Source organism: Muscardinus avellanarius (assembly GCF_963383645.1).
Source record: "Muscardinus avellanarius genome assembly, chromosome: 18".
In the NCBI taxonomy this organism is placed as follows: domain Eukaryota; kingdom Metazoa; phylum Chordata; class Mammalia; order Rodentia; family Gliridae; genus Muscardinus; species Muscardinus avellanarius.
This window is the reverse complement of record NC_137804.1, coordinates 27,417,874-27,562,052: the sequence shown is the minus strand read 5'-3', so window position 1 is coordinate 27,562,052 and position 144,179 is coordinate 27,417,874.

Sequence of the window (144,179 nt, the reverse complement as noted above, 5' to 3'; positions counted from 1 at the left end):
AAACAAGAGAAGACAGTATTGTGGTTTGAGGAGGTTGTGAGATCAGGCACTTAGTAGCACTGTGACCCAGGCCCGGTTTCCCCAGGGGTCCAGCGTGCCCCTCATGATTCCGCCTGTGGCCCAGAGTCCTGCGACCTGGGACCTGGCTCTTCCAGGAGTCCTGCATGTCCCACTTGACCCCTGCCCAGGTCCCAGGGCCTTGCGACCAGGCCCCAGTTTCTCCAGGGGTCTGGCATGCTCCGCGTGATCCCGCCCAGGGCCCAGGGTCCTGCTACCCGGCCCCGGTTTCTCAGGAGGTCCAGCGTGCCCTGCCTGACCCCCATCTGGGACCCAGGGTCTTATGACCTGGCCCCGGTTTCTCCAGGGATCTGGCGTGCTCTGCGTGGTCTGGCCTGGGGCCCAGAGTCCTGCGACCTGGGCCCCGACTCTTCCTGTGTGCCCCTCCTGACCTCTGCCCGGGACCCAGGGTCTTATGACTGGGCCCCTGTTTCTCCAGGGTTCTGGCGTGCTCTACACGGTCTGGCCCGAGGCCCAGAGTCCTGCGACCTGGGTCCCGGCTCTTCCAGGGTCCTGCATGCCCTCCTTGATATGTTTGTTTAAATACATCATGTGATTTAAAGAGTTTTCCTAGCCGGGCGTGGTGGTGCAAGCTTTTAATCCCTACGCTTGGGAAGCAGAGACAGGAGGATCGCACAGGTTCAAAGCCAGAGACGCTGGCTTAAGAGACCTTGTTTCCAAAAAAATTTTTAAAAAGTATAAAATAGGTCTGGGAGTGTAGCCCGGAGGTAGAAGGGCTTCCAGGAACCCCAGTACTACCAAAAAAAAAAAAAAAAAAACCGAGTTTCCCTCTTCCCCCTCCCGTCCCCTGAGTCAGGTTGCCTTTTTTGCTCATCTATAGAATCTCCTTCTTCATCTAGAGTTCCTCCTGTTACCCATTTCTCCCTGTTATTTCTTAACCATTTGCCCAACAGCATCTATTAGTGTACCCACGATGGGAGCCAGATATATTTCCAAACATAAGAGGTAGTTTGAGTCATTTAAGGTAAAGAGAGATAATCAAACAGTATAATATCCTGATAACTATGAGTAAAAAATGGAGTAGAGTGAGTGGAATAGGGAGTGTTGGGGAGTAGGCATGTGGAGACATCACCAAGGTGGTCTGGCCTAACCTCATTAGACTGACAGCAGCATGAGCAAGATGAGCAGATGACTTAACCAGGCAGCATCAGCTAATGCACAGTGCAGACAGAGGGACGTGTGAGAGTGAAGACCTGACATTGGAAAGCTGCCTGGCCAGTTCATAGGGAGCAAAGACAATGTGGCACTCATCAAGGAAGCAACCAAGGAATCGTAAGATATGAGTTCAGAGAAAAAAATCAATCCCAAATCATGTCAGTCATTGGGACAACTCTGGTTTTTCCCATTAAAGCTAGAAATAACGGGAAGAATCCAAATCTGAACTTAAAGTATTTTTGGTTTTTTTCTTAAGACCAGGTCATAGGACAAAGGAGTAGAAACCCAGAGCTATATCAGGAGGGTATGGCTCTAATCTAGGAAGAGGTGATCATGGCTTGGGCCAGAATGGAAGCAAGTGACATGGGGATCTATCGTTAAGAGAGAGGCAGTAGAATTTCCTGTGGATTGGATGCTAGATGTGCGAGCAGAAGAATTTAGAAGATTCCAAGATTTTGGACTCAGCCATTGAAATCACCTTTCAAGACAGATCAGGGGTGAGTTTCAGACAGGTTGAATCTGTAATGTCTAATCCAAGTGGAGGCCAGGGATATGAGTTGGTGTTTCGAAGAAAAGTCTGGTCTGATGAAATTCCAAGTTGGTGGCATATAGCTAATGTGTGAGATGACCAAGAGGAACATAGATGGGGAAGAGATGAAGACCAAGGGACAAGCCCAGGACACTCTGTTGTGAAGAGCCAAAGGAGGTAGCACGATGCAGAGCATATTTTGTATGTGTGACTCAAAATAAGCATTTCATGACCATTACCTAGGAAACCTATAATTATTATAGGTATTATATTCATATTAACCTGCTTTTTGCATTAATCTAATTTAAGAAAAAATGACCTAAAAGGTATTCTTTTCTGGCCCATCAAGAGTGATAATTCAGTTCCACAAAAGCCCTTGCCATGGGCTTTAAGATTACCTATAATGATCACTAACCATTTATTATACTTTTCAAGTACAGCAGGCTCTGAAGAAGAATACGAAGATGGGTACAATGACACAGTCTGTTCTCAAGGAGCATAAAATCTTACAGAGGAGATGCAGAATTATATATTAGGTGTGGTGGGAGAGACTCCAAAGTTCTTTCAGAAGTAAAGGTGTAAAAAGTTTAATTATGAGTTTAGGCCTTAAGATAAGATGGTAAGCAAGTGTGGTTGGACAGTGGGTACTCAACCATATTACAGATCAGTACATATGTATATCTGCTTGCTCTGGAATATGAAGCATCTGAGGGATTTGAGTACCAAATGGTAGAATCAATGGACAGTGGATTGGGGTTGTAGAGAAGAAGGTGGGAGCAATGGAGCAAGTTCAGTGATGTGTCAAACTGAAAAACGTTGGAAACAATGGGAAAGTGTTTTCAAGGAAAAACTCAGTTCCCACCCAACTGTCCTTTGATGTTCAGCCAGCTTTTTTAGAGTCCCACACTCATTTGCTTTGACCTGAACCTTTGCCTTTCAGCAATAAAAGGAAAATTCTTTGATCTGCTTAAAAATGAGGTCTTGGAAAGGTGATGGGGCTCTATGGTGATACTTAGCAGACAGTCTTTCAGGCACCTGGGAATCCTGTTGCTATTGGCTCCAGCAGCAGCATGCCAGTGAAGTCTGAAGAATCTGGTGCATTATTTTCAAATCCTGAACCAAAGGAAGGGCAGAAAGATGTGTTCCCATTGGAAACTCTGATGTCATAGGCAAACATGCTACTGTTCACCGTTGGGGGTCCCTATTTTACACCAAAGCTTGAAATAGAATCCTTTTTGAAATCAGTGGAAAAGAAACGTGTTGGGCTGGATTTCGGGAAATGCCCTGATGATGAAATACGGGAAATGGCAAGAACAAGGGAAACTGTGGCATCCCGGAGCTCGAGTCATTCAAAACCATGCTGAAGACACCACTGGAAAAAAGATGGGGGGCCAGACAGTCTGACTTAGTGGAAAGTCCATGGACCTCCTCTCCCAGTGCTACCGTGGCACATTTCTCAGGGCACGTGACAGAGAGAGCCTTCCAGCAATGCTTTTCTTAGCTTCACATCACGCACTGTCTACTTAGTGAGGCGCAGCACAAACTTTCCATGGTGCTCATGTCCCAGCCATCATCCTCTCTTCAAGCCATGGACACTTTCCAAACACAGCTTCAGAAACAAAACATGATAAATAGGAGCAATGAAAATAGCAGACTCTAGTTGATTGCAGATCAGTGTGGCAAAGCCAGACATGTGAAGCCCAGTCCATCCTCTGGGTAGACAGTCTCCTTTCCCAGGTCTGATCGCTGAGCTTTAACGAGGGGACCAGCCTGGATGGCTGACTTAGGATCTATTCTTGTGGTTATCCTGCTCTACTACTGCTCCAGCCTCTCAAGGGAATTAATAGTACAAAATTCTACTCTATGCTTTCTATAAACTTACAAGCATTTGATTAAACTTTAAACACATCTATAGTTTATTAGAAAATAAAGGTACACCAACGTGAATCTCATCAATTGCCCAAATCACTTTTTCTTTGGTATTTAAACAAAGTTTTTCTTCCTTGCTCTGGAATTTACTTCAGATGTGGTTCTTGTTTGCTCTGAAACTAACATCCCTCTGAGCCCATATTTCACACACTTCCCTGTTCTCTTTAGATCAACAACAACCTCCTTCCTCTTGTGCATCTTTAATTTTTCTCCAGTGAATGTTCCTCTACTCTACAAAATGTTCACATAGTTTCTCCCCTAACACATTCCTGCCTTGTGCCAGATTTGTTTCATCCTCCTTCACTCTCTTTGTCTCACATTCCTTTAAATTCTGAATTTCTTTACAAATGAGGCACACACCACGATCTCCCCAGATTAGTGCCTTACAAACTGCCTTCTTCCCTGTATTCTTCTGAGATGCTTGTGGAGAGCATCCTTGTGCTACAAACTCATTTCTTATCTGTTAAACTTGCCACAAAGGCCTGTTTGAAACCCCCAACACTTGTCTTTTATAAGACAGTAAACTACCTGGTTTCTCCATTTCTCTTATGTCATCCTCTCTTATAGACATTTTATAATAATCCATTCCCAGCGCTCACTCTTAAAGACCCCTTAGGGACCTTATCATTCAAAGGCTTGAATTTCAACTATATGTACATGATCCTCCAATCTAGGACTTTTATCCTGAAACTTTTACAGAAATTTGGAAACTTGAAATTTTTATGGAAAAGACTGATCAGAAGAATTTTTCAGTTACATTTGATTCAGTACACCCAAAACTGAGATGATTTTCTGTGACACCCCTCCATAATACATCTCAAACTCCCTGTCTCCTGAGCTCCAATTCTTAAACCATCTGAAAGGCATAGATACCCCTCCTTTGTGCTTTCTACTGTCACCATCCAGATGCTCGACTTTTTCCCTACACAACTGGCACAGCTTCTTGATACTGACATGATGACTACAGCCAGTTTTTAATGAATTTACGGTGCTGGGTATGGTGTTGAGCAGCCTGTGCACATCCTCAGCCTTTTGAGTTAGCCACTGCTGTGATCCCCAGAAGTATTTTTCTAAGGTCACACCATGTGCTCCAAATAGATCCTGGACTCCAGTTCTACTCAGGGTTGATACCTGAGCTGATATTTCCAAGGCATATTGCCTCCCAACATAAATAACATGATCCAAATCTTTCAGTTTGACTGTCAGAACTATAAAATATGGTCCTCTCCCATCTTCTTAACATTATTTTTCAGTTTACCCCTTCTTTCCCTTCTAGGCTGTTGCATTTGTAAAGAATGACCCCCTTATTGACCCTGCCCCTTCCTCTTCATGCCAACCTTCAAGGCCTATCTCAAAACGTACTCTTCTCCAGGATAAGTCCAAGATCTCCCCATTCAGAACCAGTCTCTTCCAATATAAAAGACAAGTGTTGGGGGTTTCAAACAGGCCTTACCTGTAATTTTTCTCAGCATTAAAGCAATGACTGATTTACCTTGTATGAATCGAAGGGGTCTGTATCTATCTTTCTTACTAGGGTCTTGAAGACAGAAGCTATGTCCTATTTCTGTCTGCTGTAATCTCCACTCTCTGCACAAATGCCTAGCATGGTGCCCATCATATGATCAGCCTTTGAAACATTTTAGTAGAAGTGAATAGCAGACTGGTGATTGGGTTTGGATTATCAATGATGATACCAGGTAGAAAGTGAGATGGCCACTCTGGTCAGCATACCTCTGAGATATGCACAGATCTCAAAGCGCCATTGGTCCTAAACATGCAAGTAACACAGCCTGTATTGACATGAAGACTTTCTTCCAACTTGCAAGTAAAGTCTAGCATTCATCTGCTATGGTGGTGGATCATCTCTACAATGGGTATAGTTTCTTCAGATATTTTCCTTCATGGTACATCTCTTAACAGCAACTAAACTTGATTATCAGTGGTCATGAAAATAGTAATGATAAAGTGATAAATCTAAAATTCACCCAACTTTACATTTTTAAGATGGGGCAGATACTACTATATTCCCTCTTTCTGGATGAGAATATTTAGGTTCAGAGTGGCTAAGTAATTTCCCAAGGTCACTCAGCTAGTTAGTGTCATCCAAATACAATCTGACACCTAAACTCTTAATGGAGCTACAGTGTCTTTCTAGCAGCCTCACTTTAATATATGTTAGTTTCCTTTTCTTCTTCCCACACACCAACAGAGTGAAGACTTGGCTTGAGCAGCTGGTAGTTACTGATCCCTGCTTTGTCCTTGCGTGCCTGTTCACAGCCAGTTTTATAGCCCAGCTGATCACGTGAAGACGTCCACTCACATCCTGGGCATCATTAATCCTCTCATTAAGCTCCTCAGAAGGAGGAAGTAGCAGCTCAGCACAGGTCAGGCTCCACAGCAGATGGGACGTGAAATCTTGGCACGCCATTGGCCGTGAGTCATTGGGAGCCAGAGCTGCGTACCAGAGAGGACAGCAGGAAACCACAGGTCCTGGTTTCACTCTTGCGGTGACAATCTTTTGGGAGGCTGGATGACTGTGTGGTTCAGCTGATCTCTGATGGCTGCTTCCCCATCAATGCTAGACTGTGTTTGTCTTGGCCAGCCAGGATGTGGAACCCTTCCTGGCTTCATCAGTGCTACTGGGGGAAACACATCCACTTCCTGAGTCTCCCTCTACTCTGGCTACCATGGTCATTTTGTACAGCTCTTTCCTATTGCTTGGAGACATGTATATGGGCAGTTGGGATATAGAGATTCTTCATTTTGGCAAAAGCTTTTCACCACACTAGCAAATGGATTTTGAAGTGGTCTTGGTTCCTGAAAGAACTGGACACCTTTCCACTAGCAACAAATACCCTTTGTCTGGCTTCCTGGGCCACGCCATCTTTGATATAAGATGGTGCTTTCAATCACAATCCTACCAGAGGTCTTCCACTTTTATGTTGACATTCTCTTCTCTTGATTTATTTCTGTTTTATTCAGTGTATAGATCATACCTTTAGAAAAACTCAGTCTCTGTCTTTTTCATTAAAAAGGAAAAAGTTTCATCAAACAATATAGCTATAAATATATTCATGGTTTAATGCATATAGAAGGTCAAATCCCAGCCATGGTCATAAAGAAACTAGGGGAAACTTGAATAAATGTGAAAAGTTGGGAAGTGCTGCATTATGGTAAGAGGGTTATGGAGCATAGTTTTGAAGCAAGTCTGAGTCAGTGTCTTGTCTGTGCTATTAAATTACTAGCTCTCTTTATTCCTATTCATATATCGGATGCATAAATATGTCTCTTTCAGTTTGATGATGAGTCTTAGATGAAGCAATGTCATATATGAGGCACTTGGCAGAATCTCTTGAATAATTAGCCTTTGAGCCAGGCGTGGTGGTGCACGCTTGTAATCCCCGCACTTTGGAGGCGGAGACAGGAGAATCGCACAGGTTCAAAATCAGCCTTGCTGGCTTAAAAGACCCTGTTTCCAAATAAAAATATAAAATAGGTCTAGGAGTGTAGCCTGGAGGTAGAAGGGTTCCATCCCCAGTACCACCAAAATAATAATAATAATAATAATAATAATAATAATAATAATTAGCCTTTGATAAATAGAAGCAATGATTATTTCTCATACTCATATGTAAAAGCACATACTAGCCTAACTTATAAAAGTCTCTTTTTTCAAAATGAAACTGTACAAAGTCAAGGTAGAAAACAATTTCAGCCATCCATCCAGAGAAAGGATATATGCTTAGAACTAAAGCAGAGACTTTGTTATCAATAGGATTTGCAACACATAGATTATGAGATTCTTTGTAAAACTTGGTCTTAACTTTTTGGGTTGAAGACAGATGGAAAAAACTACTGCTTAATCCATCTTCCAACCCTTCCAACTGCCTCCAATCAGCCAGTAATCAGCCTCTTCACACCAAGAGAACCCTGAGTCAGAGCTCTGACTGGCCCTCTGGTCACAGATTGACCAGAAATCACTTCACAGGTAGACGTGGCTTCCCCACTGAAGTTCCAGGCACAATGTTGCTTCAAAGTGTTTGGGCCCTGCAGAACATGAGATTATATTTGCACATGTCACTGGTGATTCTGACTTGTCCTGCATCCCTGTCTAGAAACTCAACCATTTTCCTTGCAGTTGAATCTTATACTTGGCCACCACCTTGGCTCTCGTGTTCTGTCAGGAGGCCCTTCTTCTGGCCCATCCATTTTGAACTCTGAAATAGGGGTACTTTTCAAGGCCTAGCCCATGGATCTGTTTTGTGCCTTAAATATTTATTTCTGAAGCTAAGATCTGTTCTCAGTTTTCTTTAGATTTCTTTAGCATTCTTAATAAGCAAGTTGTTGTAGAAAGCCAGTTGATGTAGTCTAAACATCTGAATTTGTGGCAGCTGAAAATTTATCTAATTGAAGTCTCTAGATGCAACTTCTTCCAGAAAGGATATATGAAAGAGAAGGTACTGGAGTCAAGAGAAGAAACATAAATGTGGCTTTCTGCTTATTTTATTTTGTTTTCAAGTAAAAATACTGACCTCAGAGAGTATAGTATCTTTATTCTTTAAGGTAATGACCACACCCAGATTTCTCTGCTCATCCATCCATCCATCCATCCATCCATCCATCCATCCATCCATCCCTATATATAAAATTTTTCCATTTAGTACATTTATTCACATTTGTGCTAATCAAGTATTGTAGGTGAAGCATTATGCTATTAGAGATGAAAAAGAGAAGTACACACAACTTGACTTTTAATCCAGGAGTGGTAGGAAAGTTGTAAGGTTAAACTGGGAAAATAATATAAGTAAAGCATCAACAAAGTTCCAGAGAGTCAGTATAGACCCTGGGAGAAGAACTTCCTTCTAGAGTCAGTTAGACCTAGCCATGAAGCTGGCTGTTCTACTAACTGCCACATGACCTTGGGCAAGTGACCTGGTGAGTCTTGGTTTTCTTGTCTTACAATAAGGATCATAATACTATCTACTGATTGGGGTTACAGTGAGGATTAAGTGAATAAAATGGGACCATTGTTAAGAGATTTCATCATGGCACTCTACTTTCCAATCATTAAGATCAGTGATAGTGTCCAGAAAAACCTCACAGGCCAGTTAACATTGGTCTTGATGATAGATAATAAATAGGGATTTGAAAAGGAGGAAGAAAATTACAAGTGCAGGGAAGAGCATGTCTAAACCTGGAGTCATGCATATGTGTAATGTTAAGTGGGAAACAATGGTCAGTGTGGTCAGAGAGTATAGTCATGTGTCATTTAACAATGGAAATATGTCCTGAGAGATGTAATGTTGGGCAAATTCATTGTTGCACAAACAGAGTAGTTTTTACTTACAGAAAAAAGATGGCTACTATGTGATTAGGCAATATCATCTTATGGGAACCATATGAAGAATGTAACTGAAGAATCATTATGTGACTGCATATCTGGGGTGAAAGTTGAGACTGGACATGCAGGGTAAGGTAGCTGGAAAAGAATCATGTATTCCATGAAAACTACAAGCTTCATTCAGTAGAATTTAGCATAGTGTACTCGCTATAGACATGAGAGCTTGAGTCCTGGAGGGAGAGGGATAAGAAGTTTCTTAGCTATTAATTGGCCTTCCAAAAGTTCAATTCTATTTGTCTAGCAACTCTCAATTATTTTCCAATTTATGCCAATGTGTTTGGTGAAAGATTCAACAGATACTCTGCCTTACTTCTCCCTGTGCCACTGTGGATACCCACATGTCCACTCTGGGGAAAATAGTTGAGAGCTGAGAACTGGAAATTTTGGGGGCTCCCTGTTGACTCATCATGGGTCAGCCAAATTCAATAATGGTTGAATAAGATCACTTTAAGGTTACCTCTAGTCTAAATAATGATTCCAATGTATAAAGACTAGCCAAATACATAAGTGAAATAATGGGCTATGTAGTTAGCTAAAAAGAAGGGCCAGTATTTCAATCACAGTTGTCTAGCTCTACACTCTGTGCTTTTAGGTTTTACTGTTTTTATGTTGTGCTTAACCCTTTTGCCCAGGATGGGGATAACATTCTCCTATTTGCTGTCATCTGTATTTTAAGAACTTCAGTGGTTCTCAAATTCAGTCTTAGAATTCAGCTTGGGAGCTAGTGGGTTTGTGGTCTGCTTAATTAAATTCTAGAACACAGAGTCCTTTGCAAAGGCCTTGCTCTGAAAGATATCCTGGGCGTTGAACCCCATTTAAAGCACGGGAGTGTTTACAGCAGTGTTTTCCCTGTTATGTAGGGTTGAAGGAACCCCCTCCCCACCCAGAAAGGAAATTCGTTGGCCTCATTTCTCCTCTTGCCACAATTTGGGTAGCCAGAACTCCATGATTTCACAGCATAGATGAGGATAAGGGTGCACATGCCTGTATGCATGCATGTGTGTGTGTGTGTTGTATTGTGTGTGTGTGTGTGTGTGTGTGTGTGTGTGTGTGTAGTGAAAGTTATTGTCTGCCTGTGATGAAGCTCAACTTCAAGCAAGTCTTCTTTTTCTCTTTATATGATCAAAATGTGGAGGTGACATATTCTGCTTTAAATTGTGGAGGGCATTTTCAAATGCTTTAAAACACTTCTTATAATCAGAGGGCAAAGGGATGCTGAAATAGCACCTTACTGGCTTGGAGGCACCTCACTCACTGGCTTTTCAAATGCTTCCCTAGGATGGAGTGAAAATGTTATTGGCTTTGAACTCATCCCCAAATTATACAAGGCTTTTGTCTCCCTCTTGACTGCCAAATGTTGCTGGGCCTCTTTTCAGCAGTGTCTTGCTGAGAGGCCACACTGCCAGAGACCATCAGGCTGCTGTAAAATCTGACAGTCTGAGTGAAGGAATCCAAATCTGTTTCTTATTGAGTAGCCAAGATGGCAGGGTAATTCCACAGCCAGCTGTACATCACTTTTATAGACGGCAAGGGACATGTCATGTCAGTAGCATCTGCACAAAGTATCTTCTTGGATGACTTCAGGCTGAGGAAGGTCCAGGTGTGGCTGTGCATTTTTGTCTACCCCACCTGCACATGTGAGCAACACCCACCACTTGAGACAGCCTGGACTTTTCTAGAATGTCTTGTACCATGCACTTGGTATCTCTTGATTTTTAAAATTCAAGAATCAACTGAACCGACAACTTTCTAGTACTAAGTAACGTCTCTCTCCTAATGCTGAATTTACTTCATTACCCAAGTCCTTTGGTCTCTGACTTACAGTAAATAATTGTCCACAGCTGTTGCCAGTTGGTTTATCCTCCAATAAAGGTCAGGATGGCTGACTAGACATCAGAGGAAAAACTTCTAAAATTTGGTGTTTAGACTAACTTACATCTATGTTTATCTCTTTTGTGTTTGTTGTAACTAAACCAGCAAGTGTGGGTTGTGGTTAAAACATGACCAGCCAACCTGGATGTCATGGTTTTCTTTCTGCGTCTTCAATTTGGATGCAGGCAGAATTCTCTTTGCTTTCTTATACCTCGATTTCCCCATTTGTCACACAAAATATCAGCATTCAATGGTTTCCCTCAGGGGATGTTAATATAGATCTGTGTGTCCATAATCCATGAAACCAAATACTGGAACCCAGTTGTCTTTACTAGACTGGGGGAAGGCCAATCCATCTTTCTTGCTTGACAGACTTCACCAAAAGCTGAAATAATGAAGATAAATCTCCTCCATAGGGAAGTTTACCTTCAACACCAGGAGGCCAAAAAAAACAACAAAAATAAGCCCTCACTTGCCCCAGCAGGAAGCAGGGCCCATTGGTGGGTTTCCATTTACCAAGGGAGCAGGGAGGAGAGGGAAGGCTTCTGCCACACACATTTCCAGATGGGACTGCTAGGCTTGGCTCATGGTGGGGCCCACACAAGCTCTCCAGCTGTGTCCTGGGACCTCAGGAGGGGAGGCCTAACAGCAGGATGAGGCGGGAGACATCCTCCCAGGGATAAAAAATTTATTAGGTTAAAATCTAATGCAAACACAATTTTCTCTAGAAACACCAACACAAGGAGCAAAAGGGTAAGCAAAGATGAGTCCAAAGAAAACGAAGGCAATTACGATTAATGGCGTGGGAGGAAAGAAGGGGGACAAAGAAACCAGAGGCCAGGAACAAAGAACGAGGAACATCTGAAGCCTGCTGCAAAGGAAGCTCCTCGCCCCCTAGAAGCCATGATCATTTCATGCCTAGAATACTACTAGGGCTGCCAAAGGAATGAGCCTCTGTGGCCTCAGTCTTTGCATTGCTGAATAATTCCCTCCCATCACCATGGTAACTGGAGTACTGACTGGAAGTATGGCATAAAACAGAACATTTTGTAGTCAGACTTGGAGCTTCAGGGTGTTATTTTACCTCATTGGCTCTCCCTTTCTTAATTATGGAATAGGGATAATAACAACAGCCACCTTTGAGTCTTCTTTTTTTATTTTTATTTTTTGTAAATTAAGACCTGGTTTCACTAAGTTGCCTAGGCTGGCTTTGAATTTGTAAACCTCCTGCCTCAGTCTCCTGAGTAGTTAGGATTATAGGTGTGCACCATTGCACCTTGATTCTCATAGACTTCTTAAGTGAGACTACACTTGTAGGGTCATTGGCAGACTCCTGGTGCATCAGAATCCCTAAAAAAAAAATGGTAATTATTACTTCTCCTAATACTATGCTTCTATCTCACCACTTCCTCTCTTAGAATACTTTCATGAAAACTCATGGTTCATGGCATAAAGTTTGAGCAACTTTTTACAAGCTGTGGCTCTAGCTTGCTAGACCAGAGTTGGTTAATAGAACTTTCTGTAGTAATTGCAATGGTCCCATCTCACTGTTCAATATGGTGGTCATTGACTACAGGGAGTGGGTTGAGCACTTGAAAAGTGGGTAAATGATCAAGAAACAGAATTCCTTATTTACCTTTCATCCACTTCTGTTTAAATATCTACACAAGGTTAAGCCTTTATGTTGGATAGTTAAAGTCTTGGACTTTTATATTTCCCTTCAAAGGTACTCACTCTAGCTGAATAGATTTTTTTCACATCTTACTATTTTGTACCTCTAAGCTTTCATGCCTGTAGGATGCTCTATCTAGAGGTGTTATTTGTGTTCTACAAAAGAGCCTATTTGAGAGTGAAAATTTTAACTAACATTGAGCTAGTTCTTCAACATTTGTGCCCTGGCACAGGTTGCATCTACAGAGGTTAAGGGTAAATTTTCTTTTTCTAATTCACCTACCAAGAAAGGGATCCTTGCTCAAAGATGCTTTTATGTTACCAGTGTCCCTGTGTACCTGCCCTCCTTCTTATTCCTTCAGACAGAGACATCTTATCTTTGGAAACTATTTGCTCACAAAGCTTCTCCATCTGCAAGATTTGGTCAGAAGGTAAGACTTGAGAATGTGAAGCCATGTGCCCAGCAAGAATTCTAGCTCCATCACTTATTTACCTGGCACGTGATCTTGTACATATTACTCTAGGCTTCAGCATACCCAACTACACAATGTGCCAACAACAAAAGCATGTCTCTTATGGAGAAGAACTAAAGAGCTCCAAGGTGTGGATGGAAGTGGGGTTAGATTCATGAGATGGTGCCTGGCTCAAAGTGAGTGTGGATTGCATGTTTATATTCTCATTCTTTTCCTGATAAATATTTATTGAACATTTACCATATGTTACACTTTGCCAAACTCTGCAAATGCAATGGTTATTAAACTCAGATATAATCCCTGCCCACCTCATCATGTGTGGGAGGATACAGGGTGGTTTCAAATGATGACCTAAACAACTGTAGAACCACAACTGGGAATAACCAACAAGAAAGATCTTTGGTGCTGTAAGCTCTGAGGCAGGTTTTAGTCTATTCAAGAAAGTCAGAAAAGGCTTTTCAGATGCTGGAGTAGAAATTGGAAGAAGGATGAACAGGTGCTGACTAATTGAAGGGGTGCTGAGTGGGAATGAGACTCTCCCAAAGAGAAAGAAACAAAAAGAATAAGATGCATCTTGCTGGCCCGAGAGAAAGAGCAGAAGAACGAAACAGTCAACTTTTGTTCTCCACAAAATGGCCTTGGCTCCAGTGTGGGGAACCAAAAGGACAGTAGGTGGGGTAGAAGCAGATATATCTGGAAGCCACAGCAGCCCTCCAGGCAAAAGAGGATAATGGCAGAAGAGACAAAAAATATTTGGATTCAAGAGTTATTATTATGTTTCTTTCATCTGAGAATTAATGACATGATACTTTTTGATGGTTAATGCAGTTTTGTATTTCTATTTATTTGAATCTCCTATCACTGCCTAAAGTGCTCCACCCTGTTATTCCAACAAGAGGATATGATCTTTGCAGGCGAGAGTTGTTTCATATCTCTCTGTATACCTTGGGTGGCACCCTGCTTATAATAACTGCAGAAGGAAAATTTGCTAAGATGTTTTCTACATAGTGTATACTAGTGAGAGTGACAGTATATGATTGGTGGCTGAAAATGGGAGACTAATGGAGAACAAGATCATTTTCTTTGTGTTTTTAGAGGAAATGTTTAGGTTGCTAGAGGAAATGTTGCAGAACCCTTTCCCTTATGAAAGAAAAATATTCACTTTCTAGTAGACAGGAGGAGGACTTTTCTGGATGGGCAAAGAGCTTACCTGAAGAGGTGAGTAAAACCAGCATAGAATTGCTTGCCTCCCAGGGTCTCAGGTACCTACAGTGTAAGACAGGGTCTATTATGATCTTCAGTATGCTCTACATGCAGAAGTGGCTGCTTCTCCTTACTGAAAGAACACGAAACAGCAATCTAACCTTCTTCCATATTCTCTTCCCTTTTCTCTTCTCAACTTCCAATTTTTTATTATTCTTTTATTTTTATGGAAAATCATTGGAAATCCCAACTCTAGATGACTTAAACCAGAAGGAAATTACCCTTTCAAAACAGAAATGTTCTCAGAAGAGACCAGGAGCAAAACCATATTATCAAGGATTCAATTCTTTCTTCCATACTGATTTACACAGCATCAGCCTCAAATAAAAGCTGGTACCCCTCAAAGTCGTACAGTCAGCAAGTAGAGCATCCAAGCAGGATCTTGTCAGCCTAGAAGGAAAAGCCCGAAAGCAGCAAATGGGATGACATGGGTCCTTGCCTGTCCCTATAGGAAAAAATAGGAAATGTCTCATCATGCTATAAACTTCAACTCAGCTCCTTTAATCTGATTGAGCCAAGAGAGATCACATGCCTCTTCCCAGACCAATTGTAATCTCCCAAAAAAATGTCATATTCTGATTGGCTTAGAGAAGTAAACTTTACCCGTGGGAGACTAAGTAAGCTTTATTCCTGGAACTAAGGATAAAGTGATTTCTTTAACAAAATTGGGCAGGCATTCAGAAGCAGAAAAGAGAGATGTATTAGAAAGACAAGAGTGCTCTTCAAGAAGTGAACTCCTTTCTAGAAAGACGAGATGACTTTATAACTCATCCAACTTCCACTTCATTCATCCATCCATTCACTCACTCACGCAATGAATATTTATTGGGTGCTTTCTTGGCTTCAAGATCTTATTGAGGCACCTCAAGAATTTTTCAAATACCTCTGCACATATTTTTCATTCATTTGCCACATATGGAGGAAAGTAGCCATATAAAGACACAGATGTATTCATGTGGCACATTTTAAAAACCCCATGTGCCTAGCACTCAGTTCTCACATTCAGATCTTCATAAATCTGGATTCCACAGGGACCAGGTCACTGTATCATATTGGGCCATTGTCAAGGAGGATTTACGATGGCTGTTTGCATGACCCAACCATATGCTCTAGCTGGGGAAATACTCTGGTTAGCCTGCTTTGACGTATGTATTGATGACAAAGAAAGTTACACCACACCACAGGGAAAAAACAACATGAAAACTTCCCCCAATTTGTCAGTGTAGAAATAATGTAGAAATGATGACACTGTTGGTACAATTAAGAAATGATTAAAAAGAATTAGTAGATACTTCTGGAAAAAAAAATGTAATGACCAGAGGATCTGGAAGCCAGCTGTCCTAACATTTTTGGAAAACAAGGTACATTTTATTGGCTCCGTGAAACACATGCTTTTAGCCCTACAGCAAAAGGCCAGGGAAGGCAGATGTGCCCCAGAGATAATGCCACTTTTCTGTTCTTCTATCCTTTCAGCACAAAGTACAAGTCTTGGGAAACAAGGTACAATCTTTCTGAGCTGACAAGGTCTCTTCCAGCACATGGCCTGACAAATCTTAGTCATACCTGGCTTTGAGAGAATGGGCCCTGGATTTCCAGAATGAATCCAGGAAAAGAATGAGGAAAGCCCTATTGATCTTTAGTTTCCTTCTGTGTAGACTGAACACTATATGTATCATATAGGTAGATATGGAAATTAAACAAAATACTTCATCTTTAAAAAACATGCGAGATCAGAGAGTAAGGGACTGAGACAAGACTATAAAAGTGCAACAGGAGGAAATTATTTTAAAAGGTAAAATTGCTCTGTGCCTTGGTAGAAGTGATTATATGACTACATGCATTGTCAAAAGTCACAGACTTTCATAGAAAAGAGTGAGTTTCAATTTATATTTTTAAATGTAAATAAAACATGCAGACCCCTAATTTTTTGATAAATAAGCACCTAAAATGCCAAACTAACTGTTCATAATAATAAAAAATTATAGTCCTCAGCATCAATGAGGTAATAGCTATAAAGTATGGACATGTGAACATTAGCTTTTTCACTATTTCCATGAAAGATCTCTTCACATACACTCCGTTCTCAGATTTTCAGGTTTTTCAGATTTGCCATGTCCCCTCTGCACATGCTAATCCCACATCCTGGCACAATCTCCTCTCCTAGCTTTTCACTTGATTAGTACCTAGTCACCTCTTGGATGGGAGGCATCTCATCCCTGAGCGTTTCTGGAGACCACTTTCTTCCTGGGAATGGTTACAGGTTCCTTTTCTGTGCTCCTTGGCACGTCTCCCCACCCCCACTGCCCTGCTTACATTGACTGGTACTCTTTCAGAACATTGGGTCTTCTTTGCTGTTCTATCCTAGAATCCAGAGAAGTACTGGGAGCATCACAGGGGTTATAGAACTCTGTGTGTGTGTGTGTGTGTGTGTGTGTGTGTGTGTGTGTGTGTACAGAAGTGTGGGCAGATGGATGACTGATGGAGAGATTATAAGTAAAGAACAAATAAGGTCAACTATGACACCTGAACTTCGCTGAGGTTCTTTACTTTGATAACTAACAGGAGCTGACTTGAGCAAGCTTAAACAAAACAGAGGATTTCCTGGTAGGATATGGGGGAGCTACAGAACTTGAAAATCATTGGTTTACATGAGAAACCAGGAGCAGCACCTAGATAGCTATCAGAAACCCAAGTGAGCTTATTTTTTCTCCATATCTCATCTCCATTGCCTTTCTGTAGCTCAAATTCATTCTTCTCTCTGATCCAACTTCATGTTCTCTGTCCCCTATGCACATATTGGAAAAAACTCACCCAACAACTACTGTTTTATCATCCTTGAAAGTAAATAGCTCACAATAACCGTCAATCTCAATGACAAAATCCTGGAAGTAATAATCGGATTGCTATACTCTGAGATGGGTCTCTATCTGCTCCTCAGTCAACTGTGGTCAGGGCACGGGATCCCACAGTGCACATGTGGCTGCCAGGGACAACTCCTTCTTTGAGGAAGAGTGTTTTTGGGGGTTGATCAAACACTTAAATTGGTGACCACACTTTGGTCGATGGACTTGGAAAGTGACCCAAATAATCCTTAGCTGCTGGTGTCCATGGCCTTGAATGTGAGCAGGACTTATGACTTGCTTTTATCCAACAAAACATAGGCAAGGAAACACAGTGAATATGATCATGTGTACACGATTATGTAACATAAGATTCAGCATCTGTCTTGCTAAAGTCACTCCCTCATTTGCTTTGAGATAGGTGGTTATATTGGGAGACTCTAAATGCCACAGTACTGAGGGCGGTCTCTGGTCAGCAGCAATCAAGAAACTCAGTCTTACAGCTGCAGGAGATTAAATCCTGTCAACAGTTCAAATAAGCTATACAATATTCTTTTCCCCCAGTCAACCCTCAAATGAGACCACAGCCCCAGGTAAAACATTGTATGTAGCCTTATGAGATTTCAGGCAGATAATTTAGTTAAGTCATATCTGGACTTAAGACCCACAGAAATTATAAGATAATAAATGTGTACTGTTTTGAACTGTGGAATTTGTGGCAATAACTTACCCATCATTGGAAAGTGGATAGAACCACACAATTATTTTCAACTAAAAACAATGTAAGAATATCCACAGGTTCTCAGCAAACATCTAGAAGATAATCTTTTAACCAAGATTATACCTTCTAGGTGGTCAAATAATGGCATAGTAGCCATACCTGACAGTGTGAAGGGATACCTGGAGTCCTAAGCATAGAACTCCCACTCGCATGGTTCCAGGGATGGATTTTGATATTCCAAGTGGAACCAGGATGCTGGTGTGTTCTGATGGAAAACTTGTGCCTCAGAAGATCCAGTGAGCTCACCTGGGTGCACTGAGAGATCAGATTTAAGTTTCCAAACCCAAGAGTTTAAAAGGGTATTGAGTCCATAGAAGCAGGCAGGTGGCTTAGAGAAGAAAACAAGGAAGGTGACAAAAACTGAGGCAGGCTGTCCAGAAGCTTCTGTCCTAGGGTCATGTCTCCAGCATCTCTTTGCTTTCCTGCATCAACGGTGGCCTCAAGGATGATTTCTAATATTGCTAATTTGTGTGTGGAAGGAGGATGTGTGCTTCATCCACTCAGGGAAGGAGCTTTCATCTCTCATCTTCAACTTTGGCTAATACAGATGCAGCAGTCATAAAAGGCATCTGACTTCTCCTACATGCAGTAGGGAGCTACCACAGTGCTGGAAACATCTACAGCACTATACAGACTGTATTGATAAAAGTTGCCTGCAACACTTATTAAAAAGCCAGATTTCCAGACCTCTCCCCTGAACACTCTGCTTCAGTAAGTCTAGGCTGGACCCAGGGATCACTGCTTTCACTGCCAGGAAGTTTGGGAAAGTGCTGTGTGTTAGTGTTTCTGGAGGTTGTCCCATGTGAAATCAGTACTTCTTAATGCATGTTGGAGAGGCCATTGTGATCCAATATCATAAAAGGAGGTGTATCTATGCACAACATTGAAAACACAGAGAATCCCTATGGAAAAGGACCCATTGATGTATAAACCACTTTGTGGCTAAGCCTACAAAGACTGGACCAAATTTGAAATCACATATGTTTGTAGTGACATGGCCAGATGGGTGCGCGTTGACAGTCCCTACTGAATGAATGGGACTAGTACAGTTCCTGGCAAATCATAGTTGCTCATATCCCATAAGAATAGATATATTTTTATATCCAGGGAATAGGCTTGCACAAACACATGAGTCAAAGCCATAAGAAAGGAATAGAGTTTCTTTTCTCTTGTATTTTGACAAGAAGATGTTAACCCTTACCATACTTTTATCAACCTTATTTCTTGTCTTAGACTCTCTCTACACCCTGCAGCTACCCTGGACCTCCCTCAGTCCCTAACACAAAAATGTACTCAAAGAACAGAAACATGCATGTATACACAACATGCACATACAACATAATGCTCCCTGCTACGGTCTAACTATGTCCTTTTCCCCCCTTCCCTTTTATCTGTTGCTCTATTATGGAACATACACAGCCTCTGTTTCTAAGTTTAAAAAATTCTGTTCTCCCTCAGATGATGCCTGAAGCATTCACCCACAGAATTCTCTCTCTTGGACTTGGGAAGGAGATGAGTATGTAAATGTTTTGCAATCCATTTACCCCTCATACAAACTATTGTTACAGGCAGAGGAGAAATCACGTCTAGTGGCACATTACTTACAGTGGAGATATAGTCTGAGAAATGCATCATTTGGACATTTTATCCTATTGGCAGGTGGTTGGGTCCAAAATATCATTATGTGGTGCACAGTGGTTTATTGAGCCACTTAAAGATAGAACGTTTTGTTCTCCTGGAGAAGAGGAAACCAAAATAGTTCCTCTTCCCTCTACTGGGGTGTAGACTACACGATAGGTCTCTCATGGACAGTGATCTGAATCTCCTTCACACCTAAATCATACCTCACACTTGACACACAGTCTTCTGGAAGAAATCGTTGATAGGTTAGTTGCTATGCACAGGTAGGCAATTTTATGTGTTAATTTTTACCCAATCCACATCATTGGAGAGTGTGAGTTCTAATAAAAAATACTAGCACACTTAAGTTTTCATTTAGCACTGTTATTACCAAGCACGGTTCTAAGTTTTTAACAAACAATGACTCATTTAATTTCACAGCAATGCCATGAGGTTGATCCTATTTTTATCCTCTGTTCATGCACAGAGAGGCTCCCTAGCTTGGCAAGGTTGCAGAGTTTGTAAGCAATGAAGTCTGATTGGGACCCAGTCTGGCTCTTGCCCCTGTCCTTTGTTAAAGCTTTCCCAACTCTCATGGTTTTATGATTCAGAGCACATTCACTGGGTTGGGACATTTTGATCTAAAGTTTGACTCTGCACTTTCTAGCTGTAGAGCTGGAGCCACTTAACTCATTCAAACCTAAGTTTCCTTAACTGGATAAAGAAGATAATAGCAACTTTCAGACAGACTAAAAAAAAAAAAAAAAGAAAGAAAGAAAAAAAAAGTGTTGTGGAGACTGAATTAACATATATCTTTCTAGAATATTGCCTGGTGTCTACTAAGCCTTTCATGAATAACTATTATTATCATCAGCCCCACTTTTGTAGTTGAGAAACCATAGAGTTTAGGACACTTACCCAAGGTCACATAGTTCATCAGTAGTAAATATAAGGGGAAAACCCACGTTGGTCTGTTTTTTTCTCCTGTGAATGAGAGGCAGTCTAGCAAGCTTTGTGAGTATATTTTCTTGAGCTCCAAAGTGTGAAAATACAGCAGATTGGATTCACAGCTCATTTATTCTAAGCAAGTACCAGTCCTGGTTAGAGCCAGCTCCCAATGGCACTGGACCCTTAGGAATTTAGGGAAGATTCCCTAAATCTGCGAATCATCAGAAATAAATATAAATGTCATATTACATCCTGTTTCATATTGGTCTTCCCCAAACACACATAAAACTAAAGTGTTTGTGCACTGCCTTGTCCTTTTCTAAAGCATTTTCCAGACTCCTTCCATCCTGCACAAGCCTGCTCCATCAATAGCAGCTTTGCTTGGGCTATAGTTCAGTTCATGTGTCTCTAGCTCACTGGGGCAGGAGAGGGTCCCTCTGTAACATATGAATGCCCAGAGAACTAAAACTTCTTTGGGAAGCCAAGGCTCTGAGGGTCTGTGCAGTTCATGAAGCAGAAGGCTGGTGTGAACACAAGTGTACCCAAACTCCAGATGACCCAACTAGGAACTAAAGGGGGGGGTAAGGCTTGGTGGTGAGTAGAGGAGGCAAGACCTGGCCCCAATTTTCCTGGTCATAAATCCTATACCTTGCCTTCTGGACTCTGAGCTTCCTGTGGCCTCCTCTTGTTACCACTCAGGATTATGCCTAGATGGAACCTCCTCCAGAACCATCCACCACCCAGCACCTCTGGTCCCTCTATGTATTTTCTTGCGCTGTCTCAAAGCACACACCCAGCTGGCTTCCAGCTGCAGCCTATCACCAGGCTCAGCACACAGGGATAGCAAATGCTCATCACAGGTTTGCTGGTGGTGATGATGACAATTTTATACATTTCATGTATCTTCAATTGATAATTATTTCTTATAAAGCCCATTTTTCTTATTCTTAAGAAATCTCCACCACAGCACTACTGATTCTCAACATGACCAGCTTGACAGCCACCAAGTGAGACAAGTATGGACTCTGATGAGCACTTCTATCTGCTCAAGACAATCTGTGGAAACCCTGGTTTTCCTTAAGATGAATCAGATACTGATTGAATTAAATTAAATTCCTTATTTCTATCTCTGGGGAAAGTCACTAAAACAGACCAAGAGTACATAACAGTAGATAAAACAACCACTATCTGAGCCATAAACCCCTCCCCATAATTGTAGTTGATTAAAAAAAATCTACTTAGCCGAGCGTGGTGGCGCACGATTATAATCCCCCCACTTGGGAGGCTGAGACAGGAGGATCACGCAGGTTCAAAGCCAGCCTCAACTACTTAGTGAGGCTCTCTCAGCAACTTAGTGAGACCCTGTTTCCAAATAAAATATAAAATGGGTCTGGGAGTATAGCCCGGAAGTAGAAAGCCTCTGGGTTCTACTCCCAGTACAAAAAAAAAAAAAAAAAAATCTACTTGCCAGGCGTGGTGGCACATGCCTGTAATCCCAGCATTCAGGAGGCTGAGACCGGAGGATCATGGTTCACAGACAGCCTCAGCTACTTAGTGAGGCCCTCTGCAACCCAGTGAGACCTGGTTTCAAAATAAAGAATAAAAAGATAGGGCAGAAGGTGTAGCTCGGAGGTAGAATGCCCCTGGATTCCATCCCCAGACCTGCAAAACAAAAAAAAATCTACTTAGTGAAGGAAAAAAAGAAATCAATCAATAGTTTCATAATATCTGAGTCTTATTGGGTGACAGAGTTTTCTTGTCATTTCTTTTTCTTTTCTTTTCTTTCTTTCTTTTTTTTTTTTTGGTGGTACTGGGGTTCTTGGAAACCCTTCTACCTCTGGGATACACTCCCAGACCTATTTCTTTTTTATATTTTTATTTGGAAACAGGGTCTCTTAAGCCAGCGAGGCTGGCTTAGAACCTGCATGATCCTCTTGTCTCCGCCTCCCAAGCGCGGGGATTACAAGCGTGCGCCGCCACGCCCGGCTTTTTGTCATTTCTTAACCACCTCTTTCTATGGGCGTGATAGAAAATATTGGGGTCAACCTTTGTAGTTTGTTTATTATTAATTACCTTTCCTGTCATTTGTAAGAATGAAATGAATAGGAAGGCCCCCTAGTGGCCAGTTCCAGTGCCTTCTTTCTTTGGTGGACACTTCAACAAGGGCAATAGAGGATGAAGTTGGTGAGAAGAAAGAGGAGGATTGAGGAAGAAAACAGTTCAAATGATGAAACACAGTTGCTATGTCCTAATAAAATGATTTTTAAAATACCAGTGCTAGTTGCATTTCTGTTTATGCATTATTAGTCAAAAGCACTTAAGAAATAAGTGTTTCTCACGAATGGCTAAAATTCTATATTCAAAATGTTTATTATCTTAATAATCTTTTTGCCTTTCTGTGTTCACAAACATGAGTAATTCCTATATAAAGCTAAAGGAGAACAAAACTGTATTTCTCTATCTTCTTGATTACTTGGTGTGTGTGTGTGTGTGTGTGTGTGTGTGTGTGTGTGTGTGTGTGTTTACTGGGTATGGTACCCAGAGCCAAGAAATACACCCCCAGCACTATTTCATTTTTTTATTTTGAAACAGAGTCTCACTAACTTGCAGAGGGCCGCCTTAAATTGCTGTAACTGGCTGTGAACTTTTCATCCTTCTGTCTTATTCTCCTAAGTACTGCATTAACCCCGGGCGTGGGGCGTGGTGGCACACGCTTGTAATCCCCGGACTTGGGAGGCGGAGACAGGAGGATCACAGAGGTTTGAAGCCAGCCGCGCTGGGTTAAGAGACCCTGTTTCCAAATAAAAATATAAAAATAGGTCTGGGAGTGTAGCCCGGAGGTAGAAGGGTTTCCAGGAACCCTTGTACCACCCAAAACAAAAACAAAAACAAACAAACAAAAAAAACTAAGTACTGCATTATAAGTGTGTGACACCATGCCTGGGTCCTACTTGGCCTTTTTTGGGGGGAGAAGAAATACGGGGAATGGAACCCGGGGTATTCGACCTCCAAACTACACCCTCAGCCCTATTATATTTTAATTTTGAAACAGGTCTTGCTAGGTTGATGAGCGTCTCTATACTTGCTGAGCTTGTCCTCCAACCAGTGATCCTCCCGTCTCAGCTAAAAAAGGCTTCTCTTTTTCCTAACCATTTTCCTCCAACAGCACTCACCTAAACAATCTGTCCTTAAAAATTATTGCACTTTTTAAAAATCAATTTTGCTAAACTTGATTTTCCCCACTGGAATGATATTATAGTTTTCAGACGATCTATTTAAAAATGATTTGTTCTAAACATAGGTTTATTGGCAAAAATGACTGACTTCATTTTAAAAGCTACTAAAAGATTATTTGAGTACTGTTGGGGTGAGGGTGATGTCATCTGAAACTATGAAACTGAAAGACGTTGTTTCTCAATTTTAAAAACAAAGCAGCAAGTAACTCGATTTATATTTTGGGGAATATAGGATGCTTTCATTCAGAAAAATGATGTCAAATTTTATAGACCTGAAATATATTTAATTACTATTTTTTCCCAAAATCTATCCTTTGAAAATTAAAATGGGGTATCTGAAGCCTTTTATATAATAATAGAATATGAAATCTTCTGCATTAATGGAAACATTTTAATGACCCTATTAAAGGAAGCGCTAAAACAGCACACACGGCCCTTGGTCAGCTCTACCTTTGTAAGTAACTCTCATTTTAAGGTTCACGTTTCATCCACAGACTCACACAGCTCCGTAGCATTTCAGTAAGTGTAAACGCCAATGGGAGACAGTGATGAAAAATGAGTGACGGCTGGATTTTACTTTGTGATTCTCATCCTCAGCCATCAGCTGACATCCTGCATCTTCACTCATCCTCATTTGCGTATTTCATTGTAATCCTTTCAGTAGATGAGCGACTTTAATCATTTTTTAAAAGAAAAACACACAAAAAAAGCCATATGTACTCTTGTTTTTCTGAATTTCCTTGCACAGAACTATAGGAAATAAAAGACAACACTCTTTCTCTTTCCAAAACACAGCTTGCATCTCATTGTAAAATATCTACACAGCATATCTTCTGGATGCTTCTTCTTACGCTCCCATGAGTGCCCGGACATGTAAGTTATTGTTAGAAAGATTATTCATGTACACAAGAAGTAGAATAAAAAACTTTCCAGTGAGGGATTTCAGTTATTTTCCAAGTTATGGTTGCTATTGCACACTTACAGTGAGGACAATGTAGAGATCATCTGTGGCCCAATTGAGACAAGAACCTAAAATACTTAAATGTTCCTTGAACTCAGTTGGTATCCCCCATGTTTCCCACCAACCCCAGTGCATTTGTAGGACATAGCATATTACTATAAATATTGCTTTATTTTGACAACTTATTTTGGGTTTTTATTTGTGGAGGACATGGAAATTTTTAAACATTTTGACAAAAAGGAATCAGACATCACCTCTCTGTGTCCTCTGTGTGGGATCAAAGCTCAGTTTTTACACACCCGGTCTCCTGCCATGTCCCCAGCCAGCCAGCAGTCACCAGACCATGCTGCATGTATAGGCAGCAGACTTTGACATCTTTCTGTTAAAATATATAATTATCCAGACTTTGAAATAAAATAGTAGCCTGTGATCATACACTCCTAAAAGACAATCTCAGTGTCAGAGTGGAGAGCCGAGCAAATACAGCAAGAATTTATTAAAAAGGTCTGTAGGGATATTGGCACCAGCAACAAATTGCTGGTCAACATTCTATCACCAAAATCCAGGAACTAGCACAAACATCAAACCGCTGTGTTCTTGGGGACAAGAATGAGAGCAGTTTTGTCATTGGCTGGCATGGCCACAAAAAACACATACTGGCATGTTTCAGGACATAAATGATAGATCTGCTGCTAGGAGTTTATAATTATTTAATCAAAACCACATTGCAAGACCTGGAGGGACATTGTGTGTCCTTCTCAAAGTAGGGAAGTGATATAGTGCAAACACTGACAAACTCTAGGGGGACCTCCAGGGCGAGAGCCAGTGGAGGTATGAGCTCTCCATGGCCAGCCAGGGCCACCCCAGGCGCTGTGGGGTTACCACCCAGGCCACATCGCACACCCCCAAGGAGCTGTAAGAAGTGAGTTACCAGCCACCCTCCTGCTGTGCTTATGGAAGTGGGATCAATTCTGTTTCCTTTCATGTAATGAAACTTATGTCCTGCTCTGACGCTTTAAGCGGGAAACCACTCACCTGGTCCAACTCTTTCCCATAAAACACACACACACACACACACACACACACACACACACACACACGCGCGCACACGAAAAGATGTGTGCTAACCTCTTGCTTCATATATACATAGTTTTAAGTCCTAGAAGAATAAAAACTTTATTCTGCTCAACCCCCGCATTCCACATTTGGAGAAGAGTACGGACGGACATGCTGTGATCATGAGACACTCAGGGCACCAGCTGTTCCGAGAACATCATCTGGGATGTGAACCAGACCTTGTTCTTCAAATCAACTTTTAACTCTTTCCAAAACAAAGCTAGGGGCAGGTGGGATTTAGGCTTTCATAAGCACAGAGTATGTATTTTGATGGAAAGAGAGCAAATTATTCAGTTAAATTAGCATTAGCCAGGCATAGTGGTAGACTCTTTTAATGCCTGTACTTGGGAACTTGAGACAGGAAGACTGCAGGTATGAAGCTAGCCTAAGCAAAAAAAAAAAAAAAGCCTCGTTCAAAATAAAAAAAAAAGTAAAAAAATAGCTGTAGGGTATAGCTCAGAGTTGGCATTACCCTGGGTTTAATCCCTAGTCCTGCAAAAGAAAAAAAATATTAGCTTTATATTTCATTCCTATCCTCTAAGAGATTTGGTGATCTAAATAGGTGTGGCCTTGAATTTACTTGTTATATGTAAACTTTAACTTTCTACTTTGAAGCCCCAAGAAACTATATGGGGACTGATTATATATATATATATATATATATATATATATATATATATATAAGAAAATGGGATCTTGATACAACCAAAGGTTAATTTCAAAAGCTTTTCCCAATAGAAACCTTCTATTCTGAATATCATATTCTTTATTTTGCCCCTTTCCCTTTATCTTTTTATTTGTTTTTGTACATAAATTCTTTAGAGAATAGATGTTACCAGCAAAACCTATAGTCATTCTTCCTTGTTCCTCCCTTTTAGAATCCTACATACAGCTTTCAAACTTGTGATACTTTAAAACTTTAAAAAATTATCTAAATAAATATTTTTTCTAAATAAAATTTTCTTCTCATTAAGCAAGTATAAAATTATACAGATGGCACATATTTATTGTAAATAAAATGGAGAAAAAATTAAAATGTGCCTCCCAATCCCAGCTGCACTCCAAGGTCCTGTACCCTAACCCCAGAGGGGTTAGTAATAGTTTGGGTATGGAAATTTCTCTCACCCATATGCTTGGCCTTTGCAAGGAACAAATTTCAGAAACAAAGCATGGAAAATATTTAACCTTCTGCCATGATTATTAGGTTTTGATGTTTAAGAGGGAAAAATGCCCAAACACATAAAAGCGGAAAATCCCCAAACAATTTGGTGAGATACACATTGTAGGTTTCTTCCATCTGAAAAGTCCTCCAAAAGTCTGATGGACATACTTTCAAACATATGTAAAGACATCTCTACTTTTAGAAAATAAACTAAAAGTGAGGTCAATTTTTAGAGTACAAAATTCTTTATCAGTTTCCAAAGGGGGAAAAAAGAATAAGAAGAAAAAATTAAGCCCTATTTCAACCATGAATGTGTACATTCAACTGGCTTTGTCTGTTCTTTCTGCAGCAGACTGGCATCATTCTGAATATGTTCTGTGAATTTGGGGGCTTAAACCTAGTCTCTTGATAGGATATAAATATGCACTTTGAAAGATTGTAGCTTGTTTTGAGTTGACCTTTAACAGAATATTTTTATTTCTTTTTTATATACCTTCAGTAATGCTAAAATAGTTTATATAGAATCTATAATTAAACAAAGATGCAGATTTATTTTACAGGTCACAGTCAGCTCTCCAAGTTTCTTTTATAAATGAATTACAAAGAATTCAAGCTAGCCGAAGAGATTGGGATGCTGGTGGTGAACAGCCTGCCCATGTATAAAATGATCAAGCAAAGATGGTAAGGAAATTATCCAGAGCATCCTGAGCCACCCCTTTCCAGCAGGAGACCCCTGGGGATTTCCATGATCCTTGATGCAAGCAGCTCCTCTGAATAACAACTGATTGTTTACAGTTGTAGCCTGGGTTGAATTTCTTTAAGGGCATTAATTATCAAGGATGCCCGTTTTCTATTACCTGCATGAGTAAGCTCAGAAACAGGACCAACACTTAAAGTACACCTTTAGGCTATACACCATCTTCACATGATGCTAAATCCAGAGAACAAAATCAAAATGAAGCTGAAAAAGCACCAGGGCATTTGCTTGGCACCACATAGTCAACCCAGCTGAGACCTTTATGCTGAGAGAGAGGAGGGAGGCTGAGGGCCCAGGTCTAGAACAAGGAGAGGTAATCACGATCATTCTATTGCCAAGGGGTTGTGGGTGAAATGAGACTCGCGGTCCCTGATGTTGAGCAACACATACCTGGTACAGAAGACTAGACAAATGGCATAAAATGAAAGAATAATTCTGGCCAAGGTGAGAGTCATGCAGTGAAGTTCCAAAGTAGCATGGTATAAAGCAGAATTGCTGTGTCTCTCTCCCTTTTCTGCACTATGCTTTTCCTCTTGCAGAGAAATTGTATTGTGATTATTTGATGACCTCTAGCTCAGTGTTTTGTTTTTGAAATAGGGTCTCCCCAGGTTGCTGAGAATCTTGCTAAGGTTGCCGAAGTTGGTCTGAACCTATGAGCCTCCTGTCTCGGTCTACCAATTACTGGGATTCCACGCATGCACCATCGTGCCTGCAGGGGCTCACTAAATTGTCGAGGCTGGCCTTGAACCTGCTATCCAAGTACTGGAATTGCAGGTGTTCACCACTAAACTTGAATAGTTTTTTTGTCTCTAAATAAGCTTTTCTCTATAGCTGAGCTTGGTGGTGCATGCTTGTAATCCCAGCATTTGGGAGGCTGAGACAGGAAAAGCCAGGTTCGCGGACAGCCTCAGCTACTCAGCGCAGCCCTTTGCAAGTCAGTGAGACCCTGTTTCAAAATGAAGAATAAAAAAATAGGGCTGGGGTGGAGCTCAGAGATAGAATGAATGCCCGTGGGTTGTATACCCAGTACTGCAAAAAAAAAAAAAAAAAAAAAGCAAAAACAACAAAAAAACATTCTGATCATTCAACCAGTAAGTATTTGTCAAGTGACTGCAATGTGCCTAGAGTATATGCATGATTGGGTTAACAACCATCTGCAGGACAGGTGCTGCTTAAGGAGAACATGGAATTACAGGGCAGTTTGGGTGGAAGGGAAGCATGGAGAGGGAGGGGCCTTACTCACTGGGTGAGGGGAGTTGGGGTGGCAGTAAAAGTGGCTAGCTCATGGTAGTAAGCACAGTATCACAAAGAGGTGAAGACCAGTCAACACGGGGAGGCAGGGAGGAGCCGAGCTGGGCATGTGTAGATGAAATCCAATATTCACATTGATGGACAACAGGATTACAGCAGTGTTATAGTTCATTAATTTTTATTGCATAAAACCCATCCTTCCTAGTCCTTTCCTGGAAATCCTGAATGTGAATGTTGCCTGCAGCATGCATTCACATGATAATTTCTCTGAGGACTGAGACTTCCCTGGGGTAAATAACCACATCTGGTTTGAGTGGGTGTCAGTAAATATGAATGTCCATAGCCTGCTATCAAAATGTAATTCCTGTTAGTTTGGCCTCACTGTTATAAAGTTTGCCAATTCTAGAATCTTCTATGTCCAGTACTATAATAAGTGATTAAAAACCCTTGTAAAGGGGGGTAACTCATTTTGGCATGAGATATTCATGTCGCAGGACTGGAAATTTTTAAACTTGGATTATGGAGACTTTCAAAGGCTACAGACCAGTGAGCATACCCAGCAAACTGGAGGCTGAACACACCTGTGGAGATATAACAACTGGATTCTTCATATTGCTAGGTTTTCCTAAACATGGAGTTGGAATTTTTGAAAAATATAAAAGATTTTGTAAAATTCTCTCAAATGTGGCTCCTTGTGATTAGCAAGCTGGTAGTTTCACATTAAAGATGAAAATGGTGAGAGGTAAGGATTTAGATCCATCTTTCTACAATGGATAGCCAGTTCTCCTAGCACCATTTATTGAAAAGGCTTTTTTTTCCTCCAGCATATGAGTTTGGCCCCTTTGTCAAAGATTAATTGACTATAGGTGTGTGGGTTTGTTTCTGTATCTTCTATTCTGTTCTACTGGTCAGTGTGCCGGTTGTTGGCCAATACCATGCTGTTTTTACTACTATTGCTCTCTAGTATAATTTGAATCAGGAATAAACTCGAGATGGATCAAAGACTTAGAAATTAGACCAGAGACTGTGAAGTTATTAGAGGAGGGCATACGATCAACACTCCAACATATAGGTACAGGCAGTAACTTTCTCAACAAGACCTCCAAAGGAAATTAAAGGAAGAATTAACAAGTGGGATGGCATCAAACTAAAGAGTTTCTTCTCATCAAAGGAAAACAACAAGAACCTAAAGAGGAAGCCTAGAGAATGGGAGAAGATCTTTACCAGCCACCACTCTGATAGAGGGCTAATATCCAGAATATAAAAAGAGCTCAAAAGACTACACTAGCAAAACTAATAACCCAATCAATAAAGGGGCAACTGAACTGAATAGACACTTCACAAAAGAAGAGATACAAACGGCCAATAGATACATGAAAAGATGTTCTACATCATTAGCCATCAAGGAGATACAAATCAAAACTAGGCTGAGGTTCCATCTAACCCCAATCAGTGGCAAGCAATAAAGAAATCAAATAACAATAAATGCTGGCGAGGATGTAGAGAAAGAGGAACTCTTTTTGCACTGTTGGTGGGAGTGCAAACTAGTTCAGCTGCTATGGAGATCAGTGTGGAGATTTCTTAGAAACTGGGAATAGATCCACCATATGATCCAGCTCTACCACTCCCGGGTATTTTCCCAAATGGGTTGAAATCAGAGAACTACAGTAACATATGCATACCTATTTTCATAGCAGCACAATTCATAATAGTCAAAATATGGAACCAATCTAGGTCTCCATCGACAGATGAATGAATTGCAAAATTATTGGAAATACACATAATGGAATTCTACTCAGCTATAAAGAAGAACAAAATCATGTCATTCACAAGAAGATGGAAAGACCTGGAGAACATTATGTTAAGTGAGATCAGCCAAGCACAGAAAGAGAAGGAAGATATGTTTTCTCTAATATGCCTAAACTAGGGAGCATTGGGGATACCAGAAAGACTCCAGAAAATGGAGAGTAAACTTCATCAAAGCTAGAAAGGAAGGGTAGGAAAGGAAGAAGGCTGAGATTGATTAGTGGAGGAGCTACATCTGAATAAGTATAAAAGTATGAATATAGCATGGTTAATCTGGACACTCATTGTTGGGAAGGGGAAAGGGGAACAAGAAGGGAGGGAGAGGGCACCAAGCTCAGTCTAAATGTGTACCATTTTCAATATGTTCCACTTAATAAAAGAAAAAGTAATAATAAAGAAGAAAATGTCCCTGTTGCCCATTCTTGGTGTCTCAAGAGTTAAAGAGGCACTTATGAGTTCTAGATCAACATCCTAAAGCTGAACATGACCGCTGACTATCTTCTAGCTACCACTAAAAGTTGAGCTTGACTTTGAGCTGAATTTTCTGAGAGTGAAAGGGAATGTAGCGAAATTGTCCCAGAAGAAGGATGTTTCCTCCCAGTAGAAGTATGTTCAAACTCTGGCCTACCTAGTTTCTGGAGACTACTAGAAGAACACAGAGCACCTCAACTTGTGTAATGTAGACCTCCCTCAAGGGCTTCACTGGAAGTTCTGTAAATACCAGCCATAAAACAGAGAGGGAAGAAAATTAGAAACCAGGCCTGAGGGGACAGCAAGTAGAAGTCAAATCTCAGTGGGTAGTGGCTGCCACTTGGATCACTGGGCTGGAGGGACTGGAAGGTGCATGTAAGGTCACTAGAAAGAGTGCCATGATGGATTGTCATTGTTTGTCTTTGACTATAGAGGGGGACATCGGCCCAGACCCAATTACTTACTCTTACCCATGTCTGCTATCTCAAACTTTCTGAGTGTTTGTAGGAAAATATAATTTGGAAACAATGTGTAACTTCTGAAATGCATAAAGATGTAAAAAACTATAGATAATTTATGGCCCAGAGAGGACCCTTTCCTTGGACTACAGCATCTACTAGGGAGGTCAGAAAGGCACATAACTCAACAGAAGAAACCCGTGTAAGTGCCCAAAGGAGACTAATTCCAAATGAGTGGCATGGGGGAATATGGTCTTAAAAGGAAGGAGTCTGAACTTGGTATCAAATCTTTGATACCAGGTTACACCAAAAGGTGTAAAGAACCTGCAGCGTGAGTTAAAGTAGGAAAAGGCTCAGAGATGGAGATGGTCATTGGTACATTTGATGATCTTTAGATTCTCAAGGAAAAGAAAAATGAACATGAATCTTGGAGGGATGGATGAGATTGAAGAGGGGGAAGTAAGCATAGCTGGGACTTTATGAACCACAAAGGTGCATAATTTGTTCTCTAGGCAATGGGGAGCCACAGAAAGCTTTGGAGCAGAGGAGTGCCTTATTAACAACTGTATTGTTAAATGATTATAATGGAGTAGGGTGGAAGTTAGTTTGGAAGAAGAAATAGTAGATTCAAAGAAGCCCAAATGGAAGGCTACTACAAGTTAAGAGGACTTGACCCAGGTCGGGGTCAGGGCCTTAGACGACCCCCAGGGAGGTGAAGCCAACAGAGGCAGGGACAGCAAGTTAGAGGCATGCAGGGCCTCTCTCTTTCTCATCTGTGACCAGTGTTTGGGTCGGGGCAGGAGGGCAGGGAGCCTCCCCCTGGGGTATTGGGTGAGAATGTTTCAGTTCTGGGAAAAGTGTGCTGGCTTGCAGCATTTTCCTAGGGTCTTGACACCAATGTGACCCTGACTGTCTTTTTCCTTCTCAGTCACGGTTGTTCTTTTCCACTTAAACAAGATACAAGCTCAGTTCTATGGGGATTCCTGGGAGCCCAGAAGGGTGAAGTCATATCCTCTCTTGGGATATGGCAGGCACATTATCGCTCTGTTTTCAATCCTAGAATCTGAAAGTTGGAAGAACCTTAAACATCCCATCTGACTCCCCTTGGGCAAGAAAGGAAGGTATGCAGAGACCAACGACCATACCAAGGGGCTTCTAGTGGCGAGACAGACACAGATGTTTGATTTTGGGGAAAAAGGCTTTGTCTGTACCATGGCTCCCCTTAAACCACAGGCAGAACAAAGACGCCCCTACCTATCTGGGAATATTTTGGGAGGAAAGCAAATTGATACTGCATGGTCTCAGACCAATACAATTCTAAACTGCTATACCTATTCATGAAAGATCCCCTGAGTTAATACGACCATATTAAATTAGGCTAATGCTATATTAGGCTAATGGGATACTGTGCTAATCTGGGGAGTAAATAAACTCAGATATGCATATTAGTGCCCTTTTGGATGAATATAACCCAGAGCCAAATGCTCTACAGCCATGAGCCCAATATTCAGTCATTTCCTCTTCTGATTTTTTCATTGTCACAGTCCCTCAGTGGCAAGTCTTCATGTAGTTTACTTAAACCTGGGATGTTTTACCTGTTTTTAGACTGAAAATTAGGCACATTTTGCAGTAAGCTCAGATTTCTCCAAGCCGGAGAAGGAAACATCTTTGTTGCCTGGCAACAGTTGGGGCAGACCACCAATCCATGTGGTCGACCCTTTTCCTACCCCCATCCAGATGTTCTGCCTTAAAGAATGCCCCTGTGTCTTCCGCTCACCAGACTGACTGGGGAGCTCAGTATGTGGAAGGAGTCAAAAGGGCTTCTTTTGCGGACTGACACCTCACTGCCCTTCCCAAGATCAGGCTGGGGACCATGATCTTCTCCCCTTCACATACACGGATCTATCCAGGCTTTTCTCTAAGTCCACCACAGTCCGTCCTGAGGAGGGGATGTTTGGCGTGCAAGGACATTATTCTGAAATCCGTCAGCCTTTCTGTTAAGTGGATCCTTGCATGTTCACACCTGTGCTTATTTTTAAGTTAATTTATATGTGGTCATAAGAGCATTCTGAGGCAGGGAGATTCTGTCAGGAGCTGTAGCTCTCACATGGGATTAATGGAAAGAGGAGAGTTTTTAGCTTGGCTATTTCTGGGATGAGGAGGTCCTTGGGGTGCTAGATAGCTGCCCAGGTAGACAAAGGGTCTGGAAGTGGTTAGAATGGTTTAGTCACTGTGGTGATACATGAGATTCACCTATAATAGCTCCACTCCAGATGAGGTCTTTGGGCTCCCAGCATTCACATCAGCTAGGACTGGATTAGAAATGCACTTTCTCTTGACACTGAACCAGTCTCCAGGTACTGGAGCCAGAAATTTGTGTTTTTACTTTCAGTCTAGGACACGGGGTGTGCACGCTTTCAAATTATAGTTACAATCAGTCTTGCCCATTCAGTTGGTATAGTAATGGTAACCTCTTGTATCCTAGAAACTTGGCCATAATGAAACCCAAGTTCACATCCTTTATCCACTCCTGATTTTCTTTCATAAGCTCCTGAGATATTTGGGAGATATTATTTTAAAATACAAGGCTAGAAATGTGATATGGAGTTAAAAAATAAATACAACTAATAACAGCTACAAATGATCTGAAGAAGACTAATATTTGACCAAGAGTCTTTTACATTCTGATAAGCTGTTTTAAATACTCTGACAGCTGTGATGCTGGTGGATGCCTGTAATCCCCGTACTTGGGAGACTGAGACAGAAAGGACTGCAGGTTTGAGGCCAACCATACCAAAATAATGAGAACTTATCAAAATAAAATAGGGCTAAGGTGTAGCTCAGAGGTAAAATGCTCTGGGTTTAATCTCCAGTGAAAAAATGATAAGTAAATAAATAAATGAATAATCTAAAACCTATTACTGGAAGCCACCTCATTTTCTTCTATTAAGTACTTGGTGAAGCAAAAAATAGAGCTAATACCCCCCCATATTAGATTCCTGACAGATAAGGAATCCAAAGCCAAGTAAACCTTGATCTGAGAATAACACCCTCAATGTGGAAGTCTATGTATGCTTTATCATGTTTCTAAACAGCTCTGCTGGCACACACTACAAGTTTTATAGGCAGGAGGAAGGTCTGCATGTTGAATCAGCCTGCTTTTTCCATTGGAGTTCAGTCTGTGAGAACATTCAACCCCACAGGAAGTTCAATTCCCACCCAGCAGCACAAGCAACACAAGGGGTACGTTCCTCATTTGCTGGAGTTCTACCAGGATGGGGCCATCAGTTATGGTAGATGACCCAACCCCCCCCCCCAGTAGAGTCCCAACATGTTTTAATTTTAATGACTCCTAAGCTGAAAATGTCCTACTTAACCGAGGCTGGGCAACCACTTAACAGTTGGATAATACTTAGACTATTTAGTCATTTGAGACAATGCAATTAAGGGTGAATCATACTTCAGTAACCTAAACAAAATCAAATTAATGAATGGTGGTACTTCCTTTGGTCTGGGAGGCTAATTTATAACCTCCCACCTAGAAGTTTCCTGAAGCTTCTTCATATGAGAAGCCCCCAGACTCTGAATTCCTTCCCATTCTAACACAGGTCCAGTAGTAAAGAGTCCATTCACGAGGAGCTGACCATTAAAATCACCAGGCACTTTGAAGGGGCTTGTCATGGACGATCTCCGGGGAGTGGATATGATTACAGACTTAGAATTAAAGACTATGCAGCCTGAGTCCCAGTTCCATTTCTTATTATCTAAGTGACTTTCAGAAATTTATTTATGTATTTATTTACTATCTAAGTGACTTTTATAAAGTTATTTATTTATTTATTTATTTATTTATTTATTTATTTATTTTGTGGGTCTGGGGATGGAACCCAGGGGCATTTGACCTCCGAGCTACACCCCCTGCCCTATTTTTTATTCTTTATTTTGAAACACGGTCTCACTAAGTTGCAGAGGGCCTTGCTAAGTAGCTGAGTCTGTCCACTAACTGTGATTCTCTGGTCTCAGACTCCCAAATGCTGGGATTACAAGTGTGCGCCACCACACCCAGCTTAGAAAGTTATTTAATCAGATTATTTATCTAAAATAAGGAATAAGAATAGTATCTTATGTGTGCATATATAAATACATGTATATATGCATAGTATGTACATGTACATGCATATATCTTTAGGTAAATATACATTTATATAGATCCTCCTCAATTTACAACTACATTAGATCTTAATGAGCCCTATTATTAGCTTAAAATATCTAAGTTGAAGATGTATTTAATAGACCTAATCTACTAAACATCAAGGTTTGGCCTAGTCTACCTTAAATGTACTAAAAACTTACATTAGTCTCAAGTTGAAAAAAATCATTTAGCACAAAGCCTATTTATTTTTTTAATAAGGTACTGAGTGTTTTATGTCATCGACTGAATACTATAATGAAAGCAAAACCCAAAATGATTGTGTGGGTACATTCTCACGCTTTTGTAAAGCCGATATATATGTATATATGCTGAGACATCCTACGTTGTGTTAACTTTGGCAGCACATATATTAAAATTGGAATAATATAGAGAAGATTAGCATGGCTCCTGAGCAAGAATGACAGGAAAACTCATGAACTGTTCCATGTAATTTTTAAAAAGTAATAAGTTGTAGACAATCTAGACGCGCACATGTATTTTATCTGGTAAAGATAACAATTTATTTAACTTTTGAGTCAATTATACAATATTACTAAAGTAGTATAACTCACAACCAGTTTTTCTATATTACATGCAAAATTCAAACTTTCCTCTTCACATAAACCTATGATGATTACTATCTTTAAAAGTTTTAAGATTTTAGCAAGATTATTGAATCCAGAGTTGTTTCTTAGAATTAGATCCATAGAAAATGGTGTTTTGCCCACGGTGTGCTATTTGAGACAAAGAGAAGAAATGGGGTATGTCCCCAAACAGTGGTCAAGTTCTTGCCAAAAGAGAAAGAAGCCTGATTTCCTCATCTGAAAAGTAAGATGTGTTCTCTACAATAGTACTCTTCAGTTGAAATAAACGTGAGTCACGCAATCAATTTTAAATCTACTAGTAGTCACTTTTATTGTGTGTGTGATACTGGGAATTGAACCCAGGGAATTTTTGCCTCTGAGCTACACCCCCAGCCCTATTTTATTTTTTATTTTCTGAAGCTAGACACAAACCTGTGATCCTTCTGTCTTATTAGCCTCCCAAGTACAGAGATTATAAGCATTCTCTAATGTGCCAGGCTCTCGTAGTCACATTTTTAAAAGTAAAAAGAACAATTGAAATTGATTTAAACAATATATTCCATTTAACCCAATATAGCCCAAATGTTTTTTCAACATAAAATCAATATAAAAATTCATGAGTAGCATATTTTACATTTTTGTACTATGTTTTCAAAATTCAGGGTGTATCCCAATCTTAAGGACATCCAGGTCATATGCTAAATTTTCATCAGACATATTTAATCTATATTTGGGTTTCACAAAATGAATAGACAATATAGGAATAGATTCTCATGCCTCAGTTATTCCAGGCAAAAAGTTTTCTAATATCTGAATTTAGCTTTTAATCTAAAATAAGTTTTAAATTAATATTATATTCAAAAATCAGTGCACTGACTGTGCTAGCACACAGCCAGGTTGGGCTCGATATTCACACCTGGCTAGTTGTCACTGTATTGGACTACATGGCTCCCTCCTAGCCTTAAAATTCTAAGTTTTGAGAGACATGGCTACTATCTCCTATGCAAAGATGAAATCAAGGCTGAGGAGGTAGGTAGGTGGCTTGCCTGGTAGCTGACAGATGCACAGTTAAGGGAACTGGGCTGGGTTCAAGCATTCTTGCTTGGGTGAACTTGGGCAATGATTTAACCTGCATGAACCATACTTTGCTCACATGTGAAGTGAGATTACAATATGTACTTCATAAGGTTAGCAGAATGGTACAACCAGATGACAAAAGTAAACTAGTAACTCCAGGGCAGGTATATTCAATGCAGAATAAAATGTAGTTCAAAAGGTTTTGAACAGGTAAACTCAAATTCCTGTGTGTCTCCGCTTGATAAAGGTAAATGTTCCACAAAGAGCTTGCGTTGATAGTGGAAACCCCGAAATCATGGAATAGTCTTCCAATAATGGCTGTGAGATCCTTGGGAAAATTCCAGGGATATTGCTAAATATCCCTAAATTTCAAGTGGAGCACTTGATACCAAGCTTTTGTATGCTATTCCCTTTTTCTGGAATCAGAAAATTCCCTCTTTGCCATTTTTCAGAACCTTGGGACTCCTTTGGATAAAATTACTCAAATCTTCCAACCATTCTCCATGGTTCTTATAAGAAAGTAATGGCAATTTAAGATGGGGTGGGTGCAGGAGGGTGGACTGCACTATCTTCTTGGGTAAGTTCACAATCAGCTATTTCAGAATTAAACTATTACTTCAATAAAAAAACCAACTAAACAAACAAAAATCACGCAGCTTTGGGAGGAAGGAGATAAGAATGAGAGCCATAGTAAATAATAATAATAATTTCTTTTCATGTCTGAATTTTGACATGGATTAGTTTAAACCTAAGAACCACCCTATGAGGGGCATTCTAAAACTGTCTGGCAATGAGGGCACCTAGCTGAGTCGGTCCAATTTCAGAGCCTTCTCTACTATCAAGCAACACAAACTTGCCATTTTGGAGAATGTTGGAAACATTGCTATTGGTCCCTTCAAATCTTCTCTTTTCTTCTCCTTACTAAAACAATTACAGATTTGTTTGACCTTTCAAACAAATATACTTCCTAGATTCTCTTACAGCTAAGGGAAGCCATGTAACCCTCTTTCAGCCAATTAAATGTCAGGGCAAAGTCCACTGTGTAAAGCTCCTTAGACAGACAGCTCTGGGGACTTTTCCTACATTTTTTTCTTTGTTCTAAAGTTTGCACTTTTGCATGAAGTCCCAGCAGCCATCATGTGACAATGAAGTCAAAAGCTGTGCTTTAAGGATCTCAAGACAGAAACCTGAGAGAAGCCAAGGTCTTTGAAACTTGACCAACTATAACTCCTTCTACGCTGCTGCATACAGACTGCTCATTAGGATGCCAATATTAAATTTCTATTTGATTCAGCTACTCTATTTAGATTTTGGCCACAAGCAACAGGATACAATCCTACTTAATAGAGAGAATTTGGAGTCAGCCAGAAACCCCAGCAAGCTATATTTGATTCCTTCCTCTGAATAAACGACTACTTTCTAGAACCTCGTCTTATGTAACATTTGCTACAGGATCTTATCTTCCTCATTTCAGCTGATGGGGACAAGTTTCCTGTTCTCTTTCCACAAACTGATTTTGTCATCATTGAGATGTTTTCTAAGAAGGTAGATTTTCCTGGCTTCTTGGATACCTGCAGAGATTCCCACAAATAGCCCAGAGATTCATGTAGCAAAACTAAAAATCAAATGGTCATAATGCCAAGGTCTCCTTTGGGCCCATAGTCAAGAAGCATGGAGGCCAGAAGCTCACAGTTTTCAAAGCAATAAAATGGTCACTTTCAAGTAAAGCTTTATACAGGAGTTAGCCAACCTCAACCTGAAGACCAAAGTCAGCCCATGATCCACTTTTGCAAATAAAGCTTTTTGAAACACAAATAACCTTTGATTACGGGTTATCTATAGATGTTTTTTGCACTAGAGCAACAGAGTTGAGTAGTTCCTGTGGGGATTCTATGGCCTGTAAAGTTTAAAACATTCTTGTCTGGATATTCATTGAAAAAGCTTGCTGACTATCTCCATTCCCAAGCAACTAACTGTGGAAGAAAAATATGACAGAGACTAAAAAATAAAGAGAAGAAACAATAACTCCAGCCTCCATGTCCTGGGCTAGCCAAGTCCCAAGAGCAGTGACAATCAGGTCCTCTCCACAATCTTGAAAGTTGTATTTGATGGGTCCATTTTGTGTCTGAGAATCCTAAGGTGCTGAAGGATAAGCAGTCTTTCTGAATGTTAGATGGAGTAACAGATGAAGCCAGAAACATAACCCAATTCTGTCCACATCTAAACATGATGGTTTTCATCACTCTATCAATCATTATACTATATTCCTCCTCATAAGCTTAATTCAACCTCTAGAGTAAACATTGAAGGTGAATTCAGAAGAAGATGTCTCAAAATGAGCAGAAGAAAATGAGATAAGGGACCCAAAATGGGTGGAATAAAAGTAGTAGTGAGACTGGAGGGACTTTAGTTCTCTACTCAAAGTCACTCAGTTTACACAGAGGCCTACCCAATTATCTTTCTTTTCCTCAGAGACACAGCACCTGAAATTCCACCATGAGCCATTCAACTGGAGGAGAATTTAAACAATGGTGCCAATCTAGTGGGAAGCCTTTGGACTCTGAGACATAAGACTTAGTCTCCCTTCTCACCCCAGCTTTGCAACTTATCAGTGACCCTGATATGGGTGAGAAATGACATCACTCTTTAAAAAAAAATTAGAGAAGTAGACAGCAGATGCTAAACCTGAGTATCTGTGCTGAGACATGGGGAGTTGCAGCATATATTTAGCTGGAACAAGTTATGCCATAGAGGAACATGTGTGGAAAAAGTTCCATGTGCTTTGAAAGCACAGCTATAGATAATTAATACATAAGTCCAAGATAGGGTCTAAGTTTCTTCCAAGTCCACCATCCAGTGCTCTCTGTTAGGCCTTACCTAAGGGGTTTCCTTTTTATAAGGCAGGTATTTCTGATGAATAAGGAGGTCCAATCATAATATATGTAGATATTTTGATCAGAGAGATGTGAACTTAAACCCTACTCTCGCACTCATTAACTGACAATCTTGAGTAATCTTTTAAAACCACTGTTAATCTGTTTCCTCATCTGAAAAATGAGGAAATGAAAAATGTTGGTGCCAACCACAAAAGATTTCAGGAAGGATTAAGTGAAATATAATCCATAAGTAAGTACTCAATAAATGGGAACATGTATTTTGCAAGGAACAGCCTTGGGGGTTACCATGAACCAATAAACCAGGCTAGAGGTCCTCAAACTTCAGTATGCATGGTCACCAGAATCATCTACCAGGCATGGCACAGAACAGGTTCCCTGGCTCTACCCAAGAGCCTCTGATTCAGTATTTCTGATCATTTGCACTTCTAACAAATTCCCAGATGATGCTGAGGCTGCTGGTCTGTTCCGGCTACCACACTTTGACAACCACTTAACTAAACTGGTGTTCAAGGTATCAACAAGCTTCTCTCTACTCTAGCTAACTTAATATGAAGGATCAGACTTAATTTGAAGGATGTTCTGGAGACAAACCCAGAATTACCTTATTCTCATGCAATTTCCTTCTTGGGCCCAAAGCTTGACTATGACAGAGAGCCCCTCCTCCATACTACACTTGCCTTAGTTGGGGGTAGGGGAGACACAGGAAGAAGGTGTATTCCAGGTGGGGAGATTACACCACTGCACATCTTGAGAGTCCTCTAGTACTGATGCTGCAGTTCAAAGACTATTTTCATTTATCCTCCAGGCCTGGCGTGTGTCCTGCAGAAGCAATTATATTTTGCTTCAAAATTGAGCCATTTTTACCCAGAGAAGAGTCTCTCTGGAGGATTCTTCTCTTCACTAAAGATCCTAAAATATTGAGTCCATTTTTTTTGGCTTTGGTTTTCTCCATTTTCTCAAGGGTCTATGCATTATTTTTAAAAAAAAACACATTTTATTCTTATATTCAAAGTGTTTTTGCAAGTTCTGACAACTTTTCTTGTACCATATTGAAGACATAGGCTGAGTACCAGATGAACTGGGGGGTACAGTATTTATGAACTATGATATTTTATAAACACCTGGCATTTGTATAAACAAGGAAACTGTGATTTTTAATAAGGTAACCTCTCCAAGTTTTGGCCTTCAAATAGAAAACATGCTTATTGTTTTCCTCTATGTAGGGAATCTCATTGAAAGTACCTGGCACCCAGACAGTATTTTCACAAACAGTGATTTTATTCTATGGTGAATTTTAAATTAGACACAACATATGTGATATTGTAATATTTAATAATTTCCTCATGTTTATTTTTGTTTAAGAAGTAGTATATAGGAATGTTGTGTTTATATGAAGTCACCCCAAAGGACTTTGCTGTGGCAGTTGTAGCAATAAGCCTGGAAGGGCAAGGGAGCCACTTAGGGCCCAGAGCCAGCTTTGAGGAGCAGTCTCCCCACTGTGGCATACACTTTGCCCATCTTCCTCCGCTGGTTTCTCTGTCACCCATGGCAGCCTCTGAGCTTCCAACAAAACATTAATATTTCTCCTTTTAAGTATGACATCAGTTTTCTGGGAGGACTAATATAAGTGGCTTCTGCTATTAAGTCTCCAAGTATAGGAGCTAGAAGAAGAATGTGTCTAAGACCAAAAGCATTGCCAAAAAGATCACATACCAATCATATGTACCTCACGCAAGTTATTTAGATTCCCCACCTTAGTTTTCTCATCTGTAAAATAGGTGGAAGTTGCAGTGGGGATGATTAGAGAGAATATCGTGAGAGGTATACTTGAATGCTCAGAGAGGTCTCTTGAGAGGGTGAGATGAGATGCCACTGGAGACATAGCCAAGACACAGGGAAGGCTCAGAGAACAGCCACTTCTTTCCTTGGCATTCCATCTGGTTCTCATTATTTCCTCACCATCTTCTCATGTACTCCTAAGTATTTGCTGGAGTTTTCATAAAAGTTTTGCCCCTGTTCTTTAGGAAACACTTCTATTCCAAGTTCTGAAGTTCCCAGGAGGCACACGATCCCATAGCCCAGCTCACTCACTAAGACTCATCCATGTGAGTCATGGATTTTCTCTCTATGACCCGTGCATGGTGAGTTCATTTCAACATCTTCCTAATCCCACATCACTAACAACAGTAGACTCAATGAAACCCACGTGTGATGGAAGGCCGCAAATCTATTTACCTGTTTGAATCAGGCAAGCACCTACCCTGTTGGCACTCTCATTAAACTTCTGGGAAAACACTTCCCACACCTGGAAATATGAACTGGAAATCTCATCATGAAAGATTTCCCCAACAAATCCCAGCCTTTGCTATACTACGATTCTCAGGGAACTTTAACTCAGCTTTGTTTCGGCCTGGATTAGAGTCAAAAGCATCCCTTAAATGAAAAAGCATTTTCAGAAGGACTAAAATTGTAGTGCAATTCATTTCAATTGCCACTGTATCTTTTTCATTCAGCTAGCCTCTTTATCCATAACATTTAAAAAAATAATCAATGTTTCGTTGACTTGAGGCCAAGATGGTTGACTAGGGGAAAAGAAAGTGTTGTGTAAAATAAGAAGTTATAGGCATCGAGAGCTTGAAAAGAGTGTAGGGGCTGAAAAATAAAAGATGCTTGAAATTATGTTCATTTATTTTTTTAAAGACAGGCTGGAATAAATTTTCCAGGCTCTTGAGTTTAATTAATGTCAAAGGAAGATCTTAAAGGCAAGAGAAAAAACAGCAGGTAAGACATGGGGATTGCTAAGATAAGAGACCGTGGAGAATGGTATGGAAAGGCAAATCCAAAACAAGGAAAAGAGGTAAAAAAGGAGAGGAGAAGAAGTGGGAAAGGGAAGGGGCAGAGGAGAGGAAAGGGTAGGGGATGAGGAGAAAGGGGAGAACAGTGGAAGGGAGAAAATATGATAGCTGAACTTATTTTCCAGGAAAAGCCACTGCTGTTCCTGAAGAGTCTGGTAGTCTTCTCAATTTCCAGATGGTCAGTGGACCTAGAGATGGTATCTGTCTCATTTAAGAACACTTACTGGCAAATGGCACAGCCAAGACCAGACCACATCAGCCATGTCTGATCCCAAAGTCCATCCTCTTTTTATAGGCTACTTCCACTGCCTTGGCTTACCATTTTTGGGTCACAACAGTTGGAGGTAGAAAGAAGAAGGAGTCAAAAATAGCTTGATTTCTGTGTTCCTATAAGGGCAAAGCATTTTTGCTGGAGAAAACTCAAATCATATTAAGAACAAAAGAGTCCACACAAGCTGTGCTCTTACTCTGAGCTAGGTCCTGGGCCACATACCTTCAGGTATTGTCTTATTTCATTTCTACAACTCCATGGAGTATGTACATTCTTTGACACCTCCATATACATGAGGACACTTAGAATTATGCAGGCCAAGTGACACACCCAAGGCTAGACCATTTGAGATGGTGGAGCTGGGCCAGGAAGCTCTTGGGGAATTTCCTGATTACTTCAATCACTGCCCAGTCTCAGGTGGTATTCCCTGAAAGCCATGAGAAAAATGCTTTGGGATTTCTGACAGCTATTTTATTAATGCATATTGGCTAGTTAATTATGAATTTTGTTAATCCACTTTTTGTTTTCTGTTTCTACTTTAATCCTGAACAATAATACCATGAAACTATTGTTTTAATGCACTGGCTTCATATTCTTTAAACAAAATTAAAGTAAATGCAAAGTGATAAAATAAAAATTTTAAATAGTCATCTGTGGACCACATAAAATCAACTCTCAGGCTCTACCAATAGTAAGAATACTCAACTCCATCACTACTCAGACACAGCCCCTGTTAAAGAGGCAAAAAAAGAAAAAAGATCCAATTTTATCTGGCCTTTCTGAATGGGGAAGAAAGAAGCAGACCTGGAAGCCAGAGATCAGCCTCCCATTCCAGACTTCTCTGCAACTACACCACCAGCCTCAATCTTATGTTTCCTGAAACTCCAGGGATGCTGAAGTAGAGGGGAAGTCAGAAAGCTTTGATATAGATCTGATTGTGTCTTTACTTAAAATGCTGAAATTATATTCATCTTGGATGCTTTTATTGGATTAATTATGATTCCTTAAAAATGGTGCAAAAACTGTTATTCATTTTGATTATTGAGTTGATTTAAATGTTTTTATATATAATGTCAATATATATGTCTTCATGAAGCAGTCATAAAATATACATTTTAATATTTTAATGGATAGCAGGGCCCATAAATGTTTTAATACTGCCCTTATTTAAGCCAATTATTTCCTACCTCAGTCCAGCCCACTCCATATTCTTCCTCAGGATCAGAAGGTCCCGTGAGAGACCAAAATTGGTACCATTGAGCCAGCCCTGCAGCAGTTCAGAGCACTTGGCCTTCTAACTGAAAACCTTGAATTCATTTTAAAAGCTTTACCTTGGTACACAATGTCTCTGAAAAAAATCCCATAATATACTTTTAAAAATCCCTTTACTTATAACCCCACTTGTAAAACTCAACTTCTCTTTCTGGGGCACATTAGACTCCAACCTTTTATCCCTGATCAATTAACCATTATAATCAAACTATCTTGCTTAAGCATTTTTGGTTGCTGCTTTATTTTTTAAAAGGGGAGGGGGACCAACCAACAAACCAGATGTGGCCGTCTCCAGTTTCAGTTCTTAATGTACAATGAGTTGCAGGTTTCTTACAGTTCCTCGGGGGTAAATCACAAACAAGAATTAGCACATCACCAGCCCAACTTCCTCTTCCCAGCATGTCTGTTTAAAGTTAAAGTGAATGTCAGACTCAAATATCAAAGGCATATTGCCCCTAAATGAGCCAATCAGCTCCAAATACAGCTGGAAACAAGAGCAGGGGATAATGTTTTTCAATCAGTGGACAACCCTTTGAAAGTTTAATTATAAATGGTAACCGTTTATTTCAAGCTAAATGAATTTTGCCACTTCTATGTAGGCAAAATACACTGCATGTCACCCAGCCTAATCTTTATCTCTTAAAGCTTGCAACAAGAACATAAGAATGATATAGATTCCATTGCTATATTTATTCTGTTATTTATTCTGTTATTGGGGAATTTTCCCAAAATTAAACAAAAATTAATTTATTCTGTTATTACTCATTTTTTTCTGTTATTTATTCTGTTGTTACTCATTTTTTAAAGGGAAAAGCGAGTTCCTGCTACATAATTGTTTAAGAAATCAATTTTGTGAGCAACTCTTTGGAAAGAAATTGGTCTCAGTTGAACTGACAAAACAAATTCGAATTGGTGTCCTTGGAACTGGCAATCTAGTTATTCATCAACCAGGAACTCTTTTCTAGGTCAGAGAAAGGAAAGAGGAGACAGTTTAAGATTGGTCTCAGGTGTCAGATCTGGGGAGAAACATCTTTGTTATCTATTCATGTCAAAGAGACAATGACCTGGAGCTCTTGGGTTCAGGTTCTGGAGATAATTGTAATGGATCATTGATGATGCAAAGCCCAGAAGCTTCTGCTTGGTTTGATGCAATCTTCCTCACTCATTTCCCAACTGACATGTCACTTTTCTTCTTCTAGAAAGATAAAGGGAACAGATATAGATTTTTCTACCCAGAGCATCACAGCCCTTGGGAGACTTCTCCCCTATCTTTCTCCTGACTCCTTGCAGTGTGCACAATGATGACTGGCACAGTCATTGTTAAGAGCATCCCTCAGAAGAACTTCTAAGTGGGATTTGAAGTGGGGAATGCCCACATGACTACAGGAATCCTTTCTTTTGTGAAATCATGCTGGGAACTATGGTATAGAATTAGCAGGAAATACAGCCTGGCCTTTGAGGACAGAGACATTTACCATATAACCAGTTGGTTGACCTTGTGCGAACGACTTAATCATTGTTAGCCTCTCTAATTCCATATCTGAAATAGAGGCAATATATGACTGAAAAAAAAAAAGATTGTAATGACTGTAGTTACTCCTTATAAAATTCTGGAAACATGCTGGGTATGGTGGCACACGCTTATAGTCCCCGCGCTTGGGAGGAGGAGACAGGAGGATCACACAGGTTTGAAGCCAGCCTTGCTGGCTTAAAAGGCCCTGTTTCTGAATAAAACATATTTTAAAAAGTGGGTCTGGGAGTGTAGCCCAGAGGTAGAAGGGTTCCATCCCCAGTACCACCACCACCAAAAAAAAAAAAAAAAAAAAATTCTGGAAACATTGTAGTTACTGAAAAAAAAAAAAAGTGTATGTAATGATATGCCAAATTAGCAAGGCTCATCAGCCAGGAATGATATAAATGGGGTAATATTTGTGTCTAACTCACAAATGACTATGATAGAAATTCCCAGTGGTCTGGCTTCTGGATGTCATTTCTACTCTTCACAATATCCCAAAGTTTTTTCTACTTATTTTTTATGCTTCATACCATGTGTTCACAAAATGTTCTGACTGAAGCCTTCTCTAGGTGGAGTCCTCATGAGGTTGTACCCTCAGTGTTTTTCTCTTTTTCCTGGTCATTGCCAGCTGTGTCCTTTCTTAGTAATCAGAGTGAAGGCCAGGTATACAGTTTCTGATGTTTTCTCTGGCTTCCTAGGGTGACCCATGGTGCTGGATTCTGAAGGCAATGAAAAGCTACTTGTACCTCTGATTTATTCCTTATTTCCTAAAACAACTTAGGAAACTTCAAAGAATCAACAAAAGTAATTCCACCTTAATTATTCTGTACTCTCCAGGAAAGATCATCTGCCCAATGTGAATGAGCATCACCAGCCCTAGGGACAGATGCTGTTGCAGTCAGCATTCCCACTGAGTGACTCAGAATATCTGACAACAACAACAATTTAAAAGAAGGAAAATTTATTTGATCACAGTTCTGCAGGTTTCAGAGGGTTCAGTCCATGTAAGACCAGGCTCTATCTGCAAAACTCAGGGCAGTGGGATGAGGAAAGAGAGAGAGAGAGAGAGAGAGAGAGAGAGAGAGAGAGAGAGAGAGAGAGAGAGAGAGAGAGAGAGAGAGAGAGAGAAAGAGAGAGAGAAGTTGGAAGCAGAGAGAAAGAACTAGTAAGAAGTGGGCCCATGGCTGAATAAAATTCCATTGTGTGTATTTCCCAAAGTTTTGCTATCCATTCATCTGTTGATGGAGATCTGGGTTGGTTCCATATTTTGAAAATTATATCATTTGCAAGAAGATGTTAAGTGAGATCAGCCAAGCACAGAAGGAGAAGGTACATATGTTTCCTCTAATATGCCCAAACTTGGAAACACAGAGGATACCAGCGGGACTCCAGATAATGGAGGGGAAATACCAGCAAAATTTGAATGGAAAGATAGGAGAGGAGGAAGGCTGATCTTGATTAATGAGGGTCTACATCTGAATATGTGTAAAATTATGAATATGACCTGGTTAACCTGGACAACCATTGGTGGGAGGGGGAAGGGAAAATGGGGGCGGGGGGTGAGGGCACGGAATATAGTTTAAATGTATACCATTTATGTTCAATAAAAATTTGTTTAAAATAAATAAATAAATAAATATGCTTAACCTGAATTAAAAAAAGAAATTGAATAAATTTATAAATTTCCCTTCTGGTACAGGAGTATAGTACTGAGCAGTCCACGGTATGCTGTAATGATCTTATTGTTCAAGCAGCAAGCACTTAGCTAAGGATCCAGTCAACTTGCCAAAAATCATCAAAGGGTCAATGGAATAAGAACTAGATAGATATTCAGATTTTTAAATCTGCTTAAAATCTCATTTTCACATCCCACAAAACTGTTAATTCATTTTTATGTTTCCTCCAAAACATGTAAAAAATTATCCTCTTGTTTATTGTGTCATTAAAAGATATTCGTAATATACATTATTGTGTATTTAAAATAAATAAATAAATAAATAAATAAATAAAAAGGTCAGTTCTAAGCTTTGATCCATTAAAAAAAAAAAAAGAAGTGGGCCCATGGATACATGCACAGTTCCCAAGGCCATGTCCTCAGTGATTCACCCCTCCAGTTACACTTGACCTGTCCAGGTTACCATCTAATGAACTCATTACAATGGATTCATCCACAGATGAGATCAGAACCTTCATGATTCAATTGAATCACCTCTGAACATAAGTACATGGACTCTTCAGGGGATCTTCTATGTCAAAACCATAACAAGCACCTTCTCTGATCTGATGACCACTCTTGCTCTACCTATCAATATATTCACCAACACTGGTTTCAGGGACCTGAGGCCTCAACCTCAGCCAGGTCACAGTGGGTACATGATCAAGCTCTTTATTGATTAAAAACAACTTTGTATAGACCTCACCCAAAACTAGTTATAACATGCTTGGAGAATGGGGAAAACAATAACATACAGAGTTGCAGAGGTCAAGGGGACTCCAAGAAAGAATGTGAATAAAATATATTGGACAGTATATGAACTCTTTAACTATCATCTATCTATCTATCTGTCTGTCTGTCTGTCTGTCTGTCTGTCTGTCTATCTATCTATCTATCATTTATCTATCATCTATATGTGTGTATGTGTGTATGTATGTGATGTGTAAATAGGTTTTCTTAAAAAACATAAACCACGATGATTACAAGGTCGAAGTGCAGCACCAGGTGTTGTGTACATATATGTGACTATCATTTTGAACTACATTATGATACAAGATATAACATACCAATAAAAGTATAAAAAATAAAAATATAAAATATATATACAAAAAAGAAAATGTAGATGTCAGGTTAATAAAATTATGCATCTGTTCAATCGTTATCAGTAGAGAGTACAGCAAACTATTTAAACAAGTATATAAAAATTCCTTTGTGCAATTAAATATTAAACTTCAGACAAATCTTAATCATTAGGCCTCTTTTGTGGAGTCAATAGATAAGTTCATTTGAGAACCTATTTGATTCTCATAAGCAAGATATTGGAGATAAATAGAAACATATTGAAACTCTTGTGGATTTATCTGCCTCCCAAGCACAGGGATTATAGCGTGCGCCACCACTCCCAGCTTATACCCCATAATTTTGAGCTATAACACTTTCTGTTTTGTAACTCTGCCCTTGATCTATTGCTTAGCCATGTGCCACCCTCAGAGAGCAACTGAAGACGACAGCAATCATAGGTACTCAAAATATGGTGCTGTTGTTGAGAAAATTCTCCTTATCAGATCTAACAGTCTATTATTACCATGCCACAGGGGCCATATGACCATGAAGGCAAAGACAGAACACAGTGAGGTGCAGATGACCTTTCATCCTGCTCAGTTGCTGAGGAGAAAGACTCCAATATAAAACCTGCATTGAATGAATCTCAGAGTAATAGTTTATTAAAATGGGGTTGAAGCAATCAAGAAGTTGTATGAGGACCTTGGTGCTACCCCAAAGCTCAGCACAGTCATTGGCTTTCGTAAGTTTTCATAAGTTTGTGTTCATTGAAGTGTTTCTCTCTTCAAGTCTTCCTCCCCCACACCTCAACTACCCTCCATCATTAAGTCCTCTCCTTCACTCCAGTAAGGTTTATCTTTTGTCTGGAGTCCCTCCTGTGTCCCACTTTCTTTCTAGCTTCCATATATGAGGAAGAACATCTGACCTTTTGCTTTTTATGATTGACTAATTACACTTAGCATAATATTCTCCAGTTCCATCTATTTCGTTGCAAATGACATGTTCTTCTTTATGGTTAAGTAGAATTCCATCATATATATCCCATAATATTTTTTGGTGGTGGTACTGGGGCTTCTGAAAACCTTTCTACCTCTGGGCTACACTCCCAGACACCTATTTTTTATATTTTTATTTGGAAACAGGGTCTCTTAAGCCAGCGAAGCTGGTTTCGAACCTGCATGATCCTCCATCTCTGCCTCCCAAGTACAGGGATTATAGCGTGTGCCACCACTCCCAGCTTTTATCCCATAATTTTGAGCTATAACACTTTGTTTTGTAACTCTGCCATTGATCTATTGCTTAGCCATGTGTCACCCTGAGAGAGCAACTGAAGACGACAGCAATCAAAATGACTTACAAAACTGGGTTTGATTGGGCCCAATGTTTCTGCCACTGTGGCGGTCAAGCAGAGGCTGGAGCTTGGGCCATCTTGAAAACGTTTCCATGGGCATGTTTGGCTGGGTCTGGGACAAAGACCGTAGCTGGGGCATCTTTCCCTCTTCAGGTGGTCTTCCCATGCAAGAGCATCAGGGATGCCAGGCTTCTTACTTGGTGCCACATTATGTGTCACCTCTACTCTTACACCTCAACAGCCAGGTCAGCTTTCTTGATTTTATTTGGAGTTGAATCTTAAAAGGACAATGAGAACACGGCATCATTCACTGGCATCTCATCAAAAACTCACTGTAAGTTGTTTTATGCTTCTTCTTTAGTAATGGGTGGGGAGATGACTAATCAAATAAGAAAGAAGATAAATCATGTTGTCACCATCTACACAGTCAGGCTCTGTAAACCCTACCCAGGCAAGCAGAAAGGAGGAAGAAGTGTCTTCCAAGGATCTATGTAACCAGCGCTGGACTTCTTTCATACTCTTAGCAATGCTCCCTCTCAAATTCTCCTCAAGGTCTCCAGATTTCCAATAACAACAACAATGATGTCTTATTTTTATGTATTTTTCAATTCTTTCCTTTTTTGTGGTACTGGGGATGGAACCCAGGGGCATTCTACTTCTGAGCTACACCCCCAGCCCTACTTTTTATTCCTTATTTGAAACAGAGTCTCAAAGTGAGTTGCAAGGGCCTCACTAAGTAGCTGAGGTTGACCGTGAACCGCAATCCTCCTGTCTCAGCCTCCCAAATGCTGGGATTACAAGCGTGCACCACCACACCCAGCTGAAATTCTTTTCAATACATTTGTTTGTTATTACAAAAACAAAACAAAACAAAAAAAAAACAGACCCCCACCTGAAAAGACTCATTTTGAGGAAGCAAGATATTTATAGTGAACTTGTATGATGGGGCAGTTGTTTCTTTTTAAAAAACAAACAAAAGAAAATTGTAAGTATGCTTTAGAGTTCTAATATAAACAAATGTAGGTATATTCTATATTAAACAAAACTTATACTCTTGAGTTTCATATGAGAAGGGCCAGGGACGTTTTGGTTGGACACGTTCCATCTCTGTTTAGTTAATGTGCACAGCCCTCCTCCTTCCTGGGGGTGCTGTAATGTGCTCAGCCCTCCTCCGTCCTGGGGGGTGCTGGGACCGGCTGTCTTGCTGTCACCCAGGGCTTCCATCTAGAACTTACAAACAAAATGCACATGGTACAATCCTGGAACTGTTTACTTCATTGTCCTAATTTTGGGCACCGACTGCTATTGGTTCTCATACACTTGGATGGTGTTTTGAAGAAATGTTACCCTTTGCCTAATTTTCCCCAGTGGCAACATCGTGCAAAACAGCAGTACAAGATCACAACCAGAATGCTGGCATGAACACAGTAAAGATATAGAATACTGATATCACTACCAGGGTCCTTCATGTTGTTATTTTCTAGACACATCTATTATTATTATTATTATTATTATTATTATTATTATTTATTTATTTATTTTGCTGCCTCCTACCCATCCATATCCTCTGACAAACTTTAATTTTTTCATATATATAATTTGTTACTCCAGGAATGTTATATAAGTAGGATCATAGCATATATAACCTTTGACTTTTTTTTCTACTCAGCACAATTCTCTGGAGATTCATCCAAATTGCTTATGTCAGTAATTCATCCCTTTGTATTACTGAGCAATATCCCATGGAATGGATGTGCCACAACTGGTTTAACCCACCAAAGGACAAATTTTGATATGCTAGGTTTTCATTGTCATCCAGTATTTCCATTTTAAATTTCCCCAAAGACTTTACTTTTGACATGTGGGCTATGTAGAACTATATTGGCTAGTTTTCAAGTATTTGGAGATTTTCCCATTATCTTTCTGTTTTTTATTATTAGTTTTATTCCATTGTGACCAGAGAGTAAACTATGCATGATTTTAATTTTAAAGTTGTTGAGGCTTGTATTTTGGTGCATATTCCATGGATAGTTGAGAAGCACGTACTCTGCAGAGTATTCCAAAAACGTTTATTAGATCTTATTAATTAGTGTTGCTGATGCTTCTCTAGCTTTGCTAATTTTTGGTCTACTATTCCATTAATTTTCTAAAGAGGGGATATTAAAGTATCCAACTAATATTGTTAATTTTTTCCACTTTTTCTTTTATGTTTTAAATATTTAAATGATCAAATGAAGTTGTATTTGATTCATTACCTGTTTTGGCTTAACAAACTCAATATGTTCTTAGAGGTAAGACAAATATTCTTAGAGGTAAAATATTCAAAACAACAAGATTTTTGACACCACTACCAAAAACAAAATTACAACATACACAAAGTATAAATAAGCTCAGATCAAAGAATAATTCATCACGATCTGTATTTGTCCTTCCTAATTTGGCCAAAAGGCAATTATGTACAGCAGTAAGGGAGAAATAATTGCTAGGAAATGTGGGAGTAATTTTTCTATTTCACTTATTTATTTTTATTAGTGCATTGTAGTCATACATCTTAATGGAGTACACGATGGTAGAGGCATACATGCACACACATTTAGCCCTTCCTAAATTCCCACCTTATTCCCTCCTCCCTCCCTCCTCATGTTTGGCTTAGTGATTGACTTTGATGTGTTTGTAAATGTATATCATGTACCTTAGGAGATTTCCCCCTTCAATACCCCTAAGTTAGGTCTCCTTATTTGCTCATCTATGGTTTGTCCTTTTTCATCGAGAGTTCTTCCTATGACCCATTTTTTCCCTAGATGCACATAATTAGGGAGAGCATCTGATTTCTTACTTTTTGTGACTAATCTCACTTATCATAATGTTCTCTATTTCTATCCATTTCTCCATAAATGACATAATTTTGTTCTTCTTTATGGCTGAGTAAAATTCCATTGTATACATCCCACAGTTTTGTAATCCATTCATCTGTTGATGGACATCTTGGCTGGTTCCATAGTTTGGCTATGGTGAATTGTGCAGCTATGAACATAGATACACATGCATTAGTTTGGTAGTTTGCTTTCCTTTCTTTTGGGTAGATTCCCAGAAGTGGTATTGCTGGATCATATGGTAGGTTCATTTCCATTCTTCTGAGAATCCTCCATACTGTTTTCCAAAGTGATTGCACTTTGTGTTAGAGTTCCCACTTCTCCACACATTCACCAGCATTTGTTGTTGTTTATGTTTTGAATGATTGCCATTCTAGTTGGAATTAGGTGAAATTTCAGGGAAGTTTTAATGTGCATCTTTCTGATTGCTAATGATATTGACATTTTTCATACATTTATTGGATTTGAATTTCTTCTTTTGTGAAGTGTCTATTTGGTTCACTTGTCCATTTTTTGATTGGGATATTTAGGGGTTTTTTATCAGAAAGTTTTTTGAGTTCTCGGTATATTCTAGATATTAGTCCTTTATGGGAGGAATAGTTGGCAGAAATTTTCTCCCATTCTGTCAGCTCTCTATTGAGGTCCTTGATATTTCCTTTGCTGTAGAGAAGCTCTTCAGTTTAATGCAATCTCATACATTGATCTGCCTTTTAGTTTTCTTGTGCCTTTGGGGTCTTGTTAAGAAAGTTTTTACCTGTGCCTATGTGTTGCAGTGTTGGACCTATGTTGTCTTCAAGGAGCTGCAAGATCTCTGGTCTGATTTCCAAGTTCACTCCATCTTGAATTGACTCTAATTTCCAAGTCTGACCCATCTTGAATTGACTCTTGTGCAGGGTGAGAAAGAGGAGTTTATTTCCGTTTTTCTGCATGTGGCTAATGATTTTTGCCACCATCATTTATTAAAGAGGCTATAATTCTTAACAGTTTGCGTTTTAAATTCTGTTTGAGGTAGTGTTTATTCTTTGCTAAGTTGTTTGATGAAAATAATTGTTTCTCTGGCTCTTGTGTTTATTACTTATTTCTTCTTTGCAGTTAATCACTGAGTATTTTCTTTAGTGCTGGTTTGTCATGGAAGATTTTAATTTCCCCATCAAAAATCAATTGGCTGTAAGTGTGTGGATTTGTTTCTGAGTCTTCTATTCTGCTTCACTGGTCTATGTGTCTGTTTTTGTGCCAACGCCATGCTGTTTATATTACTATGGCTTTGTACTTTAGTTTGAATTCAGGTACTGTGATGCTTCCAGCATGATTCTTGTTGCTGAGAACTACTTTGGCTATTCTGGGTTTTTTGTTGTTCCAAATAAATTTAAGGACTAATTTTTCTATGTCTGTGAGGAATGACCTTGGTAATTTAATGGATATTGACTCTGTAGATCACTTTTAAAAGAATGGCTCTTTTGATGAGATTTATTCTACCTATTCAAGAGCATGGAAGATCTTTTCATTGCCTAAGGGCATCTTCAATTTCTTTTTTTAATGTTTTATCATTTTCTTCATCAAGGTCTTTTTCCTCCTTGGTTAGGTTTACTCCTAAGTATTTTTTTTTGTGGGATGTCCTGAGTGAAAGTATTTTCTAGATTTATTTCAGTGAATTTATTGTTGGCATATAGAAAAGCTTCTGATTTTTTAAGATTTATTTTGCTGAATTTGTTGATCTGATCTATAAGCCTTTTGGTTGAAGGTTTTTTTTTTTTGTTTGTTTGTTTTTGTTTTTTTTTTAGTACTGGAGATATAACCCAGGGGCATTCTACCTCCAAGCTACACTCCCAGTTATATTTTTATTCTTCATATTTTTTGAAATAGAGTCTCACTGATTTGCAAAGGGTCTCACTAAGTAGCTGAGGCTGTCCATGAACCACAGTCCTCCTGTCTCTTCCTTCCCAAATGCTGGAATTACAAGCTTCAGCCACCATGACTGGCTTTGATTGAGTTTTGGGGTCTTCTAAGTCATTCACATCATCTAAAAATAGTATTAGTTTTAGTTCTTCTTTTCCTATTTGTACTCCTTTGATTTTCTTCTCTTGCCTTATTGTTCTGAATAAAGTCTCAAGTACTATATTGAAAAGAAGTGGTAATAATGGACATCCTTGACTTGTTTCTGATTTTATAAAAAATTCTGTTTTTTCCATTTAATATAATGTTGGCCATGGGCCTATTGTATATTGCCTTTATGATACTGAGGTCTATTCTTTTTTACTGTACTGGGGATGGAACCAGGGCATTCCAACTCCGAACTATATCCCCAGCCCTAATTTTTATTCTTTATTGTGAAACAGGGTCTCACTGAGTTGCAAAGGATCTAACTAAGTATCTGAGGCTATCCATGAACCACGGATCCTCCTGTCTCAGCCTCCCAAATGCTGTGGTTCCAAGCGTGCACTACCATGCCCGGCTGGTATATTACTTCTGTTACAATTTTCTGCAGAGCTTTAAACATAAATGGGTGTTGGGTTTTATCAAATGCTTTTTGGCATGTCTATTGAGATGATCATGTGATTTTTGTCTTTGGTTATGTTTATGTGATGAATTACATGGATTGATCTTCTTATGTTGAACAACGCTTGCATCTCTGGGATGAACCCTACTTGGTCATGGTGTATTATTTTCTTGATGTGGTTTTGAATGCATGTTGCTCTAGTATTTTGTTTAGCAGTTTTGTATCTAAGTTCATAATGATATAGGCCTATAGTTTTCTTTCTTGAATATTCTTTATTTGGTTTGGGTATTAATGTGACATTGGCTTCATAGAATGCATTTGGGAGAGTCTCCTTTCTTTCTTTTTTATGGAATAGATTGAGGAATATTGAGAGTAGCTTTTCTATAATGGTTTTATAAAATTCACTTGGGAACCATCTGGTCCTGGGCTTTTGTTTGATGATAGGCTCTTTTTTGCTGCTTTAATCTCTTTGATTGCTGTTGGTTGAAGTTTTCTATATCTTCTTCACTCAGTTTAGGAAGGTATTGTGTATCTAGAAATTTGTCAATTTCTTCTAAATTTTCCATTTTGTTAGAGTATAGTTTTTCAAAGTAGTTTCTGATAATCCTCTGGATTTCCCTGCTGTCAGTGAAATAGCTGTTTTCTATCTCTTACTTTAGTAATTTGATTTGATTTTCTCTTTCCTTTGGTTAGGTTGCCTTGTTATTTACCTATCTTGTGTGTGTGTGTGTGTGTGTGTGTGTGTGTTTGAGAAACCAGCTTTTGGTTTTGCAGACCTTCTATATTTTTTTATTTTCTACATCATTGATTTATGCTCTGATATTAGAAATTTATTGTCTTTTACTGGCTTTGGGGTTAGAGTGTTTCTAATTTGTCTGATATCATTGTTGCTATTCCTGCTTGTCATTTATTTATTTATTTATTTATTTATTTATTTATTTATTTTGGTGGTACTGGGGGTGGAACCCAGAGGCTTTCTACCTCCGGGCTATACTCCCAGGCCCATTTTATATTTTATTTGGAATCAGGGTCTCACTAAGTTGCTGAGAGCCTCACTAAGTAGCTGAGGCTGGCTTTGAACCTGCACGATCATCCTGTCTCAGCCTCCCAAGTGCTGGGATTACAAGCTTGCGCCACCATGCCCGGCTTTGTCTTTGATTTTAATTTGGCATGAATTATATTGCTCCAACCCTTCACTTTTAGTTTGTGAGATCTTTACTTGGAAAGTGTGTTTCTGCAGTCAACATATAGATGGACTCTGGGTTTTAACCCATTTTGCCACCTTATAACTTTTTATTGGGAAGTTGAGGCCATTTATATTCAGTGTGTTTATTGAGATATGATTTTTAATTCATAACATTTTGAGTTTTAACTTCTGTTAAGATAGTGTTCTTTTTTGTTTAGTTTTTTGTTTGACAAAAATTTTTGTTTCTCTGGTTCTGGAATTTATTACTTAGTTCTTCTTTGTAATTAATCTCTTTGAGTATTTTATCTAGTGCTGGTTTAGAAGACATAAATTCTTTCAGCTTCTGTTTATCATGGAAGATTTTTATTTTCCTGTTCAATTTGAAAGATATTTTTGCTGGTTGGGAAATATTTGGCTGCAAGTTTCTTTAAGAGTTTGAAATATGTTGCTCTAAGCCCTCCTGGTTTTCATGACTTGGTTTGGAAGGTCTGGAGTAATTTTAAGTGGTTTGCCCATGAATGACACTTGGTCTTTGGCTTTTGTCACCTTTAATATTCTTTCCATGGCCTCTATGTTACTCAGTTTGACGATTATGTGGCATGGTGAACCTTTAATCTGATCTTGCCTAAAGGGGGTTCTATATGTTTCCTGAATTTGTGTATAAATCTTCTTTTCTGTGTTTGGATAATGTTCTGATATTCTTTGAATAGATTGCTTTTTAAATTTTTTATAAATAAAATATTCTATTTGTGTCTATCAAATCCATTTGATTCACAGTGTCCTTTAGGTCTGAGCCATCTTTACTGACCTTTTGTCTACAAGATTGGTCTAATAGTGTGGGAGGGGTGTTGAAGTCTCCCAGTATTATTATATTGTGACTTCATGTCACCAAGAGTTGTTTTATAAAAGTAGCTGCACTTATGTTTGGGACATAAATGTTGATTATCATTATTTCCTCTTTCTGGATTATTCCTTTTACCAGTAAAAATTGACCTTCTTTGTCTATTCTATTAATCTTGAGCTTAAAATCTAACTTGTCTGATATTATACTTGCAACTCCTGCTTGTTTTCAAGTTCTGTTGAAATGGATTATCTTGCTCCAGCCCTTTACCTTAAGCTTGTTACTATCTTTATTTGTAAGGTGTGTTCTTGAAAGCAGCAGATAGATAGATTCTGTTTTTTTAATCCATTTTGCCACCTCTGTCTTTTTATTGGGGATTTGAGGCCATTTACATTCAGTGTGATTATTAAGAGATGGTTTTAATTCTTAACATGTTGAGATTTTACTTCTGTCTAGCAATTGTCAAGTGTTACTGGTACCTCTCCCACTGTAAGCCTTGGTCTCTGAGCTCTCCACAGGGCCTTTCCTTGAGTCTTTCTCTGTTTATACAGGCAGTCTGTATCACTGAGGCTGGATCTGCTATAAGCTTGGTATAAAGTGTGTGTATCTATATCTATATATAGATATATTACAATCTTTCCACAAATGCTGATATTATGTCTCTCCCTGACTACATAGGTGACAGGTGAAGTTGGGACTAAACTTAGTGTATATGGAGGAGTGCTCATTCTCCATAGATATAGCTGGATTGGTTCTCCCCAGTCACCAAAACTGGGTGGTCTGTGGGGATCTCTGGAAGCCCTATTAGGTTGCTATGCCCTGTAGATTGTAGGCCTCTTTGCTAGATTGGCCCTCAGGGTGTCTGCTGATCCTCTACTGTGTCCAACAGCAGACTTCATCCCCACTTTCACCAGGGTAAACTGCAAAGTCTCAAACCTTGTGAGTCTATTGCTTGCTGCACTATTGTCTGTGGTGCATTGAGTGGTCTCCTGAAGGGATGGCTATTTCACTTACAGTGTTGTTGAATACTGCTTTGGATCTCTGAAGGACATGTTGAGCTCAGCTGCCACTGCTGCAGGTTCTAGATTGGCGTCTCTTTAGTAGGATCTGTGGAGTAAGGTACTGACTGTTTACAATTCTGATGAACTATAGCTGCTTACTTCTCATCAAGTCATTGGCTTTTTGCTGGGGGTCTCTGAAAGCCACAGTTCCAGCAGTCCTGGTGTGGTTAGGCAAAATGGTACTGCCTTATGGCCACAGCCATAAAAGCAGACAGGGTACATTTTTGTCCTATGTTTTGTCTTATAGCTTTGTTTCTGTGGCCTTTCAATTTTTTATTGCTTTGTTCAATTTTTTGCTGTTTTTTTTTTCTCTTGTCAAGATGCTGTTTTCATGGCAGTAGAGATCAAATGTGAGCAGAACTGAGACAGACTGCTTCCCTCAGTCACCATCTTCCTGGAAGTCCCATTTTTCCTTTCAGTTCTATCAATTTTTGCTTACAGATTCCAGCTGCATTGTTTAGTATATGCACATTTAAAACTTCTATGCTTTCTGGATGGGTCAGTCTTTCATCATCATATAACATCTCTTTTTGTCTCTAGTAATTCTCTCTACTTTAACATGTACTTTACCTGATATTAATTTAGTTGCTCCTACTTGTTCTGATAAATACTTTCATAGTATACTTTTTTCATTTCTTTTATTTCAACTTAGCTATACTACTAATTTTGAAATAAGTTTTATGTAGAAATAATATTGTTGAGTCGTGACTTTTAACCCACTCTTCCAATTTCTGTCTTTTAATTGCTATTTTTAGGCTACTTACATTTGATGTAATTGTTGATACATCTGCTATATTAATTTTTGTTTTTTTCTGTTTCCTTTTTTACAAGGTATACCCCAGACCTATATTTTACTTTTTATTTTGAAACAGAGTATCACTGAGTTGCAAAGGGCCTCACTAAGTAGCTGAGGCTGTCCTGAGCTGTGTTCTTCCTGTCTCAGCCTCCCAAATGCTGGGATTACAAGCATGTGCCACCACACCTGACTATGCCTTTTTATAGATTACTTGAAATCAAGATTATATCTCAATTTACCTATAGTGTTTTAGTGCATCATGTGAATGTTTGTGAATTGGGAATTGAAGCCAGGGGCATTCTACCTCTAAGCTTCACCACCAGCAATTTTTTATTTTGCTTTTGAAACAGGGTGTCACTAGGTTGCTGAGAGTCTTGCTAATTGCTGAGGCTGATCTTGAACTTGTGATCCTCCTATCTCAGCCTCCCACATACTGGGATTACAGGCATGCACCACTATGCCTGGCTGGTGAATCTTTTTATATAGCGTTTTTAATAGTTTATTTAAGTTGTACATTATGTACTCATACTCAATCTTCTAGTATTAATATTTTATCAGTTGTAGTATATGCAATACAGAATCCCTCTACCCTTTATCTTCCTGTTTACAATGAAATTATAGTAATATGATTATTTTAAGCATTTCCTCACCCATATATTTAAAATCACATTTAAATCACATTTGGTAGTTTTAACATTTTTTTCTTTGTCAAACATAATTCATAAATTCTAGAGAATAATGAATATATATTTTGTTCACTCATATTTTTCATTTATGTTATTTTTTCTTTTTCTTACTGGTCTAAAATTCCTTTTTATTATTTTCTTTCTATTTGTGAACTTTCTTTAATATTATTACAGAGTAGGTCTTTTTATGTTTTGGAGACAAAATTCTCTTATTTTTTCATTCTATGAAAATTTTATAATTTTTCCCTTCATTCCTTGAAAAATAGTTTTGCTGAATACAAAATAGCAGGTTGACAATTCTTTTACGTGGAAGATGTACTACTCTCTTATGTTGTCATAATTTCTGGTGAGAAACTGATAGTCACGTGAACATTTCTTACTCTAATGGTAAGGGGCTATCTCTTTCTTGATGTTTTCTCAATGTTATCTTATTTTTCAGAACTTTAATGTGCCTTGATGTGGCTTTCGTAGTTTTTTTTTTTCTATTTGGGTTTCTGTTATTTACTTGAATCTGTAGGCATATGCTTTATACCCAATTTAGAAAGTTATCATTTGTTAGATGGGGGCAGTTTGGGGATTGAACCCAGGGGCATTCTACCTCCAAGCTATACTTTCAGCCCTTTTTTCATTTCTTATTTTGAAATGTCTAACTTGTTGAGGCTAAATTGCTTGGTCTGGCTTCAGACATGTGATCCTCCTCTCCTGTGTCAGATTCCCAAGTACTGGGATTACGACATAGGCCAGCACTGCCAGATTCATTAATTCTTTTGAGCACCTTTTCAGTCCTGTTCTATTCTTCTTTTCTTACTGTACTATGATAACACAAATACTGGATCTTTTGTAAAAGTCTTATAGATTCCTGACAGCCTAGACATTATTTTAGGCCTACTTTCTCTCTACTATCCAGAATAGGCAATTTCTATCGCTCCATTTTCAAGTTTATCTATTATTTTCTCTGTGTCCCATTTTTCTATTTAGCCCACCTATTAAGTTGCTGTTCTTTTTTTTTTGTGTGTGTGTGGTACTGGGGATGGAACCCAGGGGCCTCCTACCTCTGGGCTATACTCCCAGACCTATTTTATATTTTATTTGGAAACAGGGTTTTACTAAGTTGCTGAGAGCCTCACTAATTATCTGAGGCTAGCTTCGAACCTGTGTGATTCTCCTGTCTCAGCCTCCCAAGTACTGGAATTACAAGTGTGCATCACTATGCCTGGCTCAAGTTGCTGTTCTTTTAAAGTCTCAGTTATATTACTTTTCAGTTCCAAAATATTCTTTGGTTCTTCTCTATATTTTTTATTTCTTTGCTGAGACTTTATTCTTTGGTTCTTCTCTATATTTTTTATTTCTTTTCTGAGACTTTATTCTTTGGTTCTTCTCTATATTTTTTATTTCTTTGCTGAGACTTTGTTTCTTTGCTGAGATTTTTTTTTTATGGTACTGGGGTTCCTGGAAGCCTTTCTACCTTAGGGCTATACTCCCAGACCTGTTTTATATTTTTATTTGGAAACAGGGTCTCTTAAGCCAGCGCGGCTGGCTTTGAACCTGCGCAATCCTCCTGTCTCCAACTTCCAAGAGCAGGGATTACAAGCTTGAGCCACCATGCCCGGTGACTTTTTGTTATTTTTAAAAACTTGTTTCAAGAGTGTTTGTATCTGCTCTTTAAAACATTTTTATTATGACTTCTTTAAAAATCCTTGTCAGATAATTACACTGGGATTGATCAATTCTCTTCTCTCATTTCATTAGAGATGTTTTTGGTTCTTGGTATGATAAATAATTTTTATATTGAAAGTATATTATTTGGGGCATGACATTAATGTGATTCTAGGTCTTATTTTAGCCTTCCATTTCAGCTGGTGTTCTGTGACACCACTCCATTAGGGGAAGGGGAACTGAAGCACCTTGTTAGTGCCAAGTGAGAGCAGAAGTCCAGGATTCCTGCTTGTCCTCTGTTGAAAATTGAGGACGGGACATGATCCTCATTACTGCAAGGGGTGTGTGGGGTCTTGGCTGCCCATCAGATATCTGCTGATATTGTTCAATTGGAGGGGCAGGAGTACCTCACTGCTGCATCCCACACGACCTTTGCTGGCCTCAGATACCAGAGGCCTTGCCACTGCTGAGTGCTAGTGAATGCTCCTGGCTCTCTACTAGGCCTCTTCTGATACTCCTCTGATGGGGAGGGATAGTAGTGCCTCATGATATGGTTTCTTCTAACACCATGGCAAGGATGTAGTATAAGTTCTGGATTCTTACTCAGTCTTCTTTGACATCCCTCCAGCAGGGATGCTGAGGTGACTTGTAACATCCTGTTGAATACCTAGGGTCATCACTCAGTGAGTTTGTGTCCCTGTTATTTGTTTTGCTTTGTTTCTGTGTTGCTTGGCTGAAGTGAAACAATTATTATCTAAACATGCTCTGTCTTATGAGGCTGGCTGTTCATTTCAAGATATTTTAGTTTTAGAGAGCAGGTTTTTGTTCAGAACATCTTGGTTGTGTGCCCATTGATGTGTCCAGGATACTGGTTGTTTTAGCTTTAATGCTTCAGTATGTAAGGCAAAAAGAAAACCCAAGAAACACTATCATGTCATTTCTTGGCCTCTAAGGTTCCTAGCTGGGTTGTCTTCTTATTTTCACCTTACATTAATTCTTATACATAATATTTAAAGATTTACTTAATGAGAAAAATAATGAAAAGTATGTACTTTAGTCTCTTCCTGGAAATAGAAGCCTTGGTTTCATTTTAAGATAAATATTTGTTTTACCAAATGGATGAGTTGTTTCAATGGAAATTTTTAAATGAAGTTGGAGAAACAAGAAAAAAAAATTGAATAAAACCTTACCTGTAAGTAACTTTGGAAACTTAAATATCATTTTCTTATTTTTAATAGGCATGAAGAAAAGGGGTTATATGTAGAACTTTATTTTTTAGTTTTGATGACTAATTTTAAAAGTATAGTTATTAGTTCTAAGAGATAAATCACATCACAGTTTTTAAGTGGCTCAGTTACAGAGAAAAAACCTACCATATAATTCAGCAATGCCACTTCTGGATATCTACCTAAAAGAATGGAAACCAAACTATCAAACTAATGCATGTGTATCTATGTTCATAGATGCACAATTCACAATTTTCAAACTATGAAACCAGCCAAAATGTCCATCAATAGACGAATGGATTACAAAACTATGGGGTATATACAGAGTGGAATTTTACTGAGCCATAAAAAAGAACAAAATTATGTCATTTGCAGAGAAATGGATAGAACTGGAGAATATTATGCTAAGTGAGATTAGTCAGTTACAAAAAATAAGAAATTGAATGCTCTCCCTAATATGTGAAAGCTAGGGAGAAAAAGGGTCATAGGAGGAAGGAGAAACCATAGATGAGCAAATAAGGCGACCTAACTGGGGGTGATGGGAGGGGTAAGAGGGAACTTCCTAATGCACATGATGTTCATTCACAAACATATCAAAGTCAATCACTAAGCCAAACACGAGAAGAGGGAGAGGAGAGGGAGCGGCAAGGGAACTGGGGAAGGGCTTAATGAGTGATGCGTGCATGTATGCCTCTACCATCTTGTACTCCATTAAGATGTATGACTACAATGCACCAATAAAAAATTGAAAAGACCCTTTATTCTCCGTCTCTTCTCTATTTTATTGATTTATGCCTTAACTTTCATATTGCTATGTCTTATTTCTTTGGGTTTGCTCTGTTGTTCTTTTTCTACCCTCTACCTTATTTATTTTTCAATCTTCTTTGTTTTCAAATGTGTTCAAAACTGTATACTGTCCTTAAGAACTGGGTAATCTACATCATTAACCTGTAAATATTTAATTGATCTATAATTTCCTTTCTTCTTTTTCTTTATCTTTTACCCAAGTTCTAAGAGTAGATTTTGCTTTGTTTTATATTCTTAGATTGTAGATGTGTAATTTTTTCAACTAACTCAATTTTACCTATTTTGGAGTTTATTACACTGAAGTCAAGGAATAATATCTCATATTGAACTTTATAAATATATTAATATTTCTTTCTGTCTCCAATATTTGGTCAATTTTTGTGACTTATAAATGATTTACTAGGAAAACAAGTGTATATTCTATGCTTGCATGCAAAATTTTACAGAAATTTATAGGGTATAACCTATTAATTATTTTATTGCCATCTTCTGTATTCTAGCTTATCATATTGGATTTAAGATATCAGTTTTTGAGGGCAGTGTTTTAAAACACCCAAAAGGTCGGGCATGGTGACACATGACTCTAAGCAACTTACTTAGCCAGACCCCCCCCCCCTTTTTTGAGATACTGGGGATAGAACCCAGGGGCATTCTAACTCTGAGCTACATCCCCAGCCCTATTTTTATTCTTTATTTTGAAACAGGGTCTCACTGAGTTGCAAAGGGCCTCACTAAGTAGCTGAGGCCGGTCTACTAACCGCAATCCTCCAGTCTCAGACTCCCAAATGCTGGGATTACAAGCGTGTGCTACCACACCCGGCTTCAGACCCTGTTTTCAAATAAAAAATATTTGAAATATACAGGGAACTCAGTGCTAAGAAAACAAGTAACCCAATAAAAAATGGGCAGGTGAATTAAATATACACTTCATGAAAGAAGAAATTCCAATGGCCAATAAATGTATAAAAAATACTCAACATCATTTAGCAATCAGAGAGATGCAAATCAAAACTACCTTGAGATTTAACTCCAACTAGAATAACAATCAGACAAAACACAAGCAACAACAAATGCTGGTAAGGATGTGGAGAAGTGGAAACTCTAATATATTATCGATGAGAATGCAAATTAGTGCAACTACTTTGGAAAATAGTATGGAGGATCCTCAGATCGGAAATGAACTTACCATATGATCCAGCAATACCTTCTGGGTATCTACCCAAAAGAATGGAACCAAACTATCAAACTAATGCATGTGTATCTATGTTCATAGCCACACAATTTGCAATTGCCAAACTATGGAACCAGGGGCATTCTACCTCCGAGTTTTATTTCCAGCCCTATCTTTCTTTTCTACTCTTTTCTTTCTTTCTTTCTTTCTTTCTTCCTTCCTTCCTTCCTTCCTTTCTTTCTTTCTTTCTTTCTTTCTTTCTTTCTTTCTTTCTTTCTTTCTTTCTTTCTTTCTTTCTTTCTTTCTCTTTTTGTGGTACTGGGGGTTGAACCCAGAGGCATTCTACCTCCGAGCTATACTACCAGCCCTATGTTTTTATTCTTTATTAGTAAACAGGGTCTCACTAAGTTACAAATAGCCTCATTAAGTGGCTGAGACTGTCCACAAACTGTGATCCTCCTGTTTCAGCCTCCCGAATGCTGGGATTACAAACTTCTGCCACCACACCCTGAATTAGGGTGGCTCAACTAACAATTTTTAGGCTTTGCAATTCTTCATGTTGCAATTCATGAAGGCAACATGAATTTGGTAGAAACTGTGCCTTGAATGTTTGTTTTTCTGGGCTGGGAATATGCAAAATAATCCTCTGGTGATTCTCAACCACTTTCTGAGCACATTTAACAGAGGCTAGACTAAGCTATGATGTTCAGTAGGTTAGATGCATTAAATGTATTTTTAACTTATGATATTTTGGGTTTATTATGGGTTTATTGGGGCATAACCCTATGGCAATTCAAGGTGCATGTAGTTAATTCTATATGAAATAAGAGTTAAATGTAAAAGTTAAAAGTATAGCATTACTGAAGAAAATGTAGATAATATCTTTATGACTCTAGGATAAAAAAAGATTTTGTTGTTGTTTTTGTTGAACCAGTGATTGAACCCACCAGTATTCTATCTCTGAGCTATATCCCCACTCCCTATTTTTTATTTTTTATTTTGAAACAGGGTCTCACTATGTTGCAGATGGTCTCACAAAGTAGCTGAGGTTGGCTGTGAACCTGTGTGATCCTCCTGTCTCAGCCTCCCAAGTACTGGGATTACAACTGGCAAGTGTGTGCCAACTTGCCCAGCAGAAAATGACTTTTTAATCATGACTCAAAAACATGAACTCTAAAAGAGAAATCGATGGCTCAGCTCCATCATCAAAATGAAGCCTTGGCTCTCAAAAGTACACCATAAACTGGGCATGGTGGTGCATACCCATAACCTCAGTACTTAGGAGGCTGAAACTGGAGGATTTCAGGTTGAAGAGCAGCCTCTGCACTATGGTGTGACTCTTGACAACCTAGGGAGATCTTGTTTCAAAAAAATAATAAAAACAGGCTGGATGTAGCTCAGAGGTAGAATGCTCCTGGGTTCAATTCCCAGTATCACACACACACACACACACACACACACACACACACACACACACACACGTACACCCTAGGCAAAGTTAACAGACTGGAGGAGAGGCGGCCTGGGTCATACAATGATTGATTTAACAACAGAAGTGTTAGTTGAACAGTTACTAGGTAGCAGATGCTGTTGTAATACTCTATAGGTATTGAATGATTCACTCTACCTCCACTCCAGTGGTGAGTAATATCGTTACCCCACTGTACAGATAGGAACCCCAAAGTTAATTAACTTTGGCTCCAAATATCATAACAGGTAGAGGGTAAATTTGGGAATAAAAACTCTGATAAACTGGTTGAATACAGTCTTTCCTCTTAATGGTAATTATGTCATCGTCTCTAATTTTCTTTGCTGATGCTAAGGGGAGAGAGCATGTCAAAAAAGGAAAGATTCCAGATGTCAAATTCTACAAAGGTGCCCATGAGTGGCCCTGAATATTGCAACACCCTTTCAAAGCAGAGGTGAAGATAGCTGTCAGAGAAGTGAGCAGCCAGTAAGAAGGCTGTCTTGTTTTAACTTGAGCTCTAGAAAGTTTGGAAAAGACTCATCCCTTTTTAAGACTAGCCACTTTAGTGCTTTGTGGCTTCTTGCATTAAAAAAATATATTTTTAAAATTCTTTGGATAATGTTTGTAATTAGGAACAATGTGACAGCTATAAAATTCATGGTCCTTACTCTCTAAAACAGACTCTCTCCACAAATTCAGGGTGTCTGGCGAGTTATGACCAAAGCCATTCTAAACAAATTGGTTTTCAAACCAGCATCTCAGGCTAATATTTTCCACAACACGCAACCCCATTCTTGTTTGCAGTAAAGCACTGGAATGAAACCATACTCTGTTTGTTCTCCAGCTCACATTATGACCTGCTATAAAAAGAATTAATATTCATAAATCTTTTTTACTGCAGCAATCTCAATGTTTTAAAGTGGTGATTACCACCTGCAGTGGGGGCAGGCCACAGAGTCAAGGAATCTTCAGAGCCCAAGATATGATCCCCACATGAGTGTGCAAAGAGGAAAGGTTCACATGTTGAATGCGGGCATAAACACGCACACTTGGAGAAGGTTTTCCATAAGGACTCCAGATACTTTGGGGTAAAAACATGTCCTGAAAAAAAATACTTTTTTTTTTGCAGAGTGTCTGGGAACATGAGCAGGAGTGTTAAGCATGGGTTATGTAACGTGGAACATACCACATGGCCAACCTTTTTGAAATTTTCCAGATGAAACCTACAGTTTGAAAAGCTTAGAAACGTCTCCCGTGATGTCCATGCTTTTTGTAATTAAAGTTCCCGCAGGCTCTGACAGCTGAGTGGTGGATCAACTCCAACTGTCCATGTCAGAAGCTACTGAGAAGTCATCGTGCTACCTGAGGAGAGTTGGACCTTAAAATGGTCCAATGTGAAACTCGGCATACAGGAAACCAAGACTGCAATGGCGCCTCTGTGAACAGAGGAATTGAAGGCCTGGTGGAGAGCAAGCCACTCAAGATGACATCCGCAAGGAGCCAGGGTTGCTGGGCAAGCAGTATGCCAGCCACTTTCAGCTCCTCAAGTTATGCTGGAATTCGTGAATTCCCAGGCAAGGGGATACAGGTGCAGGCAATTGGAAGTCAGATCTGTGTGTCTTGAGTGATGAGGATGGAGGAGTCTGGATGGGGCTAACATTCACAACTTTCTCCCCAGCCCTTTCAACAAAATGTTTTAAACAGTGTATTTCCAGGAGCATTAAGACTGATGAAAGGACACAGGAACAAGTGTGGTGAGTGCTAGCATGGTACTCTCTCCTGTAGAGACACAGTCAAAGTCCTTTGTTCCATGAACTCATCTCTCCACTTCAAACCAGGGATCCAGAGAGGACAGCACGAGCTGCTCCTCCCTGCTGGCAGGTCTCAGCTCAGCTTCATGCAGGAAAAGCCCCACCAGGTTCTTTTATGAAGAGACAGCTTTAATTCACCTGTTCCTTCTACATTTCAAATAGAAAGGACCTCAAACTGAACCTGTTTTTACCATTGACTACATTTTTTTTTTTTTTTTGCGGGTCTGGGAATGGAACCCAGGGGCTTTTGACCTCCAAGCTACTCCCCCTGCCCTATTTTTTATTCTTTATTTTGAAACAGAGTCTCACTGAGTTGCGGAGGGCCTCACTAAGTAGCTGAGGCTGTCCACAAACCGCAATCCTCCAGTCTCAGCCTCCCAAATGCTGAGATTACAAGTGTGCACCACCACGCCTGGCTCATTGACTACTTCTCCTCGGCCTCTCCAGTGAAGGTTAGCACCATCCACTCACTGACCCGACTGGGAACCGTGGCTGTGCAGCCTTCCCATCTCCCGTCTGCATCACCTCCCCATTTCCAACCCACCATCGAATTGCTTCCTCGCTCACCTCCTCGACACTCCTCTGCTCATTTGGCCCAGGCTGAAAGCACCATGTGTTCTCACACAGAGGAGACCCACCCCTCTCTACTTATCCCAGCCCCAGGCTGGTCTTTCTGGTGCAACCCCTGTGACCCATCCTCCAGTTCAGTCCACCAGAGACATGGAAAGAATATGACATGTGTGAACCACCTCCTGAGAAAGAGAGATGGACGGTGTGCACACATTAGGGCTGCCATCTTCAGGGAGCTGCAGGGCCGCTTTCCTGAGGGCCCTGGGGGACTGGGAAGTCCTTGAGCTGGGAGAGTGCGATTCCAAGTCAAGTCTGGCTGAACTCTTGATGATCACAGCTCCACCATGCTGTGGTCTAGGGATCTTCCCCTAGACACACACAGCAGAGCCTGAGGCTAGGTCCAGGGAAGGTAGAAGGAGAGTATGACTGGGACAGAGGATGTGCTCATAGTGGAACAAGGACATGGCTACAGACCGGTGTCCTGGTTTAAGTCCTGACTCCTGCTACCTTTTACCTCTCGGTGCCTCACCATCTTCATCCATAAGCTGTAATCCTAAGAACCACCTTGTGGGGTTGTTTCCTGGCTAGCAATGCACCATTGATACTAACTGTTGTTATGGCTACTGTTTCTATGTGTCCAGTGCTTATAACCCTAAAAGGCCAAATTTTCACTCTTTATTGATGAGCAAACAAAGTTCAGCAACGGCAATTGTTGAACACAAGTACTGGAGTTTAAACTGGAATGCAGGTGAAACGGAAGCACCTGCATTTCTGTTAGACCTGTTTACATCTCTTAATCATCTAATTGTTGGCTATGAGTCTAGTATTAATGAGACCTATTTATCAGTACTGTTCCTCATACTTTGAAAATGCACACCAGAGGACAATTTCTAGCTGGGTATGATGGGCATGCCTATAATACCAGTACTTGGGAAGCTGAGATAGGAAGATTTCAGGTTTGAGGATAGGTTCAGCAACTTAGTGTGACTCTCATCAACCTAGTGAGATCCTGTTTTAAAATAAAATAAAATAAGATAAGATAAAATAGGACTGGGGGTGTAGCTCAAAGGTAGAACACCTGTGGGTTCAATCGCCAGTACCATTAAAACAAAAACAAAAGTTTCTTGAAGGGAAAAAGAAGCAGCAGGTGGTGAATATCAGTGTGGCTTGCTGCTGTTTGCTTCTGGTGGACAGGCAGGACACTTCAGTCTGGGGGCTCACAGTGACCTTAGTTGAATTCAGGTCAAACATAGGGTTGTTTACAAATCTGCTCAAATGTTCCAAAGTAGTCATTTCAGCAACCTGCAGAATCTGGTACTGGTTATAAAAATCTTGTTCATAATGGTAAAATTGCATTCATGTTTTTCAACATCCAGTATTTGAGTTCATTTTTTAGTTTTAGCTAGGAGATGTGTCCAGTGCAAAAGTAGCTTGATTAAGACATCTGCCCATTCCAAAAGGCAGTTGACCAGCAAGGTGGCATCTGAGATTCATGGGCATGGGAAGCCCAGGTGTGAGTGTGTGGGAGTCGGCCCAGTCATGGGTCTAAGCCACCCCTAGTCCTACGGCTTGATTCATCTGCTGTTTTCTAAGGGATTACTCACTGTGTCTTCACAACCATCCTACAAAGTAGGGGATTATATTTTTACATATTGGGAAACCAAGGCACAGAGGACAGTAATTTCCCTATGACTTCCCAGCCAGCAAGTGGTACAGTTATCTCAAGAAATTTGACACTACTTTCTGTGCCCTCAGTAACTCCTCTCTATGTTATTATACAGACTGGATTTGAAAATTGACCTCCCCATCGTCCCCACTGGTCAAGTGGGGACTACACACAGAGAAAGTATCCCATGGTGGAGTTGTAAGAATATAATTAAAGTCTTTTCTATCAAAGGATTTTAGTTTAAAGTAACTCCATTTTGTAAAACCGCCATTTTGTAACCTTGTATAAATTCCTGCTCCTTTGTAACCTAGCATTTCCTAAAAATTGCAAATGCCAATCCCTCCCCCAGCATTACTTTCTAGAGGAATTAGCCACTGTGTAATACTGTGAAACCATGTTCCTACCAATAGAAATTAAGTACAGAAAATTGTGTCAGGGATAAAACGGTGCAAACTTTCTGCCATGGATGGTTTGCTTACCAGAGTTTTGCTGGTGACACATCCTTTTTGCAAAAAGTAAAATTCCCTGCAAAGCCCCCTTTTATTTTTTTTTCTTTTTGTGTTCCTAGGAATGGAGTGCCAGGAGCATTCTATCTCCAAGCTATATCCCCAGTCCTATATTTTATTCTTTATTTTGAAGCAGGGTCTCACTGAGTTGCAAAGGGCCTCACTAAGTAGCTGAGGTTGACTGCAAACCAGGATCCTCCTGTCTCAGCCTCTCAAACACTGGGATTACAAGCATGCGCCACCATGCTCAGCCACAGAGCCATTTTAGAACATGTATTTTTTTCTTATGAAACCATGAAAGTTTATTTTTAACAGAGTTAATAAAATGGTATCAGATTTAACTCTCCTTATAGCACATGCATGAATATTTCCAGTCTTCACGATTTCTATAACAATCCAGTAAAACAGGAATTGTCCATGTGGATAGAAGATGAGTTTAAATTTTAGCAAGATAAAAAGGTTTGGTCAAAACCACTTGGTTATACATGTGATATGAATCTACAATTTCGGGGCCACTTTTATTATGTTAGAACTGCTTTAACGCTCAGAAGAAAGGAATATTTATTCCACCTAACTTATTGGGTGAGGCCAATAAATCAGGAGTCAAAGAATTAAAAAGATGGTGTATAGCTGTCAGATCTTAAGGAGGGGGGCTGTGCCAGGCCAGAGAGGGGCCACATAGTGAGGAGCAGAGTCAATCAGGAGCAGAGGAGTGAGGGGGAAATGTGGGTAGGAACTATTATTGTGGTTTTCACAGGTGGAAATGGGTGAGAGTAAGCAGATCTTGAGAGAACTAGTTTATATCATTCCAGTGAGCTTTGGGATGCAGGCGCTAGCTATCCCTTACTTGTGTGGTACCCAGGCCTGGGATGATTAGGGTAAGAGCATAATGGCTAAGTATGAAAATCTGATAGAAGACGTAATTAGGGCACCGACTTCTTATTCCTTAGTTTGCACCTCCTTATGGAGATGATTGTTACCACTAAGCTGAAGGAAATAGAATTACAGGGTTCTTCTAAGATGAAACTAAGCAAACAGTACACAATTAGGATGGATGATGGATAGATGATGGATGGGTGAAGACAATGGACCACCAAATATATTAGGCTTATTCTTCCAGATGTTGATAGCGCAACTCTTTAACAGGTATGTTTTTTTTCTTTTTTGGTGGAAGCATTCCTATTTTGAAGCCAAAGATAAGCACAGCCACAAAGCACATTCATGGGCTCTGGATAGGCATTTCTTCCATCACTTCAAAATGAGGATCCTGCTAAATGATGTTCATGGAGGGTTGCAGGCATGCAGTGGCCATCTGGGATTTCCTATTAGTTCTTGTTCCCTATAACTCTGACACTCAGACATCAGAGTGCTGCTGGTTACAAAGGTGAAGTCAACTCCTTTCCAAAATCAATAAGGATCTTTTGACCAGACTATCCGCATAAACTCAGAGAGAAGAATAAGGATGCAAACCAAAGCTACAAAATCGAAATCTCTGAATGGGTGCTTTCATTACTTTGTTGGCAAGAAACACTTTCAAGGAAACCAGGTTGGTTCTCAATTCCCTTTTTAATAAATTAAAAATAGCGTCTTCTGATACTTAGACACGTGGGTCCCAAATGATCAGGATAATTCATTACCTCAGATGGAAAAACCACATTTCTCCATCAGTACATTGGACTCATCTTGCTGTAACCTCCGAGCTCGTAACTACCCTGGAAAGAGCGTTGTGTTTAAGCCCAGTCCTGCTAAATTCAGATTTTCACTCTTCTTGGAATCAGTGCTTTCGCTCCTGGGGGTATTTCTATAGAAACTCATCCCTAAGATGAGCTATGAATTGGAGGAGGTTTATTTATCCTATATGTTTGATAATCAATCATCGGATTTCAGCACTTGTTTTGTGGGATCCCATTTCATCACTTGCTACAGTATATATTATTATTCATTATATAAGTTTGTTAACGGTGTATTTATTTGAGCGAGTCTCCCTCTAAATAAAGGGGCCTTATAAAGTTTTTTTTTAATAAAAGGTTTATTTTTACACCAGCTATTTGCTTTCCTATGCTAAACCTCCGCTGAAGACTGAGCAGAATGCAAACCAAATTCCTGCATCGTGGGCCAGGATGGGGCTATTGGAAGAGTGATAAAAGCAGCTGCGGGCCCTTCAGCAGATTTGATGTTTTCAGCTCTGCCAGTCACTTTCCCTTTGAGGAGGGAAAACGGGACTGGACGGCTGGTAGAGATTAGAAATGGTAATGCAAAAGTTTCTACCTACTAAAGAAAATTCTTTCATATTAATGCAAGCATTAAATTGTCAATGATTTTTCACATAAAGCAGATATTAAACTGTGCATGCTCACTGGTGTGGGTACAAAGTTTTGTCAACATTTTTGAAACACAGTTGTTTGAGCCTTGGGGTCAAAAAACTGTTTTTAACCAAATTTTGTTGTTTCAGTTGCTTTTTTTACACTCGTGTGTTATAACTCGAACGTGGATTCTTTTCCTCAAAATGAAATTTGGCAGGCCATTAGTCCATAATGTGGTCTAATGCCTTTGGGTATTTTTTAAACATGTAAATAGCCAAGATATTTAGGTTTCTGAGGTTGAAGAACTGTGCACGCACTTTTAACAACTTCTTTTTCAGCTGTGTTTAGTATGCATATTTACTGCACATGTGTATTCTGTGGCATGCCGATTAAACTCGAGATTAGTTGGGAAAATATACAAATGCTTGTTCACAAGGGGAGGGGCGAGGCCTTGCAGAGAGTAAGCTGATCTGTCTCCTCAATTTTACTGGGGAGTCAAGGCTGGGGCTGAGGGATCGTTGAATGAGGTGGCTTCTACTTGCTTCCATTCCTCCTCCGCACCCAAGAACACAGAGCATGACAGCCATGTCTGAGCCCGCTGCTGTCTCCAGCAGGCCCGTGTCCACAGGGGCAGGCGGGAGCACGCAGGCATCTGGTTTCTAGATCCCCTCTCTCATCTCAATACCCTGTCTGCTTCAGCGCACTGTGGACACTACACCTAGGCTCTCCCCAACACTGAAGCACCCACAGGCAAAATCCACAGCAAACACTCTTGAGTAAGAAGAAAACACATTATAGCCTGATCCACTGTCCAGATCATTGAGAGCTCACAGCTATTACCTCATTTGAAAGTAATTTTTAACAATTAGCTTAGGAGAGTATTTTATGATTTTTTGCTAGCCTTACACAAACTAAAATTTTTTCATGTAATCAATTAAGTCTGGCAGCATAGCATCAGGCTCTCATTAGACTGGGCTGCTTGAAATTCATGTACAATTTCTTCCTTATGGGGATCTGCGGGAGCTTTTAAACTCGCGCGGGGATGCTGGCAACATCCCCCAAACATCTCAGACACATTGTCTCTCTGAACCTGAACTTTTTAAAATGGTGGTTAAACATGTTGTCTGCTTTAGTTTCCTGTCTATCTTCATCATGAGCCAGCACCTGTTTCCAATAAATTATACGCAGAACTGTATCAGCAACACCTTGGCAACAGCTGCCACCCTTAAAATCGGAGTGCCCTTGAGGACAATACACCTGTGAACACACAGAGTGTTTATTTAGCTGAAAGCCAAAACTCTAAGTTACATAAAGCAATTATCTAAAGCCTAATGTATGCCCATTATTAACACAATAACCCTGTTCTTAAAAACCAATAAAAATCTATTTAAAGGATTTTTCCAAATCCCACTGAAATTTGTACTTAACTAGAGGCCTGGTATTAACCTGGGACTTAAAATTCTAAGAGTGGGCAAGGCGTAGGCCTGTGTGTGTTATAATATTCTTAGCTCATGCTTGGAATTCAGGCAAATGCATGCATGGGTGGTACAGCTAAAGCTTTAGACTATTGTACAAGGACACGTGTATTTCAAATAATTTTGCTACAAGCCAGCTTTTTAAAAAAAAAATCTGTGGCCTACAGGTTAGAAAAAAGGACTAGATTGTTTCAGTTTGTATGTAAATGCAGGAATGGTTCCTGTAGGTAGCTTTATTTGCACAACTCACTTTAACCGTATGCTTCGTTACCTAATTGTAATTACCTGTAGTTAATGAGGATAGCATTATACTAATGAAAATGAACCAGCATCCAGGTAAAGACCTCAGTCATCCCTCCTGCCATGTGAAATATATTAATGAAAATTCCAACCCAATACTGTACCTACTGCACAAAGGTCAGGTTTCAGAGTGTTTGACTTATAGCCCTTTCAATACATGAGAGCATATATTATATGCTATTGAACAACAAACAAGAACAGATTACAGATACTCTTCAACTTACCATAGTGTCACATTATGATAAACACATTGAAAGTTGAAAATAACATAGGTGGAAAATGATTACAATCATTTAATTTTAATACTTCCTATTTCCTGAGCATCCTAGCTTAACCTCGCCTACTTTAAACATGCTAAGAACTCTTTCACTAGCCTACAGTTGGGCAAAAAGATCTAACACAAAGCTTATTTTATACAAGTATTGAACTCTGTCATATGTTGAATTTTTTACTGAAAGTGAAAAAAAAAGGATGGTTGTCTGCACCTTCACCTCCTCCTTGAGGTACTAAGGATTGAATCCAGGGGCATTCTACCTCTGAGCCACATCACCAGCCTGATTTTACTTTTGTTTTGAAAGAGGGTACCCTCGATTGACAATAGCATCACTGCATTGCTGAGGCTGTCCTTGAACCTGTAATCCTCCTGTCTCAGCCCCCAAGTATTAGGATTACAGGTACGTGCCACCATGACCAGCTATGCATTTACTTTTGCACCCTTATATTGTCAAAAAAAAATCCTATGGCAAACCACTGGATAAGTCAGGAACTGTCTATATAGCTGTTGTCTCTCTCATCTTGAAGCCTCATGAATTCTGAGTTTTTGTTTGTTTGTTTTAGTTGGTAATACGTTAATCCCTGTCTGATACTTCCTGTTGACATTAAACTGATGGACCTGTGGTCACTGAGGTTCAAATATGTTTTAGCACTTCTGTTTGGCTGTATCCAAGTGTTGTCCAAGTAACTGCTAATGAGTATTACAGCTTCCAGATTTGTCTGCTCACTGTTGGTTCACATACTAGTTACTCATGAATGAGCAGACACCTCACCTTTGAACATTAGACTCGATACAAGAAAGTTTAGAAACAGCAGGCCTGTGTCTTATAACAAAGTGCACAACACATTAGGCATTCTCAGGAAACTGGCCATGTCGGTGACGGAGGTTAGACTGCTAAAAATGTAGGGCAGCACAACCATGACTGGCTAATTCTCTGTGCTTTTAATTCTTTAGCAACTGTTTTCTGAGCACCTAGCCCAAACTAAAAGCTAAGGATACCAAGATGTATTAACCAGATGATAGTTCCTTCTTGCTGGATACCACTGATTAAGGTCCAAACTGTGATTCTGTCTCCACTGGTGTCCTTGTGTCCCAGAAAGTCACTTACGCCGGGCGTGGTGGCGCATGCTTGTAATCCCTGCGCTTGGGAGGTTGAGACAGGAGGATCACACAGGTTTGAAGCCAGCCTCAGCTACTTAGTGAGGCTCTCGGGAACATAGTGAGACCCTGTTTCCAAATAAAGTATAAAAAAATAGGGCTGGGAGTACAACCTGGAGGTAGAAAGCCTCTGGGTTCCACCCCCAGTACCACACACAAAAAAAATAAAATAAAATAAAAAAGAAAGAAAAGAAAAGAAAGTCACTTACTCTCTCTCAGAACATTTCTTCCTTTGTAAAACATAGGGAATAGTTCCTGAGGCATCTACATCAGACGACATGAAACCCCAATAAATAATGCAAATACGTTCCGCAAATTTCAAGCTCCGAGTCTTTTGGAGGCCCTCTGCTTGCTGAGCTGGACTAGCACTAGTTCTTTCCTTAGGTGACTGAGCTGGTTTAAGTCTGAAGTCTTGCAACTCACAAAATGCAGCCACGACAGTGGTTTCATTATCAAAACTCCTGCAAGCATTCCAGCCAGACTAATTCCCCACTGGATTTACTTAATGTGTAAGGAGATCTTTTAGCCAGACTTGGCCAGGGGAAAATATAATGAAAGAAAAAGAAAATTAGGAAAAATGTGTTTTCCTTTTCTAACCAGTACAACATTATGCTAATTCCAGGCTCCCTATATACAGACATAAGACTTCCTTCTTTGATTTATTTTCTCGATTAGCAATGCTCACATACAACTGCACATCAGTGTGACGGGCACCCAGTTTGGATTTCAGGCCAGAAGAAATCCAGAAATAAATTTTTAAAAGAGAACTGGTTCCATCCCCCTGGAGAGTCATCATTATTAAAGCTTAGCAAATTTAGGCCATGCTTTGCTCCTCTGCCACAGGTATGGGAAATAATTTGACAGTATGCATCCTAACAGAAGATAAGATTTGCTGCTTTGGATATACTGGTTTTTCAATATGGAAAGGGTAATTCGAAAAACATTTAAAAATCCTACTGGTTTTTCTGCCTGCTTGTCAGATTTCCGATTGGTGATGAAACTGTGCCAAGCGTAGATTTAGTGCTAGTCATGAAATGAGACCTGGACTTGCGGTTACTTGATAATAACTGTGATAATAAATTCATCCATTAATTTCTTTCCTGTTTCTCTACTTGGGTAACATTAGACCAAGATACTATATTATTGGATGGAGAGATTCATTTTCATTCATATACACATCTGAGTGTGTGTGTGCGTGTGTGTGTGTGTGTGTGTGTTCACTCACATCCTCTTTGGAAATTCTATTCTACTAATTTCCAAAGACTATATATTTTCTTTCTATACAACACAGAAGGTATTGGAAAGGTTGGAAATAGATTCTCTGTGACGTGGGACCATCAAGGGCTCTTCAAGAGAGTGATAGGCTCCAAGGTCATGGACAAATACCTTAAAACTATGTCCATAGCTGGCTATGGTGGCACATGCCTCTAATCCCAGCACTTGGGAGGCTGAGACAGGAGTATCATAGGTTCGAGACTAGCCTCAGCAACTTAGTTAGGTCCTCAAAACTTAGTGAGACCTTGTTTCAAAATAAAAATTAAATAGGGATGGAGATGTCGCTTGGATGTGGAGTGCCCCTGGTTTCAATTCCCTTTACCAAAAAACAGAAAATAGCAAGCAAACAAACAAAAACCCCTATGCCCCTATATTCATAATGAGTTAATACAGAAGTCTTTATATAAATAGTGAGATAAAACTGGCTCTATATCTTCAAGCTGTCTCATAGATAAATGGAACTGGGGTCATTTGTAAACTATTGCTACTCTTTTGTTTGTACACATTTTCTTTCTTATTTTTAAAATCATACCCAGGTACAAGTGAAAAAAATAGATCTTTATGAAATACTTTGTTATACTTGGTCTGAGAGAATATATGTACTTTATTGTGGGGGGCATATCTATGTGGGCCATGTTTTTCTTCATGAATGGTTAATGGGCACATATGTGATGTTTTATCAGATTTTGGATCATCCTTCAGATTTCACTGTGTCTCACCCATGCCAATGAGGTGAGCCTGGTCTTTCCACTTGCATGCTTTAAAACAAATCAGTGAATCAGCAATGAACTATCTTCTCCTACCTGCCCTCGCTTGGTAGTGAAAGGTAAAGGATCAAGAGGAACTGCAGTGGTTTTCAATTGCGATCCTTTATTATGAGGATGATTTACGAAGACACTAATGTGCTGTTCAGAACTCCTTTTCACCCTACACAAAGCAAACAGGACACACAACAGCAGGATCCTGGCATGTACAACTCAGCTTGCTTGCATGGGATTTGGTTTAAGACCATTTTGAACTGTCGATGTACTGTTTAAAAATGCACACCTGCAAAGAACCAGTTGTGGTCAAGAAGTTTATTAGCAAAAGAATGTTGGTCAGTTCCTGGAAATCCAATATAAAGGACCATTATGGTTTTTGTTAAGAATAAGATTCCACTTGAGTTACTCAAATCCACTCTAACATTCTGCTTTACCAAGGAGGTTTGGAAAACAGGTCCACAAAAATATTCAGAAACGCAGAGAACACAGTCAGAGCCAGGCCTGTACTTAGAACTTAGCGTGCGCTGCCATGCCCAGCTCTAAGACCCATTTCTGATGTGATATTTCATGCCTACATGAAATGACAGGGCTCTGCATAATGACGCAATCTTTCTTTTTTTTTTTTTGTGGTACTGGGTTCCTGGAAACCCTTCTACTTCTGGGCTACACTCCCAGACCTATTTTTATACTTTTTAAATTTGGAAACAGGGTCTCTTAAACCAGCGCGGCTGGCTTCGAACCTGCGCGATCCTCCTGTCTCCACCTCCCAAGAGTGGGGATTACAAGCGTGCGCCACCACACCCGGCTCAATAACACAATATTTTCTTTGGAGATAAGGTCATGGGGTGAGTTAGGCTTCCTTTCGGGAGAAGATTGTGTGTTACTTAGTTTGATGAAGGTGTCAGAGAAATGTGTTCAGGGTAGATGTACTTACTACTGGTCTACTGACAGTTGAGATGAGCAGGACCCTAAAACACAGTGGCTTGATGCAGTCAGAGCCATGAGAAGTATGTGTGGGGGTCTCTGCTGTGTGTGTTCTAACCCCTTCCAGGACTTTAATAATCTCCTGTTAAGTCACACGGTCTGGTTTTTGCTATGCTTTGGAAAATGAGAGATTGGCCTTGGTCCACATTTGCAGGGAGGCAGTAGCTTGGACAGGAGAGGCAACCTGGACAAGGCTGTTATCATGGGAAACAAGTAAGCAGGGATTCTTTATAAATGTGCTTCTCAAGTAGGATCTGGAAGGAGGCTAGAATCCCTAAGGTTAAGTAGGATCCTTCTAATAGCACTGTTGAAGGGAAATGGGAATCCTGATGCCAGGTGTTTATGAGGTAGGAGGGAATTGGGTATTGGCTAGAGGTACAGGCTAGAGGCAGATTACCTGTATCCCGTCCTCTCTTCAATGTTTCCTACCTGTGTGGGTATGGAAAAGCTTCTCAATATCTCTGTGCTTCAGTTCCCATGCCTGCTAAAATGGAAAGCATGGAAATATTTGCCTATGAATGCTGATGGGAGGATTAAATTAGATGTCTATTAAGTAGGCCAGGCATTTGGCATCATTTCTAGAGTATCAGAAAGGCTCAGAAAATAACATTTATTATTCCCTACACTATGTTGTAGATACTTATCATGGCAGTGAAAATGGGAATGACAGATTTGGGGGGGAATTAGGAAGGACAACGGTCACTCATGTCATACATGATGTCTGATAGAGAGTAGATACTCAATAAAATCTTCCCAAGTGATGGCACATAGACCAGAATTTTCTTTATGTTGTATTGACCCAGCTTTACTAAGTTACTTTTCAACTGCTTTCTGAAATACTCAGTAGAAATAGCAAGGCTTATTAGGTCAGGAGACACTAATAGACATTGTGGAATACACGATATAATGAAGTCAATTCTAGATTGTCACTAAGCACCTCCTCTGTACTGTGCAATCTGACCTTGCCTAGAACTCCTACAGAAATTTTTATGGATGGGCCTGTTGATGGCAGAGAGGACTCTTCAGCATGAGAGGATAAATACTACTCATTAATGGGAGTGATTTGGGTTAGGGTAGCTGGTTTCTTTGCCAGAACCCATGTGAATGTTCTTCTGTGGTAAGACCAAGAGAAAGATGCCACAGATGCAAGCCATAAACAGGTGTGTGATGCCACCACACTCTCTACTTGTACCCTAACTGTGGCATGGGGCAGAGAGCAAAGGTTGCTCTTTAGAAGACCATGCATTTAAATACACATGCCAATTAATACTACAAAAAGAGGAAGAAAAACGAGAAAGAATTAAGGGAGGGAGGGAGGGGAGACAACCTGTATAAAACCAAGGTCCTGAAAATTTTTGAAGTACTGGGGATAGAACCCAGGGGCATTCTATCTCCAAGCTACACCTCCAGCCCTATTTTTATTTTTTATTTTTGAAACAGGGTCTCACTAAGTTGCAGAGAGCCTCACTAAGTAGGTGAGGCTGGCTGCAAACCTGGGATTCTCCTGTCTCAGCCTCCCAAGTACTGAGATAACAAGCGTACACCACCACACATGGCTATATTTATGTGGCACCTGCTATATGTCTTACACACTAAACTGTTGGGAAGGTAGTGTTGCATCACTCCAAATAGGCAAGGAAATGAAGGTCATACACATGGCCCAAGGTCATACTTAAGAAGTTGGGTTCTATCTACCTGGGTTCCAAAAGGCAGAGCCCTCTCATTGTTCTGTGCTTTCCCATAGAGGGTTCATCTCCATAGATATTCTCACCACAAAGTCATTCTTCCTCGCTCACCTCCTGTTCTACCCTTCTGTGATCCTGATACTGGTCTTTGTCTCAAAGGTTTAAATGTTGAGATTTGAGGGGCTAAGATGAGAGGATTGCAGTTCAAGGACAGCCTCAGCTACTACTTAATGAGGTCCTTTGCAACTCAGTGAGTCTCTGTTTTAAAATAAAGAATAAGCTGAGCATGGTGGCACACTTTTGTAATCCCCACTCTTGGGAGGCGGAGACAGGAGGATCGCATAGGTCCGAAGCCAGTCTCTCTGGCTTAAGAGACCCTCTTTCCAAATAAAAACATAAAAATAGGTCTGGGAGTATAGCCCGGAGGTAGAAGGGTTCCATCCCCAGTACCACCAAAATAAATAAATAAATAAATAAATAAATGATAAAATAAATGATAAAATAAAGAATAAAAATAGGGCTGGGAGTGTAGCTCAGAGGTAGAATGCCCCTGGGTTCTATCCCAGAAAACAATTGTATCTTTGAAATATTATGTTAATTTCATTATATTATATTTTACTTTATTTGGTACTGGGTATTGAACCCAGGGGCATTCTACCTGGGAGCTATAGGGCAACTCTCCCCCTCCTTTTGGTTTTTTGAAACAGAGTTTCACTAAATGCTATTTTTTTTTATAGCTGAGAGTCTCACTAAATTGCCTTGAACATGTGATCCTTCTGTCTCAGCCTCCCAAGTACTGAGATTACAGTTGTGCCCCACTGCACCTGGCCAATTCCATTATCTTGTTAATTAAGGGGAGGGATTTTTTTTTAGTATCTTGTTTTCTGGGCACTCTGCTAAATGAATCACATTTAATCCTTCAACAACACTAGGAAATAGATGTTATTTTCATTTTACACATGAAAATAAATTGAAGTTCAGGTAGGATCTTGAGGCTAGGAAACTGAGGGAGGATTTTGGGTTGGCTCTGTCTGCTCTTTCTTCCAGCAAAGAGAAAGTCAGAAATTGGCTGGGGGAGTGTGTTAAAACTGAAGTAATAAATATTGTGAAAAGCAAATGTGATGCAGGCATGCATATATGTTGTGAGTAAGCACTGAAGAAAATTATAAAATGATACTCGGACACCCACCCCCATGTCAGAAATAAGCTTTTCATACATAAAATTTGAAAATACACATATCCTATGATGTAGCAATTCTACTTTGTATTTCAGTATTTACTGTATTGTATTTCTGGTACAGAAAAAATTGTAGATGAGCACAAGGAAATCTATTTAAGGATGTTCAGTTGCAGCATGTAAAAGTTAAATTAAATCAAACAACCAACAAAAAAAAAAAAAAAAGAAAAGAAAAAACCCTGAAAGGCTATTGATGAAATGAATGAGGTCCTAAAAATTTCAAGGCAATAGTAAGAAAAGTTTTCTAGGTATGAAGGTGAAGAGTTTTCAGGATTAATTATCAGGGCTCTGCATTTGGAGACAATGATGGTTAAGAGACCCAACTTGAATCCACACTGTAACTGAGAAATGCAACAATCCTAACTAGACACAAATCTGCCTGTGAAAATCCAGATAGTCCTTGTAAGTCAGCTAAGACTCATCCCCAAACCTTCCCCAAATGGAACATGGACAAGTCTCTTTCCTAACAATACCCCACTTTGTATATTCTGGTACCTTTGTGCTTCTTTTGACCCAGTGAATCTCTCTAGAGTTTAGAATCACATCAAGTGTCCAGCAAAATAAATATAAAAGCACTCAAAACTAAGTACATCACCATGAAGTTTCAAAACACCAGAACAGAGAAAACATCCTAAAAGTCTAAAAGGCCTCAGTGAGATGATCATGTTGGCCTCAAACCTGTGCTCTTCCTGTCTCAGCCTCCTAAATACTGAGAGAATAGGTATCAGCCACCACGCACAGCTTGCTGGTGCTATCTCTCTCTCTCGCTCCCCCCTCCCCCGTGTGTGTGTGTGTGTGTGTGTGTGTGTGTGTGTGTGTGTGTACTAGAGATTGAACCCATAGAACATTCTAAGCTATACCTTCAGCCCTTTTGATATTTTATTTGGAAAACAGGGCCTAGCTAAGTTGCTGAGGCTGGCCTCAAACCTGGAATCCTCCTGTCTCGGCCTTCTAAGTCCTGGGATTACAAGCACATGATGAATGCCTAACTACTTGTAATAATTTTTAATGTCAGAAACAGGCAAGGACATACATCCATTAATCACCTATTCAGGGCTGCCTTATTGCATAATTCAAGTGATCCCACTCATGTTATACTATCTGAGAATAAGGCTTCCTGCAACTTGGTCTCATGGCCATACCACTGAGCACCCTGGTAAACACATATCATGGGTCACCTCATGTAATCTTTATGGTAACCCAGGGTGGATATGTTATTATGTGTCCATTGAAAAGAGCTGTGTGCATGTATGTCACTATCACTATGAAATACATTATGATGTGAGTCTATAATGCACCAAAATATAGTGGAGAGAGAGAGAGAGAGAGAGAGAGAGAGAGAGAGAGAGAGAGAGAGAGAGAGAGAAAGAAGAAGAAGAAGAAGGAGGAGGAGGAGGAGGAGGAGGAGGAGGAGGAGGAGGAAGGGAGGGGGAGGGGAGAGGAGAGGAGAGGAGAGGAGAGGAGAGGAGAGGAGAGAGAGAAGAGAGATAAAGTGAGCAATGGTGAACGTATGTTACTTGTCTGAGTTTCTATAATATCTATGTAACAGGTAGGCAGTAGAGGCCCATATTTAACTGAAGTGGTCTGACTTCAGAGCTGACTACATTTAATAGACCCCCCATATGCCATTATGTTGTACTTTGTTAAACTCGTGTAAGCTTTCTGAAGCATACATCCTACTTTTTGACACAGCTCCACACATTTAACAGAGTACCATGCACATAATACGTGCTCAGTATTTCCTATTGAGTATATGGGAACATTAAGTATTAGGTCATTTAAGAAAATCATAAAAAAGCAAAAGTCCTGTGACAACATGTGAACTGGTAGTCCCATTGTGGTACCCTTTTGGGAACGCAACTGGAAACCCAGGATCATTTACTAAGTTCCTTTCTTAGGAAATAACTCTAGGCCTGATGTTTACTCATCTTAAAAGGACCTTTAGCATATGGAATGGAAATAATATTTTGGTTATGTAGCCAAAGACAGAAACATCATGGTCTGCATTTTGCTTAATTAGGCCAATGACAGGAGAAGGATTTGAGAAGATATTTGTGTGCCATGTTAGTAAAGAGTAGAAGTCCACAAGACCTAGTCTTTCCATTAAGGTCTGGGGACACATCTAGGGAAGTTCAAGTGCATGGCATGGTGAACTTTTTCTGATAATAAGAAGCTAAGAAAGAAGAAACATGCATGTTCTTGTTTTAAGTAGATTCTTATGGTGGCACCCTCCATGTGTCCCTCCTAATGCTGATTCCCTGTATGATCCCCTATTTCTGATTTTGAGAACTTGTAACTTGATTCTAACCTACAGGATATGACAGAGATGACAGCCGTTAGGTAGGCATGATTATGGGATTATGTCACATTGAACTATAGCATTTGTCTCTTTGTGTCTCTTCTCTCTGACTCTCTTCTCTCTCTCTCTCTCTCTCTCTCTCTCTCTCTCTCTCTCTCTCTCTCTTCTCTCTCTCTTTCTTCTATTTTCTCTTTCTTTCTTTCTTTTCTTCTTTCTTTCACTTAGAGAAGTCAAGAGGCTTCTCCAAGAGAAGGAGGAATCTCAGCTGTCAAAAAATAACGGAGCCTATAGGAGCTGCTAAAACCCTTGGCTGAACCAGCAAGAAACGCCCATCCTACAACTGCAAGAAACATTGCCAGCCACCTAAGTGATCTTAGAAGCAGATCCTTACTCAGTTGAGCCTCAGGTAAAACCACAGCCTCCCCTCCCTCCTCTAGCTAAAACCTCCATTGACATCTTAAGAGACTTTAAAGAGAGGATCCAGTGAAGCTAGTCCTGAACTCCTGACCTGAAGACACTGTAAGACACTAAGTACATGTTGTCTTAAGCCACTGAGTTTGTGGTAATTTCACTGAAAGAAAATTAAAGCTAACACATCTTTCCATTGGGGGAATATAAAATTCAAGACATATCTGTTGGAGTGGAGTCTGTATGGGAAAGTATAAAATCAAGGCACTCAGCATACTGCTTCTGCTGGAAAGGAAGGTCAAGGCCAAGGTCAATGCAACAGCCAAGCAGGACAGCCCTGACCTTACTGAACCAGAATCCCTTTGCTTTCACTCTATGGAAGTGCTAAAATGTCAGCTGTTTTTGCATGTGTGACGGGATCTTACACAGAGGACTCACGTCTCAGAACACGCACATGGTGTTTTTACAGCAAAAATAATGTTGATTTGCAGGACCTACGTATGTAGGATTTTACTAGAGCACAGAGGCCTTGGAAAAACCTCCCAACACAGCATGTACGTGTTTTCTTTTCAGAGAAAAGAAAAGCTTAATTTAATTCAAGCTTAATTTAAATCAATACCAAAGGTAAAGGTGAAAGGGGGATTACATAAGCATGAGATTCAAAAAGTAATAATAAAGTAGCAGACAACATACATGAACCTGAGTGAGAGAAAATTCAGCTAGAATTTAGATGAAGCTACTCATTTCTCTCCCCAAAATGTGTTCAATTTAACTCCCTATTAGGAGACCCAGTCTGACTGCCTCCTGACTGAAAAATGACACATACCCTGTATGCATCTGGCATTTGCTTGCTAAAGGTTATGATTCCAACACCTGTATCAAAATCTGGGAAAAGCTTAGCAATCAGGGAAATGCAAGTCAAAACTACACTGGGGTTTCCTATCATTTCAGTTAGAATGGCAGCCATCAAGAATACAAATGCTGATAAGGATGTGGGGTGTGGGGAGAAAGATATACTATCGGTGGGATTTAAAATTAGTACAACCACTAAGGAGATCAGTATGGAGGATCCTCAAAAGACTAGGAATGAAACCACTATATGATGCAGCTATACCACTCCTCAGTATTTAGTCAAAAGGAGTAAAATCAGCATTCTGTAGTGATACATGGACACCTAAGTTTATAGCAGTGAAATTCATGATAGCTAAATTATGGAATCTGCCTAGGTGTCTATCAATAGATGAATGAAAGACAAAATTGTGGTGCTGAGTGTGGTGGAACATGCCTGTAATTTCAGTGCTTGGAAGCCTGAGACAGGAGGACCGCAGGTTCAAGGCCCATCTCAGCAACTTAGTGAGACCTGTAATAACTCAAATATTTTGAAACCCTGTTTCAAAATTTAAAAAAAAGAGCAGGATTTGTAGTTGGGAGACAATGCACTTGAGTTCAATCCCTAGTACAAAAATAAAAAGAAAGAAAGAAAAGTGGTATACACTCCTATTTACTGTTTCAAAAGGATTAAAGTCAGAAAACGACAGTGACACATGTACACCCATATTTATAGCAGCACAATTCACTATAGCTAAATTGTGGCACCAACCAAGATATTCACTGACAGATGAGTGTATAAAGAAAATGTGGTACATGCAGACAATGGAATTATACTGGGCCATAAAGAAAAATGAAATCACGTAACTTGCAGGAAAATGGACAGGACTGGAGAACATCATGCTAAGATCAGACAGACTCAGAAAATCAATGGACACATGTTTTCTCTCAGATATGGAAGGTAAAGAAAAAAAGAAAAGGTATCTCTTGTAAATGAGTAGAGAGAGCAGCAGAGTCATGGAAAGAGCCTGGGGGAGGGGAGGGAAGGAAGGAAAAGACCAACTAATGGTATGTGCATGTGTGGATCTCACTATCATGTGTAATTACGATGCACCAAGGAAAAGAGAGGGAAATGTGGCATATATACACGATGTAGTTTTGCTCAGCCACAAAGAACACGATTATATCACTTGAGGGAAAGTGAATGGAACAGGGCAGCGTTATGTTAAGTGTAATAAGCCAGACTCAGAAAGTCAGGGTTATCTGTTTCTCTCATATGTGGAGGCTAGAGAAGAAAAACAAAGAAAAATATTGGGGGTTCTCATGAAACTAGAAGGGAACTGAGAGTAGAGAAGATGGAAGGGAAGAAGAAAATGGCAGGTACTAGGAATGAAATTGATCAAATTATGTGATGTACATGTACAAATATGTAACAACAAATCCCACTATTATATACAATTATAGTATACAAAAAAGGCTGAAGATGTGACGATCTCTTTGTAGATAGGTATACTTCTAACTTTTTCCTAGCTAATAAAACTTCAGTTATGAAAAGCTAGAAAATGTCAGTTGGGAGGCATAGAAGAAAAATAGTATTATAAAACCTGTTTAAAAGGATAAGCTGTCTAAGAAGAAGTAAACAATTTACAATGATCTAAAGGGAGAAAGAAAGGCAGAGAGGAATTGTTAATGCAGGCAAAAACATTTCTATCTGTGAAGAAAAGGAAAAAAATTAAAAATTACCCAAATGGGAAACTCAAAAGCAATCATAAATATAGTAAAAGCTGAATAGACATCTATTAAGCAACTAAAATACTGATAATAAATAATTAAAACTTTAGCTTCTTCACTGTGTTAAAACTTTCATTTATTTAACCAATATGGGAATATGTTAGCTTATATATTTTTACACATCCTTCAGTGGTAAATAATATCAGCAGTCTCTATTTTGTAGATAAGGTAGGTAGCTAAAAAGAAGTTAAATGACTTGCCCAAGACACATGGCTAGAAAGTACCAGAGCTGAGTTTTAAAGTCAGAACTCTGCTCATACTTTATATGAAAATATCAAGTGCTATGATATTACAGAAAGAAAATGTAGGGTACATTTTATATTAACAAGCTCATGTGCAGATGGAGGAAGTCAATGAGTTGTTCCTGAGGGTCAAGATGCATGGTGATGGGAGAAAATGTCCCAAGGAATTAATGGGACAAAGCCCCCCCCCAAGCAGGTGCGTGAGAGACACCCTCGGACAAAGTCGGAGTAGAACAGGAAAAAAATGGATCCCCTGTTCTTTGATTTTAAAGTCACTTTCCTAACCACTGTGCCAGTGTTTCACAGAGTGAAACTCAGACTGCCTGTCTACACAGCCACCTGAAGTCCTGGGAAAGTCAACCCCCTGACCAGGCACACACCTCACAGGGATCTGCTCGGGGCTGTGTGAGTGCTATTCACTCAGAACTGTGGTTGTGATTGCTGGTAAAAGAGGCTTAGCTCAGGCGGGTGTGGTGGTGCACACTTGTATTCCCAGCATTCAGGAGCCTAGGACCAGAGGATTGCGGTTTGCAGACAGCCTCAGCTACTTAGTGAAGCCCCCGCAACTTAGTGAGACCCTGTTTCAAAATAAAAAGAATAAATAATAGGGAAAGGGGTGTAGCTTGGAGTCGAATGCCCCTGGGTTCCAACCAGAGACCTGAAAAACAAACAAACAAACAAACAAACAAACAAACAACAACAACAACAACAACAAAAGAGGCTTAGCTCACTGGGGATTCCAAGCACATTTACCTGGTCTAGATCCATGGCACATTGAACAGTGGGAGGTAGAAGAAGGAGAAGGAGGAGGAATAAGAAACAAGAAAACAAAGAGAAATAAGAGAAAAATGAGGAGAAGGAGGAGAAGGAGAAGGAGAAGGAGGAGGAGGAGGAGGAGGAGGAGGAGGAGGAGGAGGAGGAGAAGGAGGAGGAAAAGGAGGAGGAGAAGGAGAAGGAGAAGGAGGAGGAGGAGAAGGAGGAAGGAGAACAATAAGGTGATACTTCCTATCCCTTCAATCCTAATCCGAATGAATGAATGAAGATACAATATAAGCTGACAACACAGGCCCTGGGGCTGGTCTTTCCAGAGGAAGCCAGAGGTACTCCCGAGCATCTCTGCTCAATGCTGCTGAGCCACACATGAAAACAGATGATGGAGCGTGTCCTGGTGCAGTGGACAAGCAACTGGAGCAACACTGAAGGATGCCTGAAATTTGAGAATTTCTGTAATATAAAAGAACCTGAGCTGCTTTAACTCTATGTTGGGCATGCTTTTATTCCGATTGTCCTGTGCACAGATGGCTTCTGGAGCTGAGTGTCAGAGAGGAGTTGCTCAGAAGGCTGTTTGTGTGCCCTCTCTGCCTCTCCTAGCAGAGATGTGGAACCCTGGGCTTCACCTATTTACTCTTATCCTTCTTGGCAACATGGCTAAAAGTAGACTGCAGATAACCAGAGAGATGAGACTCCTTACAGACTCTACAGGACCTTTTTCCTTACTAATATTTCTGTGGAAGGGTATTTTATCCCAGGTATCTCAGCATCTCACAAATTTATCTTAGTGCAGACCATTGCCTGGATGAATTCCTCTGGGTAGCTCTAGTACTTCTTTTTTTTTTTTTAAGAAATTGAAGCTCTAGTACTTCTAAAGGCATCTATGTATCTGTGTGGTGTTTTTACCATTGCTATCCTTGCCAACTGACATGAAAGTCAGGTGATATTGCTAAAAGTAAGATGGCTTCCCACTTGTGCTATCTGTCTCAGAATCATCCTTACTTAGCTCCTTAATCAGAGCTGGGGACACCCATTCGTAACAATGGCCTCGCTGCTGCCCAGAGATTTGTTTTTGAAATACTTGAAAAGCTGCATCCCAGGTGCCCTCAAAACTTACTCTTCAGAGCTTCCTGAAAAATGTGGTGATGGAAAGGCCTCTCATAAGAAGCAGCTTAAATTCAGTTCTAATGCCAGCAAAGAAGGAGGGAAGTGGAGAGGCACAGAACAGCCTACGCAGGTAGGGCTTTAGATAGTATCGAAGGTGAAGAAACAGATGCTAAAGGGCATCTGAACAGAGAGCAGATGTGGGGGAAGCTGAGGCTGCTTGGGGCCGATCTCGCAGCTGGGAGAAGCCCTTTGGCACAGGCAGTTAGTGATTTTTTTTTTTTTTTTTTTAGTTAAATATCCCATCTGTGCAAATCCATTATAGAATCACCTTTACCCTGCATTTGTCCCAGAGCCCTGAGACCTCTGCTCAAGGTCTCCTTATGTCAGGACTAAGTGCACATCCTGACTCTCCTTTTAAGCTTCTACCTTCACACTCCTTGCTGGTGCTGTCTAGAGCTGTCAGGTCAAAAGAGTGTGCTCTAGGCCGGGCGTGGTGGCGCACGCTTGTAATCCCCGCGCTTGGGAGGCAGAGACAGGAGGATCGCGCAGGTTCGAAGCCAGCCGCGCACTCTGGCTTAGGAGACCCTGTTTCCAAATAAAAATGTAAAAATAGGTCTGGGAGTGTAGCCCGGAGGTAGAAGGGCTTCCAGGAACCCCAGTACCACAAAAAAAAAAAAAAGTGTGCTCTAGATGATCAGTGACCGCTCTGGACCTCAGGCCTAGGCTTCTCAAAGCCCTCACGTTACATGAACTCTCATGGCCCAACAGTGTAATGGTTTCTATTAAGGACTGAATCTTGCCCTCTAGGGATAGAGCTAAAAAATGCATAAATTATTTAATGTAAGGGTCTGCTGATGACTGATAAAATCAAATTAGCTATTTTGGGCTAAGGATGAATTTAAAACAGAATTTCCTCCTTTGAAGAGACAGTGACAAATCTATTTGATAGGTCTGCACATCAAATTTTTCGGTAAAAAATCTAATAGAACCCTTTGTTAGGCAAAATGAAATGAGATTGACATGGGTTATGAACTGTTTTCTCATTTCTTCCAAAATGTTTGTCATTGTTATTAAAGCCATACCCATCCAAACAAAATTTATTTTTAAAACAGAAGAAAAGAGACTTATCTATAATTCTAACAGTTCAGTAAAGCCTGGCATTTGGAATTCTTTGCAGTCTCTTTTCTGTGTAATTATTCATATTTTTACAAAATTAAATTCTTGTTTTATATATTACATATATTTGTATGTGTATTCACATGTATATACTCACATATACACATATATGAATACTTATTTATCTTGCATATTCATTAAATATTGATTTTAATGGTTGTATAATATTCTGTGACCATTTTTACTATTGCTTTAGATTATTCTACCAAAGCGTATATATAGTTTTATATTATTAAAATAGTTCACTTTATAAAAATTCCAATTCAATTTTTCATTTCACCAGTAATGTAAAGAATCTTAATATTCTGTGTTAGACATTAAAAACTTATAACAGAATTTATACTTTTGATACTTTCCAAAATATTTGCTAATTTGTTACATAAGAATATTATCCCATTGCTCTTTGACTTGGATAATACTACATTTTAGGCTTTCAAATTACTTTCTATGAGGAGTGGAGGGAAGATGGCGACTGAGAGCAACTGTGTGTACGAATCCTGCTAACACTCGGTCACAATGGTCCCCAAAACAGAGCATCACAAAACCAGATATTACTTTTAGCAGAGGAAGAAGAATAATAAACACAAGAGACTGAATAAAAGATCGACCAGAGAGAAAGAAAAAAAAAAGAACAAAGGAAAACAGCCCCGCCCACCACACAGGCGGCGGGCACCACCGCAGGCACAGCCTTCTCACACAGCACCACAAGCCAGAGACAAAGATTTAAAGGGAGAAATGGCAGACCCACAGATTGTAAGTCAGCTTGGGTGAAGACCTCCTACAACTTTCAAGGAGCTAAACACACCACCCATAGAACCAGAGCAGAGCTCAGCACCAAAATAGAAAGCTGCCATTCTTGTGGTGTGCTGACCTGATGCCATCAACCCAGGGACAGCCCAGCCCACCGTTCCCCAGAGTTCCAGCCCAGGTAGCACCTACAGCAGAAATGATAAGCATCCTAAAAGGGGTTGTTTAGCGCCTTGCCCCTAGGGACTCGTGCAACCACAATAAACACCCCAGGTCTGTGAATTCCCAATACAGCCCAGAGAAAGTGGGAGAGGGGAATGCTGTTGGACATAACAGAAGCTCTGACACAATCAGGCTCTGATCAGCAGAAAATGTGTGTGGGAGAATTCTAGCTAGACCCAACTAATAGAAGCTCGGGAATCACCACAGACCTCCCAACTGGGGCAAACGGAGAAGTAAGACCAGACCAGGCCTAGCTGTGGAGAACAGAGACTCCTACATTGAGTTTGGTCTCAGAGGCATATGTCACCTGTGGTGGCAGGGAGAGATCTTGTCCACAACTGGTGGAAAATGTGAGGGTGACCTGTGCTTAATACTTAACACAGCCCAAACGCTATGGTCAACTATATAGACTGAGAAAATCGCAGAGAACCAAACCCATAGTAGGAAGGGGGCAGGTGGTACTCAGTATCTGCACAGAGAGAGACTGCAGCAGACCTAACTGCTAAATAGACATTTAAATGTAGACTTGGATTAATTTTTAGTTGGGGTTGTTTGTTTTTTTTTTGGTTTTTTTTTCTTGTTTGTTTATTCCTTTCTTGTATATGAGTGTATATACCTTTTGGTTTTTTTATTTCAACCTATTCCTAAACCTTCTCCCAAGCTTCTTCCTTTGTACATACCAACTCTCTTCTCACTATCCCTTTCCTATCTTGCTTCTGCTTTTGATCTCTCCCTTGTCTTGTATCAAACCCACTTCATATCATTATACCAAAAACTCTACATCAGTTTCCAGAATACTACTTTATTCTTACTATCTCTAATCCCTAGTATATACAGCTCTAGGAAACCCACACTTTCATTCTAATCGACACTATCTTAGATTTTACCCTATTCTCCCTCCTTCCTCAACCTTCACTATTGAATATAATACAGACTCCCCTCAGATATACCAGCTGACACCTAGAAACTGAGAGAAGTTTACCAAAAGCAACAGAGACAAACATCTGAAATCATGAAAAGGAGGAACAACAAAGGAGCAATTAGCTCCCACAACTCCACATTTACAGAACCTGATAACATAGAACTGCAGAGATCTCCAGAAGGTCAAATCAGGAATGTAACTGTGGATTAATATAGGAATTATGGAAAGAATTTAGAGAGAGTCTGAAAGAAATAAAGGATGCAATCATTGAAGTAAAGGCATCTTTCAAACAATAAACAATCACTTAGGCCATATGGAGAGTAGAATATCGCTCCTAGAAGATGATCACTCAAAAAAATGAACAAATAGTTCATAACATAGAAAAAATAATTCAACAGCAGGAATTATACATTGAAGAAATATGAGCCCATTTTAAAAGAACCAACCTAAGAATTACTGGCATAGAGGAGGGAAAAGAAGGTAAAACCAAGGGGCTCAACAATCTTTTCAAAGAAGTAATTGCAGAAAAATTTCCAAACATTGAGCAAGCGATTGAAACACAGGTACAGGAAACTTATAGAATCCCCTTTAGACAAGATCAGAGAAAAGATTCTCCATACCACATAATAGACAAAATGACCAATGTAGAAGCCAAGGAGAGAATCTTAAAGGCAACACAAACAAAAGACAAAGTAACATTCAGAGAGAAACCAATCAGAATCACTCCAGACTTCCCAAACAAAGTAATGAAAGCCAGAAGGTCCTGGAGTAACATATTCCAAACTCTGGAAAAAAAAAATTTGCAGCCAAAAACCTCCTACCCAGTAAAACTATCTTTCAAACTAGACAGAAAAATAAAAATCTTCCATGACAATCGGAAGCTCAAGGAATTTATGTCTTCAAAACCAGCAATATAACTGGGTGTGGTAGTAGACACTTGTAATCCCAGCATTTGCCAGGCTGAGACTGAAGGATCACAGTTTGTGGACAGCCTCAGCTGTTTAGTGAGGCCCTTTGCAACTCAGTGAGACCCGGTTTCAAAAATAGAGCAGGGGGTATAGCTCAGAGGTCAAATACCCCAGGGTTTTCTCCCCAGACCTGAAAAAAAAATCCAGCAATAGAGAAAATACTCAAAGAGATTAACTACAAAGAAGAAACAAGAAATATACAACAGAACCAGAGAAACAAGAATTTCTATCCAACAGACAACTGAGAAGAACAAACAGTATTTCAAACAGAAGTAAAATCTCAACGTATCAGGAATTAAAAATCATCTCTCAATAATCACGCTGAATGTAAATGGCCTCAACTCCCCAAGAAAAAGACATAGAATTGCAATATGGATTAAAAATCAGAATCCATCTATATGCTACTTGCAAGAAACACACCTTACAAGTAAATATAGCAACAAACTCAAAGTAAAGGGCTGGAGCAAGGTAATCCATGTCAATGGGACTCGAAGACGAGTAGGAGTTGTAACTATGATATCTGATAAGTTAGACTTCAAGCCCAAGCTTATCAGAAGAGACAAAGGTGGTCATTTTTTCACTGGTAAAAAAATCAATCCAGCATAAGGAAATAATGATAATCAACATTTATGTCCCAAACATAGGTGCAGCTATATTCATAAAACAATAGATCGATCTTCTAGACAAAAGGTCAGTAAAGACATGTCAGACCTAAATAATACCATTAATCAAATGGACCTATTGGATACATAAAGAATATTCCACCCAACTACAGCAGAGTTTACAGTTTTCTCAGCAGCTCACAGAACCTTCTCCAAAATAGATCACATCCTGGGCCACAAAGTGAGCACCAGCAAGTTCAAAAAATGTGACATACTTCCCTGTGTCTTTTCAGACCATAATGGAATGAAACTAGAAATCAACTACAAGAAGACTCAGAGAAACCACATAAACATGTGGAGACTGAACACCACACTTCTAAATGAAGAATGCGTCATAGAAGAAGTAAGGGGTACAATCAAGAAATTTCTAAAAACAAACAAAAATAGAAATACAACATATCAAAACCTTTGGGACACACTGAAGGCAGTATTAAGAGGGAAATTTATAGCACTGAGTGCTCATATAAGAAAAACAGAAAATCATCAAACAAATAACTTAATGACACACCTCAAATTCCTTGAAAAACAGGAACAATCTAACTCCAAAGCCAGTGGAAGACAGGAAATTATTAAAATCAGAGCAGAGATAAACAAAATAGAGAATAAAAATGATACAGAAAATCAACAAAACCAAAAAAAGCTGGTTCCTCAAAAAAATCATTAATAAGATAATGCCGGGCGTGGTGGCGCATGCTTGTAATACCCGCGCTTGGGAGGCAGAGACAGGAAGATCGTGCAGGTTTGAAGCCAGCTGTTTGCTCTGGCTTAAGAGACCCTGTTTCCAAATAAAAATATAAAAAGTAGGTCTGGGAGTGTAGCCCAGAGGTAGAAGGGCTTCCAGGAACCCCAGTACCACCAAAAAAAAAAAAAAAGATATAAACCACTAGCTAATCTAACTAAAAAAAGAGAATCAACCCAAAATTTGAAGATAAGAAAGGAGAAAGGAGATACCACAACTGACAGTGCAGAAATACAGGAGAATCTGGAGGAAATTGACAACTTCCTAGATATATATACAACCTTCCTAAACTAAGTCAAGAAGACATAGAAAATTTAAAACAACCAATGCAATCAAAGAGATTGAAACAGTAATAAAGAGTTTACCATCTAAGAAAATGGCTCCCCAAGTGAATTTTATAAAACCTTTACAGAAGAGCTAATCCCCATACTTTTCAATCTATTTTGTGAAATAGAAATGGAACTCTCCAAAATACATTCTATGAAGCCAACATCACATTAATACCAAAACCAAATAAAGATATTTCAAAAAAGGAAAACTACAGGACTATATCTTTGATGAATTTGGATGCAAAAATGCTAAACAAAAAATACCAGCAACACACACCATGACCAGGTAGGCTTCATCCCAGGGATGCAAGGCTAGTTCAATATACAAAAATCAATCCATGTAATTAATCATATAAACAAAACCAAAGACAAAAATTACATGATCATTTCAATAGATGCTGAAACAGCCTTTGATAAAATCCAACATTTGTTCATGATAAAAGCATTGCACAGAATCAGAATAGAAGGAACATACCTCAACATAATAAAGGCAATCTACAATAAACTCACAGCCAATATCATATTAAATGGGGAAAAACTGAGAATTCCTCCTAAAAACAGGAACAAGAAAAGGATGTTCATTATCACCATTTCTCTTCAATATAGTACTTGAGACCCTAGCCAAAGCAATAAGGCAAGAAAAGGAAATCAGAGGAATACAAATAGGAGAAGAAGAACTCAAACTCTCACTATTTGCAGATGACATGATACTATACCTAGAAGACCCAACAAACTCAACCAAAAGACTTATAGAACTGATCAACAAATTCAGCAGTGTATCGAGATACAAAATCAATCTTAAAAAATCAGAAGCTTTTCTGTACATCAACCATATATCCACTGAAAATAAAATTCAGAAAACACTTCCACTCATGATTTTCCACAAAAAAAAATGAAATACTTAGGAATAAACTTAACTAAGGAGGTAAGGCTTTTACAAAGAAAATTATAAGACATTGAAAAAAATCAAAGATCTTAGAAGATGGAAAGATCTTCCATGTTCATGGATAAGCAGAATAAACATCATCAAGATGGCCGTACTTTTGAGTAAGGTGTGGTGGTGCAAGCTTGTAATCCCAGCATTCAGGAGGCTGAGACCAGAGGATCCCGGTTCATGGACAGCCTGAGCTACTTAGTGAGACCCTCTGCAATTTAGTGAGACTCTGTGTCAAATTAAAAGAATAAAAACTAGAGCAGAGGGTGTAGCTTGGAGGTTGAATGTCCCTGGGTTCCTTCCCCAGACTCACAAAAAATAAAAGATGGCCATACTTTCAAAAGTTATCTACAGATTCAATGCAATACCCATTAAATTACCAAGATCATTGCTCACAGACATAGAAAAATCAGTCCTTCAATTCATTTGGAACAACAAAAAACCCAGGTTAGCTAAAGTAGTTCTCAGCAATAAAAAACCATGCAGGAGGAATCACAACATCTGACTTTAAACTACACTACAAAGCCATTGTAATAAAATCAGCATGGAACTGGCACAAAAACAAATCCATAGACCAATGGAGGAGATTAGAAGACTCAGAAATGAATCCACACACAGCCAATTGATATTTGACAAAGGGGGTAAAAACATACAATGGAAGAAAGATAGTCTGTTAATAAATGGTGTTGACAAAACTGGTTATCCATATGCAGAAAAATGGAAATAAATTCCACCTTCTCACCCTGCACAAGAGTCAACTCAAGATGGATCAAAGACTTGAAAATTAGACCAGAGACCTTGAGGATCCTTGAAGAGGGCATAGGTCCAACAGTGCAACACATTGGCACAGATAAAATCTTTCTCAGCAAGACCCCAAAGGCACAAGAAACTAAAAGACAAATGAATATGTGGGATGTGTGAAACTGAAGAGCTTCTGTACAGCAAAGGAAACTGCCATTATCCTCAACCAAGAGCCAACAGAATGGGAAAAGATTTTTGCCACCTATTCCTCAGATAGAGAAGTAAAATCTAGAATATACAGAGATATATCAAGAAACTCAACACCAAAAAGGAAATAATCCAATTAAAAAATGGGCAAGTGAACTTAATAGACCACAAAAGAAGAAATTCAAATGGCCAATAAATACATGAAAAAATGTTCAACATCATTGGCAATCAGAGGTATGCAAATCAAAACCACCCTGAGATTTCACCTAACTCCAACTAGAATGGCGATCATTCAAAACACAAACAACAACAGATGCCAGGGAGGATGTGGGGAAGTGGGAACCCTAAAACATTGTTGGTGGGATTGCAAATTAATGCGACCACTTTGGAAAACAGTATGGAGGATCATCAGAATAATGGGAACAAATTTACCACTTGACCCAGCAATACCACTTCTGGGTATCTATCCAAAAGAAAGGAAACCAAACTACCAAATGAATGCACATGTATATATGTTCATAGCTGCACAATTCACCATTGCCAAACTATGGATCCAGCCAAGATGTCCAGCAACAGATGAATGGATTACAAAACTTTGGGATATGTACACAACGGAATTTTACTCAGCCATAAAAAAATACAATTACATCATTTTCAGGGAAATGGTTGGAACTGTGGAACTGGAGGACATTATTCTAAGTGAGATTAGTCAGTCTCAAAAAGTAAGAAATCAGATGCTTTCCCTAATATGTGAAAGCTAAAATGGAATGGGTCATAGAAGGAACTCCAGGTGAAAAAGGAGATCCTATAGAGGAGCAAACAAGACAACCTAACTGAGGGTATTATAGGGGGGAAAAAGCTCTCTAAAGCACATGATGTACTTCAACAAGCATATTGACATCAACCACTAAGCCAAGCACGGGAGGGAGGGTTGGGGAGGGAATGGGGTTGGGATTGGATGGGGGCTGACTGGGTGATGTGTGTATGTATGTCTACACAAGTTTTTTTTTTTTATTCCATTATGATGTATGAATACAATGCACCAATAAAATTTTTTAAATTACTTTTTATATTTTAAATCAAAGCAATGAAGAGTTTTGTTGTGTTCAACTTCTCCCTAAATATATGCTTTTCAAATGAAATAAAAAATAATTAGATTGGCTTAATCTAGAGTGTGTGTTTTGAAATGAAAACATATCACTTTTTGTAACCTAAATACTTCCCTGATCACATGCAAATTTGTATTAGTGTTTACCATTCATGCAAACATGCTACTAAAGCCAAAGTTAATAATAGTTTTTAAAGTGCATGCTTAATTTTACTCGTCTCTGCTAAAGAACATTTCTAAAGATCCAATTCATAATTTATGCTATTACTTTTTAAAATTTCCCTTATTCTATTTTTTTTTACTTATGGCATTTCAAAAGGTATTTTCTCTACTCTCCCTCAGACATTGCACCCAACATCCCATTCCCCTTAGTAGCAGCCTTATATGTTGCACTCTATTTCCTCCCAACTCTCCCTTCTTAATTTTCCTTTACCCAAACTTAGTATCACAAAAGTCCACAATCAGATAACCAACAATTGAATTCTGCTTGGTAAAATGATATAGTAGACATACAAATATACACTGATATATCTTTCCTTCACATTGGCTTTTTGAAGACTAACAGCTGTTAATGTGTACACAAGACTTTGTGGCACATTAACATTGTTTTGCACAATATAGTCCCAACTAAACCTCAATTGGGATATGTTGCTGTGAGATTTAAAATTATTTTTTGGTGGTGGTGGTACTGGGGTTCCTGGAAGCCCTTCTACCTCCGGGCTACACTCCCAGACCTATTTTATATTTTTGAAACAGGGTCTCTTAAGCCAGTGCGGCTGGCTTCAAACCAGCCCGATCCTCCTGTCTCCGCCTCCCAAGCACGGGGATTACAAGTGTGCACCACCACGCCTGGTGAAATTTAAATTTTTAAGTCATTACAGAGTGCCCAATATGACCAAAGAATTGTGCTAAATGCTGAAGAAGCAAGGGAAGGTTGCAAGGATGAAAAACATCTGGCTCCTGCTATATATGTGCCATCAGTGAAAAGAAAACCAAAAACATGGATAGAAAAACTCTACCTATGAAGATAAAATATAATCATGACTCAACTCAAGAGAAATAGCTTATAAAAAGAATAATAGACAATAACCTAGTGCAGTAAGATTGTAAAACACATTCCCCAACCTCTTTCTTCAAACAAATATATTCATCCCAGATTGAAAGAAATAGTATCAGGGTCTCCAGCTTCCAACATTGTAGTGTAGTCTGGTCCAGAGAATGTGGCCTCTAAATTTTCATTCTACAATGTGGTCTTGGTGTAATTTAATAGAGTAGCTACGAACCTAAAATGGAAGAAGCACTCACTCCATCTTTTGTTTGCTGAGCATCCATTCTGTGCCGGGCACTGTGCTGTCCACTGGGAAGATCTTTTGCAGATAACAGTGATGGCTTTGCCTTCCAGCAGCTTCCAAGGGGAGGTATATTTTGCGAATTGGCCATAATTTGGGCTCTAGTTGTTTTTGTTTACCCTTTGCCTAATTTTATCATTCACTTCTAAGTCTTTTTTTATATTGTATGTTTCTTTGTAAGATGCCATAAATTCCTAACACAAAGCTTGTTTAACAACAAAAGAATGTTGCTAGTTAGTCATGTGCCAGCATTTCTTGCTTTCTACTTGATTAACTACTCCAGGAAAGGAGCTCTGTCTCCTTCATTAGAACATGGTATTTATCTTTGCATTTCTCTTAAAACTCAGCACAGAATGTGGTATGTAGTTCTCAATAAATATTTGTAGATATAATTTGTCCCTTCAAATAGTGTCTATGGGCACCTAACTTAATTAAACAAGTAGTAAAATCACTCAAGACAAAAGATGTCAAGTAGCCAACATAAAGTGTTTGCTGAAAAAATAATTGGGTTTAAAAAAATCTGCTAAATCATGAATAGATAAGAGGTATCCAAACAAGATAAGCAAAATTTCAAGAAAAAAAATCAATTGGACAGTAATTCATTGTAATCACTGAGAACCAAGTTGAAATTTGTCCCAAAGAAGACATTTTACAGGATCTATCCAAAGCTCAGAATCAAGATAAAAATAAGGCTACTGTATAAGTAAACAGAATGGTTATATCTTCCCCAGTTTCCATTTGACACCCAAATGAAAGGAAATTCAAAATGAAAAGGTTTATTTTTGTTTCCCTTGGAAATGATCCTCCCTTGTGTTGACTTAGCAGAGTGTGGTGTGCTCCTATCTAATGAAGCAATGCCAAGGGGTAAATGCAAGCAATGAACCCAAGACTTGGTCAAAATAGCGCCCATTCAGGTAGGTTGCGTGAGCACTTCTGCTGCTCTGTGAAAGATGGAGATGTGAGGGAAATAGAATATGGGGGAGGCAAAAGCGAACGCAGACAAAAGAGCAAAATTCTGGCTGCAGGGACTGAAAAGAACCCAAGGAGAAGGCTTTAGAGAATGGGCAGATAGCCTCGCAAAATGGAGGCATGGGAGTTATCCCAGAGGAGAAATCAAGAGTACTCAGGCATGAGAATAAATAACATGTTCTCTGTTTGCTAAGGCAGGTTGCATGGTTAGACCATTGCAGGAGTGTCAAAATATCAAAGCATCTCAATACATGGAGACATAGAGTTGACCAAATTGCATGCCCTGGCTCCATATGGATGTTTAGATTCTCATACAATCAGATGTAAGCCAGGAAACTTTATCTCATGTGTTTCTTGTGTGTCCCAAGGGAACTACATGGAAATGACCCCCTCAGCTCTACTCCCAGCCAAGCCAGGTCTATGTCACCATTCTTCTTGGGGATGGGAGTTTTAATATTGTTATCTAATTCCTGTGGACCAATGTGTCTGAAGATATGTCCAATTAAAAAATAAGATTTCTTTGAAAATGTCTCAGAGTTTTCCTGGAATGCTGAGGCAAATAAACAGGTGGGGTAGGATCAATTCCCCTTTTTCAAAGTTTGGTGCATAGATTTTTTTTTGAAAAAAAAAAAGAGAAAAACAAAAAACAAAGGATTCCATGCCCCTTAAATAAACAATAATAAAACTTTTTTAATGCAAATAATTTGATGACCATAGCAAATATGTGCTAAGAGAAGAGAAGAATCTCAGTGGTTAAGCACAGAAAGGATGATGTGAAAAGTCAGGCATTAAGTTAACTATGATCATAATTTCCTTAATAAAACATTACTGCAATTATTGAGTTTTTGGTTTATTGCTCTTCTTCATCTCCTGTCTTCTCTCTTCTTGGACTATAACATGGTTTTTAATTAAATGAGATGGGTGAGATATGCCAAGCTTTTCCATGCAAAATATGTGGCTTTTGGGGTTGTAATTATAGATTAAATATTACTAATATTTTCTCTATGAAAGTCATCCTCAAAGCTTCAAATAGATACATCAAAATTTTTAGATTATTACCATATTTTTACTTCTTTATGGCAATAATCTTTAAAACTTCAAATAAATACATCAAAAACTTTATCTTATAAAGAGGTCTTTATTACTGAATAGACACTTTACAAAAGAAGAGATACAAATGGCCAACAGATACATGAAAAGATGTTCTGCATCATTAGCCATCAGGGAGATGCAAATCAAAACTACGCTGAGATTCCATCTAACCCCAGTCAGATTGGCAAGCATAAAGAAATCAAATAACAACAAATGCTGGTGAGGATGTGAAAGGGGAACTCTTTTACACTGTTGGTGGGAGTGCAATCTAGTTCAGCCAATATGGAGATCTGTGTAGAGATTCCTTAGAAAACTGGGAATAGATCCACATATGATTCAGGTATTTTTCCAAAGGGGTTGAAATCAGAGAACTACAGCAACATATGCATACCCATGTTCATAGCAGCACAATTTTGTAATAGCCAAAATATGGAACCAACCCAGGTCCCCATCAACAGATGAATGGATTGCAAAATTATGGGGAATACACACAATGGAATTCTATTCCGCTATAAAGAAGAACAAAATCATGTCATTCGCAAGAAGATGGAAAGTCCTGGAGAGCATTATGTTAAGTGAGATCAGCCAAGCACAGAAAGAGAAGTGACATACCTTTCCTCCAATATGCCCAAACTAGGGAGCTTTGGGGAATACCAAAGGGACTCCAGATAATGGAAGGGAAATCTCAGCAAAGTTTGAATGGAAAGATAAGAGAGGAAGAAGGCTGAACTTGATTAATGAGGGGCTACATCTGAATATGTGTAAAAGTATGAATATAGCATGATTACACTGGACAACCATTGGTGGGAGGGGGGAAGGGAAAACAAAGGGGGAGATGGCGCCAAGTACAGTTTAAATGTATACCATTTATTTTCAATAAAAATATGTATTAAATAAAAAAATTAAAATAAAAAATTAAAAAGGTCTCTATTACTAATCAAATGTCCCATTACAGATTTATCCCATTCCAATATTTATTCAGTCAGTAAATATTTAGTTCTTTTCTATTTCTAATGTCTTAGCCTTCACAAATTCATTATTAAAATGGACATACGAGGACCACCTTGGAAAGTGGTGTGACAAATATCTCAGACCTCTTCTTCAGGGCCTGGACCATGACCAGCACCTTGGTGTTAATAATATTAATGTACATGTACTAGTCCTCTACTTGATTTTTTTTGTATTGGGGATGTAACCCAGGGGCATTCTGCCTCTGAGCTACACCCCAGCCCTATTTATTTATTCTTTAATTTGAAACAGGGTCTCACTGAGTTGCAAAGGGCCTCACTAAGTAGGTAAGAATGCCAAGCATGCACCACCACACAGCTTCCTCTACTTGATTTTTTAAAGTCTCTCAATGGAACCATGGTGGCACTGAGTTAATAAATTATTTCACGAGATTGAAGTTCTTATTTTACAGGTACTGTCTTGAATGTTTTTTTTTGTTCTTTTTAAACATACTTTTATTAGTGCATTGTAATTTTACATTGTAATGAGACTCTGAGTGATAAGAACAGTGCTTAGTATGTCTCCCTCCAGATCCCTCTCAACTCCCTCCTCCCCCCTTTCATCCTCAGTCAGGTCACCTTATTTGCCTATCTGTGGTTTCTCCTTCTTTGTTTAGAGTTCCTTCTATGACTTTTTTTCTCCCTAGCTTTTGCATATTAGGGAAAGCATTTAATTTCTTACTTTTTGTGACTGACTAATCTCACTTAACATAATGTTCCATTTATTTCCCCATAAATGATGTAATTTTGTATTTTTTATGGCTGAGTAAAATTTTATTGTGTACATAGTAATATTTTATTGTTTTATTGAAATTGGTATTAGTAACTTCATATATGTATATAGAAATATTTGAAGTTTCCTTTATCAAGTCTCCTTCTCAGAAAATATACAAAGTATTTCCAACTTGCTTTTCTACCAAAGTGTAGGTTGTAAGCATTTTCCCCCTTTATTAAATATGCTTCAAGACAATTTAAAAATTTTTAATAACACACAAAACAAAATGTATACATATTAATGGAGTATTGTAATATTCAATACATGTATATATTACATACTTTTTTGCAGTACTGAGGAAGAAACCCAGGGGCATTCTAACTTTGAGCTACTTCTCCAGCCCAATTTTTTATTCTTTATTTTTAAAGAGGGTCTCACTAAGTTGTGGAGGCCTAGCTAAGTAGCAGAGGCTGTCCAAGAACTGTGATCCTCCTGTCTTATCCTCCCAAATGCAGATTATAAGCAAGCATCCCCACACCCAGCTCAATACATAACTTTTAAATCAAGTCAAACATATTTATTTGCTCAAACCTTTACAATTTCCCTGTGGTGAAAACTTTCAAAATCTTTTCTTCTAGTTTTTTTGAATGTGTAAACTGTGTTTCATTTAGTTATTCATTTAAATTTTTATTAGTGAATTGCAGTCATACTTTTTAATGGGATACAAGATGGTAGATGCATACATGCACACACCACTCATTTAGCCCTTCCCTGATTCCCAACCCATTCCCTTTCCTCTCTCTTCTTCTTATGTTTGGGTTAGTGATTGATTTTTATATGCTTGTGAATGAACATTGTGTATGTTAGGGAATTTCCCTCTTCTCCCCTTTCATCTCCCTCAGTTAGGTTGCTTTATTTGCTTATCTATGATTTCTCCTTTTTTTGTTTAGAGTTCCTCCTATGACTTTTTCTTCCTAGCTTCTGAATATTAGGGAGAGCATTCAATTTCTTACTTTTTGTGACTGACTAACCTCACTTAGCATAATGTCTCATTTATTTCCCCACAAATGCTGTAATTTTGTTTTTCCATGGCTGAGTAAAATTCAATTGTGTACATATCCCATAGTTTTGCAATCCATTCATTTGTTGATGGACATCTTGGCTGGTTCCATAGATTGGCAATTGAGAACTGTGCAGCTATGAACATAGATACACATACATTAGTTTGGTTGTTTGGTTTCCATTCTTTTACCCAGAAGTGGTATTGCTGGATCATATCCCATTTTTCTGAGGATCCTCCATATAGTTTTCTAAAGTGGTTGCCCTAATTTGCAAACCCTTCAATGATGTACTAAAGTTTCCACTTCTCTCCACCCTCACCAGCATTTGTGGTTTGTTTGTGTTTTGAATGATTGCCATTCTAGTTGGAGTTAGGTGAAATCTCAGGGTAGTTTTGATTTGCATTTCTCTAATTGCTAATGATGATGAGCATTTTTCATACATTCATTGGCCATTTGAATTTATTCTTTCGTATAGTGTCTATTTAGTTCACTTGCCCAATTTTGAATAGGTTATTTTTATTTTTTTTACCAGTGAGTTTCTTGAGTTCTCTGTATATTTTAAATATTAATCCTCTATCAGAGGAATAGTTGCCAAAATATTCTCCAAGCTGGGTATGGTGGCACATGCTTGTAATCCTAGTAGTTGGGAGGCTGAGACAGAAGGACGTGGGTTGACGGCCAGCTTCAGCTATTTAGTGAAGCCCTCTACAACTTATTGAGACCCCCGTTTCAAAATAAAAAATAAGAAATTGAGCCATGGGTATAGCTTGAAAAATGAATGTCCCTGGCTTAAAACCCTAGCATCACACACACACACACACACACACAAAATTCATTCCCCAATTCTGTCAGCTCTTTGTTGAGGTTCTTGATAGTTTCCTTTGCTGTACAGAAGCTTTTCAGTTTAATGCAATCCCACATATTGATCTGCCTTTTAGTTTCTTGTGCCTTTAGGTTCTTGTTGAGAAAGATTTTACCTGTGCCTATGTGTTGAAATTTTGAATCTCTGTCCTCTTCAGGGAGCTGCAAGGTTTCTGGTCTAATTTACAAGTCTTTGATCCATCTTGAATTGACTCTTGTACAGGGTGAGAAATTTCCATTTTTTCTACATATGGCTAATTAGTTTTGCCAGCACCATTTATTTAAGAGGATATCTTTTTTCAAGTGTATTTTTTGGCCCCTTTGTCAAAAATCAGTTGGCGGTGTGTGGATTTGATTCTGAGTCTTCTATTCTGCTCTGTTGTTCTAGGAATCTGTGTTTGAGCCAATACCATGCTGGTTTTATTACTATGGCTTTGTAGTATAGTTTGAATTCAGGTATTGTGATCCTCCTACACAGTTCTTGTTGCTAAGAACTACTTTGGCTATTCTGGGTGTTTTGTTGTTCTAAATTAATTTAAGGATTAATTTTTCTATGTTTGTTACAAAAGACCTCAGTAATTTATTTGGTATTGTGTTGAATCTGTAGACCACTTTTGGAAGAATGGCCATTTTGATATTTATTTAGCCTATTCAAGAACATGGAATATTTTTCCATCTTTTAAGGTCTTCTTTGATTTTTTTTAATGTTTTATAATTTTTTGTAGAGGTCTTTTACCTCTTTGATTAGGTTTATTCCTAAGTAGATTATTTTTTGTATGGGATATCCTGAGTAAAAGTGTTTTATGGGTTTCTTTTTCAGTGGATTTATGGTTGGTATACAGAAAAGTTTCTGAATTTTTAAGATTAATTTTGTATCCAGGCACTTTGCTGAATTTCTTGATCAGTTCTACATAATTTTTGGTTGAGTTTGTTAGGTCTTCTAAGTATAGTGTCATGTCATCTGCAAATAGTGAAAGTTTTAGTTCTTCTTTTTCCTATTTGTACTCCTTCAATTTCCTTTTCTTGCCTTGTTGGTCTGGCTAAGTACTATATTGAAAAGAAGTGGTAACAATGGACATTCTTGCCCCTGTTTTTAAGGAAAATTCTCACAGTTTTTTCCTATTTAATATGATGTTGGCTGTGGGCCTATTGTATATTTCCTTTATGATGTTGAGGTATGTTCCTTCTATTCTGATTCTCTGCAGTGCTTTTAGCATAAATGGGTGTTGGGTTTTGTCAAATGCTTTTTAGTGTCTATTAAAATGATCATGTGATTTTTGTCTTTAGTTCTGACTATGCAGTGATTAAAAATGTGATTTTTTTCATTGGTTCTGTTTATGTGGTGAATAAAAATAGAGAGTCCATTTTGTTCTATTTCATGAAATATTTTGAGAAATATTGGGATTAGCTCTTCTATAAAAATTTTATAAAATTCATTTGGGAAACCATCTGATCCTGGGCTTTTGTTTGATCGTAGACTCTTTATTGATACTTCAATTTTGTTGATTGGTATTGGTATTCATTGGTTTAAATTTTCTATATATTCTTGACTCAGTTTAGGAAGGTTGTATTTATCTAGAAAGTTGCCAATTTCTTCCAGATTTTCCAGTTTGTTGGAGTTTAATTTTTCAAAGTAGATTCTGATAATCCTCTGGTTTCTACAGTGTCAGTGGTAATCTTTTTTTCATCTCTTATTTTTGTAATTTGGATTGATTCTCTCTGTTTGGGGGTTAGGTTGGCTAGTGGTTTATCTATCTTTTTTATTTATATATTCTTTTTGAGAAACCAGCTTTTGGTTTTGTTGATTTTCTATATCTTTTTCATTCTCTACATCATTGATTTCTGCTCTAATTTTAATAATTTCCTGTTTTCTACTGACTTTGGCATTAGACTGTTCCTGTTTTTCAAGGGCTTTGAGATGTGTCATTAGGTTATTTATTTGGTGATTTTCTCTTCATCTTATGTGGGCACTCAGTGCTATGAATTTTCTTCTTAATACTGCCTTCAAAGTGTCTGAGAGGTTTTGATATGTTGCATCTCATTTTTGTTTGTTTCTAGGAATTTCTTAATTTTTTCCCCTTGCTTTTTCTATGACCCATTCCTTGTTCAGCAGTGTGTTGTTCAGTCTCCACATGTTTATGTGGTTACTCTGGGTCTTTTTATAGTTGATTTCTAGTTTCATTTCATTGTGATCTGAAAGAACACAGGGGAGTATATCGCATTTTAAAAAATTTTACTGCTAATTTTGTGGTACAGGGTGTGATCTATTTTTGAGAAGGTTCTGTGTCTCATAGGTATATTTAGGTGTTCTTTAGGTCTGAGACATCTTTGCTGACCTTTTGTCTAGAAGAACAGCCTAGCAGTGTGAAAGGAGTGTTAAAGACTCCCAGTATAATTGTATTGGAATCTATGTGTGACTTAATGTCACAAAGAGTTTGTTTTATGAAAGTAGCTGCACCAATGTTTGGGGCATAAATATTGACTATCATTACTTCCTCTTGCTGGATTTTTCTTTTTACAAGTAAAAAATGACCTGCTTTGTCTCTTCTAATAAGCTTGGGCATGAAGTATAACTTGTCTGATATCATAGTTGCTACTCCTGCTTGACTTTGAGTTCTTTTGGCATGGATTACCTTGCTCCAGCCCTTTGCCTTTAGCCCTTTGTTACTATTTTTGCTTGTAAGGTTTGGTTTTTGTAGGTAGCAGATAGATGAATTCTGGTTTTTGTTTGTTTACGTGTTTTTGTTTTTTGTTTACAATTTGGGGGTACTGGGGATCAAATCCAGGGGCATTCTACATCCAAGCTACATCCACAGCCCTATTTTTAATTCTTTATTTTGAAACAGGGTCTCACTGAGATGCAAAGAACCTCACTAAGTAGCTGAGGCTGATTACAAACCATGTTCCTCTTGTCTCAGCCTCCCAAAAGCTGATATTACACGTTTGCACCACACACCCAGATGAATTCTGTTTTTTGAATACATTTTGCAACCTTATATTTTTTGATTAGGGAACTGAGGCCATTTATGTTCAGGGTTATTATATTGAGAAATGATTTTTAATTTAACATTTTGAGTTTTAACTTCTATTTGAGTAGTATTTTTTCTTCTCTGTTTAGTCATTTGCTTGATGAAAATTTTTGTTTATCTAGTTATGGCATTTATTTTTATTTTTATTTTTTATTTTTTTTGGTGGTACTGGGGTTCCTGGAAGCCCTTCTACCTCCGGGCTACACTCCCAGACCTATTTTATATTTTTGAAACAGGGTCTCTTAAACCAGAGTGGCTGGCTACAAACCTGCGCGATCCTCCTGTCTCCGCCTCCCAAGCGCGGGGATTACAAGCGTGCGCCACCACGTCCGGCTTTAGTTATGGCATTTATTACTTATTTCTTCTTTTCAGTTAATCCCTTTGAATATTTTCTCTAGTGCTAGGTTGGAAGACACAAATTCTTTCAACTTCTGTTTGTCCTGTAAGATTTCCCCATGAAATTTGAGAGATAGTTTTGTGGGTAGAAAATTTGGGGCTGCAAAAAATTTTCTTTCAGAGTTTGGAATATGTTACTTTAGGGGCTCCCCTGGCCTGTGTGTGTGTGTGTGTGTGTGTGTGTGTGTGTGTGTGGTACTGAGGTTCCTGGAAACCCTTCTAACTCCTGGCTACACTCCCAGAACTATTTTATATTAATTTTATTTGGAAATAGGGTCTCTTAAGCCATAAAGGCTGACTTCAAAACTGTGTGATCCTCCTGTCTCTGCCTCCCAAGCATGGGGATTACAAGCGTACACCACCATGCCTGGCTCCCTGGCTTTTTAGACTTGTTTTGAAAAATTTGGAGTAATTCTAATTGGTTTGCCTCTAAGTGTCCTTTGGTCTTTTGGGTTTTTTTTTTTTTTTTTTGCCTTTAAGATGTTCTTCTTGGAAACCTGGGCCCGGTCGTCAGACCCTGGGTCCCAGGCGGGGGTCAGGTGGGGCACGCTGGACCCCGGAAGAGCTGGGGCCCAGGTCGCAGGACTCTGGGCTCTGGGCTGGATCACGCAGAGCACGCCAGACCCCTGGAAAAACCGGGGCCGGTCGCAAGGCCCTGGGTCCCCGGCGGGGGTCAGGCAGAGCACGCTGGACCCCCTGAAAAACTGGGGCCAGGTAGCAGGACCCTGGGGCCTGGGTTGAATGGTGGGGAGCACGCCAGACCCCTGGAGAAACCGGGGCCCGGTTGCAAGGCCCTGGGCCCCGGGTGGGGGTCAGGTGGGGCACGCCGGACCCCTGGAAGAGCTGGGGCCCAGGTCGCAGGACTCTGGGCCCCAGGCGGAGTCATGAGGAGCACGCTGGACCCCTGAGGAAACCAGGCAGGGGTCACAGTGCTACTGAGTGCCTGATCCCACAACCTCCTCAAACCACACATACTGTTTTATTAAAAGAAAAAAGAAAAGAAAAAGAAAAAAGAAAAATATCCGAGAGTGGTCAAGAAGGCCGTGGCAGATGCCAGGATACTGGAGATGCAGACAAAACTTATCCAAATGAACTGGAACTTTTGGAAAAATTCCCCGCAAAGGAAGACTGCTTCTTCTCTACATTGTTAAGAATCTTGGACATCGCCTGTAAGGAGAGAGTTTAGCGGAGACCTAGGAGAAAGGCAGTATTGAAAGCGGTCTCCGCGATGGCAGTGGAGACTTGCATTCAGGAGAAGCAGAAATCGGATCCTACAAACCTTATTTTTTTTTTGGAGAAATTACACCAAATGTCAAATGCTACCGTTGCGCATGCTTAGGAACAGTGGACAACATTCAGAGTGGAAAAAGAGCTTGGGAAAGATTTGAAATGGTGGAGGCAGTGGCAATGGCAGTGGCCAGTACTCAGGGGAGGCAGAGATCTGATGCATTACACCTGGAACCTTTGAAGTAATAACCCCAAAGGCAGAATGCTACCACCATGCACCCTCGAGAACATGGGACAAATGGCTGGGTGAAGAGGGTGCTCTGATTGGAGCCTGCCACGGGGTGAGGCCAGCTATGGACAGAGCAAAGCTGGGATTGGAGCCTACCATGAGGCAAGGCCGGTGCTGGAGTCTCCGAGGCCGGGATCAGAGCCTGCTGAGGGGTTAGGCTGGTGCTGGGGCCAGTGAGGCTGGGATCAGAGCCTGCCATGAGACAAGGCCGAACCTCAGGCCTTTGAGGCCGGGATCGGAGCCTGCCAAGAGGTTAGGCTGGTGCCGGGGCCAGCAAGGCTGGGATCGGAGCCTGCCATGAGACAAGGCCGGTGCTGGGGTCTCTGAGGCCGGGATCAGAGCCTGCCGAGGGGTTAGGCCGGTGCCAGGGCCAGCGGCCAGCATCGGAGCCTGTGGTGAGGAAGGCTGCTACTGGGGCCTCCGAAGCCGGGATTGGAGCCTGCCAAGGGGTTAGGCTGGTGCCGGGGCCAGCGAGGCCGGGATCAGAGCCTGCCGTGAGGCAAAGCCGGTGCTGGGGCCTCCAAGGCCAGGATCGGAGCATGTTGAGGGGTTAGGCTGGTGCCAAGGCCAACAGCCGGCATCGGAGTCAGCCATGAGGCAAAGCCGGTTCTGGGGCCTCCTAGGCCGGGATTGGAGCCAGACGAGGGGTTAAGCCAGTGCCGGGGCCAGCGGCTGACATCAGAGCCTTCCGTGAGGCAAGGCCACTACTGAGGCCTCTGAGGCTGGGATTGGAGCCTGTCGAGGGGTTAGGCCAGTGCTGGGGCCAGTGAGGCCTTCATCAGAGCCTGCCATGAGGCAAGGCCGATGCTGGGGCCTCCTAGGCTGGGATCAGAGCCTGCCAAGGGGTTAGGTCAGTGCTGGGACCAGCAAGGCCGGGATCGGAGCCTGCCGTGAGGTAAGGCCGGTGCTGGGGCCTCCGAGGCCGGGATCAGAGTCTGCCGAGGGGTTAGGCTGGTGCCAGGGCCAATGGCCAGCATCAGAGCCTGCCGTGAGGCAAGGCTGCTGCTGGGGCCTCCGAGGCCGGGATCAGAGCCTGCCTCGAGGCTAGGCCGGTGCTGGGGCCAGCGAGGCCAGGATTGGAGCCAGCCGAGGGGTTAGGCCGGTGTAGGGGCCAGCAAGACCAGAATCGGAGTCTCCCATGAGGCAAGGCCTCTGCTTGAGCCAGTGAGGTCTGGATCAGTCTACTGGGTAGCCAGGCCACTACTGGGGCCATCATGAGTGGGATCAATACTTGCAACGCGGCATGCACAGAGAAATATCACAGAAAATAAAAACCAGATGCTTCCCCTAATCAGCAATAACTAGGAGGAAAGGGGCAATAGGAAGAGGTCGAGCTATAGAAAGGGCCCTATAGTGAAGCAATTAAGGTGACCAATCAGAGGGTATGGAATAGGGGAGAATGGAGCCTCTTTAAAACGCAGGAGGTACATAAACAAATGTATCAAAGTTAATCACCAAACAAGCATGGGATTGAGGGAGAGGGAGGGAATGGGATGGGGGCTGGATGAGGGCTAATTGGATGATGTGTGCTTGTATATCCTCTCAAGTCTTGTATTCCAATGTGATATATGATTACAATGCACTAATAAAAATTAATTTTAAAAAAAGATGCTCTCCTTGGCTTCTACATTGGTCAGTTTGACTATTAAGTGGCATAGTGAATCTTTTCTTTTCTTTTCTTCTTCTTTTTTTTTTTTTTTGGTGGTATTGGGATTCCTGAAATCCCTTCTAACTCTGGGATACACTCCCAGACCTATTTTGTACTTTTTTATTTTTGGAAATAGGCTCTCTTAAACCAGTGGGGCTGGCTTCGAACCAGCACAATCCTCCTGTCTCCACCTCCCAAGCACAGGGGTTACAAGTGTGTGCCATCACACCCGGAAATGGTGAACCTTTTTTCTGATCTTGTTTAAAGGGGGTTCTAAACCGGGTTTGGTGGTGCATGTTTGTAATCCCTGCACTTGGGAGGCTGAGACAGGAGAATCGCACAGGTTCAAAGCCAGCCTCAACTATTTAGTGAGTCTCTCAGCAACTTAGTGAGACCCTGTTTCCAAATAAAATATAGGTTTGGGAGTATAGCCTAGAGGTAGAAAGCCTCTGGTTTCCACCCCCAGTACCATCATACCACCAAAATTAAAAAATAAAAAATAGTTTAAAGGGGGTTCTATAAGTTTCCTGTATATCAACCTCTTTTGCTATGTTTGGATAATTTTCTGATATTACTACTTTGAAAAGACTGTTAATCTCTTTGGTTTCACCTTCTATTTTTTTCACCCTTCTATGCCTATTATTCTTAGGTTAGCTCTGTTTAGATGGGTCCATATTTCTTGGATTTTCAATACATGTTGTTGAATTGTTTTTTTCTAAATTTTATACTATGTGTTCATTTTTGGAGTGACCATCTTCTAAAAGTAAGATTCTATTCTCCATGTAGTCTAATCTATTGTTTACAGATTGTATTGTTGCCTTTACTTCAATGATTACATCCTTTTCTTCTTTTGGGCTCTCTCTAAATTCTTTTTAAATTCTTTTAGAAAACCCTGTATTATTTCTATTGTTAAATTTGTGATTTGTCCTCTGGTGATCTCTGCATTTCTATGTTTTCAGTTTTTTTTTTTTTTTTTTTTATTGTGGGACTGTGGGAGCTTATTGCCTCCTTGTTATTCTTCCTCATTATTTCAGAAGTTTTTATCTTTGTTGCTTTTGATAGATTTCTCTCAGTCTGTAGATGTAAGCTGATATAGTCAAAGGTAAGTTGTGTTGTATTCAATGGTGAAGGTTGAGTGAGAAGAAAAGTGATGAAGTAAAAAACGCAAGAATAGGGTAAAATCACAGATAGGTTGGCATAGAATGAGAATATGGGTTTGCTAAGGTAGTATATGGTAGAGTTAGAGATATTGAATATGTAGTAGGATTCTTGTATCCAGTGCTGAGTATATAGTATGGTGATATGAAGTAAAATTAACACAAAACAAAAAAGAGAAAAGAAAAAGAAATAGAGAGAAGAGAGTAGATATGTATGAGGGAAGAGGCTTGTGAAAGGTTAGGGAAGAGAGTAAACAAAAAAGCACAACAACAACAACAAAAAAAATTGGTCTTCTTCAATGTTTGGCACCCTGGTCTCCTTCCATGCTTTGCATGTGTTCTGAGCCCCGAGACTCTCCTTTCCTGTGTAGGCTGCAGGTGCCACTGGTACTAGACTCAGTATATATTTAGAAGTCCTTGTTCTCCATAGCTAGGCTGAATTGGTCTGACTTCTCCCCTGTCACCATGATTGAGTGTGGTCTGTGGTGATCTCCAGTGGTCTTACTAGGGCTCTGAGTTCTGGGTACTGTAAGCCTTTTTGCCTGATTGGCCTGTTGGCTGTCTCCTAATCCAAGTCTCTGCTATGTCTAATAATAGCAGACTCCACCTCCACTGTTGCCAGGGTGAACCCCAAAGTCTCAGATCTTGCGGGTCTATTGCTTGTTGCACCAGTCCCTGAGGCCACACTGAACAATCTCCCATGGAGGTGGCTGGTTAGCTTATGCTGTTGTTGAGCACCACTCTGGATCTCTGGAGGGCACAATGAGCTTGGCCACTGCAAATCATAGCAGGTGTCCACACAGGAGGAGCTGATGGCTTAGAATTAAAATAAGCTGGATCACTTACTTCATTTTAAGTCACTGGCTTCTTTGCTGGAGTCTCTGGTGACACTGTAGCATCCATGACCCCAGCCATTGGAGGTGGGTGGGGTACTTTTCTACTCTCTGATCTGCCTTCTAGGTTTTTTTTTTTTTTTTTGTCACCTTCACTTGTCAGTGCTCTATTCAAATTTATGCTTGTTTCTTTATTTTTTCAGAACACTGTTTTCATGGCCATAGAGATCAAGTGTGAACAGGACTGATATGTGCTGCTTCCCTTGGTCACACCTTCCTGGAAGTCTCTTGAAGTTTTACCTAGAATTTAAGTCATAACTAAGAATTTGAGAGGAGCAGATATGAGGCCTCCCCTGAGAAGATAGCTCTGCTCTGATAGTGGTAAGAAGCAGTACTCAGCAAGAAGAAAGATCAGATGGGAAAGCAAAGGGAAGAGGAAAGAAAGGACAGATACACAAGAACATAAAGAGAAGAACAGAGTGAATGAGACTTTTCACAGTTTACTGTCAATGGCAGCACTGTCCTCATCTAAATGGCTTCTGTGATTTATTACCATTCCAGGCTTTCCCCACTTGCCTCAGCCTCTAATGAATTCTGCATTTGGCCAAGCTTCCTTCCTTCTTGGGAAGTATCTGCAAATTTCATTCACGTGACTGGAGCTCCATTGATGTCAGCTAAAAGGTTCCAGGATGGAAAGTGAAGAGCACCCACCTCCGGGGGATGACATTGCATCATCCAAGTCATATGTGATTGACAACGATTTTTTAAAATACATTCTCCAGCCGGGCGTGGTGGCTCACACTTGTAATCCCAGCATTCGGGCGGTGGAGACCAGAGGATCGTGTTTTGCAGACAGCCTCAGCCACTTAGTGAGACTCTTTACAATTCAGTGAGACCCTGTTTCAAAAAATAAAAAAAACGATTTAAAAAATAGGACTAGGGGTGTAGCTTGGAGGTAGAAAAACCCTGGGATCCATCCCTGGTCCCGCAAAAAAAAAAAAAAAAGTAAATATATTCTCCAGCAACATCTCTGTTATTGCTCTGGGCAGCTGTAAGTGAATGCTTCACACCTTTCTAGCTGTGCTGTACAGTGAATGAACAGACTGGCAGCGTGTCTCAGGGGTGGTTGTGAAGAGCACTCAGTCACCTTAATGAAAGTCACCTTCTACTTCCAAAGGGCCCTGTCAAACTGGCCTGCAAGGCTAGGTACACTTTGCAGGAGTGGTCTAGAGTTATGACACAGCAGAATTCCCAAAAGGGATCAGCAGCAAGGTAAGTGAAGAGAGGGTCTGAGCTTTTTGTTGGTCATGCACATACTCTCCACACAAGATGACTACAGCCTCTGTCTGCCTTACCATCATACCTTACCAAAGCAGGGACCAGTCATGTTCTCACTGCTGTACAGTTCTCAGTGATCCTTGTTATGGTAATATCTATGGTTGGCAATACCTTATGGCTAGCTGCATTAGGACCAGGGATTTAAGAAATTTGGCCTGAGCCTGCATTGTGGTGAATGAGGAGCTCAGGATCTAAATCCAGCAAGTCTGCAACCACAGCCACAGAGTTGTGTTAAAAAGGCCTAGGGGTCATCAACCACACAGGGAACTGAGTCAACATTGGGCCTTTGAACTGATAACTGTCAGGTTCTCTTTCAGAGGACCACTTAGAAATAATTTTTCTGGAGCAGCACTTTAAATTGTGAAATATTTAGAGCAGAGGTTTTCACATGTTTGGGGCCAGATAATGACTTGTTGTGGTGACTATCTTGTGTGTTATATTTATTATCATTACTGAAATCTACCTACTAGGTGCCAGGAGCATCCCAACTCCCTGGTGGTGACAACCAAAATTGCTGCCAGATATCACCATTGTTCAAAACTGCCCCCAGATGAGAACCAGTTGCCTGAAGAGCAGCAACTCTCAGGTCCAGCTGTGAAATAAAGGCCAGACCTAGAATTCACCCAAAACATATTGGGAGCTGCCCTCAGATGCCAAACCTACTTGTGCTTTTCAAGGACTTTAGATAACTTATATTCTTCCCTGGTTTCAGATGACCATATCTCTTTAAATTATTTCCAAAGTCATTGGCTCCAACAAACCCAATTCTTCCTGGGAGCAGAGTTAACATTCATGAGAATGGCTTTCTTTGTATTTATTTATTTTTATTTTTTATTGGTGCATTGTAGCCATACATATTACTAGAATACAACATAGTAGAGGCATACATGCACACATCACCCATTTAGCTTTTTCAGGCTCATTCATTAAATCAGTAAATGTTTATCAAATAGTTAAGGGGTTTTGGTTATGCTAGATTAAGGGATTTTGATAAGATGTAGCTGAAAATCCTCAAGAGATATCTCAAAGGAAAGAAAAACCTCAATATTTTTGACTGCAAGAAAATCAGCTCCTATCCACTGTTTCTGAACAAGTTGGTCACCTGTTATTCTTGGGCTCAAATCACTTCCCTACATACTACCTGTTCAGAGATTCACACTCTCCTCTCTGGGTTCACAGGATCTCAATTTGACACTTACTGGTTGTTATCAGAACTGAAAGACTCTGCCCAGTGGCTGGATCCAAAAAGCCAGAAGTAGGAAAGAACCATAAAATGCATGCCTGCCATTTTCTAGACTCTGTTCCCTGTACCCCACATATGCTAACGACAACCTTCATGGGAAGTGAGTGTTGGCAACTTCAGGTAAAACAGCCATGGATGTCATTGTAAGAAATATGAAAAAACATCCACGCAAAATGACCATCACCACTTGGTAAAGCAGAAGAAGGATGCTAAATAAGGGAGATCAATATTTTCACACATACCTACAATTTAGGGTGATTGTGTATTTCAGCAATCTAAGTGGTCCTTCATCCTTTCCCTCCTCTGTCTTCCTTACCATCATACTCCCAAGTGTAGGAACCACCCTAGAATTTTGTGATAAGTCTACTGTGGCCTTTAAATGTGCTGCCTTACCTGATGATGAACTTTCTTTGTGTTTTTCTTCCTTACCAGTCAAGAGCAGGGATCCTGGATCAATGCACATCACTGACACAAAAGGGCTGTGCTGCTCTTTACCAGTGAGCAGGACTCATTCTTTTTCTGCTATGCATTTTTGTGATTTCCCCACTGATGATGTTGGATTCTCAGCTCAGCTACCATCCCCATGTGGGGATTCTTCCTAAGCCATTCTCTCCAAGTTGGTAAGGCAGAGTTCTAGAGGGAACCAGTCAAGAATATGAAAGTATATTATTTCCTGGTTCTGTGATAATATTAACCCCAACAAGCACTTTATCATAGCATGCTTCTCAAGCAGGAGTCCATGTCTGTGTGACTGAGAGTCTGAGCACTCAAGAGGTCCTCAGAGGAGGATGATAAATAAAGTGACAGACAGAAGACAGAATGCTCACACCTGGCCCAAGCCCTGGTCCGGTTAATATCCTGCCTTGTCTTTCACACCATGCTTTGTACTCCCAATAGAGACATGAAACAGCATATGAGGGAAAATGCCTTAGGTCAAGTGAAATAGCATGGATAAAAAGGCCTTGTGTGTGTAGACCTACCCTTCTTTGGATCTTGGCTGCAAATCCAAATTATAGCACCTGCATCTGTTCTGTACAAAACGAAGTTGTGAAGGTCAAGAATAAACTTAAGAGTTTTGACCTTAAAGGCACTTGCTATTTGGAGTATTATGTGTCCCCATAGTCACCAGTTACTTTTCAGTAGGTGCTATTTGTTGGGCATAATGCTAGACAGACTCTATGGATGACACGCAAGTTAGCAAGACCTTAACACACTCTCGGGGGGCTTTCAGTGATACTGCTCAAATGACCTTTCATGAACCGTGCCTTCCCTGAGGGCTGTTTAAAACTTATCTATAATAAGTGAGAAAAAATGAAAGTAAGCATTTAGAAACTTGCATATCAAGGGATGTTACAGCTACAGAATCCAAATAACAAAAATTTGGATTTGCATTTCTCATCTTATTCACACTTCATTTTCTACATATTCAATGCTTAGTGTGTTTTATAAAAGTAAGGCCTACAAAGAATCAGAGATTTAAAAGATAAGCCTGGCATGGTGGTGCTTGCTCATAATCCCAGTATTTGGGGAGCTGAGACAGAGACGGGAGAAATGCAGATTCATAGTCAGCCTCAGCAATGTAGGCCCTGTTTCAAACAGAAAAATAAGATAAGGCTGAGGGTGTAGCTCAGAGGCAGAATGCTCTAGGTTCAATCCCCAGTACCAAATCAAACAAGCAAATAAGCAAATGAAACTTGACCTTATCCATAGACAGTCTGAGGGGCACTAGTCTAATATACATATGCCTAAAATATAGGACGGGTAAAGACAGGGGCAAGGGCACAAGATACCTAAGAAGTTACAAAATTTTCTTCTTCTAAGCTACATAAAATTTACTCAAAAATTTTTTTAAATACCAAAAAAAATCATTATCACTAACTTCAAAAGTAGCAGTGATTCTGATACAATAGTGTAAACATTTGCATACATTTACTATTTACTATTAGGACAAAATATTGGAAATAATGACAAAACTTTCTTCTGGAAGAAGTGAATGAGGTGGCTGAAAACAAACTTTCTAAAAAATGGCCATCGATGTCTAGGGAAGCACTGACTCTAGGACTGGGGAGGGTCCAACAGTGAATCTCTCAATGTGCCTACCAGAGGCCTCTTTCTTCACAGTATAAAAATTTTTCTTGAGGCTTCAGGAACATTTATCTACTCCACAACAGTCAATTGTATAGTAAAAGTCAAGTATATAATAATATCCTAGCAGCAAGGCCTGAAGGAAAAGGGGTATTTTAAAGGGTATTTAGCACCTGTAACTACACCAAATCAAATGATTCCTAGCTACATTGTTTCTTGGAAACACTAACTCAAGAAAGTATTTTGCAAAGAGGGCAATATCTGCAACTATATCAAATTAAATGCTTAATAGCTACAGGCTTTATCTAAAACTCCAATTTCATAAATAAGCCAGTGCGCACCACAGGTGGGAGAAAGTGAAACCAAAGAGATACTCATCCTGTGAGATGCACCGCCCCCTCCTCAGGCATTTCAACAAGACAAGAGATTACTCAGAGTCAAGTTCACCAGCAGCAATAGCCACCTTTCCTAGGAAGCTAAGGTTTACCAACATCTGCCCACAACTCTCACATTGTAAGAGAAGGGTTTGTGCGTGAGGAGAGCATTATTTTCTGGCAAAAAGGAAGACAAACTACTTGCTATTTTGAATATGGACAAGAAAAAAAAAGAAAACTGGCATTGTTCCCTGCATTAAAAAAAAAAATGTGTCTCTTAGTTTACTTCCCCATTCCCAATAAAAAGGGAAAAAATGTAGCATAAAGGGCGAGGGATGGGAAAAGTAGTATTATTATAGAATAATTTTAAAAGTAAATGTTGAAGCACATTGATGAAATAAATAACCAAAGCATGGTAAGAAAATATAATGGTATAACAAAGAGAAATTTAGCAGAGCTTGTGAAGGAAACTGAGAAGAAAAGTAATGCTTTTATATGACATAAAGCTGACTCTCAAAGTAAGATGCACAACTATTGCTAAAGGGAATAGGTTTGAAAAATATATAAAATTAAGCATATAAGGACAAATTTTAAATTTTTAAATTGTTAAAGGAAGAATGGTAGATATGGAGGAATATTTGTATTAAATACATGTTATAATTTAGTAGGCTTATAAGTCTTAAAATTGATAAACATTAAGTTAGGGTTCCATTTCCACAACAAATACCTGAAAAAATCAGCTTGGAAAAGAAAACATTTATATTTGGCTCACAGTTTTAGAGGTTCCAGACCATGATTGGGTTTAACTATTGCTTTTAGGCTCTGGTGGTGGAAAAGAGTACATTATGGTGGGAGCCCATGGCAGAGAAAACCACTCACCTCATGGTTAGGGAAGAAAGGGGCTGACATCCCACGACCCTTTTTAAGGGCACATCCCCAGTGACTGAACACATCCCTCAAGGCCCCACCTCCTAAAGCTCCACCTCCCAATAGTGCCACTCTGAATAGCAAGCCTTTAACAGAATTGTTTTCTTTTGGTACTGAGGATTGAACTCAGGACCATTCTACCTCCAACCTATACCCCCAGCCCGATTTTATTTTCTTGGTTTTTTTTTTTTTTTTTTTTGGTGGTACTTGGGTTCCTGGAAGCCCTTCTACCTCCGGGCTACACTCCCAGGCCTACTTTTACATTTTTATTTGGAAACAGGATCTCCTAAGCCAGAGTGCGCGGCTGGCTTCAAACCTGCACGATCCTCCTGTCTCTGCCTCCCAAGTGCGGGGATTACAAGCGTGCGCCACCACGCCCGGCTATTTTCTTGTTTTGAAACAAGATCTTACTAAGTTGAGGAGGGCCTCACTAAGTTGCAGAGCCTGTCCACAAATCTGCAAACCACCCTGTCTCAGCCTCTCAAGTACTGGGATTACAAGCATGCACCACCATGGCTGGCTAACACATGGGCCTTTGAGGGACATTTAATATCCAAAATATAGCAAACAACAATCAATGCTAAGAAGAAATTGGTAAAATTATTGTACTTAAACAATACATAAACACATATGTAAAGCAGGCAAGTCACTTAAGAGACCAGGTAGATTTTTCATAAAAATTAAATACCAGAAATAATGAGAGCTGAAGGCTAAGGCCCAGGGTGTTAGAGAGATGCTCACCTACTATGTGACTGTACACGGGCACTAGTTAAACGTGCTGGTCCTCAGCTTCCTCATGGATATGCAAACATGGCTCTGCCATGAAATTAGCCACTGCATCCTTTCTAATTCCAGAGAGGTCATGACCTCAGAGCCCAAGACATTACTTCAAGGAACCAAAACATACAAAATACAAATCACTGGAAATATAAGAAGAAGCCTGACGAAATATCATAGGGAGAGAGAGAGAGAGACTTTAACGTGGCTTTCTAGTCTGCGTCATGTGAAATAGAAAACAAGTCAATGAGACAGAAGTGGATTGAAATAGTATAATATTTTCTTATCTATACAGAATACATACTAGTGAACTCAAAAAGCATTTTAAAAATGTTCCAAATTACATTTTAGAAATTCCCCAAATTAAAAATAGTATAGACCACACTTTCAATCACGTGAAACAATATGTAAAATATATAAAATAACAAACACAACCAACAACAAACCCTTGCCCAACAAATGGAAATAAAAAAAAACTCTACATCTCTAATATGAAAGAACACATCAAAACCACAAATACAAAACATATGGAAAACAAAACGAGAACATTTCAGCCTGGATTCTATAAGAAATAGTAAAACCTAATAAGGGAAAAATTCATCCTCATGCACACTTGTTAATAAAATGAAAGTGTAGAAAGAGCAAATGAGAATTCCCTCTAACATGCAGAGAAAATACATATAATATAAATAAGGAAGTAGAAAGGAGGAATTAGTAAAGGTAAAACAGAAATTGATATAATAGGAAAAAAAGAAGATATTCACAATCTAAAAACCAATTATTTGTAAACCCAATAGAACATATTAACTGGTAGTTAATCAATAAACAAAGGAGAGGCAGCTCAATACTCAAAATTAGAAAATGGAAACAGGAACTGAATACAAAATTAGATTCTCAAAACTCATAAAGAAGCCAGGTGTGGTAGCATATTCCTATAATCCCAGTACTTAGGAGGTACACAGCAGGAACACAAGTTTAAGGCTAACCTCAGCAATTTAGCAAGACCTTAAGCAGCTTAGTAAGATCCTGTTTCAAAATAAAAAATAAAATAGTGCTGGGGGTATAGCTCAGAGGTAGAACATCCCTGTGTTCAATCTCCAGTACCACAAAAACAAAACAAAACAAAACAAAAAACTAATAAGTATATGAAAAGACAGTGTAAACACATAATTATATTAATACAAATAAAACCAACATTTAGATAATAGCATTTTAGTCAAAAGATTGGTAGATATATTGCCAATGTCTGGCCCAGGTTAAAGGAAGCCATGAGGCATCTCTTGAATTCTTGGTGAAAGCCCCAAATCAGCACATACTTCCTTTTTTTTTTTTTTTTTTTTTTTTTTTTTTGCGGTACTGGGGTTCCTGGAAGCCCTTCTACCTCCGGGCTACACTCCCAGACCTATTTTATATTTTTATTTGGAAACAGGGTCTCTTAAACCAGCATGGCTGGCTTCGAACCTGCACGATCCTCCTGTCTCCGCCTCCCAAGTGTGGGGATTACAAGCGTGCGCCACCACGCCTGGCCCAGCACATACTTTTTAGAGAGCAATTTGGTCATAGTTGTCTGTATTCTGAATGTACATAGTCTTTGGCCAAGTAATTCTACTCACAGGGAGATATTCAAAGAAGATAAAAATACACACACATATGCAGTATAATCAGCAAAATTTAAAATTTGCTATTCAATAAAATATGTGCTGCTTACAAATTATGTAAATTTATAGTTATTGACTTGGAAAGATGTCTAAAATGTGCAAAGCAAGAATAAGAAACATGTAAAATGTGAAATTGTAAATCTAAAACAAATATCTGAATATATATATATATATATATACCAGGCGTGATTTGGGCCTGACAAGTACCAAGAACAAGACAGGACATTTCCTGCCATCAAAGACGTTAGGATCAAAGTACCTGCCAACAGAGCTAGGTCACAGCAGCTACCTATATTTAATAGGATCTGGGGTAATTTCTACTTTTTTCTTCATTCCTCTTTTTACTGTTCACGTGTTAGAATACCAATGTTAATTTCAAAACTCTGTATGGGGAAGGGGGGAGGGAGAGGGAGCCAGGAGAGAGCCCACCAAAAGCTGTGTGCGTGTATGTCATTATAACTATGAACTGCATTATGATGCAAGACTATAATACACCAATAAAAATATATTTTAAAAGCACATGTTTGATTTTTAATGAGAAAAACTGTTATTTGATAAAAGATATAGAAATCATTTGTGATGGAGGGCATGGTGAACTGCCCTTGAGAGGTGCTAGAAAATACAGGTAGAATTGTATTTATTCAAACTGAAGTATATCTTATTACATTCAATGTCATTATCAGCACTAATTAAATTCATTATCAATACTAATAAAGTTTAGTATAAGGGCAATATGACTTCCCATGTGAAAGCACAATGAATCTCATACACACAAAATCATATCTCATGTCTCTAGGTAACAAATACAAAAACATCTGAGATACTATCACACAAAGATAAATTTTTACTTTTTTTTTTTTTTTTTTGGTGGTACAGGGGTTCCTGGAAGCCCTTCTACCTCCGGGCTACACTCTCAGACCAATTTTTTTTATTTTTGGAAACAGGGTCTCGTAAGCCAGCGTGGCTGGTTCGAACCTGCGTGATCCTCCTGTCTCCGCCTCCCAAGTGTGGGGATTACAAGCGTGCGCCACCACACCCGGCTTAAGATGAATTTTAAAAAAAATCAATAAACTACAGCTCTTATGAGGCCTCAAGTGGTCAGTTTCTCTGACTAAGATGAAAAAGCCATAAGCAAAGTCCTGTGGCAGGCTATCCTGGTAACTCCCTAGATTTTGCTATCCTTTTTCTTTTAGAAAAGGCAGTAAAATTTTTGAAAAAAGGAAAGAATGCATGCTTTAACGCAACTTATTTTTTATGTTTGACTTTAATTTGGGGAATATACACTCTGTATTTTGATACTGACATCTTTTTTATGTTTTGATCATTCTTAAATGTGTAGTTCAATTAATGTGAGCGCCTCAACTTTGTGGTGATGTCTGTTATTTGAGCCCCAAAACTTGAGCTTTCCTGGAAGCTCATCATGGGAATAATGGGGGTTTCTGCCTTTCTCAGCACTTATTCATTTGTCTTCTTCAAAAGGCTGGTCTTCGTGTTAGAATGTCCTGCCTGCTACCATCTCCAGGAAGCTATCTGAATCTTAATGGCCTGGGTCAGAGGTTAAGTGCAGGTCACAAGATTCTCATCAGTATTGGTGTTGCTGTATCTCATCAGAGAACCTCTAATCTACTGTTAAAGCAAACAGCTGACCCAGGCTTGGTAGCACACATTTGTAATTCCATACTTAGGAGGCTGAGACAGGAGGCTCGCAGGTTTGTGGCCAGCCTCAGCTACTTAGTGAGGCCCTCTGCAACTTAATGAATCCTTGATTCAAAATAAAGAATAAAACAGTAGGGCTGGGGGAATAGCTCGGAGGTAGGATGCCATTGGGTTCAATCCCTATTACTACTAAATAAATAAATAAATAAATAGCAAACAGCTTACATTCTACCCACTTGTCTTTTAAAGCTCAGAAGAGTAAACCATTCAACTGTAGAAATAAAAGAGTGTGCTCCTCATTGGTGCTTTCTAGTCAAATTAGAGGCATGAGGGTGAAAGTTTTGAAAAGACTGAATTGTGGCTTAAAATTTGTGATTTAAGAAAGCTCAGTTGTGGTGGCGCACACTTATAATCCCAGCACTTGGGTTGCTGAGACAGGAGGATGGCGGTTCGAGGCCAGCCTCACCTACTACTTAGTGAGGCCCTTAGCAACTCAGTGAGACTGTTTTAAAATAAAGAATAAAAATAGGGCTGGGAGTGTAGCTCTGAGGTAGAATGCCCTGGGTTCCATCCTCAATACTACAAAAAAAAATCTGCCTGAAACAAAATAAAATGAGCTTAAACAATATAAAAATTTTACTTTCAAAGCAATGAGAAATTGGAAGCTAGAGAATCCAGGCCGATTGAAAAGTCACTGTTCTAGCCATCATCACTCAAGTAGGACCTCGTCTCCAGGTACAAGGTAGCTGCTAAAGTTCCAGACATCTCTTCAGCATCTAGACAGAAGACTGAGCATGCAGAGGACCACCTTCTTCCCCTTTTCAGGAGACTTTCCCTAAGTTCCACACAATATTTCAATACTTCTAAGTCTCAATTCAGTTACCTAGCTTCGTCTAATTACAGGATAGGCTAGGGGAAGCCAGCATTTTAGCAAATTGGTAAGTACAGTGCCAGGTTTAAAAAAAAAATCAGAATCTTTATTTATGGGGAAAATGGGAGGAATGGATATTATGAGGCCACAGGTAGATACACACCAACACACGTATGTATCATTTTCCGCCTAGTGCAGCAAGGTTTGTTTGGAGCAGGGCTTTTAGGAAGTGATTGGCTCGCCAGGGCCTGGGCTTCATCAGTGGATTAATCCATTGATAGTGGAATGGGCTGCTGGGAGGTGGGACTGATATGGAGGATGTAGTTTACAGGAGGCATGCCCTTGAATAGACTTTCTCCTCCGTAGTGCATCTCTCCTCTCTCTTCTCCCTCTCCCTCCCTTCCTGGCTACCATGAGAGCAACAACTTGTCTCTCACATGCCTTCCACCAAATGTTCTGCCTCATTTTGGGGCCCAGAACAATGGAGTCCGCTGATCAGGGACTGAGACTTCTGTGTCAAGTCCTGTTTTAAGCACAAGGAGACAGCAGCAAAAACTCTAGCTTTTCCTACCCTTCCTGGGTTTACAGGCTTTCTGGGAAGACAATATACATTGACCAGCATGGCACCATAATTCCAGAAAGTAAGATGCCTAGGAGAATAATAAGTGAGACTCAGAGTAATGCAGAGCCTCCAAAATATTCTAAACCTCAACCAGAGCATCCTTAGAATAAGCTCCAAGGAGGTCATGTCAAGCCCAAGAGTAGAGAAAAGACATGACCATCTTCCTTTTACAAGGAAGGGGGCTGGGGTATAGAGCTCAGTGGTAAATCACATCTTCAGCATGTATGAGGACTTAGTTAGATCCCCAGTACCACAAAAATACAAATAAATAACTCTTAAAAAGCGATTCACAGAATGTTAGATTCTCTGACCCTGGTTTTACAGTTTTACACAGTCTCTCTTTTTTAGCTGTGACCCAAAAGAAAGAAAAATAAAGCTTCCATCTGGTCCAGCTTTTTATTTTTAAATGATGCAGTCTTGAAGAATGAAAAGAGGAAAAAAATAATAAAGTCCAGAACTTGCCTTGAAAATAATGTTTTACCAACAGAATATGTCATAAATATGAAATGGCAAAGAAAGATGTTCCAAGATTAGTCTGTTGTCCTTTGTTAGCCAGACAGATAATGAGTTCCCATCAGGGATTTTTTTTTTCTCTCATTCAAACATGAACTACATATAACTTCCATACTTCTGTGAAAATAGAACCCATAAATCACAAGTTATTGTTTCCTAGAAACTGGAATTGTACAAGGGAGAGCCAAACAAAGTCCTTTGTTTCAAGAACTTGCAATTTTTTAATTAAATACCACTTTAAACTCACACATCCATGAGCCAAATGTTCCCAATTCATTCAGCTTTAGCGCATAGCACCCAAGCCCTCCTTCCATGGATGCTGCTGTGGGAAAGGTAGGATGTCCAACCTAGCTTTCATAATATTTCCTCTATCCATTTCAAACTGAAAATATATCACAGGATAGGGAATCATTCTTAGCAATTTCCTGTAGTCATTACAACCAAGGACAGGACTTTGAGGGGCCTGGGGATGCAGCTCAGTGGTAGAGCACTTGCCTAGCATGCATGAGACCCTGGGTTCAGTACTCAACACCATAGGGGAAAAAATTTAAAAGAGCCATAAGTAGATTATAAAAATATAAGAAAGGAAGAGAAGGAAGGAGCAACCAGAAATGAAGAAAGGGATGGAAAGAGGGAGAGAAGAAAGGACATTTCATCTGCTCTGACCCACAGACCATGGAGGCTGAAACTGATGAGTTTTTCACCACTGTCCATGTTCCCTTCATCTCTTTTTAATTCTGACTAGCTATTTACTTGTTTTTTTAATTCTTTATTGGTGCATTGTAGTCACACATCTTAATGGGGTAGAAGATGGTGGAGACCTACATGCAAACATCACCCAATTCGTCCTTGCCCAATTCCTGCCCCATTCCCTCCCACTCCTTCCTTCTCATGTTTGGCTTAGCAACTGAAATTGATATGTTTGTTAAAGTACCTCATGTGCATTAGAGAATGTCCCTCCTCCCCCTCCCATCCCCTCAGTTAGGTCGCCTTATTTGCTTATCTATAGAGTCATCTTCTTGTCTACATGTTTTCGAACTACATTCCCCGGAGCCCTCGGAGATGAGGGCATGTGAATAGTTACTCCTAAGATGTGGACAGAATGATACACACCACCTCCAAGAATGGCCCCACACATGCCCTGCTCTGTTCTGCACACTTGTTCCTCCTCCACCTGCTGGATGGAGGCAAAGGACTCCTGAGAGCCTGGTAAACAGGAGAGCCACTCCGTGAAGGCCCTGGGGCCCCTGAGTGCTGCTTGGAGCACAGTGCTCCCCGCCCTGAGCAGACTGTGATATGAGCAAGGAGGGCAACACCAACAAATGGGTGTTGTTTCTACGTGGTTAACCAGCCTGAACAGTACACCCTTTGCTGATGACTCCAAGAGATACCTCACAGGTAAGTTCTCTCTGCTATTATCCACCATGTCCCAGCAATCCTGACTTCACATTCAGAGGGCCTCCGGGATCTTTTACAAGTGCTTTAAGAACCAAATATGTATTTTCAGTCAATTTGTAACTTAGCCTTAACTACTTTTAAAAGCCTTGAAGAATGAGGCTGTGGTTCAAGTCAAGATGAGAAAACGTTTCCAAATCAGGGGTCAGCACATTTTTTCCTAAAGGTTCAGAAAGCAAATCTTTTAGTTTTCATGGACTTGACAGTCTCTGTCTTAACTGGCCAGCCCTGTCAGCAGTACATGGATGAACAGATGCGGTTCCGGCAAGCTGTGCTTTACAGCAATGGGTAGCAGGCCGGATTTGACCTCTGGGCCATAGTTTGCTGACCCCTGCTCTAAATCATTCCACATTTTCTCTGAATGTGGTGATACTGGGCCACATGCAAACTCCAGTGTCAATTGTCACTCCTGTGACACTGGTTTATATTTATTTGTGTGTGTCTTACACCCCATGCTTTCTCTTGAGTAGTGTCAGATATGAAAAACGAAGTTGTCAACAGTATTTAATTCTTCTTTCTGCCCCAGCCTCACACTGTGCCCATCACGAGGTGAAATGTAATAAATTTTAGTTCCTTTCTATTTCCTTTGAAGGTTAGAATTGAAGCAGGACCTGAATTTAAGTGCCATTAGTCTATGACTCTGGACAATTCACCTTCCCTTGGCAAGCCTCAGTTTCCAAATCTGTATAATGGGGATAATGATTTCAAAATTGCAGGATTTGGGGGGTGGGGTGATGCAGGAAGAGAAGTACATGGAATAATGTATATATTTTGTGAAATGTAAATCTCAGTACAGAGGTAAGAGACTATTATTATAAGCTGCCTCTCCCTTCCTGCATTCTAAATTTACTTTCTTCCCACTGGAAACGTGATTTTCCCCCCTGACAAATCCCAAAGAGGTCCACTAAATCCCTATTTAGCCTAGGCCAAGAGGCTGTGGGGGTGCACTGGCCACCTCCACCTGTGTTCTGATTGACTGCCAGAAACATGAGCCTCCTTTATAGCCACTAACTGGATCCAGAGCAGGCCGCTCTAGCTGCCAAAGAATGTGGCTGCTTTAAAGAGATAAAATGCAATAAAGATATGTTTGTAATGGGTATTCTCAGTATGACTTGACTGGCCAATGACACAGGGCATTTGGCACTGGACCCAATGCCATTCGAAATGAGCTCTGGAGTTGAGGTCCTTTTCCTATTAGAAGAGTAACACCCTTACCTCTCCACAGCTGAAACCTTCAAAGGACTGGCTCCTTTTAGTCACATATTAAAACAGTGAAAAAGAGTTGTGGGTAGAATTTTTATCCTATGGTTGAAAATTTTCATGGGAATACCATTCTACTGAAAGATGTCATGCATGTAAAAACTCCAGACTCCAGAGCGGGCCTGAGCTTTCACACCCACAGACAGCTGTGCCATCCACACACACCGTATGCTTCCCCTCTGCAAGAGACAGAAGGCTCACATACTTGTGCTGATTGGTTCTTGTCAACTAGTCTGTTGTCCCTGGCAGGGTCTAGAATAGTGTGTGGCAAGAGCAGGGCCTCACATAGATTCTATAAAACACCCTCTCCTAGATCTAAGTGTTGTCCTATATCTAGAGGGTGTGAAATTTCCAACATGGGTGTCATAGCTCCTCCATCCTGTGCTCCTTGGCAGTCCTCACGCAATCTTAGTTCATCTTAGTTCATGGATCCACATAACCGCCCAAGATCTCAAACTAAAGGCCCCTCAATATCCTTGATTAATCTGCCAGTATCTAATGAATCAACAGATCCTACTAGAAAACCAAACACATTTGAATTGCTCTCTTTAGTTCCAACATTATGGCCTAGACATCTTTGGCCTCAACTCCTTCAACAGCTTCTTATGTGATACTGTGCGTCCACACTGAGCCCTAAGCTTGGCTCCCCATAAAACCCATGAGGGCTGCCAATGCAGCAGGTTGTATCAGTGGCTCCCTGTTGGCTACACAGCCTGCATGATCTAGCCCTTACCTTTCTTTCCAACACCATCTCAGCTCACTCTCCTCTCCACTTCTGTGATGCAATTACTCTTCTTGGAAAACACCCAGCTTAGGACCCTTGCACATGTTTTCTGTTTACTTCTGAGGCTATCAGTGAATTTCTTGCATATATTCTCCTTCTGCAGGTAACAACAGAAATGCCACCTTCTCAGAGAGGTCTTCAGGGATCCCTCAGTCAGTCTCCTTTGTAGTTATCAACCTGATATTTTTATTCTCTGGCCTTCCTCTTTCTCTGTAGATTTGGACTTACTCTTGCTCAGAAACTTTACATACATGGATGTTGCAACTTTCAGAACATGAAATCTGACATCCATGAAAACGCCCACTGTCATTTTCCAAATATTTTACCACTTTACCAGAGTTTTCAATGTTATATTGGCTTGTCTTATCTTTCTTTTATGCCTCTTATCTCAGTTAATGTATTATAAGCTCTACTTGGGATGGCAATAATGCCTTGTCACTTGTACTAGGAAAAAAAAAATCCAGGCTTGGTGACACACACTTGTAATCCCAGCATTTGGGAGGCTGAGACAGGAGGATCCAGGTTTCAGACAGCCTCAGCTACTCAATAAGGCCCTTTGCAACTCAGTGAGACCCTGTTTCAAAATAAAGAATAAAAAATAGGGCTGGAGGTATCACTCTGAGGTCGAATGCCCCTAGGTTCCATTCCCAGTACTGCCAAATAAATAAATAAATAAATAAATAGAAAAATAATAAAAAGAAATATTCTCTTATTGTATGTGGGAAGAAATTCTAAACCACATTCACAGATACTTTTTGTGGCATATATTTAATCCCCAAAATTCCCTTCCCCAGGAAACTCACAAAAATTCAGAATGAACCCCAGGCCCAAAGATAGTCCAGATTTCTGTGTTTAAATCATAAGGTACCATCCACCCTTACTGTTTGAGTATAATATTTGTCTTTAGTCTTATCCAAGTCTCCTGGAAGACAAGGAACCCATTTAATTTATCCAATTTTAAATCCACAAACTAGCCTGGTGGCTACTCCAAAATCATGTTTTGAATCTATGAAAAAACAGTGACCTAAGCATCTCATTTATTGAGTGGCCTGGTTTGGGTTAGGCTGCAGGAATCTAATAAGGGGACACCCAGAAAGATGAAACCATATCCTTTAATTTCTGTTCATTCAATAATTTCACAATAATTTCTAATAAAATTATAAACAAAGGGTAATTGTGAGGAGTTTTTGTCTTTCCCCCTCCGTGGGGAGCCTCTAGGAGTAGTTTTCAGAGCCTTGGATGAGGTTTGGCTCATGTAAACCCATTGTCTGTGGTTCCATGGACGTCTCGCCTCCATTCTTCCAGCCCCATCTATTCTTTGAACACGGCCCTCCATGGAGAGTGTTCCTCACATAGGAGCTTTGCTCTTAGAGGAAAGTTCCAGATGACAGGTCATAAATTTAGAAAGCCCTGGTCTCAAAAGATACTCTGAGTGATTTCAACAGAGCACACAAGGAAAGGGTGGTTTTAAAACAGTTCTGCCCAAGGGCTCAGAAAAGGAGGTGTCTATGTAGGAGTACAGGCCAAGTTACTCATTAATACATTTATATATTTTCTGGTGACCCAAGTCACATATACCTTTGCTTAAATAAAAACCTATTATTAAAATCCCCAGTACACACACACACACACACACACACACACACACACACAGCCCACAACCTATTATTTATCCACCCACTTGAAAGATGGGCAAACTGAGTCTGGGGCTTGCTGAGTACTATGCTAGAAGTGGGCCTTAGGAGAGAGGTCACAACAGGCAGGCTCATGTGACCTGATGTCTCTTCCTTCTGTTCACACGTAGAAACCAGCCCTGACACAGAAAATGCTAAGCCTGACAAATGGAGACCATCTGTATGCATTGGTAAAAGTAAGTGCATTCGGGATGCAAACAGATTGAGTGGAGACCACCATAATAGGAATAGTGAGCTCAGGTCTTGTGGATAATCTGCATGAATACTGTTCTAGTTGACATTTATATCTATGAGTACTGAAGGGCAAGATTTAATTTTAGGTGTCTTGGAGGACATGGGGATGGCTCAACTCCTCTTGCTCACTAAATTTCTTTATCATTGTGGACAGAAACTTAGCTGTGTATTAAGTTCCTGATCATTCTATTCCCAGCATTCAAAACAAACACTGCCATATAGTAAACACCTGCCCGGTATTTATTGGGCTGCCATTCTTTGACTTTCTGGGACTCAGATCACTATTTGAATATAGGTCATTCTCCTTTTTTACTAGACCATTATTTCTACCCTTAAAGGGAGATAAGACCACCCTTCATCACAACCTCAAGGTGTCTCTGGGTATCTCTGAGGTACATGGTGCAGATATGGAACATCATGAGTCTCCACCAGAGCAGGCCTAAAGGATGAAGGTATGAACAGCTGAGTATACAGTTCATGGACCAGAGCCCAGTGAAGTCACTGCTTTGGGGGCCCGGGACTGTCATCACTGTCCTTACAGGTCCATGCTTCTGGACCTTGCAGAGGACTCCATACACCTGCAGCATCTGGTTTAGGGCTGAGAATTTGACTACGATAGACAGGATCCACATTCAGCTTGACTTGGGTCCACAGGCAGTGTAACGAATTTCTCTGTGGCTCAACCTCTGTGGCTTTAGGGCTCAACCTCTGTGGTTTTAGGGCTGAGAATTTGACTATGATAGACGGGATCCACATTCAGCTTGACTTGGGTCCACAGGCAGTGTAACGAATTTCTCTGTGGCTCAATCTCTGTGGCTCAACTGTGAAATGGGAGGCAGCAAATGAAAAGTGTGATGTACACACAATTGCCTGGGGATCTTGTTATGATGTAGGTTTAGTCTTGGCAGGCCTGAGGAGAGGCCTGAGATCCTGTGCTCCTAACAAGCTTGCAGCGATGTTGCGGGCCACACGTGAAACAGCAAGGTCATAGGGCTGTCAGTGAGACATTGGAAATGAAAGCAGACTATATTAATAAACACTATGAAGCAAGGCACTAGTAATTATTATCAGTAGCATTTTGGTGGCAACACATGAAATTACCACCAGCCAGGTTTGAGTTAGACTGCTGTTGGCTTGGCATCCTCTCATGCCAGTTCTTTGATCCCATCTGAAGCCTTCAGACCTTCCCCTGAGCCCTCCTGTAACTACAGAAGTCAAGGGCACAGTGAGAAGATATTTTATTACCCATGTATTTATGTATGGGTTTTGAGGGGTTTTAAAACTGGTAATTAAAACCTTGTAAATTTGTATTATCAACAAAATAAATGTAGAAGGGTTAGTTACTCATTGCTAATAAATTTGATCATTCATTTATAAAACGAATGTTCACCCAAGAATCACAGAGCACTCTATAAATATTGCCACACTAAGCCACAAACCACCTTGACAAGGAAGGCACACAGCGACCCTGAGGAGTTAAACAAGCCCTCAGGGCCTGGGCGATGGGAGGCGGGGCCTGAATTCCATCCTCCTGGTCACCTTCCTTAGTCAGGTTCAGCTTCTGCCCCAGGGACCAGACTCTTTGAAGCATGATATCCGTTTGGAAGCATTTCAGATCAGCCTGCCTGAAGGCCTGTCCCCAGATAGCACTAGGAACCTGTCTACAGGAGCAGGAGAAAATCATCTCTCTCTCCTGGAGAGGTGGAGGAGGACTCCCCATTCCTCCCTTCCTTCCTGCATGCTGGGCAGCTCAGCTACTGTTGAAGAGCACATTTCCTAGCCCACAGCCCACCTATGCCTGGAAAGAACAGAACAAAGCAAAAATGGGCTCTCAACCAGCACACTCCACTCAAGCTTCACCAGCCTGGGTCCCCTCATCTCTTCTCTCCCATAAATGAACTAAGTAAAGCATTTATCCTTGAGTCCTGGTACCCTGGAGGGAGCAGGGCTTTGGAGGCTAGAGACCACATTCCTCATGTTCTTTAACTATGAGCTGGAATTCCTACAGCTAACATCATCTAGAGGCTGCGAGGATGCTCAGAGATGATGTGTGAAAAGCACTGGAATTTATTACCGTGAGTAGTGGTGGTGCCGGTCATGATGTTGGTCACAGACGCAGCAGCAGTGAAGAGCATCGGGTCAGATTGTAGAGCCTAGAACAATAACAGTATATGTTGTAGCTGGGTGTGGTGGCACATGCCTGTAAATCCAGTACTTGGGAGGCTAAGACAGGAAGATCGCAGGTTCCAGACCAGCTTCAGTAACTCAGGGAGATTCTGAGTAACCTAGAGAATCCTTGCCTCAAAACATAAAATAAATAGGGCTGGGGGGTGTAGGACAGAGGTAGAATACCCTTGGGTTCAATCTTCAGGGCTATGCACACACACACACACACACACACACACACACACACAGTCACACATGCATGCACATGCGCACACATACACACACACACACACCTGCAAACCTACGCACATCAACATGTGTGCCTACATACACTTGGGCACCCACATTCCCCATCCACACATGCATATGCAAACATGCTTGCAAACCAACACGCATAACTCCTCTCCACACTCCCCCAACCCTGGTCACAAACACCCAGATACCTGTGAGCACACGCTCACGTGTGTACGTGTGCCTTATACACATGTGCATGCCTTATACAAAAGAAATCCAAAACATTCAAACTTTGTTCACATTGAAACACCATTATCTGATGTCAAAATTCTGAGTAAGTATAAAAAAATGAATCAATATCTCTCTGTGTTTCTGTCCTTTTAGAGGCAGGGAAAGAGGAGAATTGGTCTCTCGTTGGGCTGCCTGGGAACAACTAGCCCAACTAGTTATTACATCTTATTCCTTCCCAAGATCTTGGCCACACCAGCTTCTGAAACACCTTCCTGCCACCTGCCTCCGGTCAGAGAAACTGAGGTCTGCACTGCTAAAAAGAGATGCAGAGAGGCGATCCGCACCGTCCCAGCCGTGGCCTGCTGAGGGGCCCCAGGCCTCAGTTCCACCTTTGGGCACCGTAGTATCTACCTGCTCTGGTGTTTGCACAAGGCCGCGTGATGTGTGTTAGAGATCTATCATCATCATTATCTTGGTTCCTGTGGATTTCTTCTTACCCAGTGACTCCTTCTGTGCTCTCTAGATTCAGCCTCTGAAAGAGCAGGGCTCATCTCAAAGAGCTCTGCGGCAGTTCTAGAGAAAGGCAGCAATGCAAGGAGAAGCAAGACATTCCATTCCCCACAGCTGCCTTTAGCTGACCAAGGCAGAGAATCATAGAAAGCAGAGAAGTGCAGCGAAAGTAAAAAGCAAGTAGGATATATTTATGGGAGAGAGTACTGGGGATTGAACCCAGGGGCATCCTACCTCTGAGCTGCACTCCCAGCCTATGCTATTTTTGTTTTGAGACAGGGTCTCTGTAGGTGGCTGAGGGCCTCACTAAGTTGCTGAGTCTGGCCTTGAACCTGTGATCCTCCAGTCTCAGCCTCCCAAGAATCAGGATTACAGGCCTGAATCATCATGATTGGTTGCAAATGGGATAGTAAGCTCACTGAGATATGTTTATAGAGGAGAAAGAAATTAAAAGCCCTGAGTATATCTTTCTATAACAGGACTTCTGGTTCCTGAGAATGGAACACCTCCACCAAAGGATTCAAATCATCACTCATACCTACCATGTGAGGTTCTTTCCTGAGAAGGCCGTCTGCTGTAATAAATGTCACCTGCTGTTCTGGGGCTGAGCTTGACTTGCTTGCAAGCACCCTGAGTCAGCCATCCATTCAAAGAGGAAACATCTTCCCTTTGCTCAGATGATGGCCCAAGTGTACATGTTAGCATGAGCGTGTTTTCCCACAGTCAAGATTTTAAAGTGTTTCCTGGGGTTCATTTTTAATTTCTTAATGGAAGCCTCAGTGGATGCAGTTTGCTTGAAAGAATGAATCTTCCTACTAACTTTTCTAATAAAGTGAACTCCCATTAGGCCTTTTGAAGTTTTCCTTCAACCTCCAATGGAAAGCCAGTCAAAAGCTATTTATATCTCTAAGTATTTTTGTGAGTATAGTTTTAAAATGCAGGATGTCTTCTTTGTTTAATTCAATGAATGTTAAGGGAGAAAATTTGGTCAACTCTCTGGAGTTTCATGGCATGGTTATTTTCATCTAAAATATCATTCCTATGAAGGCCCCAGTGAACTTTGGGTTTTTTTGTTTGTTTGTTTGTTTGTTTTTTTGGTGGTACTGGGATTCCTGGAAACCCTTCTACCTCCAGGCTACACTCCAAGACCTATTTTATTTATACTTTTTTTATTTGGAAACAGGGTCTCTTAAGCCAGTGCGGCTGGCTTTGAACCTGCGGGATCCTCCTGTCTCCGCCTCCCAAGTGCAGGGATTACAAGCGTGCACCACCAAACCTGCGCCCCAATCAACTCTGGTTTTAATGCAAGGTGTCAATCTTTACAGCTCAGCCACTTCCATTTTTAGTCGTCCATGACTCCCCCATGGCCAGGATCCTCCCCCAGTTCTTCACATGTTCACAGCAAATTTCAGGCATTTTTTTCATTCAGTTCTCAAAAGCAGGATATCTTGGCAAGTCTGTCTTGCATTTTTTAATAGTTTTATTGGGATTTAATTCACATACCATAAAAGTTTCCCAAAAGTGAACAATTGAGTGGTGTTTAGTGTATTCAGAGTTGTCTAACCATCACCATAACCCAATTTTAGAACATCCCCATTACCTTGTGGAGAAACCCCATGCAGAGCACACATTAGCAGACACTTACTTCCATCCTGTGTGCTCCAGGTCCTGGCAAATACTAATCGACTTCAGGTCTCCACAGACTTGCCTATTCTGGGCATTTGCTATGTAGAGAATTACACAATGTGTTGCATATTGTGACTAGCTTCTTTCACTTAGAATAATGTTTTCAAGGTTCACCTATTTGGCAAAGTGTGTCATTCTTTTGTATCCACTGTATGGACACATTACCTCTTGTTCATCCATTTATTAGTTGCTGGATTTGGCCCCATTTGCATTTCTGTTTTGTGCTATGATAAACAATGCAGCAGAGAACATTCATGTACAAAATTTTGCACAGACACGTTTTCAGTTCTCTTAGGTAGGTACTTAGGAGAGGACTTGCTGGGTCATATAGTAATTCCATGTTTAATATTGTGAGAAACTGAAACTGTTCCCCAAAGCTACTGTACCATTTTGCATCCCTACCAATAAGGTAGGAGGGTTTCAGATCCTGCATACTGTCACCAACGCTGTCACTGACTGCCTTTTGGACAATCGGGCTTGAGTTGTTACTCTAAAGGTTTGTTTTTAGACATACAGTTGAGGAAAAGAAGAGCCTTTAAAAACTTACTTCAAGATACTTTTCCCCCTAATGCTCTATTAGAACACCTGTTCTGGGGCAGGTACAGGACACTGGAAGAAAGATGCTTCTGAGTTTCAGAATAAGAAGGGCGCCTGTACATCCCTTCTTAGTTTCAGCTCTCAAAAACAGTGTCCCTCATAGGTAGAATGAAGATGGCATTTTCATTATTCATTACAGCAAAACAGGGCATGTTTAGGAATATATCTAGAACTCATATAGACCACAATAGGCACTCTAGAACTTCTTTCTGAATGATTCTCCTGCAGGCCTGTAGTTCTAGGGCAGTGGTCTAGATGAACCACCAGAGGAAAGGGAATTCCTGGTCAATTTTTGTAAATATTCTAATACGTGACAAGACTGGGTGTTCTGTGTTGAGCAGGAAGATTTTATATGACCACACACATGAAGAGTGTTAATTGTACAAGTAAAATTCAATTTATCTTCATTTATTTTTTATCTCCTTGACTGGTTGGTTTCTGAGGACATCATGGATAGTTTCTCACACTGACTCTTCATTCATCCATTTCTTCTAGAGTTTCTGCTGTATATTTACAGCTCACTTCCCAGACAGTTCTCCCCCAAGTTCCCTGGTCTATTCACAAGTCCTCTAATGCCTGATGGAGCTTTCCCAACACTCCGAGAGAAGAGCAATGTGAGTGTTGAGACTAGGAAGCTCTAGCGCATGCCTGTGAAGGACAGAAGCTTCTGAGACACACAGACCCCTGAGTTCAAATCTCAGCATCCGCCATTGCGTCCCTATTCATAAACTTGGACAGGAAATGGAACTTCTCTGAGCCTCAGAGCTCCCGTCTACAAATTGGGAAGATTAAGAGCAGCTTCCACAGTGGATGGATTTAACTAGATGATGCACTAACACACGCATCACAGATATGGGAACGGGAACCTGGCCAGGGTATAGTAAATACCAACTTTCCTGGGAAATGATCAGCAGCCGCTGCTCATCTACCCAGAGTGCTTACTGTGCTCTGGGCATTAAGCCAAGTGTCGCAGGTCTATCAGCTCATTGACTCCTCACAGCAAACTGATGGCAGAGATTTGACAGCCATCACCATTCTGCAGACCAGAGGACACAGGGAGGAGCAACCCACCTGAGGTCACCGGCCTGCAGTGGCTCTTGAAATGTGCCTCCCCCATGGGAATCTGGGCTCCTCTTCTGATGCCAAAGTAGGTCGTGGGACTAGCAGAAAGACACACCATAAAAGGGACTGTCTTCCCACATCCCTCCCTGTGGCCTCCCAGAAGTGCCCCACAGCACCAGATTCACTCTGGGTGGCTACTGTGGTTCTTTTGTGTCTGGGAGAGGAGGGTATTCGATAGGATCCAGCTGCCCGCTCACTGTGGCCGTGCTCTGTTTCTTCCAGAGCAGCTCCTGGGCCTTAGACAACAGCCTTTATTAGCCTCTTGTTCCAAACCTAGTTGGAAACATCTGAGACAGTGCCGAGGCAGATCAGGCATATCTTCAGATTCCACAGAATGTATAGGTATGGTCAGGACACATTTATGGGTAGCATATTACACAACTGAAAGTTAACACTGTTGGATGCGAGCCCTGTCTTTCAGTTCCAGTTGTTTTTAGAAAATAGTACATAAACATATTCCCATTTAAAACCCAATCAATAAATCAATATATGAATAAAAGAAGAAAACTGCCCATTGTTTTCTATCTCCAGCCTAAACCCAAATCTCCAAGTGGCGACTCTGATCAAAGAGTGGATGTGTCTTCTCCCAACCTTTCTCCTTGGTATTTAAATGCATAGATAGGGGTGTGTGTGTGTGTGTGTGTGTGTGTGTGTGTGCACGCGCGCATAAACAGTCTGTTTGGAAAGATATTCTGTTTCCAACCAAATGGTATCACATGTACACAGTTTACAAAAATATTCTGTGTTATAATTTGCTACAGAATGCCCCTGATTTTCCAGTGTAAAAATTTTTTCCCATGTGAAAATGTTCAGAGGTGCAATAGTTGAATCAGGGCTCTAATCTTATCAGGGGATAAATCCAAATAGGGGTTAATTATTTTTATGATTTGAATGGACTATTAGGTGGCAATCTAGGTAAGGTGGTGTGGGTGGAGGTAGCAGGTCACTGGGTGTAGACTTAGGGCCTCTCTTTCTCTCTGCCTCTTTCCTTTCCAGCTGCCATGAGATGAGCTGTTGTCTGTGCTATATGCCATACCACCATGATGTCTGCCATGGAGTCAGCTGACTATGGACTGCACCTCTAAACCATGAACCAAATAAAATTCTCCTCCATTTTTATATCAAGTATATCAGACACAGCAATAAAAAGCTGACTAAAACATTTTGCTTGCTTTATTAACGCAACAATATATTTAGAAAATCTGTCCAATTCTGTGCATTTGTATATTGACACCATTTTTTATATTAGTAATGAAGTGTTTCCCATGTTACAGCACTACCAAAATTTACATAACCTTATGTATAGTTTATTTTCCTGAGGGCATATTCTAAGACATCCACCAATGATCCCTACATCCTACATCCATGCCCCTGTATGACTGCCTCCCCCAAAAGGTGGGCTGGATTGGTGACTTGCTTCTAAGTATTAGAATTTTAAAAAATTGATGAGTTGCTACTTTATATTATAACTTGCCTCTTGCCAGCAGATTCTCTCTTGCTGGTCTTCTATAGAAGGGTCTGGGTGGTTGACAGTCTACAAGTAACAAAATCCTGCCAGTACCATATGTGTATTGAAATGGGTCTTTCCCCATCAGCATCTCAGCTGAGTCCCTGGTAATTGGCTAACACCTTGATGGCAGCCTGTGAGAGACGCTGAAGCAGAGGACCCAGAGAAGTTGTACCTGGATTATCAGCCACAGGGATGAAATATGTAATAACAAATAGTTAATTCAGCCATTAATTGATTATCACAAATAACACTGGAACTGCTGCCCCTATGCATATGATTAGTGCAGAATTTGAGGACCAACTTCTAGACCTGATATTGCTCAGTCTGAGAGTGAGGATATATACTGTAGATAAATAACACTAAATTGCCCTTTAAAAATATTTAGTAAGTTACAGTCACTCGGACAGCATGGATATGTAGCACACAAATTTAGTCCCTCTATAAAAAATAAAAATGAATGGATGAGACGATATGCACAATAGAATGAAGACGCCGCCCATTATTTTCCATCTTCAGTAGTAACTGGTCACAGCAATCAGATGTTCCTCCTCCCAAGCTTTCTCCATGCTCCTGTCAAATGAAATAGCATTGATCATTTAAGTAATATCAGTGGCCGCACACTTGTCACCCCAGCATTCAGGAGGCTGAGACAGGAGGATTGTGGTTCGTGGCCAGCCTCAGCTACTTAGCGAGGCCCTTTGCAACTCTCTCCTCACTTGCTTTCAGTGAGTTCACCTTATTCTCCACCTCCCACCCTGCTCTTCTTACTGGAATCCTTGCCCTATCTCACCCGCTCAGTTCCTCTTTAGCCGTCATATACTGACATCCTCAGAAGCTTCCACTGATTTCTCTGGCGAGTGTGACTCCTCCACAGTAAACTCTACTCTGCCTCACTGTTTTGGTAGCACTTACCATGTCCCACTGGTATTTTGTGATTTTGTTCTTGAATTCAATACCCCTGAGTAGAATATGATCTTATAACTTTTGTCACAGTGCCTCTCCTAGGACTAACACTTGGTAGGTATTAGCTAAAAGAATGAATACCCCATAGAGTCGGTATTGGGATGAAATGAGGCTGTGCATGATGTGGCCATGGCACAGTACAAAGTACCCAATGCTGTGGTTTACTGGAGAAGTCCCCCTTACCCTCAGGGCATATATCCAAGACCCCCAGTGGATGCTTGAAACCTTGGATAATACTGAACCATATATATATATATATATATATATATATATATATATATGTGTGTATATATATATATATACACATATATATACACATACATTTATGTCTATAATAAAGTTTAATTTATAAATTAGACACAGTAAAATATTAACACTAGTAACTAGTAGTAATATAGAACTATTAAAATAATATACTCTAAAAAGTTATATAGATATGATCTCTCATTATCTTATTGTCCTATAGATCCTAAGAACCTCAAGATAGATAGATATATTCTTTAAGTGCAGAACCTCTACCTTTTCACTTAAAGAAAGCATTTTACAGCTTCTTTTTGGCGTATCTGAATTGCTGGCATTGCTAATTTTGTGCTTTGGGGCTGTTATTAAGTAGAACAAGGGTTACTTGACCATAAGTACCATGATACTTTAACAGTAGATCTGATAACTTAGATGGTCACAGAGTGACTGATGAGGAGGCAGCAAATACAATGTGGATACACTGGACAAAAGGATGATTCATATTTCAGGCAGGATGGTACAGGATGTCAAGACATATCTATCATGACACTCAGACTGATGCACTATTTAAAATTCAGTGAGCTGTTTACTTCTGGAAGTTTTCATTTAGTATTTTCAGAATGCAGTTGGCTGTGGATAACTAAAATGGGAAGGAGAACAGCAGAAAAGCAGAGGTACTCTAAACTCTTACTGCACCAGGGAGAGATTTTTATACATAGACTCATCCATCTACTTACCATTTTCTGTTAGGAGTATTTTTAAACTTCTTTACTATAACAAAAAATACCTCAGAGGCAGAGACTAAGCTACATTCCTGTTGTTCCTTGCACCTGGTACAGAGTCTATGCTAAGTACGGTTCAGTAAGCAGGGGGCAAATCAACAAGCCATTCAACGAATGAATAAAGTTATTTAAAATCAATATGCTTTTGTTACCTCATCTGTGAAAAGGAGAAAATATGAATATCTAACTCACATGCTAGTCATGAGGGTTTAGGTGAATTGCTATTTGGAAAGTGCTTGGAATAGCATCTGGGACATCATAAGTTCTCTGTTAAATAAATGTGCAAATGTGCAACAGGACAGCTAGTGTAAGAATTTGGTTATTAGATTCATCCCAGAAGAGTTGTGTGTGGGGTACACGGGAGTCTGCAGAGGAGCCGTTGCTCTCCCCAAGCATATGAGACATCATCTGCTTCTATTTTAAAAATCTCTGAAATACTTGTCATCTACCTCTTTTCACATTTTCCCAACCACCTTTTATACATTTTTAGAAACTAATATTTTAACTCTGGAAGAGAATGGATTTTTTTCTTAAATTGCCTCTACTGTTCTTTTAAGACATTGTTATTCACTCTTGCTCATTTAATCAAACCTTGATTCGATTATGTAATGTTCAGTGGAAACCAGACCTGAATAATGCTCAATTTGGACCTTTTCCCCAATTATTTGTGATTATTCTTTCTAACCCAAAATGCTGATCATTTTTTTAAAAAAATACTTTCATCAAAGAACACCATGGATCAACTAGAGCCTCTTCTCAAAACCTCAGTATCCAAGAAAACAAAACTGTCAATTTTCTGGCTTCTAATAAAAATCTGACAATTGCCACATTTGCCCAATAAACCCCATGGTTGGCTTTGAACAACTTAGTCATACTGGTCACTTAGCACTGTGACACTGTTTGAGTCACTTACATTTAAGCAGTTTTCCTGTGAAAGTATAATGCCCTTTAATAAGTCAGGTGTAAACAATGAGACCCAATCAGTGACTTTCTATATGGGGTGATCCAGCCCTGGATGAAAAATTCATGGCAGCTGTCTAGTACTCAGCTCATTTTCCATTTCAATTTTATTACTGAGAATCCTGTCTAGAAATTTTAATCATGCTTTTGATTCCTTATATCTTAGAACATAATCCTTCTTCTTCAAATGTAAATAGGGCACTGTCTTGGGCTTTTTGTGACTGCCTCATCAAATCCCAAGAAAACCTTTTCTTTAGGGGCAGCATTCGTGATTTGTGCCTTTCCTTTATTCTGACTGAAAAAAAAAAAAGATCCAGCCATCCAACTGGCTATTCTCTAGTTGCCTTAATTCATGAAAAGCCAAAAAAATGAAAAATTGGTAGGTTCAACAGTGTTGGACAAGGATAAACAGAATCATATCACATTAACTGTAATTTACAGCATTTCAACACATCTCTGCTTTTGCCAAAGCTGGCAAAAATCAGCCCCGATTGGAAAAAAAGGAAAAAAGGAGAATAGGGTGGAGCTGGGGTTGCTGAAGAGAGAATCTGAATTTCTATTTTCTAAGCTGGAGTCTGAGAATTAGAACCCCATCTGCACTTCTTGAATATTTTGCTCATTGATGCTATAAAAATAAATATCGCAAAATATTTTCTGGACTCAGCCTACTCTATTGCTAAAACTAAAGCCAGCCTAATTCCAAATAGACTCACTGAGGCTCACTGCATAATCATGGGTGTTTTGGGGCTGGCAGGCAGCCACCAGAGGAGTTACTGAAATTCAATTCAAAATGCTGGACTCGGCATGAAAATGCCCATTTATAAGCATTCAAAAGGAAGAAGAATTCAACTTGAAGATGACAGTAGTGACAACTTCTAGGGCCAACCAGTGTTGCCTGGTGATGATTAGCTCACACACACACACACACACACACACACACACACACACACACACCACATACTCTAAAAGCTTTGCTGGAGAGTCTTCTAAGGGCTGGGGATGTTTGTATTC